The 120,049-nt window shown below is 33.6% G+C and overlaps 3 protein-coding genes across 12 annotated transcripts; 1 reads left to right on the top strand and 2 right to left on the bottom strand.

Annotated features, from left to right (window-relative positions):
* Positions 1 to 13,034: 13,034 nt before the first annotated feature.
* tko (30S ribosomal protein S12 technical knockout) lies at positions 13,035 to 23,431 on the bottom strand. 7 transcript variants are annotated; one of them, XM_076462474.1, is made up of 4 exons: positions 23,278 to 23,431; positions 20,329 to 20,431; positions 18,338 to 18,411; positions 13,035 to 13,746 (listed from the first exon to the last, which is right to left on the bottom strand). In XM_076462474.1, exons 3-4 carry the CDS (start codon positions 18,402 to 18,404, stop codon positions 13,190 to 13,192), a joined length of 624 nt encoding a protein of 207 aa, XP_076318589.1. In that variant the 5' UTR covers positions 18,405 to 18,411; positions 20,329 to 20,431; positions 23,278 to 23,431; the 3' UTR covers positions 13,035 to 13,189. The 7 variants fall into 7 exon arrangements, 6 of the variants coding, with proteins under 6 accessions (XP_076318589.1, XP_076318585.1, XP_076318586.1 ...); XM_076462470.1 differs by having other exon boundaries at positions 18,326 to 18,411; positions 23,278 to 23,430; XM_076462471.1 differs by having other exon boundaries at positions 18,326 to 18,411; positions 23,320 to 23,416.
* Positions 23,432 to 33,157: 9,726 nt separating this feature from the next.
* Positions 33,158 to 43,142, bottom strand: Atg8a (GABA type A receptor-associated protein autophagy-related 8a). Its single transcript, XM_076462467.1, has 3 exons — positions 42,950 to 43,142; positions 34,507 to 34,704; positions 33,158 to 34,306 (listed from the first exon to the last, which is right to left on the bottom strand). Exons 1-3 carry the CDS (start codon positions 43,037 to 43,039, stop codon positions 34,241 to 34,243), a joined length of 354 nt encoding a protein of 117 aa, XP_076318582.1. The 5' UTR covers positions 43,040 to 43,142; the 3' UTR covers positions 33,158 to 34,240.
* A 4,446-nt stretch (positions 43,143 to 47,588) lies between these two features.
* Positions 47,589 to 113,417, top strand: LOC143229729 (pleckstrin homology domain-containing family M member 2-like). Of its 4 annotated transcripts, none has more exons than XR_013016027.1 (17): positions 47,589 to 47,874; positions 57,953 to 58,056; positions 61,624 to 61,858; positions 73,554 to 73,616; positions 80,361 to 80,459; positions 90,112 to 91,052; positions 93,028 to 93,097; positions 96,220 to 96,375; positions 98,798 to 98,886; positions 99,165 to 99,294; positions 101,041 to 101,216; positions 104,636 to 104,701; positions 105,915 to 106,080; positions 107,863 to 108,042; positions 108,298 to 108,417; positions 109,774 to 109,944; positions 111,498 to 113,417. XR_013016027.1 is itself a non-coding variant. In XM_076462465.1 (17 exons), exons 1-16 carry the CDS (start codon positions 47,764 to 47,766, stop codon positions 109,888 to 109,890), a joined length of 2,823 nt encoding a protein of 940 aa, XP_076318580.1. In that variant the 5' UTR covers positions 47,589 to 47,763; the 3' UTR covers positions 109,891 to 109,905; positions 111,498 to 113,417. The 4 variants fall into 4 exon arrangements, 3 of the variants coding, with proteins under 3 accessions (XP_076318580.1, XP_076318579.1, XP_076318581.1); XM_076462465.1 differs by having other exon boundaries at positions 109,774 to 109,905; XM_076462464.1 differs by having other exon boundaries at positions 109,774 to 113,417.
* Positions 113,418 to 120,049: the final 6,632 nt, after the last annotated feature.

Here is a 120,049-nt window from a genome sequence, read left to right as displayed (position 1 = left end):
CAATCTAAAAGTGATTTGAATTATTGAATAAAAAACAAATCTGAAAAGTTAAATAACTATTGATAAGTTAGAAACATGAAACATCATGTTTCGCTTTACAGTTTCTTAAGAATACCCCCAGTGGCATTGCGGACTTACAACGTTAAAAATCGGGTTTCGATACCTGTAGTGGTCAGAGCACAGATCAGTGACGTATAGCTTATAGCTCCGTCATCTTTAGACGGATTTGAAGCATAATCACAGTTTTGGACTCAGGAGGTCAAACCCTTTCGGTTGATGTATTTGACTACGCCCAAGGTCTCACAGGTTAATTTACTCTAATCTTGCCTAAATGAATTTCAAGTGTCACGACTATTTAGGATTCAGTTCTGTTCATGTTTGAAGTCTAACATGCAAGTAATGTCAGACAAAACTCACATATTTTGCGTAATATGCCAAAGCGACCTTCTGTGAAACAAAACAACAACTTGAATATCATTGCTACAATGATTGCGTGACTTTTCTAAAACTGAACGAAGTATTCTTACCAACGCAGGATTTTCTTAGTTTTCATCACTTTTATAAGATTCATCCTTAAACTAGGTCTTACATTAAAAGAAAACTATGTATGTAATAGGATTTGCTTCTGACTAGACAGTTTCGTTAGAGTTAACGGTTGTCTTTGAATTTTACGTAGATTGTTTACACAAACCTGTAACGCAATCATAAAACATTGTTTGTTTGTTTGTTTGTTTTGAATTTCACACAAAGCTACTCGAGGGCTATCTGTGCTAGTCGTCCCTAATTTAGGAGTGTAAGACTAGAGGGAAGGCAGCTAGTCATCACCACCCACCGCCAACTCTTGGGCGACTCTTTTACCAACGAATAGTGGGATTGACCGTCACATTATAACGCCAACACGGCTGAAAGGGCGAGCATGTTTGGCGCATAAAACATTGTAATAATAATTATAGAGTAACAGTCACAGGCTTTAGAAAAACCAACTTTCTTCTGTGTGAAGATAATTGCGTGTTTTTCTTATATATCAGCGAGAATCAATTATTACTTTTATTTATTTTAGAGTGTACTCCTAAAATAGCAAATTCAGTGTAAAGTTTTTAAGTTGGATTGTTTGTTTTGTCTTGAAATTCGCGCAAAGCTACACGAGGTTATCTGTGCTAGCCGTTCCTAATTTAGCAATGAAAGAATAGAAGTAAAGCACTAGTTATTACCACCCACTGTCAACTCTTGAGTTAATCTTTTACAAACGATTTGAGCCGCTCTGTCGCGGCTAAAAATTCATTATTAATAGTTCAGATCTTGATAGATTATAACGTTCTCACAAAGGAAAGGCGAACGTGTTAGGTAGATCGAAAATTCGTACCCACAACGCTCAGATTGCGAGTCAATCACTTTAGCCACCTGGCTCTGTCGGGCTCAAAGGTGGAGAAGGAATTTTCACTGTAACACACATATTATGCTACTAGAACCTATCAAGTTTTTGTTATTGTTCTAATTGAGAGCTATTGCGTCATAATATCGTGATTTCCTGTTTCTTTATTAAATAAAAGACAAAAACAATTCAGAACTTAATATACATATAAAGAGTAGCATAATAATAAAAGAAACGTCCACAAGATGGCAGAATTTCAATCCCTCGAATTACCTTGAATTTTGAAAATAAAATTCGTAAAGCGAATACGTTAAACTTGACTCCAGTAGTCAACTAAGACTCGTTTATTTTTCCTTAGGATTTTCTTCCGAATGATTTGTTTGCGAATGACTTGGACATTCCACGATTAATAAACGAATAACCCCTTGACTACATAGCAAGACAACATGCTTAAAATATTGTAGAAGTGATTGTGAATGTGATGGTTCGAGTGTAATGATTAAGGTAAACCGTGTGCTCAGATCAGATGAAGAAAAACTTATTCGAAGACATCCCAATCTATCTGACCTACTAGTTGAATTAGAGATTCACCAAACGATTATTGGATTGACAACAAAACACACACACACAACCAGCATAATAGAATTCTAATCTTCAAAAAGGGGGAGTGGAATAATATATACGAAATCATTAATTTCATTACGTATTTACACTAACTACATAGTAGTTCCCAAAGATGCAGTACTGAAGATGAAGATCATTTCCCTAGTTATTCTCAAACTAAATCTGTTACTTCTGCAATGAAGAGTAAATATCATCAGGATGATGTGATACTCAGTATGGTACCACCAATATGGGTTATATCCATACTGATTTTATCATGTCATATTTTTATTAATATTTAGTTAATTCTACAATGAAGAGTAAATATCATCAGGATGATGTGATACTCAGTATGGTACCACCAATATGGGTTATATCCATAGTGATTTTATCATGTCATATTTTTATTAATATTTAGATAATTCTACAATGAAGAGTAAATATCCTAAGGATGATATGATACTCAGTATGGTAACCCAATATGGGTAATATCCATACTGATTTGATCATGTCATATTTTCATTAATATTTAGTTTTGTTTTAGTTGTTCTGAACTTTACTGATCGAGGTTTATCAGAACTGCCTTAAATCAATGGTTTCCGAAACGACTCTCTATTTAACATCCTATGCTCAGTACTAAAATATGATGGACTACCTCGAGAAATAGGTGTTAATAACAAGATATTTTTTAGAAATTTATATACTGCAAAAATTATTGGAATAGATGTACTTCAATAATTTAGTTTATATCTTGTTCAAAATACGGTCATTATTAATCAGGCCTGGCATGGCCAAGCGCGTAAGGCGTGCGACTCGTAATCCGAGGGTCGCGGGCCCGCGTCGCGCTAAACATGCCCGCCCTCCCAGCCGTGGGGGCGTATAATGTGACGATCAATCCCACTATTCGTTGGTAAAAGAGTAGCCCAAGAGTTGGCGGTGGGTGGTGATGACTAGCTGCCTTCCCTCTAGTCTTACATTGCTAAATTAGGGACGGCTAGCACAGATAGCCCTCGAGTAGCTTTGTGTGAAATTCAAAAAACAAACAAACAGTTATCATGTATAAGGTCATCCCATAATTAATGTTCGAAAATTTAATGCAGAAAGTGCATCATCATTTCTGTCTTTGTAGAAGACTTTAATGACTAAAATATGTAGTAGGACGTGTATAAAAATGTTCAGACAAATAAAACAAACTAACCCAACTTCACTTTTTCATATCATTAATCAAATAAACCCTTACGAAAATGGATGTGTCTGAGAGGCACATTAGGCATATAATGCTTTGAGCTTAAAAAGGGCAATAGTGCAGCAGAAACTACATGACACATTGAAGGTGTTTATGACGATGAAGTCTCTCAATGAAAGAAAATGTCGAAGGTGGTTTCAGAAGCTCAGATCAGGTGATACAGCTTAAGTGATGCACCATGTTCAAGTCGTCCTGTTGAATTTAATGATGACTTACTGCTGGCCACATGATGAAGATTGTGCTGTAACAGTTGAAGAACTAGCATAGAAGCTTAATTCAACCCATTCAACAGTTCATGTCATCGGTAACAGCTTGGAAAGGTGTCAAAACTTAAAAAATGCGTTCCCCACGAGTTGACAGAAGTCAACCTAAGGGCAAGAATGGACATTTGCACTTCTCTGCACTCTCGTGAATGTAATTCACCTTTCTTGGACAGGTTAGTGATCGGAGGTGAAAAATTTATATTTTATAAAAATGTTAAGCGGCGCAGACAATAGCTCAGTGCAGGTAAACTGGCTGAAGCACAGCCCAAAATGAACCTTTACCCTAGGAAGGTATTGTTAAGCGTTTGGTGGGATATTGTTGGTGTGATTCACTTTGAGTTGTTGCCACTCAAATAAATATTACATCAAACTTCTATTGTCAACAGTTAGAGCACTTGAATGTTGCAGTCAAAGAAAAGAGGCCTGCTTTGATCAATCGTAAAGGTGTTGTATTACACCAAGATAATGCACGACCCCATACAGCAAGGATCACATCTGCAAAGAATGAAGAGCTAGACTGGAAAAAAAACTTCCACATCCTCCTTATTCTCCAGACCTCGTCCCATCTGATTATCATCTATTTTGTAGTTTGAAGAACTATCTTGATTGAAAACATGAAGATGTCAAAATTACCCTCTCAATATACTTTTCCCCCAAACCCCAAGAATTTTATAGAAGTGGCATTCAGAATCTGGTGAATCGTTGGCAAGAAGTAGTTAATACTAATGGGATATACATTATTGATTAAATAACATTAAAAGCGTTTGAAATCCTTCGATTAATACTATCAGCAGAATGTTCTTTATAAAACTGTTTACCTTATATTAGAATATACAACTGAACACATTTGATTCTATGAAAAGCAAAAAGTTCACATAGCTCTTAGCCTTATGTTTGTTTGTTTGAACTAATGGGCTATCCGTGTTCTGCCCACCACGAATAACGAAACCCGGATTCCAGCAGTGTGAATCCACGGATATTCCGCTGTACTACTGAATTGGTCTTATGATGTACATTATGTACATTAAACATACAGTTAAATGTATGCAAGTGGAAATCACTTGAAGCATCCCCGTATGACAGTAGTAATTGTCCAGACTTATAACACTAAAATCCGGGGCTCAATACCCCGTGATGGACACAGCTGATAAACCCAATGTTGTTTTGCTCTAAAGCAAACAAAGGATAATTGAAAACCTACTTATAGCGGACTAAACATTCCAGCTCCGGATGCTTACTGGTCATCTGAACATACTGGATTTTAAAAAGCAAATACAATTTAAATATCTAATAAAATTACTCTAAACTTCCAAAATCACATGTTAATTTTAATATTATCTATTTGAGGTGACAATAAAATATTGTTATTCATACATTTAGAATTATAATCGTAAAGTTGAACCTACTTATTTAATTTTGAAAATAAATATCTAACTGAACCCGTACTAGTACTCTGGCGATTGTGACATAAGTCTAGAAACCCGAGCCCAAAATAGGTGGTTTGTATAAATCGACGGACATGTACCTCCCTGAAGAATAGTGAATGAAACGTATTAAAACGGAAGACCTATATCATGGTGGAAAGTCTATTGCACAGTGAGTTACATTAACGAACGAAACATCTGATACACAGCCAGTGTTGAAACAACAAATTAAACCTTCCTGTTTTAAGTATCATTTTGGTAACTCCAAACTGTAAATCTTACAGTGTTGTTCCTTTTTCTTCTTCCACTGAAGGTATAATATCATAATTAGTTTTTAAGTAACGTATGAGAATTTCGGAAGTTAATGTTAGAAATGAAATACATTGTTGGTAATTATTTATAAAATAATGTTTCTGTTTCTGACCACAATTTCTTCCTCGAATGTCTGTCCATGTAGCCTTTTTCCCAAAACTAATAATAAGGCTGTAGAGTGACGCATACAAAGGGTTAGAACACAAAAGTCTGGAAGTGTGCTTACCTATACTCAAGGGGGAACCTTTAATGACGGAATATACTGTGGTACTATACATAGAAACGTGCCACACATCACTTGGCTGGGCCCCAGTAATATCGAGCAGCTTAACCCTTTGTTGTCACATTAATTGGAAGGAGGGAATAGCGGAGAATAAATTCGCAAATGCACTTTAAGATGGACTGTGTTGGGGTACATACAGTAGAATGTACCCCGCGAGGATTATAATGCCACAAGAACCAACTAGTTTCGTATTCAGCAATTGAACAAATTGACTTAATCTAAACGCGATGCTCACTGTAATATTTACGGTAGCTTTTGGGACTCGAGTTTGTGTGACTAGGACGCAAAGCTTAAAAGTTCTGAAAGAATTAGGAAAAGGAATAGAAGTCGCTTAACGATTGGTTCGTCAACTGACCGGAAGTTGAATGAGAGTTGGAAGGCTTACTTGTGTTAGTGTTAACAATGAAGTAACATCGTCAGCGTGTAATCAGCTTCGGCCATTTTGGTTAAGAAAATAAATATGTGCAGAGTTTGATATTTTACATAGAGATTCGGTAGTAAAATTACAATCTTGGCCAAAAGCTGCGTATGTCTATATTTACCTGACCAATTTATTCACCGATTTTGATAAATAGGAAGTAACTTAGATGACAGTGGTTGTTGTTCAGTTTTAGTGCAAAGCTAAATAGCGGGCTATCTTTGCTATGAATACTACGGGTACTCGAACACCGGATTTCAGTAAGTCCTGGAATTAACACTGACACATACAGTATTACATTTGATGTAAAAGAGGAATTTGTATATGGTTATAGCGTTCAAATGTGTCAAAAGTTTACATTTATTATCACAATTCCCAGTTCTTGTCTGTCCTGAAAATGCCTGCGCAGCTTACTATCTAAATGCGCATTTCATTTCAGCGGATGTAAATTAAAGATGAATGCAAATATACTTTACTATATAAATATTTTACTTATAGAAGCACTGTTGTAATAAATATAACAATTTGACTGCAAATGTTTTACAGGTCTTTGCTAATAACAGAAATAAACATTTGTGTGGAATAGAAAGCTTCACCATTTCTCCAATGAGAAACGTCATCCAAATTTCATCTCGTTTGAATTTTGAATTTCGCGCAAAGCTACACGAGGGCTATCTGTGCTAGCCGTCCCTAATTTAGCAGTGTAAGACTAGAAGAAAGGCAGCTAGTTATCACCACCCACCGCCAATTCTTTTACCAACGAATAGTGGGATTGACTGTTACATTATAACGCCCCCACGGCTGAAAGGGCTAGCATGTTTGGTGTGACGGAAATTCGATTCTGCAACCCTCGGATTACGAGTCGAACGCCTTAACACGCTTGGCCATGCCGGGCCCAGACAGGAGGGAAGTTCACTAGTTAACAACGTCCACTGCGAGCTCTTGTGAGACCAAAGTGTGACATTTGAACGACGTTAATATCGCAAACCCACGGCTACGAAGTGCGGAGCGTATTTTTGTGGCAATGCTTGTATCCACAGTTTGTGCACATTAACTACTAGCTACGTCATGTCCTGTTTAGCCTAGAAACTATAGTTGAAAAGCAATAAAATTCCTTTAAATGACCATCGCTACGAAATTTGGTTTTACAACTTTTTAATGTATAAATTAACTTATTATTTTCATTAGCTGGAAGCAGTTGTTTTGATTGTGTAATTTCGTGACTTTAGTCTGTTAAGTATCAGTATACAGATTGTGAGCTAGGATCATCTTCAATCAGTTTTAGCTTTTTAAGGATTTAGTTTCTTCCGTGATCTCCATTTGAAATAACTTGGTCTTCAGCAAGACCCATTAAGTCGCGAAATGATTGGTATAAATATACACGCGCAGCGGTTTAGAATCTGTTTATCCTGGAGCACGGGCAAAACCAATATGGTTTCTTCTTGTTCATCTGAATTCAGTCCATGTTTTGGACCAGGGAGGGTGGAGGTCAACATTGACCTCTTCCTCCATTTCAGGAGTTGTTATTTTGTTTGTACTCTTACTGAATTCTAGATAATAGCCCTTGTTACGTTGTTTGTTGCATTACTTACATTATAACGCCCCCACAGCTGGGAGGGCGAGCATGTTTGGTGCGACCGGCATTCGAACCCGCGACCCTCGGATTACGAGTCGAATGCCTTAACCACCTGACCATGTTAGGCCAAAGGCGTCGGAAACAACGAGTAATAGAAACTAAATAGTGTATTTGTTAATGGTGTAAAATATTATCATAGAAAATAGAAACTAGAAACAGATTAAGTGTTCAATGCAATGGTATCTTGCTTGTGAAGCCTCTGCTTTACACAGATCATTAAACATTATTTTCATACCGCCATATTTATCAAAGTTTGATTGTACAATGTAATCTCAGATTCCTGTATTACTCCACACAGTTAAGTCATAATGTTTAAGCGGCTTTTGAACTTCTCGATTTTTGCATAGGCCCGCAATTTCAATGATGTTTATATCTGGACTTTGTGAAGGCTAAACCATGTTGTATGATTCCTAACCAGCCTTTTTACTGAAAAGAAATAATTCCACTACACCTGCTTTTGTTTTGGATTACTTTCTTGAAGGAAAATTAGTCCCCACCCGAAGAATCGTGTTTCTGAGGGAATAACATGACGGGTCGGGATTTGCCTGTACTTGTCAACAATCAAGGTCCCATCAATTTTGTATGGATTATTAACATCATTGACTAAGATGCAACACTAAACATGTACTGAACCCTAACATGCTTCATTTTAGGTGATGTTTTATTCTGCCACTGATCAAACTGCTATTGATTGTTCTCAAACAGTTATAACTTGGATTCATATCTAAAGAGCACACGTTTCTAACTGTGCTCATTACATTACTTGTGGCCAAGGTTTCGATCTTTTGGTTTTCCAACAGTTACTCGTCCACAAAAGCCATTTTATTCTAATGTGTGTCTTTCTGTTCTAGAATAAACTTTCACTCGCGTATTTAAAACAAGGCACGTGCTCGATTATTGTTTATCTCGTAAAGAACATACCCTGATATACTCAACACGACATTTGCATAATTTAAGTTTTCTACGCCAAGAACTTCTGTTGCAACACTAACAGTTTATTTTTCCTTCTAAATATTATATACACTTTGCAATGAGCATTCTTGGCCTTCAAAAACTGATTTGTGCATCCTTGTCATGCAGTATTTCAGTTGTGGGGTTCATTACTGAGCATAGTATGACTGCTTGTACTTTTATAGATTTTGCGCTGATGTGGTACTTCCTGATTGGTTGAATAACAAATAATAACAGTGTAAATCATCTACACATTGCCATACTTCAGTGCAGTTCTTTCTACCAAGATGAAGCAGTAACATCTCTATAGTATTTGTTTTTATACATATTTTTATCTCCCCGTTTCCATAATTATTTTCAGTACTGTATGTCCTTAAGTAGATTATATACTATTATCTAAGATCGTTTTACAGCATTACTTGTACTGTCTGATCTATACAGTAGGCCAGATGGGTTAAGGCGTTCGACTCGTAATCTGAGGGTCGCGGGTTCGAATCGCAATCGCACCAAACATGCTCACCCTTTCAGCCGTGGGAGCGTTGTAATGTTAGGATCAATCCCACTATTCGTTGGTAAAAGAGTAGTCCAAGAGTTGGCGGTGGGTGGTGCTGACTCGCTGCCTTCCCTCTAGTTTTATACTATAAATTAGGGACGGCTAGCGGAGATAACCCTCGAGTAGCTTTGCGCGAAACTTCAAAACAAAAAAACAATCTATACAGTATCGTCTCGAACCCGTCATAAATCCGCAGTATCCTAATTATAATATGATTCGTTGTTTTACGTGATAAAATCCACATTTCAGAATATTGAATATGATTATATTATTTTTGTCATAACAGGAACTAATGGCAAACAAAAAATTGTATATCTACTCGATAACCGCAAAATCGTGATCAAATGTTAACTGGAAATACCTCCTTTATTTTTGTTCTAATCGTGTGAGTCATAGGTGTCCGAAGTGAAACGTGTGTTTTTGTGGAGCCAAAGTTTGAAGGGTAATCAAAATTACAGAATTGCGCCTGTCAAATGCAGGTGGAAACTGGAAGGTTGCTTCCCTTTGAAAGTAACACCTTAGTGACAACGTGAGTTTATTTTCATGCAGTGGAAATCAGACTACTATGATAATCAGGAAAACTACAGATAAAATTAGTGTGAAAACAAGCAGTTTAATGATAGATTTACACGATATTTTACTTTTTACCCTAATAATCTTTTAACTTTTCAAGCATTTATCTTCAGCTACTAAAATAACTTTAAAAGCTTCATTTAATTTACACCGAGTAATTACTTCGAATAGTAAATTCTGTTTAGGTTATAGAGAAATTGTCAAAATTTATGGACCGAAAGTTGGTGTTATATTCTTGTTCTGATGGTTGTGGAAGTTTATTTTATTATTGGCGTTTTAATATAAATTAAAACGATAAAACACACACACACACAAATTCTATGAGAGATAACCTCTATTTAAAAATGCTTGTTGGTATTTAAACAGAATGCTAGTATTTTTTTTTCTCTTTGTCTTTCCCAGTATAAAATAATCTTTGAAACCGATATGAGTTTTGTGTTAAAATTTGTCTCTGTTGTTTCAAATAATCCTGATTTGTTTGTTCGTTTGTTTCGAATTAAGTACAAAGCGACATAATAAGTTATCTGTGCTGTTCCCACCACGGGTATCAAAATCTGATGTCTAGAGATGTGAGTCCACAGACATGCTGCTGTATCAGTGGTGGACGAAATGATTCTGAAAATGACTAGACGCCAATAAAACAATCAACTCTGAAATCTGTATGGCATATTTCAATCTGTTCTCTACAACGTTCGACAACAGCTATCATTAACGGTCGATGTCAGATCACAGTTTGCTTATGTACAAAGTGTTTTATGTATCATCTTATAATTCTCAGTATAATTTTAAACATTCAAGTAGGACAAGTTGGAAACTGAATCATAATGTGCATTATGGGGGAAAAAATGTGATTTAATAAAGCTCTTGTTCAATAAAGGAGAAAAAAGCGAGAGAGTACTGTTTCCTCTCAGTTAAAAACACCTATCAACTGGCTGGAAATATACAACATGTGTTGATCGTGAAAATACTATATTATTTAGTTTGTTCTAAAGTTAAAACATGGACAGGGTAATATTAAATCTCAAGTTCCAGGTAGTAACGGTTGTTTTTCACATCCGTACATATTTAGAAAGACACTCATTACAAGCACTGTTACTTGAATGCACTATACTCTGACGACTCTACTCTTGTCACGAATAACAAGCAACCATATGTCACTATCTCAATCCTTCGTGACGTTCAGTCTTAATAATGAATCGTGGGAGAATTGTAACGCAAGAAAAATAAAACGAAAAATCGGTTTTTATTCAATGGACTTTGTACTACTGACATTTCAATTGCTAGCATAAAACTATTTTCGACAACAAAGCAGATATCCAATTCCGTGTGTACATCTGTAATTGATATTTTTGAAGTAAACTCCTCGGCCAAACTGTACTCGCACAGGTACATACGCTCATGGTGCACTTATTATGGCGACCTGGGTGTCTATGATCATATAGAACATTCCTGGAATTGTTGATTCTGGATACCAAGTTTGATTAATCACGTTCGTCGTCACATATGATCTCAATCCCTTTCGCTGCCATGTTTATAACACATTATTATATATACACAGAACCACGTGTTGTGTTACTGATATCCTATTAACTGTTTATCGTATAAAACTAAATTTTTAAATAATAATTGATATATTTCATAAATTATTAAATGTCTCCAGACTATGAGAAGTGTTCAGAAAAATAATTATTAGGGCATTTATTTTTTAACTTCACAATTGATATGCAAAATTTATTTTTAAAGTTAAATCAATACACAGGCGAGGGGTGTCTTTTACAATTCAGTTTGTTAAAAAAGTACAACGAAGTTCCCACGGAGAGTGGGGTACCCTTCCAAGACAAGTCTTCCATACTAGATAGTACAAAGGTCAACCCACCAGGAATAAATTTAGTATATAACAATAAAGCCACATTCTCAGCATCACTAATTGAACATTTTCCAACCTTTTATTTTTCAGCTACCACCTTTTTATGCTTAGTTTGGAACTGAGATACGAACGATTTAACCTACGATTCGGTAAGGAAGATCGAATCATCACGACAGTCAGTAGCAGGATGAGCAGACAAACTCTTTGAAAACAGCTACTAGTGTAACATTGCAATCGACTTGCTGCACAGTATCTACTAAGGTGGACCTAAACGGTTCCTGAATATCTGTGTCATTTGTGCTTAGCTGTTAAGATTGTGATGAGTAGACCGAATTCAATCATCTTACCACTTGATGTCACTTTTTGCAGCCCCAACATTGAAAAAACAAAACAAAAAAGAAACGGGAAATGCCTTCCTTTTAGCCTATGAAAATGTCAAAACAATTTCAGTTCAAATTATTTAAAAACAACGAAAACAGATCAGCTGGTATTTTTTTTTTTCAACAACGTCTCCCAGTGGCTTCTGAGGGAGGCTGTTTAATTTAACGATTCTACAGCATACCTGTTTCTCAGAATATTAACACTTAATGTCCCTTTTTAAGGCTAAAACAAATGTTGAACAGTCTCATGTCAGCATTTACGTCTTCGTAGTAGTGAAAGGGTTAAGATAAATTGCAATACATCTAGCTTGTGAAGAATAAAATGATATGATTACAAAAGTTCGTTATACGTTTGATATTAAATTCATGCTCGTTTCACAAAACCAAAACTTAGCTAAGGATTTTTATATTCATTTTTTCAGAGTAATGTTAATCTAATATTATTTTAAGAGGTTTTGTGGTTTAACAAATTATCATCGTAGACATATTTTATAAGAAATAACTTACCTTCAAACATTTTCCCAATCGCACGAACTAACATTTTTCTTAAAACATATTCATAAAATTAATTTATATGAACGCTTCCTACGAAACTGGGAAATATATTATTCTGAAATGTTATCTACCCAAAAGTAATTTCCACGAGATTATTAATGTAAAACATTAATAACTGAAACAGTATGAGTGACGTTCTTCTCGGGGTTGATATCCATACACGTCATTATATAGAGTCAACTTATTCAACTTTTTCTCATAAATTATTCATCATTGTAAGCTGATGTTTCCTTGATGTTTGTAGGAAATAAATCGTGTCATCAAATTAAAATTCTGTATATAAAACTAAATGTTAAGCTTTCCAAAAAATTTACATTATTCACATATATGATTCGAAACGAATCTTAAGTTAAAAAATACCTTTAGACTTTTAAAGTAAGTATACAAACAAAAAATATAATAGTGACGACTAAAGAACAGGTGTTAGTTGTGGGTTTCAACAGTCCTTCTCCATAGTTGCAACGGCTGCTGGTGCTCAATATCTCAGTTATTCTTATGTTACTCTGTTTTTTGGTTTCGCAATCGATTCATGTCTTAAGATTGCTTTATAATTATATAAAATGTTTCGGCGAAAGGTGGATTAAATGCTCTTTTTCAATAGTTTTCATTATTTATTATTCTATTTCAGATTATACAATGCATGTGTAAACATCTCGGTAACGATCCAGACACATAGTTCGTAGTTATTTAATACACATGAAGAAACTACAATCAGAAGCATAATGTCTTAATACGCTGTCTATGCTAAAGTTGTTATACCTGGCTGCGCTTTACCACATGTGCACAATCGTATTTACCGCGAATAACTTTTAACTTCACGCCCGGAACATCCTGGCAGCGACCACACCTGACCAGAACGATGTTGTGTTCCTGGATATTGTGGCCTTCTCCAGGTATATAAGCCACAGCTTCTCGGCCATTAGAAAGTCGGACCAACACGCACTTCCTGTTCGCAGAGTTTGGTTTTTTCGGTTTCTTTATCAGTGTTTTTAAAACCACCCCTTTCATTTGTGGTCTGCCATCTAGAGGGCGCTTTTTCTTCCTCTTCTTGATATGTGGCCCATTTTTATGCAAACGGAGGAGCGTTGTTTTCATTCGTATAGACCCAACAGATGGCTGACTTTCTCTTGGTGGGGACAATAGTGGAGTTAAGAACGTCGAAGGTTTAAACGAAAAAGCTAGTGCATTTTTTCCAAAGAAACCCGATGTGCAGTTTACGGAGCTAAAAAGAAAACAAGGCTGATAAAATCCGTATGAAGACAAGGTTACCGGAGAGTAGATCGTGAGAGATGAAGAAAATGGAAAAATTCCTGCAATGATAAAAAAATATATGTATACATAAATCTATATAACGTACTTGGATAACAAGTGAAAAACGAACCTAAACGAGCAGTTAGAAAATGTCCCCTTAGAGCGCAGAATTACCTTCACACAATAATGCTACAATTGAATGGTAACAGAATATGATTTACGGTTCGCAATATTATGTTCATACAGTAATAACTCAGGTCAGAAGTACAAATTTCATAAATATGCTTGTTCTTTATTAGGCTGTAATAAAAGGTCCTTTAGTTAATTACTAATAGTGCGCAAATTTGTAAGTTATAACTAGAAAAAATATCCATCACTGTGCTATGAACCTGATTTGTCTTTGCTACGAGATTTCTCTATAAAGTAACACTTTTTATTTTCACTGATTTATTCGAAAACACTAATACAGTTAAAAATATCTATTCATCACAATAATAATCCACATGTCAATTAATAAAAGTATCATTTGAAGCGACACGTGATGAAAATACGATTACAACAGAATGCATACTGCCTCACTTCTATAGTCACCATATGCTCACAAGCCAAGATGGCCAACTTGGATTTGTTATTGTTTTTTTCTACGTTAATTTTGCCGTACACGAGGTTGCGTGACAGTGAAAACAACAATAACGGAATGGCCCATCTATGGTTTCGGTTCTTTTACCAGAAAGGCAGCAATTGTTTAACATTGCGTTTATTCACTGCTGCTATGACAACACATTTTAACCACACGAGCTGCTATACATGATATCATTAAGCGAAGCGTGATGTCCCTATTTTAAACGCATTTAAAGGTGTTTTATAAATATAAAGAAATCAACTAACAGATAAAGAAGAAAGGGTCTGATGAGATAACCCTTCTGACGTTATGGCGCGTCTGTATTTATGACAACTACTAAGCCTATATTCTGCTATTCCAAATTTTGAAATACTGACCAGAGGAAAAACAGCCAGCCAGCAGTACCCTGTCATCCACCATCTACATTAAGAGGTTGACTGTCACACTTATAGAGCGCGCGCGCACACAGATCTTAACTTAAAAGGGATAAAATATTTTGTGATATCACACAAATTCGAACCCAGTTCACCATTTCTGAAATCCACAGTTCTACCAAACTAACGTCCAGTTATGGTTGTAAATGGGTAAACTGATGATACAAAATGAACCACATATAAACAGTTCATCAACTTAGGTTAAATTTGCCAGTATATCACAGATGCACATAAATAATCTTACTGCAAGTAGTACATAAAACTTACACAATCATTACAAACGCAAAAACGCGAACAACCAAAAGTAAATTATTTCAGAAACAGAATGATACTTAACTTGTATTTTGTGCAACAGAAATGTCCCTCGTTATGTATCCCAGTGTTGGTTAAAACCATATCGGTGAAACACGAAAACAATTTAAAATATATTACCTTATATATTTTATGTATCACATTAGTTTATGTTAATTTAGTTATTCAACAGCTTTGTTTGTTAACTTAGTAATTTAACAGCATTGTTTAAGTTACCATAGTTATGAACAGCTGTGTTTATGTTACCTTAGTTACTTAACAGCTGTGTTTATGTTACCTTAGTTGGTTACCATCTTTGGTTATATTACCTTAGTTTCTTAACACTAGTTCACTTACGTCTGTTTATATATTATCTTACTTAACAACCTTTGCTTACAATGCAATCTTACATATCACACAGTCAAATTTTTGTTTTTTTTTAAACTGCCGTATACAAAAGGTCGAATGTTTGTTTGTTGTTATAACAGCAACTAAAGAAAGTTATGTTCTAGAAACTTCTGGTGCTCACGGCTAGGTGGAGAATTCGATCGCGTCTGTCAGTGATTAATACAGCAGTAGATGTGCGTCCCAATTTGCCTCGTGAAATACCCAGTTATTTATGAGGAATGTGACGGCGTATTGCGAACGTTGTTTAATCAAAACCTCGCCACAAAGACTACGTACGTTTTGCATTATTTATTTTTCAGCAGTGATATGTTCGAGGTGAGAACGAACCACATGTCAGTAGGCGTTACACGGAAGATAAATACGTGTCAGTAAGTATGACACGGAAGATAACATGCACGCCCTTGTAAACTCCTAATCTAACATTTTTATAGGCATACCTGTGGTAGTAAACTTGGTAACAAATACATGACTATACACAACATTTTACTAGTGATAAAAACATAGTTACACATTAAACTTACTGTAGTCCTTATTAATATCTAATACTATAAAACATGGTGTGTATGTTTGTTTGTCTCTCTCGATCACGCAACGATGTCATAGTAGCTTATTACGTAATTTAGGTAGTTTGGATTCCTGACAATTAGAAGCGAGTGGATTGAACTAAAATTAAACAAGTTTGAAATAAAAGGTACAAAATTTGCACCTTTTCTGCAATTTCAAAACGTATCTTTGTTAAATCGTGGAGTTACGCCAGAAAACGTTTTCCAATCTAAAAACAAAAAAGGGCTTTTCGAGGGTTACTCGCAGAATGAAGTTGAGCGTTCTAGCCATGTCTGGGAAATGATATTTTACAGTTATTTATTTACTTCGTTTATGTATTGCCAGTTTTATACGGAAGAGTTTTAGTTTCCACTGGTTCCCCTCATTTCTGACACTAACGATAGTATTTGATAAAAATCAATCCTACTAAAATATTGGCAAAAGTGTTGATGACTGGGTGTATCGCGAGATTAGTTTTTGGATAGGTACATTAAGGTCTGATGGTGGTTGGCTCAATCATAATGCTCCGGATTAATCCAATGTTAAGAAAGCTTACTAAATAAACATGTTACATGAACAATATCTAAGCATTGGGCCATGATAGTATGCAAGATGAAAATTATGTTATATGTTTAATTTGTGTGTTCTTTGTTTGTTCACTCGAATGACATCTTTTAAACATAGTGTGTCAAAGAGCCAACTCTGAAAGCTCCTATGGTTCAGAAATAGTTGTTCCTAATTTTCAATTGCGGATTAGGAAGTTCCACTCGCCTATTAAATAGGCTACTCTTAACTGAAAAAATGACTGACTGCCACCCTTAACACGCATGTAACTGAAAGTTCATAGAGTGTTCGGTGGCATCCAGCACTCAGATTCTAAGTTCAAAACACTAACAAATAAGCCACAGTTTATGCGCGTTTCAATAAATTATATGTATGAGGCGGATGTGGCGTCATCTATGTATCGTTTAAAAACCTAACCTACAACTGTTTTCAAGTTGTTGTTTTTTTATATTTGTCACTAAAATTAAAAAAATACATTGTTTTCTTTTCAGAAATAACTCCCAGTCTCATAAATCAATTAGTATGCACATATGACCACAAGTGCCTGTGACTGTTTTTCTCGGTTATTTTTTAACATGTCGCCGGTTACACATTCGTAACCAACAATAACAAAAACAAAAGCTTTTTTAAAAACAAGATAAAATGGATGGCATGTACATCATCCATACAGAATGTTACCAGACAAAAATAGGATAAGCTGAACTCAGTCGTGACTCAACAGTTATATATATTGCTATGTGTTACTTCCTGTCTGTACTATTATATAGATATGATGCAAGTGCCATCCTTACTACTAAGTTTACATTGTTTATGAAGGATTAATATTAGCCATTCCTGCATTTACTTCCTTTTTTTTAAAAAAAGTTTTTTACCTGCTTGTTGTTGTTGTTTTAACGCAGTGTTTTGATAGGCATAAGAAGGTTGTATTTATAATTAAGTTCTAAATACAATCAATGTTCCAACTGTAATATTTATTATCTATCACTGGATTGTAATTCTTATTTCACCTCACACTGAAGCTTTTAAAAGAGCACCAAATTTCTCTAAGAAAGCTAACTACGAAGGGTAATGATAACATTGTTTAAACTAGAATTACGATTTGTTTTAAATACTACTATTTATTAATAATGCTTATAAAAGGTGATACTTCATTAGAAACTATGTGACCTCAGTAAAACTAGTAAACATCATTGTTTTGGTTTTTAAGTTACCATGTAATAAAAAAAGAAAAACAAGAAATTCAAAATTTTTATGATATTTACAGACATTACCATAACTTGTGACTCAGTTATTACATAGATATTGTAACCTTGACCTTATCTTTATATTTTAAACTCCACATTCAACTATAAAATAATTTTAATTTTTTTATCTGTTTATTCTGAGTCATTATTTTCAACTAACAATTTCATTCATGTTGAAGAAATCAGCCCTCTCAAAGGGGGTTGAAACAGAGGCCCTGGTCCTTCTGTTTGGTTGCCTATGTTTATGCAAAACGTGAAAGGAATTTACGAGCAGTCCGACACACGTATGTACAAACAAACCAGGGTTCTTAATATTGTTTTATAAATTTAAATGAATGGCTCAAGATACATTTGTAGATATACATCCATTATTGCTACATAATGTTATTTAGAAGTCAATATCTTTCAGTTTTCATCATAACATTTCATTTACATATTACACCTATTACAAGGAAAGTATGAGGTTACTTCTCATAATTAGTATTCCCTACTATAATGATACTACAGCATAACTGAAATGGATTCACTTTACCAGAAATCTTACTAGTTGTCCAACCAACACGTCTGAATAATGACTTCGTGCAACCAAGCATGGACTGATAAAGTGCCATAATAAACCTGCAATAAACAGAAAATATTTGTAAAGACTAGAAGCCATGAGGCAAGTCAGTCATAATGTTTATATGAAAATACTGACAAGTTAAAATTCCATAACTTTTTGTTGGATAGTCTTATATCTGCTGTAAATAAACAAGAAACTATTGATAACAGCAGGGTACCTGACTCATGAATTAATACATTCTACTCATTAGAAGTTTTTGTTTTATGACATTAAACACTTCTAACCACACACCACTGTATAAAATGAGCTACATTATTTACTAAATCATTTTTTCATTTCAGATCTATGCACTTACCTTGTTTTGATCAGAAGTTATTCATAATAACTAGATGCAACTTTTATTGTTGAAAGAAGCAATATTGCACCATGATTAGTGTTAACATTTGTCACAAGCAGATTTTCTTTCCAAGATAAAACAATGACAAAACACTCAACTTGAATACATAAAAAGCTAAAAATATTATCACAGATTACAATAAATAATGCAAAATTGATAGGAATTAATCACTAATATGATTTGTTCAAACTTTAAAAGAGACAAAATACTTGGCAGTCTATGTTAACTTGGGAAACTGTGTATGCAAACACAACAGATTCTTCTACAAAGATCTCTGAAAAACAGGTGTGGAACTGATTTGTGATGGTTGTCAAATTATAAATTTTCCTCAACCTAAAATATTGAAAACATTTTTGAATGCTTTAAGTTTTACTTTGCTTTTCCTATGAATGAATAAATACAAATTTGTTTCAAAACCTGCTCTTGCATCCCTTTTTAACTACTGTTATATTTAGGACATTTATTGTAGTTATTGTTTCTTTTACCTGAAAAGACAAAGAGAAATTATTGTATACTTGTAAGATCTTAAAGAAATAGTTTGTTTATTTGTTATTAAGCACAAAGGTACATGATAGGCTAGATGCTCTGTACCCATCATGAGTATAGGAACTGTTTTTACAGTTATATGCCCTCAGACTTACTGTCAGTCTGCATAATTGTGATGGACCAGAATATATAAATTTATTTAGTAGATAAGCATTAGACAAAAATTGTGCAGCATTTCATTAGCATCAAAATATTCTGTAATATTTACTGTTCACAAAGAGGAATTTCTCAAGTAAATTTCTAGCACAAAAGAAGTAAGCAGTATTGTATCTAAATGAAATTTCCCTTATGTTTATTACAACAATAAAAGAAACATGTGGGCATTATAAATTAGTCTTATTTGTAATACTTAATGTTTAATAAAAATTTTCACTGCAGCTAGGGATGAGTATTGTAAAACTAGAAATAAAAGAAACCTAATTTATTATACATCACACAATTACCATATATTCATTACACACGTCAGAACAACGTTTAACAACATCAGTGACAATATAAAAGATCCTGTTATGTTTAAAAATTTCATGCCATAATTTTTCTTGTATCTTTGTATAAACTTTGAGCATTACATCTTGACCAATTCATTTTAATTCATGAACAGTTTTTGTTCTATAACATTGCATACTACCTTTTAGTTCTTAGACTGGTATAATTATTATCAAATTATTTCTGATCAACTTAGGTATCTTTCTTTAATCACAAGTTTTGAAAATGTTATTGTGTGGAGTTTAAATGGACGTTGGTCAACTTTCATTTCTTTTTTTAAACTCTTCTTGTCAGTTAAAATTTTACTGGAAAATATATTGAAATTTCTGAAGTGTAAGAGGTTATTTTTTAAGGTTGGAAAGACTACACTGCTGAATTACTGACTCTTATTATATTTTCAGTTTTGAAACTTGTGATTCCAATAGTCTGATTACCACACAAACACTTTTCTTTTTTTACTTTTTATTACATTCAAACTGAATCTAATCATTGTTAAATTAACTGATAAAGTAATAAACTACAAATATAAGATCACAACACTTACCTTACAATGAAACTGTTGCCCTCTGGTTACATATAACAACACAAAGCTGAATGCTTGTGTTTTTTAAACTTAAGTGAGTTCCTTCGGGAACTGTAAAGACTGCCTACATGTAACACAGAAACATTCTTTAGAGTTCAGGAACAGACTAATTATAAACACTTTACTAAAATACAACAATTATGAAATGCTAAAGCAAAAACTCCCTTCAGATAAATAGTATATTTAATAAAATGTATAATTTCACAGAAACATTTTTTAAAGTTTTACTATTGATATAAACAGAATACTAAATGGTCATTAAATACTGCAGAAATTATGTTTAAACTCCAAACTAATTTTCATAAAACAACCTACATATTAACTACATCTGTAATTTATATCATTTCAGTTTGTTTGTTTGTAGTTAAGCATATAGCTATACAGTGGGCTATCTGTACTGTACTCACCACAGGTATCAAAACCTGATTTTTAGCAACAGAAACCTGCTAACTGACTGCTGTGCCACTAGTGAGCACTTGTGTTGGAAGATTCCGAATCTTCTCATAAATGTGTCCATATGATATAAGAATGATAGAAATAATTTGTTGGTTTGTTTTGAATTTCTCACAAAGCTACACGAGGGCTATCTGCACTAGCCATCCCTAATTTTGCAGTGTAAGACTAGAGGGAAGGTAGCTAGTCATCACCACTCACCACTAACTCTTAGGTTAGTCTACTCTTTTACCAACAAACAGTGGGATTGATCATCACATTATAATGCCCCCACAGCTGAAAGAACGAGCACATTTGGTGTGACAGGGATTCGAACCAGCGACTCTCAGATTATGAGTTGAGCTCCTTAACCGCTCAAAAACAACTGTGATAGGTAAAAGTCCGAATAAAATCTTTTGAAGCATAGAAAGCACAACAAAAAACAAATGTTAATGTTGCAGAAGTGGTTAGTCTCAGAAGTTTAACAATTTTATATCAATGTGTCAAAATAAAATACATGCATAAAAGCAGTTATTAAAAAGCAAAGCAATTTTTGTAAGAAAATAAAATCAAGCTAAAATAGACCAGCCTAAATGCTTAATTTCAGAAATATCCTAAAAGTGCAACATCTTGATACGAGTGTCTTGAAACAGTACATAAATGATGCAATAATTTCAAAACAAACTGGTTTTCATACAGAACAGACTTGTAAATAAAACAGTTATTTTGGCAAAAAATATAATTTCATAATTATCAGGAACAGCATGCCTCAGCAAACTATTTCTACATAGAGGACCTATCTAAAGTATACTATTGTGCAAAAGCCAATAAATTATTCAGCTTGTTTCTCTTTTTCCTTATTAATATACGTACACAGAATGTGGAAATGAAGTTAGTTGGTAAAAAGAAAAGTATTTCTCACAGAAAGAACAGTAACACCTCATTTAATTCCAAATAAAATCCAATATGTTAAACTTCTAAAAGATCTTTCAACAAAGATTTGCATATTATGTAAAATTAACTCAAAAAATATAAAATGCTTAAGAATTTCTGTAAAACAAAATTTCAGTAAATTATTTCTAACAACTTATATTTGTAGTTTTTCTTACAAATACATTTAATTTTATATAATCTATAAATGTACATTTTATTGTTATACTGAATATTAACATATAACATTGTTTCTAGTTTGCTTTTATATACAGGTAGAATTAGTTTCATTAATATATAAACCACTTTAGTTTCAGTTCTTCCTTTCTGACCCACAGAGCTTGGTTTTGGCTAGACATTATTCATAATTTGTTTCAAGTGTAACACAATACTTCCTTGTCCACCTTTCCAATTTCATTTGTTAACCTCACAAAACTAATTTGTAGATGTTTTATAAAAATTTCTTCTAATATGCAGTTTAAAATACATTGGTATAATAGGTTTTTCCATTTCCATCATGATACTATTTTAAATAAATTGTAGTATTACACTAATGAAGAAAGATTCAACACTAATATAGTACAACATGCTAAAAACAGCAAAACTGCATGTTTTTGATCTCTGAATAACATATTTTCCAACTTGCATAACCTAGTGTCATTTTTTTCTTTACATTTTACATTGTTACTGTTACTTAGCATTATCATCAGACATTGTTCAACTTCATACTATGCAGGGATATTTGTCCCTGGATTGCTGTTTAACATATCATAACTTACTATTTTAAACAGAGTTTTTTAATAAAGTTTCATAAAAATTATATGAATGGTAAATGTCTAATTATAACATTCACACTGAGAGAAAAAAATTAAAATTATGGACTTCTCCCATAAAAAAATGGTAAATTTACATATTTTTGCATTTTTTACTTTCAGCCCTTAGACTCAAATTATCCGAATCAGCCCTACTACAACTACTAGTGCTCACTTGCAGTAGTGATACAAATACAAGAGATAATGACCAAAACATATGCACTAATATTTAATTTTAATCATGAAAGCCTATCCCACTGGTACTGTGACAGTGATAATCCTAGAAAAAAAAAAATGAAATAAATAATTTATTTTCTATTTATGATGATGCATTCGTTCTATTAGATGGGCTGATACTTACCAGCCCCACTATTATTAATAATATAAGTGATGTACATGTTAAATGGTTAAAAAGCCACAAATGCAAGATAAGAAAGTTTATTGTGTTCATTTGATTTGGGGCATTATAATATTTATTTTGAAATTTTCCTTAAGTTTTAAGTATTTTGAAAGATTACTATTCATTACATAGATAACTGCATATTTAATTCAAGCTAAAGTCTTGGGAAAGAAGTGATGCTGTATTGGTACTTAATTACTTCAATATGCTAACATTCATAACTTTAGTCTAAAATGCTCACTTTTCACATTCACACAAATACCATTTAATATTACTATTAGTCATTGTTATTTGGAGAATAACCTTAAGTTAGCAAAATATATACGTCTATCTTACAATGTTAACATTAGGTGTTCTGTTACACGGTGGATACTTAACCTAGAACTTCTATAATATTCATAAAGTTAAAACTACACCACACTTTTACAACTTTTATGCATGAAAACCCACTTAGAATATAGTGCCCTCTAAAAAGTAAAACATAAAATGTACCATATTTATGTTATACATATTAATGAATAAACTGCACAAATAAAATTAATGTAATGATATAAAAACAGATTTTCCTATTAAATTACAGTTTTGATAAACACGTAATATATTTAATAATATACTACTATTTTTAATTATTATTTAAATCACAAGCAAATTAATGTTTCTAAGAGTACTTTTTTGAAAAACATAAAAATAAAGATAAAACTATAAAGCGAAACACAATGGGATATAAATGCAAAGAAAAATGAAAGATAATATTGAATTAGTAAAATTTGAAAAATAAATAACATTCTGGATAATTAAAAAACGGTAAATTTAAAATTTATATTTTACAAAATATGAAAGACCAGTGACAGAACGTTCTTCTTTTATTCTGTGCAAAGAGAATGAGAAGCTTTGCCTGAGGCCCGGCATGGCCAGGGGTTTAAGGTGTTGGACTCGTAATCCGAGATTCACGGGTTCGAATCCCGGTCGCACCAAACATGCTCGTCATTTCAGCCATGGGGCATTATAATGTGACGGTAAATCCCACTATTCGTTGATAAAATTGTAGCCCAAGATTTGACGGTGGGTGGTGATGACCAGCTGCCTTCACTCTAGTCTTACACTGCTAAATTAGGAACGACTAGCTCAGATAGCCCTCAAGTAACTGTTGCAAAACTAAAAAAAACAAACAAACAAGTTCTGTCTGTCGAAACTAATCGAGTTTTTTCATTTTGTTGATCATTTAATCATTGATGCATTATTATGTGTCATTTGCTTTTCGTGAATTTTTACTTAATACTTCTTATTTTGTTTTCCCGCCATTTAAAGCAAAAGTGTACACCTTCTTAGTTATGTGACTATTATCTCATTTCCATAGGTTAGCTGTCGGTCGATAAATCATTTAGTTCATTATATTATTTTTATTTTCTTGAATCCTGTTACTTATACTGTTTGTTTACGTCAGTAACAACAAAGTTACACAAAGACTATCTGTTCTGTGCTTACCAATGGTAGAGAAAAACGGTCTATAATGTTATAAATCTCCAATTTAACTGCTGAACCGCGAGTAAGAGAAGGTTGATATTTCATAGTTAATTGTTGCAAATCTATTTGTAATAAAATTTGCTTATCGAATACAGCATAATGTTTAGGAACAACAAGAAATCTATTGTTCTATCTCAGCTGTCCCATTCTCTAAACTAAAGTATCAACTAAATAAATCTAAAAAATAAATAAAAATATTAAAACCAGCCCTTATCATACATGGTCCTACTATTCTCACCGTTAAGTATGAAAAAAATATGATGCATCAACACTTTCAGTTCCCCTTACGATCTTAAACACCTCAATCAGATCCCCTCTAACATCTTTTTTTTTTTTTTTTAAGAAAAATACATTAAGAGATTTTAACTTCTCCTCTTATAACAATCCTTCCATCACGGGCACCATTTTAATAATCTTCCTCTGAACCCTTTACAACAATTCAATGTCCTTCTTAAGGTAAGAAACCCAAGATTAAACACGTTACTCCAAATATGGCCTGTACAATGAAGTTATAACATTTCTATATTTGTATTCAATATTGTTGTAGATACAACCTAAACCTTTATTTTTTGTTCTGTAATGCAGGCAGGCTAAGTGGGGGTTTGGCCGTTGAAGTTTTGACTAATACTACCTGTTACACAGTTATTTATGTTAAGTGAGGATGCAGTGGGCGAACAGAGCACACAGGTACTAACTAGAGGATTTACAGTTAAAACAAACAATTGACTCTGACACCAAGATTTCAAAAATAAACAATTTGAATAAGTTTCCCATATGTTAAAGTTTACATTCAACATTCATAATTTCTTTAATATGTTAAAACTTTTTTTAGTTCATTCAACACAGATACTCTGCTAGTTAGTTACATGCAGTAACTCAACAGTACTTTCTAATCAATGTTTAGAAATAATGACAATAATTTACATATAGAGAGTTCAGGTAAGAAACATTTGGACTGCTCATCACTTTAGCAGTCAGATTGACAAAGAGAACTGACGTAAGGTCCAGATGCACATCACATACTCTGGCTGCAGGAGAACTGAATTTTCGCCCGTTAAATGAGGTTTTATTCAATTTTTCTTTAGTATTCTCTCTTGTGTCTATACCCACATTCTCGCCACCAATATTTCGCCAAAGGGCCGACGCACTTCCTTTTTAGGCAGTTTTAAGCTTGATAACCATCAGTCATCCGCAACTTCAGCCTACACTGCGGCGTTTTCAAACTCTCAGTTCCGTTTCGCTAATGCAGCGTCCATAGCTTTCATAACCCTTTACTGGCCTTGATAGCATCAACTCGTTACAATATAATCCTACAAGCAGAGTTTCTCAACATGTTTCTCCTCTTAAGTCATCTTCGTTATACCTTTTATTTCATACTTTTGTGCCTGTACTTCCCTGTCTCACACTTCTTATTGCACACAACTATTACAGGCATTTACAATATCCAGCAATGCCTCACTACCACTAAGAACAGCACAATGCTTGGATCACTTAAGAGACTTATTAGCTATTACACTAAGGTACCTTTCTTTCATGGCACTGTTAAGGTTATCCCCTTCCAAATTACACTTATAATTCAAATTATAATAACCCGTATACATTATCTCGCATTTATTATTACAATTAAAAACCTTTTACCGTTTATGTTAGAGTAAGATTAGCAGTAGGAAAGGAGATAAGAAGAATAACACTATGTAATAAAATTTTGTTCCTGGATAGTATATGTTATTTCTTAATTATGTTGTAAAAGTACAGAAAATGGCCATTATTCCCTTCAAACTTTGCTTTTGTGACCTGGATAATGAAATTTAGAAATTAACCAATTTTCTATGTAAAAGCGAGCAAATTTGCACATTTTCATTTACATAAGGTCTGACTAAAACAATATATGAATTAAGATTTACATATATTTATACTAAAGTGATACAAATATGTTTAGAAGTGAGTGGTTTTTTTTGAGATTTACGACTGTAATGTAAATCACTTTTACGTATCAGCCCCCAAATATAGTCTCCCACCATGTTTTCGTTATACGCTCCCAGGTCACAAAAGCAAAGTTTGAAGAGAAAAATAGGTCTTTTCCATTTACTTAGGCCCGGCATGGCCAAGCACGTTACACGTGCGACTCGTAATCTGAGGGCCGCGGGTTCGTATCCGCGTCGCGCCAAACATGCTCGCCCTCCTAGCCGTGGGGGCGTTGTAATGTGACGGTCAATCCCACTATTCGTTGGTAAAAGATTAGCCCAAGAGTTGGCGGTGGATGGTGATGACTATCTGCCTTCCCTCTAGTCTTACACTGCTAAATTAGGGACGGCTAGCACAGATAGCCCTCGAGTAGCTTTGTGCGAAATTCCAAAACAAAGAAACAAACAAATCCATTTACTTTAGGCATAAGCAATTGGGAAATAAGCCCAGGAACAAGAAAAAGTAAAAATTTTGTTACATCGTGTAATAATTGTTACGCCTAACACTTTTTATGTTAATTAACTTGACAGCGAAGTTCTCTTTGCTCATAACTTTACTCTATTTTGTTATTTCCTATCTGTTGTTTTCACTCGTCTCACACTGTTTGCATCATTATCACGTAATCATAACCTGGCATGGCCAGGTGGGTTAAGGCGTTGACTCGTAATTCGAAGGTCGTGGGTTCGAATCCCTGTCGCACCAAACATGCTCGCCCTTTCAGCCGTGGGAGCGTTATAATTTGGCGGTCAATCCCACCATTCGTTGGTAAAAGAGTAGCCCATGAGTTGGCGGTGGGTGGTGATGACTAGCTGCCTTCCTTTAGTCTTACACTGCTAAATTAGGGACGGCTAGCGCAAATAGCCCTCGTGTAGCTTTGCGTGAAATTCAAAACAAACAAACACTTAATCGTCTGCTCGCCTTCTACAAATCTCTGTATTTTCGACGTCAACGTAATGCACGTAACATCCAATAGTCTCAACAGCAATAAATTACAAATTAACTTCCAACAATTGTCTGCCTTTGGCTCTTATTAAAATAAAAACTGAATACAATGTTCACTTACAAAATAATCAGTTAGAACTACACTAAATAGTCTTTTATATCATAGGTCTGGCACTTCTTGCATAAATCAAAGCAGTGATATAGCATTACGTCCTATAGTTCTCATTTTTCAATCAATTGGCAGAAGTTCCATGCTTCCATGTAAGATTCACTGACTCGTGACTGTGAATTTTACCATGTTGTATAACAAGTACCACCCAAGCTATCTCTGGATCTTCTAGCATCTCCTTTGGAAGCTTCTGTGTCATCACATTTGGTATCCTCCATCAGAAGGATCTTCATTTCTAATATCATTTAATCACCAGATACTTTTACGTTTTGTGGCAGTGGTATGTGTCAGGACACTACAAATGGACAAGTTGCCACCTGTTAGCAATTCTGGTGCTGTATATTTAAGTTGTAATTCTGCAACACTGTTATCAAATGAATGAATATACCTTCCAATTATTTAATATTAATGAGTTATTTCTGTGATAAAATTATATAATATACAAATAATGTAAAAATAATTAAAAAATACTATAATTGCAAGGAATTTGCTCTCTCTTGTGGAGTAAAACATTATTATCTGACATGAATATGCTTTATATACCACCCTGCCTTTCTGTTAGTAATGTTCAGCTCCATTGTCATCTGTACCTGCATTGAACAAAACAGCTCTTCTTGGATAAAGTAATATTGATCTTCAACTAAGGCACATTTCAATTATTGAAATGACTCAGACAATGAAAACTGTCGCACTATTAGCCTCAGTGTTTATAATAAGACACAAAACTTAGAAAACATTAGACTGTTGTAAGTTTGAGCCAGCCTACCACTGCTTTTATTTTAGCAGAACCTTCAGATACTTGGTGTTAAATATCCAATAATTTCTGTATGCATTTGCAAGACATTTCTCTGTTTACAATTTTCAACGTGCAGTATAAAATGTGCAACATAATACAAAACTATAATATATATATATATATATATTATAGTGCTTACAAACCACACAGCACAACTTGCATCTGTTACTCAAAAATAGCTAGAACAATACATCTGCCCAAAAATCATGATTCAAAACCTACATAAGCCTTCTCAAGTGCTGAAAGTAGTTTTAACTTTGCATTTATTGTCTAGCTCAAACTGCCAGTAACCAAAAGCAAAATATTTTGAACTTAAGCCAAAGTAAATCTTCCAGTATAAGTAGACTTTTGCCAATGTATGGGAACAAAAATATACTGATGAATATCAGTACACTTACCAACCCACAGTTCACACAAACCTCACCATGTTTTCTTACTTAACACTAATGATCACCAGACATTCTCTAAAGGCTGAATGATTCTATCCTCCAGATTCTCTCTATCACAGTGATGGGTATAACCATGTTGTTCAAATGAAACCTGATGGCAGTTGTTTTATACTTGTCTCCAGTATTTGTACAATTTTGTAAATACATTGATAAGTCCAGTCAGTAACTTTCTGAATTTCCTTGGCTGGTCTAAGCTTGGAAAATCTGCAAAAGTGACCATGATGTACTGGTAACCATGTATTTGCTCACTGATACAGTGTGGCTGAAGTAACACCAGTTAAAGACAGTTTCAGGTAATTATTCTGTAAATACAGGTCAATTCATCATAATAACAATCCTGGCCAGTAACATTATTTTGTAGTTACTATAATTACAAACTGTAAACAGAATATATCTTGCTTTAAAAGGGATAAAAACCTAGGAAATATAGTTTTATTTCAAGGGAAAGCAATGGGCCACAGGTTTTGCTTCTATTATTACATTATAAACTGGCAATACAACTGCTTGTGCATTAGAGAACAGCAATTACAGCATCTACATGTACTCATTCAGTTTACTGTTTTTACACATTTCAAACAGCATTTTAGTTTTAACATACGACTCCAGTTCACATGGTATATTAGGGGGTATAACTTCTGTGCATATCTAAACCTAAAATGCTGGAGCTCAAGCAAGCCATGGTCCATAATAATATTTGCATACTTAGCGATGTGGAACATTTTTCTAATAACTACAAGACTATGAATCTTTGTTTACTTGTCAGATTGGTGGTTTACCTAGCACTAACTGAAACACTGAGAGATCAAGTACAGTTTTAGATGCTCCTGTGCCAACTACAAACTGTAATATTAGAAGGTTAAAATATAAGGAACTTCTATATATATTTAAAATATTACATCCACAGATGAACAATACTGTAGAATACAAAACTAAAATTTTATATACCAATACACAATTGTAAAAGTCACTTTCCATGTTACAAAGTTGTTTCTTGTTGACTTCACTTTAAGATGAACTTAAACTATGTTGCACAATGTTGTTCCTTTGCAGATTTTAATACTTTACAAACAGTAACTTGCACTTACATACATTCATAAACTCATAAAAGTCATGCTTGGCACTAAAAAAAGTAAAAGGTTACCACCAAAAGTGTAGAAACAAACTAATGGCTGGTCTCTCACAGATCAATAACAAACTCTGATCTACTGCTTACTGGTTTCTATTGAAGGATGTGACAGCATTCATCAATTACCTTCTTTCCATACTTGTTGCCTACCATTTTTCTATTTTAGTGGGCTCCTGCTCAAAGACATATCTAAATAACCCTTATGCCACAATAAACCAATTTGTCAACTACTTCAGCAGGCATCTCTCCTTCCCTCTTCTTTTCATGTATCCAAATATTATTGGAACAGCTAAAGTGAAAGGAAAAGATCACCCTGTTACTTTGCTAACAGCTACTGAGGCTGAATTGAGTATACCATATGGTGTCTGCCAGCTGGTACTAATCTACTACAAGTTCTCATAAAATGACACTGACATTACTGGGAGCTGCAAGTCTGAAAGAGCCACTGAAAGTTTTCTCTTCTCTAGTAACACAGCTGAGGCTACTAACTCATATCTTATTGCAATCAACAAAGGCCAGTTGCAAGACAATGTCTTTAAAAGCCAATGTGGTATTGCATGGTCTCACTTAGAAGTCCTACCACAAATATAAATTAGTATCATGGTTGAATTCACTTTGAAATTCAAGCATTATAGTTTATTGGTAAACACAGATGTCTAATATTTTTCTCAACTATTACTAAAGACAACTAAAACAAATAGTCCATCCTATTTACTGCCTGTCAATAGGTTAACTTGAATAATCCTTTTATCAACTCAACTCATCAGAACGACTTTTCACTTGAGTGTTTTATTCAACTTTTCTTGTAATTATTTCAACTCAGTAAGTCATCTCTAATTTTCTTGTCAAATCAACTGAATTAGTTGGCTCACTCATAGTCTTTTGATTGGTTTGTCCCAACATTTTTGTTGTTAGCTCATCTAAAAGAGGTTGGTCTGCTAACTGCCTTTTTATTGGTTATCTCAACTCTACTGGTAGTGAACAAATTCAGAAGTAGGTTGGCTTGCTCTTTCTCTTTTGAGAAGTTTGTTTTGCTTTGTGTTTTGAACAAAGCTACATGAGAGCTATCTGTTCCTAATTTAGTAGTGAAAGACCAGAGGAAAGGCAGCTAGCCATCACCACCCACCACCAACTTTTTTAACAATGAGTAGTGGTATTGACCATCACATTATAATGCCCCTACAGCTAAAAGAGTAAGCATGTTTAGAGGTACAGGGATTCAAACTTGCAACTCTCAGATTAAGAGTGTCCTAGCCACCTGGCCATGTAGGCTGCTTTTGAGAAGTTCAACTCCACATCCTTACATTAATGTAAATGACATCTTGCTCAGTGTCCGAACTCAATTTACCACGTAGTCAAATGAATTCGACTAATCTGCTCACTATTATGTCAAATGATTAATCATAATTTTACTGGTAGTCAACTATCTTAACACACCAGCTTGCTGTGTTTGCAGTTTATTCAACATTTTTTTGAATGAACCTAAAATATTCACCTGGCAAGTGAATGTTGAGTAGTCTGTTCTGACTTCTCTTGTAGTTATCTCACATTAGTAGGCCAGTTTACTCATACTCTAATGAATATTTTAAGTTCCCTCTTACTAGTCAACATACAGGAGCAGGTTGGCCTGCTCACCTGTCTAATGGTTTATTTCAAGTTAAGGAAAATTATTAACTCAACAGAGTATGCATGTCCAATTACTGAATTTAAGTAGCTTATACCATACCTTGTCCTCATAAACTGATTAGGTTGTTCTGTTAACTGTTAAAAAAGTTCATGTCAAACCTTGTTTTCAACTCAATTGTGTAGTTGTTCACTTTCTGTTGGGTGATTTTTCTCATTTCCTACTTGTATTCCACTGGACTAAACAGGCCACAGCTGAAAGGTCAAGTATGTTTGGTGTAACAGGCATTTGAGCCTGCAACCCTCAGATTATAAGCCCAGAACCCTAACCACCTGGCCATGCCATTTTTTTTCTCAAAGGTAAATGAACTAAGTAGGTCAGCTTTTTCATCGTCTCTGAAGTGAATTACTGTTTAGCATTTTATGTATGTGGATTCAGAAATCAAATATTAAATATGTAGTTCAGCATTTTACATGGTTACTTGCAGTAGTAAATATTTCATTAATTGGCTCTCTATCATTATAGCTATATATCTTATGGTAAGTGTTACAACTTCTATAGAAAGTAATGTTGTATAAATGAATTCACATAAGTACTTTGTCATAATAGGATACTTGTAATTAAGGAAGGCCCTACAAGTTTTTTGCATGTCATGTGCCTAAATTCAGCTATTTAAACACAATTTCATTTTGCTTAGTAACTACAGAGTAATTTTGTAAATCTTTAGAAAACTGGTAACTGTACCACTTCTTACTCTTGAAGTACTTTGTAATTAGTGAGGGGAAGTTCTGGTTCACCCCCAACAATGAAACTAATCTCATTCCATGCAACTTTCCTATCCATAAGATAAAGTAAAAAGGACTTCCAAACTTAAAAGTAATACCATAAACCACATTTCTGAGCTGACTAAGTAGAAGCTGAGGCAAGTATGGCATTTAAGGGTTGTAAACTGGATAAGAAGTGACTCTTATTTGGTAGCACAAAATGTTGTGCATTCATGTTTTCCAAAAAGCAATACATCAATAAAATATATTACACACATGCATTCTTATTCATTGTGAAACAAATTTTGAAATCTTAAACCAGAGTTTAAATTTGTTTTAATGATACATCTTTACTTAAAGAACATTACTGCATTAAATAATTTATCTGAACTATCATATATTCTTTTAATATTTTAAATGCACAAGTTTTTGCCTCAATTACCTAAGCTTCCTACAGATGTAGTCAACAGGATCTGACAGAACAATTCAAATCATAAAGCAAAAATCGTGCAAAAATAAATATTCACATTAAAAGCCTGAGAAGTTACGGAACATTGTGTTTTAAACATGTAAACCACTCTTTTTTAAGATAATCAAATTTTTCATTCTAATACTTGTGTTTACTAGTCAATAGTTCAGAATATATTGAGAAGATTTTGGTCTGTGTTCAGTGACACTCCATCTACTGCTAAATGTTTATAACCAAAATTTCAATTTTTATTTATTTTTTGACTTGTTACTTTCTTCAAAGAACAACAACAAATAAAACAATACATAACAGTTTTTAAATCTGTGTCACATTAGAATGAGTGTGTCATCACCTGAGTACCTAATAATTTTACAAATGAGAAGCCAAATTTTGAGCTACGTATTTAATTTTTCCATCAATACTTAGATATACAATTCAATTTCATGAACATTCAAATTTAAAAGCAAAACTATTTTAAATGACTGCAAACCTAAAACATAATTTAAAGGTTGCAAATAGGTTTTCATTTTAAATGTTATTTAAATTTGCTTAAATAAACTTTCACCTGGTATTGTTTAAGTATTTATGATACCCAAATTGTTATAACATATAATACTGTAATACAATGACTGATAAAATCTACAACAATAGTAAAATATTCAGCAGTTTTCTCTTGAATGTAATTTTATAAGTATTTTTAACTGAAAACTATGTTTAATCATGGAAAAACTTAAACTAATACTGTTTGCAAAAGCATCTACAGTAAAGAAAAAGTATTTTAAAATAATATACCTTAAAATCCTAGTGTTTATTGTTAAAAAAACATTATCACCAAACTGTTGGAACACACAAATGTGTACAACCTTAAACAATAAACCTAATAAACTTATACAGAAAAATATGCAGCAATCTCTAACAACAAATATTTTTGTTTAAAGACCATAATTAAACATAGAATGTCAAACAAATTTATTTATAACTGAAAAAAAGAAAATGACATATTAGTATATGTTGTTGTTTTTCACCTTGTATATAAGAGCTACATTATAGCACTTGCAATTACCATAAAAATGATCTCAACTACAATATGTACAAACTATGCCAAAATCAATCGAAAAATAAATAGTTGTGCATCTTTCCCAAAGTATGCTAAAACATCCAATGTGACTAAATCTACAAAGTAATAAAACATATATTAACAATATGCATGGAGTTTATACACACTGACTGAAGAAGAAAATTTTTGAGCCATGCAAGCAGAAGAGCATGAACTAAATGTTTAAAAACTTACACAGGAATTATTTATAACAAGTAACCTAGGCAAATTTTATAATGTAAGATCCTATAGCTGAATGTATGGTATATGATAATAGCACTTTTGTTTGTGAATGTCTGGTTTATTTTATTAAATAATATTACAGAATTTTGACAGACACAGCTGGAAATATAAATTTGAGGTACTTCTTCCTTACTAAACTCCATAGACACTCTCATCACTATAGGCTATATATAAGAAGAAGTCTTCTTCATGGTGTTCCTATAATGAAATAACAGAAATTAAAAGCATTTGTGTCAGATAAGCACCGAAAAAAGTGTAAAAGTATATAAAAAGAAATTGAAGGGGTTAACATGCTAAAAATATCTGAAATATGAAGTCTTATAAGAATTATTTTATAAAATAATATGCAGAAACATAACTAAAAAACATAAATTCTTCTATTTCTATGGTGTGTATACCTGATATAAAGAGCCCATGGTTGCACTGGTAGGAGGAATTACATTATTGACAAAGAAAAACAATGCATCTTCTGGACGTAAGTGAATTCGTTTTCGAATAAGGAAATAAAACTGTCCAACTGTAAGGTCTGACGGCACAAGATATTTTTTTTTATCCAAATCACCAATGCGGGCTTTAGGAGCTTTTTCTACAATGACCTAATGAAAAACAAAATTTATTACAAGATGAAAAACACTGCTTTTCAAAATGAGAAATTATACCAAAGAGAAGACAGTTTATTTTACATATTCAAATTAATATATGTATGAAAAGGAAGGTCAGGATTTTAAGATTAAATATAATAAAACTTCTTTGAAGAGGTAGTTTGCATATGACTTGCACATTTTTCATCATATGTTGTTCATGACATTGTGTATAAAGTTTAAAATATCAGTGGTTTGAGCTATTTTCAAATCAAACTAATTTTTCTACAACTTCATATCATAACAAAAATGTCATTAATATATTATTTAAAAAACAACAAAACTTTTTTCAGTTTAAGATTTTTTTCAATTATTATGTTCTTGAAATGCTGAGAAGGTTGTTTTGGTTTGGTATATGTGGAACTTTCATAACTTTTGACACATGACTAGCTGAGGACATTGTAGTAATACAGTTTTTACTTACTGAACAGCAATTTCAGGTAAAATAAAAACTTTATTATAGATAACTAATATTACAGCTTGTCTTCAAGGTTTTAGAGTCACTTATTGGTTTTATATCAAATTACTGCACTTATAACCAATTCTACTCATTTCACAGATAATGCTGCAATATATACAATTTCACATGCATTAAATATGCCATCATGATAGGTTTGAATGTTGTTTGGCTTTTTGACTTAACAGGTAATTTATAAAATGGTGACTTCTAATTATTTTCTTTCTCTTTATTTTTTATTTATTCTTTAAAACTATTCATAATTGTTTTGATCAATTATACATAGTTTAACATGCACTGTAAGTTTAGAAACACAGTGATACAATATTTATAGTAGAAAATAAGATATGTGCCACTGAATCTTTCATATACATGGCTTCAAAAGCACATTTCAGATTTTTTATAGCACATGCATATGTATACATGTACACAGACATTAATAGATAGCATTTATCTTTCTAAATAGGTTATCATGTTTTACTTAGAATGAAAGCTTTCATGCTGTCCATGGTTTACAACATTTGATGCTTAAGTTTTAACATGTGTAGTTAGATTTAAAATGTATGGGGATAAATGGTTGCCTTGATTTTACATTCTAAACATTTTAAAGGCATAAAAAGAAAATTTAATTAGTGATATTGATTTCAATGGACAATTTCAATTCAGAAATATATGTATATAAAGTACAGACTTCATGAAAATGTATATTATTTCCAAGAATAATTATTGTCAAAGAAATCTTATTTTTAAAGTGAATTGTTAGATAAAGGACTAGTGAAAGTTAACATTTTCTTCATCTGAAAATGTATTTTAAATACATACCTCTCCACACAGAAAGCTATCTTCCCCATGCCTCTGTCTCAGAAATTTGTGTGCCATTATCCTTTAGTCAACTCCCACCTAAGCTCATAAGATTTCTCATGACTTGCACGGCTGCATAATGTTGTTATGCAGTAAAAACCTTCCACAATCTCCATCTATATTTTTACACTCATGATCTTCCTTCTATGACAAGTCAAGGAATACAAAGTTGAGTTAGAAGAGGGGAGGAAGTGTGTGAAGGGGTGAGTAACTATAAAAAATACATTTTCAAATAAGGAAAATGTTAACTTCTGAGGCAACACACACATCTGCACAAAGATGGCTAGAATCTCACATTAATATGGTGGACAAACAATTGTAAATGTTACCTAAATGTTTTCCTTTCAGATAACACCCTCAAACAAAACCCAAGGAATATGACACCTGAAGGCAAGGACTCCATAGAGGTACAACTTGTGACAGATCACATCTCATCTTTTCCAGGGTACACATATTATCCATATGGAAAGGGAAGAAGAGGCAAACAAGCCTCATGTGTCCTATGTATTAGAGGAATAAGAACAAGTACTTTTGCATAAGAGGTTTTAGAGCTAATATATGTAGCATGGTTAGGGCTCATTCAGACTGTATAGATCGTTCATCTCAACAATACCATTAGACTTTTTGGACTGCCATCAGCTGCATGAGGAGTGCACAAAATACATGTCATAGTTTGTATAATGTTAGTATGCACATTGATCTAACAGAACAGACATTAAGCACAACAGATGGACATGATTTATTAGGAAGTGTTCACCTCAATTGAACTGAACAAGAGATGGTTGCAGATATTTGGTGGGTCAACTCCAGTCCAAAACCAGGTGGCATAAAGTATGTCTTCCATTCCATGGTAGGAAGAGAGTCCAAACCATTTTTACCTCATAAACAGGCAAATTATTGGAAGCAAATGGTGTAAACCAGTGTTTCCCAAAGTGTGGTCTGCAACCAGGTCCCAGTCCATGAAAAGAAAATGCCGTTTTGTCGAAAACTAAAAAAATATTAAATTAATTTTAACCTTTTTGCTCACAACTGACAGTTTTAAACTTTATCCAAGCCCTTGTTGTATATTAAAGAAAAATGTAACTAAACTAGTTAATATAAATATATTCTAATAAAAAAATCAATATTTTGAAATACGTTATAATTTAAATTTTCATTTAATCTAACTTGAAGGTCTCAGTATTTCAACTAAGCTAATAAAACAGGAAGAAAAAGTGAGGAGAGAGAGAGAAAATTGTTTGCAACTTAGTTTGTACTAACTAAAAATTTTTCAAGTTGTTCATTTTTAAGAAAATCCCTCTCCAATATGGAAAAATGGCAGAATAAATATTCATCACACAAGAAAACCTCAAGCAATGCAGAAAAGCAGCTTAATTCTAGTGACACTGGAGTTAATGAAAATATGCTTAATTAAAATCATTTATGTGATATGCAGCTTGGTAGCAAAGAAAAAAACAACAACAAAGACCTACTGGATAACAGTATTGAGATGAATATTTGAAATATAGCTTTATAAGTACAGTAGCAATAATGACTTGCCAGTATGTGTTAGTTTTTCAACATTATCAAACAAGAGCATGAAACTATTGAAACTGAAATGCCACTTGGATACCCGACATCCAGAATATTTGAGTGAGTCAACAGATTCTTTCATAAATAAGAAAAATGAAATAGTTTTTTCCCAAACAATTTCATACACCTTTTCCATGAGATCTTCCAATAAAGACTTATCATGGCCTCATATAAAGTTTCAAAACTAAGAGCCTAGACAGGTTATCCGCATGCTTTTGGTGAAACGTTAATACTTCCTGCAGTGAAAATAATTACACCTCGTGTTTATAAAAAACAAGAAAATCAGTTGAATTTACTGTCCCTATCTAATAATACAGTGAAGCATAGAACAGTAAACATGGTGAAATATATAAAAAAAACATATGTAGATTTGACTGTAGTCAGTTTTTTCATTACAAGTGGATAAATGCACAGACATAGCAAATAATGTCAGTTTATTGTGCTTTGTAAGACATGATTCTAAGGACACAATTCATGAAGATTTATTGTTTTGTAAACCACTTCTAACAAGAACAACAGCTGACAAAATTTTTTAATTTAATCAATAATTTTATAATTCAGAATGGTATTTAACAGAAAAAATATGTTGAATTGGGTAATTAAGATGGCCTATTCATGTGACATTTTGGCTTCTTAAATGCATTAAATTTACAAGGTGCTAACAAATATTTTTGAAGTCCCGAAAAAGATAGAAGCAGCTATAAAAAAAATTAACTTGTGGGTATATTGAGTTGAGAATGGAAATTACAAGTATTTCTCTACTTTAACAGAATTATAAAACCAAGATGTTTAATTGGCAGGGAAACAGGAAGTTGGGTTAACAGATGGTAAAGAACTAAGGTTAAGCCAACCAGAGGGTATGACAAAGAGTATCTATAGTCAAGGCCAGGACCCAAGGTAAAAGCCAGAAAGGGTAGTGAGTATTAGGACAAATAAAAGACCAGGCCTAGAAGAAGACAATAACAGCAAGGGTTAAGGGATGAAGAACAGATGATCCAAAGGAAGGAATTATGAAAGTCAGAGTTGTCAATATAATAAGTAGATTCCTCAAGAAACAGAACTCTCAATGAAAACAGTCAGATGAGATATTTACTGTGGGCAGAACATGGTCCAGGAAAGAGAGGAGTCCATAACCTGGTCACAGTACCCATTATGTGGCTGGTAAGAAAACAAACCCATGGAGAATTGGCTTAAGAAAGAAGGTTCACAGTTTGCAAGCATGGTATTTGGAATTGAAAAAATCTAAGGTGATTAATTTGTATAAAAATTAAGGAGTTGTTGGAATGGAACATACTGAAATGATCCATTAGAAGTGGTAATAATAGTATCATGTCCAACAGTATACTTGAAGTTCAAGCATATGGGTATGGAGAGAGGACTCATTCTGGGTCCACAGGACAGATGTAAAAAGAAAAAAAGAGAGATACAAGGAAGATTCCTGAAAAGATAGGAAAGCATAAATAAAGAGTTACAGGTTTAGACTGGGTGGAAGTAATAAAACACCAAACAAGTACTGGAATGAAAGTGGGGACAGAAGAACCACTGAAGTAAAATAATATGCAAGGCATCCTAGTTGCTACAGAAGAAACAACTAAGGAGGTATCTATACTTGTGACACAAAGGGATAAGATGTTGAACCTAGATGAGAGCAGAAGGAGAAAGGAAACAAAATGAGGGCTGAAATGAAAAGGGTAAGGGAAGTGGAAACAAAGCCCATGGGCAAATGTTGAAAAACCAGTGAGGACAGTCGGGCGCTTATGGAATCTGACATAGCAGAAACATCATAAATGAGCTCAGCATGACTTACACTGGATAGAAGGTGAACTGGGAAATAAAAAGAACAGGGAACTAAGGACAAAAAAGAGGTGCAATGGTGGAGGGTAAGGTTGGAGACAATGTGGAAACAACTTAAAGCAAGGACTGATGTGCCAAACATGTGATAAGTTAAAAGTAAAGTAAAATTATTAAAATTCGCAAAAGGGAATCAAGGTAAAACAAAACAAAGTTTAATTTTTGAATTAATAGCATAAATAGCATTAAATTCAATTGTTATATTTAATTTACAACAGTAAGAGAAACTATGGTAATACAAGTTGTAAAGGGGTCCAGCATCTAAAAGGCTGAGGTCCTGGCAGAGCCACAGACCAGTGACCCACAGTCTAGTTTTGATCAAATGAGAGCAAGATATATAGTTAGCATAGGACATCAATCTGCTCCCCGAGTGGTGGAAGAGAGGGCACTGAGGATATTCAGTGTTCTTATATATTTGACTCGTAGCTACTTGATGTGTAGTATAAAGGTCAGCTTATGGTCAAAGATAAGACTCAAGAACTTTGTCTCAGAGGCCACAACTTCATTGATACAAAGTTCAAGATCAGGGTGAATACCCTGTTGGCAGCAAAAGTGCATGCAAGCAGTTTTAGGCAGAGAGAATATAAAACCATTTGCTGTGGTCCATTTCAGTAAATGATTCAGGGCGGTCTGTAGCTGCCTCTCAATATAATTCATGTACGATGACTGGCATGTGATGTGAAAGTTGTCAACATAGAGCCCGTTTGCAACATTAAGAGGGAGTTGTTCAGTGATGGCATTAATCTTTATATGGAAAGTGTGACACTCAAAACACAGCTCCAAGGGACACCAAGTTCTTATAGAAAAAAACAGGAAAATGTCAAACCCACATGAACTTGGAATCACCTGTCCATTAAAAAAGTGTTAATAAAAATGAGCAAATGACCATGTAACCCATATAAATAGAGGTCTCGCAAAATGCTATACCTCCATGTAGTATCATAAGCCTTCTCAAGGTCAAAGAATATTAATATAATGTGTCGTTTGAGAAAGGCTTCTCCGATTGACATTTCAAGTCGAATTAGGTGGTCCATGGTGGAGCATTGTCATTGGAACACACACTGGGTGGGTAAGAGGAGGTTGTTTGATTCAAGGAACCAAACAAGATGAGCATTAACCATTGTCTCTAAGGTCTTACAGAGACAGCTCATCAAAGCAATTGGACAGTAGTTTGAAGGAATCTTGGGATCTTTCTCAGGCTTAGAGAAAGGTAAAATGGTCTCCTGCCATATACAGTTAAAAACAATCAAAAGAATAACAAGAGATAGGTGGTGCAGCATCTCGTAGTGTACATCATCAGTTTTGACTGATGAAGGACCAGTTTGAGTTCCACCAGTGTAAAGGAGTTATTACAGTCATAGAGACAATCAGCTCGAAAGGAAAAAGGTGATTGCTCTGCCCGAGTATTGATGGCTAAGAAGGAGGATGAAGCAGTAGTGCTAGATGCCGAGCAAAAGTTTTCACATGGTGCACAAAATTTGTTTTTATGACATTGCATACTTTTTGTTAGACCAGTGCATTAAACTTCATTATTTTCTATATTAATTTTTAGTATAAATGGTTGATATTAACAAGCTAAAAGTAAAATTCCATGACTTTTCAGGACTAAACTGCCATATTCAAGGATATAATTTACTGCTTCTAACATAACATGGATCACTGTTTTATTATACTTTATAAAAAATGCAGTAATGACAACAAAAAACATTCTAGCAATAAAACAAAAAGTGAAACACAAGTGAAAAAAGTTAAAATTTCTCCCATTCTACACGAATACTTTGCATCATGCATGGTAAATATTCAGAATATGTTTTAGCAGCCAAGTAACCAAAGTGCTGCTATTCAACCATGCTGGATTTAATGTTTTTCTATGGCGTACTTTGTTAATGCCTAAAATATCAAAAAAACAATTTTCAAACAGAAAATTAATGAAAAAGGTCTTCAAAACATTAAATGAAATTCTAAATGATCACATACTAATGAACAAAACTCTTAAATTTCTCATCACTTACAGTCACCTAACTATACCTCAACTTTTTTCCAACTTAGGAATGTCAAGTGATAAAACCTTGCATCTTTCTCCCAAACAGTGTTTTGGTTGGAGTTAAAAATTTTGTGGTGGGTAACCAAAACCATAGACAATATTATTTATATCAATCATCAATAGGCATGCTAATCACTAACCAGTACTTTTAAACATTTTAGATTATAAAGTAAAACTAATAAGAATATAGAAGAGAAAATAATACTGTATTTAAGAACCTTATTAACCCTGAAAATCAGATGACTGACATAAAAAATATTTTACAACAGGGCAAAAAATTCAAGTATTTTGACAAAGAACAATCACTGTATAACATGTAACTTAATTAGGTACAAGTTTGGGGAGTCTTCAGTGTCAAATGTCTGCATATTTCATACATCTATGTTTTGCTGTTTGGGTTTATATTTTTACATCTTTTTTATTATTATTAATGATTAAGAACTTAAGACTAAATATGTTGTTAATTATTTCAGAAGTGTTTGTGTTGAAGATAGCAATAGGAACATCTGAAACATCATTATTATATATTACATCAAAATTGATGCAGAGTTTTTTAATTCCACCAAATAAGTCTTGAGCTTAATTTCTTTCTAATAATATCACATAAAAAAAAATGTGATATGTATTACCTTGCAGATGGAGATTCATAATTGAAAGCACACTGTTGTTCTGTTCTGCCATTCTAGTGCATTTCTCATTTTATGGTTCAAATTTTTCAGATTGATTTTTCACAAAACTTTAATAAATACAATATGGCTTATCATCCATAAAAACAGATGTGAAAGTGATGAGTTTAGACTTTTAAATACCTCTAACAATCAGAGATTATTGCCAGCACTGAAAAAATTATTTTCCAAATTCAGTTTTGGTCAGAAGGTACTGACAATAACAACATAAATGTACACGAAAGATAAAATGAACTTTAAACTAGTACTACACTGGCCAATACAACTTACAAGCTATGGCTCGATATTGATGCTTATAAGTTATAGCCTATAGCATACAAATGTATTATTGGTCTAGCTGTAGTGCTAGTAATAATAATAATATACAATAAAATAATTTGGTGAATATTACTACATTAGATTTAACATTATATTTCATGTTATACTTACATATTCTGTAGCACTTAAGTCTAGCCATATTCAAATGTTATTTATGGTTTAACGTTTAGGCTTAGTAATATTCACAGGGCTTGTACGTACTGATAGTGAGTATTACTAAAAGTACTAGTTATAATGCTGTGAATATTACTAAGCCTAAAATTAAATCATAACATTTTCGTAAGTTTAAACTTGAGACTGCTACATTATCTAAGCAACACTAAGTTAATGGCAATAACACAGCTTACACTTTATAGTATTAGTCAGTTAGTCACTGAATTTGTAACATAAACTATAATTGTTTGAACATACTGGAACTCGATCTGGGTATTTCTTTCTTATTTTCTCTCCCTCAGCCCTTCGCTTTTCGAAAGGATGCTCTTCTTTGTACTGCCACTTCATTTTTATACTTCAAAGGTCATAAACTAGACAAAAATTTTGTTTTCTCAATATTAACCCCCTTGCCAACAATTCAGGAACTGCTTATGACATGAGTAAACAAAAGGTGGCATCACACTTGGAATATTAAAGAAATCATTCAAGCCTAAAAAATATATAATTTCTCTTATTTTATTTATATATGTTACAACATCAAAAAAGTATATTGCAACATTATGAACCTCGAAAGAAACTAGTGCGATCATGAAGTTTTATCAAATTAAAATGACATCTCATTGAAATTACTAACAAGTACAAAAAGACGAATGTACAGAAGACTGGTGGAACAACAGTAAGTCTTCGGATTCACAGTGCTAAAATCAGAGAGTCGATTTCTGTCAGTAGACACAGCCCGATATGGCTTTGCTGTAAGAAAAGCACACAATACTCCATCCCTTGATTATATAAATAAATAAGTTTGGTCTGTCGAAACAAGTAGAAGTGTTTTTTTTGTTAATTCTTTAATTTTTTGCGTTATTTTTCTTGATGCGCTCTTATTATCTTTAAGTTTCTGAAATAAATCAATGCAAATTGAAGTAAATATAAAACATGTAAAAAGCTACATTTCAGATGTTTAACGCAAAATCGTTGTTATATCCTGTTTCTAATATTAAATACAACATTTTCAATAAGCTGCAGACAACTAATGGAAATTGCAAATATGCTTAAGGCTGAACAATAAGTGGTGAATAAAGGCATAAATACAAACAAGGTGGAGAAAGGATATTGGGCAATATTGCTATGGGTCATCCCTTAAACTGCAGACAATGAGAATGGTGTTATAATCCATCTTAGTTTTATTTTTCTTAAGAATAAGTCTATCGAACCAAATCTTAATTGCCCTAAAAATTAAGAGGTATGTAAGAACACGATTTGGAATTGATAATTTGTCAACCATAAGTATCAATAAAAGTGCGCACACACAAATGCGTGCTTACAGAAAAGTTAAACACTCAGAAAGTAATGGAAGAGCACATTCCATTTTAGTCAGTTAATTTTAACCAAACAACTGTTTTAGATTGAGCAGGAGAACTTTTGCACTAATTGTGGACAAAACATTGATATTCCATCAATTGGTGATTTTCACTCAGGAGTTTGCTTGTTTGTTTGGAATTAAGCACAAAGATACACAATAGGCTATCTGTGGCTTGCACAACAGGGTGTCAAAACCCTGTTTCTAACGATGTGAGTCCGAAAACATACCACTGTGGCACTGGTAGGCTTCACTTAGAAAATCATAAGAATAGGTGAAAAATAAGAGGAGGACAACTTCCCTTTCAATCGTCTTTCCAAATTAAAGTGCGAACTGGGGGGTATTTACATATTTTGAAAAAAAAATACATTTAGAATAACGATCTTTACGTTTCAAATAAATATAAACAAATACTTTTATTTAAATCAACGTTTCACCTCTGTGGTTTCTTAGGAGAATATTCCATTGCAGTCATTGGTTCTTCAACCAAATAACTATCCTACTTTGATAGAAAACTTCATAAGCATCTTGGCTGAACACTGCTGACCCAGCCTTTTTTTGTCAACCATCAGTCAGTCTCACCTCACGTCATTAACTATCTTTTCCCTCGGCGAACTCGAAATCCACCTAGGACTAAACATTCTTCCTTAACAGGAAAGTCATCAAGATTTCAGTCTCGTTGATGCCTGGAGTTTTCGAAGCAATTTTACCTTCACCTTAGAGAAAGTTTGTGCTTTGCACATATAGTCTTCGTTGCTCCATTGACAAGTAAAGACATACCTGATCGACTGAGGCACTCTTCTCTAACCTTGCAGGAAAGAATGGCACGTGTTGTGTCAACTGAAGGCAATATCTGTCACGAAGGTGGATTTCCTCATTTGCAGGGTACCTAATTTCTCATTGATGGCTCAGCTAGTTACCTTTTTTTTTTTTTTAGAGGGAGGTCCTAGATGATGGTCTGAGCATTTATGAGTGCTTGCCATTTCGCAGGACAGTGAGCCTTGTTGTAGCATTGGAGCTTGTCCATCTTCAGTGTTTCTTGTCTGTGATACTCCATCATGCAGATTTCACTATTAAGGTTTAACTTCAGGGAAAAACTTCTTACACTTTCTGAGTATTCTAGATGATACTCATTCCTTCCCTATCTAAGTCAACAGCACCAGAGCGGTAGTTTATAGAGATATTTGGAGCAACTAAGAGAATTTTCTTTCGATGGAAGACTTCTTTGAAATCCATCCACTCTACTAACTTGCCACACTCTCTCAGATTGTTGCCTAACTTTCAACAGAACATATACACTTTGACACTCAAAAAATGCCATTTTACCCATACTACAATGTGCATTCACTGTCTTCTTAATAATATCATGTGATTTACATTCTTTTCATCGGCACTTCATACCCGCAATAGTGATCACAATTCCAACATTATCTACACCTCCTTTCTTTACTCTCTGGTATATCAAAGAGTTTTGGCAAAGGAAAGAATCCGGCATGCAAAGACAAAAAGTTCCTGAATCTTGTCAGGTGTGAAAAATTGGCCACAGGAAATAAAACAGGAAACAGATAAATCCAAGGAAAAAATGTAATTTATTATAAATCCTCATTGTTTGTAAAACAACAAGGTACTATCATACAATAAGAGACAAGTGATCATGAGTTCATATGTGTGACCAAACAAACAAACAAAACGGAGTGAGACTATCAAGATTTACAAAGATTTTTTTAAGTGACTAGCTGAAGTATTCGTTCTCTGGACCGAAGTTATGTAAATTCATGATTAATGAAAGGTTGTTTTAGGAGATGGAAAGTTGCTTCCCTTATATGTAATTGCAAAAAAAATGCTCATAAAAAGAGCAAAACACAAATTTTATTACTGAAACTTTGTGTGTATCTCCCTATAAATTCAATAAACCTCCATAGCAAATTTGGTGAAGGTTCATTTCCAGAGAGAGAAGTAGTGGTAAAAAATACAAAAACATCTACAGAAACGACAAAACGCACAATGCCAAGCTGAAATGTATATGCACTACCACATGGACATATTGAACCTTCATATCAATTTGGGCAAAGATACATCTCTTGCTCTACGACTTAGTTACATAAATATACAACTGACAGTATTATAATATTTAGATATCTTCTTGCTGATGCATGTTCTTCCCTTTGTAGCGTAGGCTAGCGTATAAAAGAGAATCGGTAAAAGAGAATGTCCCCAGGTCAAAATACAAAACAGCGAAGTTAATCCTCATTTTAGCTTCTGCAAAACCAAATTTCTCACTCAGATTTCATCACATTTAACAATAATAGTAAAAAAAGCAATAATATAAATAAAAATATGTGCTCAATATCCCAAAGGATAACTTAAACAACGACTTAATAAAATTAGGTATTTAATTTTTATAATGTTTCCCTCCTATACTAATGAAAATGAATGTACGACTTAAAGGTATAAAATAGCTTGAAAATTTTTCAGTAAATAGAACTACACAAACCTGTTACTAGCAATTAAAAGAGATAATTTTAAGAGTTCTTGCGTGGAAGTTATAATTACAAAAATATAACAGAAACCCTACTCATTCTGCTGTTCCACCTAAATCCATTCAAGTTCTGTATGATTGAAAATATTCTACAAATCTTGTAAAGTCTGTAGGAAGTTTCTTGAGAAATCTGTTAACATCTTAACAATCTGGGCAAAATCTATTCTCTCAGGACCTAAAGTTGTTTTAAAGTTGGTTTCTTGTGTTAATTCAAACATCGACAATCTGTTGATCTAGTACGTTATGGCCTGTTTGGCTTTAATCTACTGGTTCCGATTTTCTTTTATGATTTTGGCTATGTTTTTACTACATTTCGATCTGTAATTCTGATGATAGTAGTCATTAAGGCCTACATGGCCAGATGGGTTAAGGCGTTTGGCTCGCAATCTGAGGGTCATGGGTTTGAATCCCCGTCACACCAAACAAACAAATAATGCTTAATTTATTATTATTTAAAAAACTTCAAACATTGTTTAATATTTTTTCCGTAACAAACATCACTTAGCCAAATTACTTAACGACTACTTATTTGTTTTTTGAATTTCGCGCAAAGCTACACGAGGGCTATCTGCGCTAGCCGTCCTTAATTTAGCAGTGTAAGACTAGAGGGAAGGCAGCTAGTCATAACCACCCACCGCTAACTCTTGGGCTACTCTTTATAACGCCCCCACGGCTGAAAGGGCGAGCATGTTTGGTGTGATGGGGATTCGAAGCAGCGACCCTCGGATTACGAGTCGAGTGCCTTAACCACCTGGCCATGCCGGGCCTGTTAAACATTATAGAGTTTACTGATTGCTCATTTCTTTTTCTGTTGTATTCTAACAATTTACCGAGTAGCCTGGGTCATGTTCTATATGTAACGGTTGTCAAAATATTAAAAAATGTTTCAAAGGTAACTAACACATCGATATTTTGTGTCTATTTTTTTTATTAAACTGTTATTTCTTTTATAAAAAAATGTTGAAAGAAATCACTTTCGTTTTCTGTTTTTATTTCGTGACACTAGGTGTCAACTTACTTATAACTATTAGTTTTACATCTGATAAATAACAGCAGTTTGATTGATGTTTGATATTAGGTAATGTACTGAACGGAGTTTTTAGTGTTGCGTAATATAATCGAAATTTTCAGTTATGTGTGAAATTCAGTTATTTGAATGTTCATATATCTATCGAGATGGTATCTCCGATTGAAAGTATTCCATTCGTAGAAACAGTTGCATCTTTAGAAGCTGGTGATGAAGCTAAAGACAGTCTGTTGAGAAGTGTTCAACTTGCAGTAAGAGAGGTAATTTTCAATACTGTAATGCAAATTAAGTGCTAATAACGTCAAGATTTTTTGTGACGTCATATTTGGTTTGACTCAGAAAAACTACTTAAGGTAAACAAAAGCAATAGGCAATACTGCAACTTGTAAGTGTAATGGTTTCATGTACTGTATTGCATATTAAATACTGTACTATAAACTAAATATGATATAACTAGACATCAAAAATTATAAATGTTTGTAATGTAACTTATTCTTTGTGTTATCCTAAGTACGGCAGTACTTACAACTCCATTTGAGTAGAAGCTAGACAATAATAAATCTTCAAAAGTATTTGAGATACATTATTAGGTGATAAACAAACCTCATACAAAATTATAATCATACAACCACTTGAGAAAGTCAGCAGAGGAAACACAACAAAATTCACAAAATCACACATTTTTCAATCTCATTCGCTAATGTTTCTAAATGTGTAACAAACAGACTCACCACCGTTATAAGTGCAGCAAATGGAACAATGGTACAAGGACTATGCACTAGTGCTAGCATTTTTTTTATACTAAACATCACTTGAAAGAAGAGATATTTGATGCATATCAGGTAATACCTTGAACACAGATTTCATTTTAAAATATACACCTCTGTGCACCCATTTGTATACTGAGTAGTTGGGGTCAAAACAGTGAAGTGGTGTGGTCTTCTCAATTTATAGCAATTCTTCCTCATGGAACTGTGAGTGACACTGAAGAACTAAGATTATATATTAAAACAACATGCTTTATGAGGTTTATGAGATTTACATTTCCTATGATAATGTCAAAGTACTGTGTTAAGATTACTTTTATTATGATGAGTTATGGAAATATGTTATAGAGTTTATATTTGATTGTTTACAAGTCTACAATGTATTTTTTTTAAATACATAACATACACTTGATTACTTCAACATAGTCTTATTTCAATTTATCTTGAAATGTTAAAATTGAAAAATGGTATTCTTCAAACTTTTCCATATGTAAAAATGATACAAAAACATCTACAGAATGATCTACCAGCTTTTAAACTTGGAATATACTCTATGTGGGATAGATTTGCTTACTGTCTAGACTAGGAAATCAAGGTTTCACTGACTTTCAGGTGCCACAAGTGCAAAACATGCTCATGAATATGAAATGTGTATGTCTAGTTACATTATTCAAATATTTTTTAAATTATTATATTGTACTAGTTATTGTTTATTGCTTTATAAAATTAATAAAATTAATCTTAACACAGTACTTTGACATTGTCATATTAAATGCAAATCTCATAAACCTCATAAAGCATGTTTTAATATATAATCGTAGTTCTTCAGTATCACTCACAGTTCCACTATTCTCCCTCGTGGAACTGTCCTCATCACTAGAACTTGTCAGATCTGTGTCAAAAGTAACTGTTCTAGGTTCGTTCAGAGTAGGTATGAATTGATATGGCACTATTCAGCACTGTTTAGAACACAAAGTCAAAACAGACTCTGCCTCTGTTTCTCTGTATGCACTGGCCATGTTTATTTATATACAACGTGCTGGCCTTGGCAGTTTGTTTGGCAACTATTATGTCACAGTACTTTTCCTAGTGGCAAACGTAAAAACTACAACATTCGGATTGCCGCTCGGAAAGGGCTCTTTCTGCACCAAGTTTTATGTTTCATCTATTAGCACATATGTTTTATAAAAAATGTGAACCTGAAAGTTATCAGTATGAGTAGTTCTTTTGACTGCAAAGTTTCCTTTTTTCTGTAAAATTCACCTTTAAACCCTCAATTTCTCATTTTGCATTCGTTGTCTGAAAAATTTTTACAGCATATGCTCCTGTTTTTCCATTCAAAAGGGATTAGATGGGCATTCTAGCTTTCCCAAGTCACAAATGAGGCTGCACTTATGAGACATCTTGGTGGAAACATTTTAATCATAACACACCAAACTCCTCCTGAATTCAAAGAGTATTGGGAATATACTTACCAATGCTACTCTCCTTGCTACCTTGAATTCATAAGAGGAGTTACTGTTGTGAGGGACTTGGAAAAACATTCCAGTCTGAGATCTTACCCAGAGGCTTGGAAGTTATTGTTCCCCACTTCATCTCGGACATGTACTGATGCACTCTCTTTCAATGCCACAGTGGGAGTGCCTCCAGCAGAGTTTGAAAAAATCTGAAGAGCCTTTTGCCCCCTCCATGGTTAGAGAGCTGACAAGTCTATGCTTACACCCATCTCTGTCCCCACCACTCCTTCCATTGTCTGCCTGTATCCACTTTTTTTGCTCATGGGTTGAGGCATTTCCTTGGGTCAATCTTCTCCAGTCCCTAGATGCAAGGTGATTATTTGTTCATGCCCTCAGCTGCTGAAATCTTTGTCCACCAAAGGAAACCTATCTACTTGATCCAGGGCAGGATCCATGGAGGTCGATAGACCTCCTTCTAATAAAGAAAAAAATGTGGTCACAAGCAGAAAGGCTTTTCACTTCATTCTCCTCCACATAAATAAAAGTAACCACTTTGATACAGTGGAACTGTTGGGGTTTTCATTTGAATATAGATGACATTAAGGATTTGATTGACTCTTATTGTCCTGTGTGTCTCTCCTCACAGGAAACATTTCTGACACCTGCTGATGCAGTCACTCTTCAGCAGTTTTCTTTGTACAGAAATGAAAGGTTATGTAATGGACAAATGCATGGAGGGGCTGGCACTGCTGGTCAGTCAGCATGTACCTGCTTTGTCTTTACCATATGATACACTCTTGGAGACTGTAGTCATCTGTGTTTCCTTGGGTCATGCCATCATTATTTGTTCCCTATACCTATCTCCTGAAGAGACCTATGATTAGTCAGACCTTGATGCCCTGATTGAACAGTTATCATCTTCCAAGTTAATCATGGTGTATTTTAATGGACATAATCCTCTCTGGGGTTGTGTTGATATTGATGGAAGGGATTGCTCCATTAAGCATATGCTCTCAGATTACGACCTTTTACTCCTCAATACTGGTTTTTATACTTATTTTTATGCACCTAGTCAGTCTTTTACTACTATTGGTCTCTCAGTCTGCTCCCCTTTGCTTTTCTCTCATTTCTCTTGGGAGGGAGGGTTGACAGTGATCATTTTGAGAGATACTGGCTGTGGTCGGTGCCACCTGTCCTGCATGCCTTGGCATCCGACTGGCCTTCTTTTGCTGCTCTCTTGGAAACTGATCCTGCTGTTGTTTGTAAGCCATTGATAGCATTCAACTGTGGACCACCTGATTTGAAATGACAGTGAAGGAGGCTTTCTCAAGGGGAAACATCCTGTTTCTGTTTTTTTTAACCTTTAAAAAGCATATGGTGCTATGTGAAGGTATGGCATTTTGTGAGACCTCCACTCATATGAGTTGCATGGTCATTTGCTCATTTGTATCAACATTTTTTTAATGAATCCATAATTTCAAGTTTGTGTGGATTTGATACTTTCCTGTTCTTTCCACAGGAACTTGGAGTTCCTCAGGGCTGTTTTTTGAGTGTCACACCTTTCATTATAAAGATTAATGCCATTACTGGACATCTCCCCCTATAGTTGCAAAAAAACTGTTGATAATTTCCACCTCTTGTGTCTGTCATCAAACATGAGGTTTTTTTTTTCAGTGGCAACTATAGACTGTCCTTAGCCATATATTGAAGTGGATTACATCAAACTGTTTTACCTATTCTCTCTCTAAAACCATTTGCTTGCACTTTTGCCAATGATGGGGTATTAACCATGATCTCAGGCTTCATCTGATTGAAATTGTGGTCCCTTAGACAAAGTTCTTGAGGCTTATATTTGACTGTAAGCTGATTTTCATTCCACACATCAAGTAGCTATGTGTCAAGTGTACAAGGGCACTGAACATTCTCCGTGTCTTCTCTTTCACCTCTTGAGGAGCAGATCAATATTCTGTGCTCAAGATCTATCATGTACTCATTCAATTGAAACTTGACTATGGATACATGGTCTATGGCTCTGTCAGAACCTTGACTTTGAAGATGTTGAACCCCATTCATTATCAAGGGCTTTGGCTCTGCATGAGCATTTTGCATTTCTCCAGTCCAGAGTTTGTACACTGAGTCTTGTGAACCTCCTCTACATCTTCATCATTTGCAGTTATTTTTACTGTATGCTTCAAAACTTTGATCCTTGTCGCAGCATGGCCCACCTGGGATCGTGCTTTTCTTTCTTAGTGGGCCATGCTTTGTCAGAATAAATGGTCTGCCATTGTTCTTTTTGTCTCTTGTATACAGGTGCATTGAGCTGAATTGGATCTGTTCTTGGATGATGTTACTGTCTTCACTGGTCAACCCATCCCACCATGGCTTATTACAGCCCCCTTGTGCGACCTTTCTTTGAGTCATCTGAAGAATGCAGATACTTCTAATTGGAAGTGCCATCTTCAACTTGCCAAACATCTTTCAAACCTTCCTTCTATTCTCATTTATATGGATGGTTCAAATTCAGCTGACTCTTTAAGCTCTGTTATGGTTTTTTGTGGTCTGGTGATTGCACACAGGATCCCCTCAACAGTTTCTGCATTCACTGCTGAATTGTACACCAATTGCCATAGATTATGTAGAAGCTATGCAGTACACGAACTATACTATTTATACTGACTTGCTTAACTCTTCACTGGCCATGGAGTTGCTTCACGTAGTTCTCACCCTGTTCTTGTCGATATTCAAAACCGACTGACCCATTTCCCTTTAATATCTACTTCTATCCAGTTTTAATGGATCCCAGACTGCATTGGTATTTGAGGGAATGAGCCCCCTGACACTGCAGCTAAGTCTGTCTGCTTTGGTGCTATCACTGCTATGCCTATTCCATACATGGACTATGGCCCTGCATTCAAGGCTCAGCTTTGCACCACTTGGCAGTCAACTTGGAGTGAGCATTGTGATGACAAGCTTTTCCAGATAAAACCTTTTATTGAACTTTGGTCATCTTGTTTCCATAAGGATTAGATGGTGAAAGTTGTCCTAACTTGTCTATACATTGGTCCCAGTTTTTAAACTCAACATTCTTTTATATTTGGGACTGATGCACTAATATGTAGTCTGTGTGTCACTGAAGTGACAATAGCCCACATTTTGCTGTCGTGGCATTGTTATGACTGTGAACAATGGCACCATTTTAGACATGTTTTTACCATGGTCTTATTCCTGACGTTGGACAGTGTCATTAGCGATGGTGACACTGTCCACCTTACAAATGTTTTTAATTTTTTAAGGACAATTATCCTTTTTAATTCTATTTAAATATTTATCTGACATTAGGCCCCTATTTTTGTTTTAAATGAAGTTACCTTTACACTTTATAATACTTTATTTTTTTACCAGTTGTTTGGCACAGATAGTCCAGCTGATTTGCCCCATAAAATACCAAATAACAACAACTGGAGGTTGTGCTTTTTACCCCATTTTCATCTTGGTACATTATTGTTCTATACAAATGCTTTCTGTATGGATCATTCCTTCACTGGCCTTTTCTCCTTCTCAATGTGGGATTCTAGTTATATTTTCTGTGGAGGTACGTATGATTTGGAAGTTAACATTTTCTTTAATTGAAAATGTATTTTCAATAATACTTACCTCCAGTGACACTCCTGTCCTACCTCCTCACTAAAAGCTGGTTTGTGTCTCAAAAAGGTGAATACATTATCTGAATGAGGTGCTTATATACCACATCTAGATGGACGGTGCACTGAAGCTGGTGGAGAGTTTTGCAAATTAGAATTTGCCTATAGTATTCAAGGGTGGTATTAAAAGACTGGAATAAGCATTTTCAGTGCTTGGATGGGCAAAGAGTAGAAACCCTGGTTATTGTCAGCAGAAGTAAGTAATATTTGAAATACATTTTTAATTTAAGTAAATATTAAATTGCCCATTTTTATCTTGTTTCCTCATTTTTTATTGTACTCATTCCTACACTTATTTATTTTGTAAATAGTTTTCACACTCATATAACTTAATAATAGTATTGCATTCTGAATACAGTGCAATTGGCTGTCTATAAATTGTAATCTACAGATTACAATCTCAAAAATTAACTGCTGTAGCAGTGTTTAGAGTTATAAAACCTAAGATAAGAAATGGAGTTAAAGATTCTTGTTGGCTATACTATCTTGATAGTCATGTGTGTAATATAAGTTTTTAAATGTTGCATGTGTGCTTATTCCTCGTAGACACAGTTCAGTAGTAACATTATGGAAATTTACTGTTTAAAAATATCTCATACTTGTATGAATGTATGGCAATGTTTCTTGTGGAAAGATGCAAAGGTTGATTAATTAACATATTTTTGTAAATTCATGCCAAAGTTATAAATTTACCACATGCACATCTTTCTTTTATAAGGTTTGGAGGCGTGTCTCTGATTTTTTGTTTTCATTTGTTTAAAATTGAACCTGAGTGGAGCATTTTAGTTTATTTTGAAGGACTTGTGTGTGAAAACCTAGATAGTTTAATATATCTCAAGGACAAAATGAAGATATATCGTGATACAAAGTAGAATTATTCCTTTCACTGTGTAATTAATTTACCCTCTTATGTTACTTTCCCAACTTGAAATGACCATAAAGTTCAAATATATGGTATTAAAATGTCTTGAAAACAATATTAGTTAATGGAATTTAGATTATCAATAAGAAAATTTGTCAGATTTGTTGAAAAGGATTTTCCAACATGTAAAAGTAACGTGGCAGCTATTTAAACAATAAGAGAGATCTGTTGATTGTTGCATTAAAATAAATATTTTTTTACTTGGAGGATGGTCAGTTTCTGCACTTAATAATAGTAAAGGTTCAACCAACTTTAACCCTTTCAATGTGAGAACTAACTAATGCACATAAAAAGAATCTCAAGCTATAATACTCTTGCAGCTGAGTTAATAGCTGTAGTAAACAAGCCACTCCCTACCTTACTTAAATGTAAACCATCCATTCTGAAAAGCTCTGTTTTTACACTGAACTGGTCCCACAAGTCCAACCATTTAGTCTGCTCATCTTTACATATTAACTTAAACTTAGAATTCAGCACTGGTGACCTACTCACAGTTTCATTCCTATTGTTAATTCTTGAGAGTATTTCTGACAAAACTACATTAGGGTCTTTTGTTTTTAACTGCCTTTATCATCTCCTTGTACTTATTAATTAGCTGCTCTGATCAATCTTTCCCTACATCATTAGCCTCTACAAGTACCAAAAAAACTGCTTCTTTGCTAGCCATCTTTATTATATCTCCTTTTTTGTCAGCTGTATTTTACACTTGTGCCCTTGGGTAGCATAATCTAATTTTTTTCTCACTATTTACCCTACAGACTATCCTATCCACAAGTCTTATCAAGGAATATCTTATAACTTCCTTAAGTTTTATCATTTATATCCTTCTGTGTCCCTTTTGTTTTCATTCCCTTCTATAGCTCCTTATTTGCAGAAACAAAGGGGTGAAATTGTTATTTAACAGAATAGGCTTATTACAATTAAATCTACTACTTTCAGCCCTAACAGCACTATTTCTAACTTCCTGAAGTTGTTAGCTGATGCATTCATTACATATAAAAGTTCAAGTTCCTTTGAAATCCTGCTGCCATTTCACTTTATCTTTACATTAAAGAGTTAAATGATTAGTGGTTTGAGTTACAAGTGTAAGCTATTATACTCATTGATTTTCATTTCTAATTTAGCAATTTGATTTTTACAAAAAATATTAAGCATTTAAAATGTTTACAGAAATAAAAAAAAAAATAATGTATTGTAAGTTAATATATTTGGATACAGAAAACAAGTTAAAATTTGAACAAATTGAGTCATAATTATGATTAAGCTCGTATATTTTTTTCACTTGTTATATTTTATTATCAGAATCTCAAAGGTTCTTTTTATAAATTTGTTGAAACTAACATTTTCTTTTTCAACCTAGAGAAAAATCATAATTTCAGCAACAGTTGTGTTAAAACAGTGTTGTTGACTAAGCTTTTATGTATTTGATGTTTATTTAGTTGGCTCCAGAATTTACAAGACAAGCAATATGAGGTAATCAGCTTGTAAAGCTTAGTGTTTTTGGAAGTTGCTGACAGATCTGGAACAATATATATATTTATTTATTTTTTATATATGTATTATATACATTAAGGTTTTTGGAGATTCATTTAGTCCATGTTTTTTACTACAGATTGTAGTTCTGTTGATTTCTGTTGCTTCACCAACTTTGACACTTAAAGTATAACCTTTCAGTGTTGGAGAATGTGTGTTAGTATCTAGCGTAGTTGAGTTTAGTTACATTGGAATTGAAAAAAATGTTAGGTGTCAAAAATAAACAATAAATTGAAAAACACTAATGCATTTTGAAATGATGTCACTATTTTGAAGTAAAGCCCTTTATCCGGTATTGCCTAAAATCACTATAAAAACTAGATGAGGACTAAATTAAGATGACTAATCAGCATAGACAAATGGACTATATTAAATCTCATCAAGTGTTCATTAAAACATTTTATGGGCAAAACAAATACTAAAGTAAAATGCATATAAATGGGACCCATAAACTAAAAAAGAGAAATAATTGGGAGTAAATGGAAAAGACCAAAGTAATTTGAAACAATGGAAAGGAAATATGTCAGTTTTCTTTTTGCAGTACTAATCTACTGGATAAAAAAAAATGTAGGTCATTATTATAAAATTTAGGCTATTGTAAACAACTGTTAAAAACAAAACATGAATAGTCAGAAAGAAACTTGAAATTCAAGAAAAGTTTTCATTTAATCTTTGAAAAAAGTTCCAATGATAACATTAAGGAGCATTTTCTTTCCTTCACACAGTGAACAGAAACAGTCCTTGAGACAACATGCCAGAGATATAAAAGCTTGTGTTTATTGTTGCAAATATTTTGGGGGACTGTCTCAATGTTGTGTTAATAATGTTTTCTGAGTTTGCAAAATCTTACATGTACTTTGATCTTTCCTGCCAACATATAAAAGGTTGTATAGGTCAGAAAGTATGCAGTGGATGACATGCTAGGACAGAGACATGTGAAAGACCTTTTAACACTCCTACGAAAAGTGGGGCCTAATAGGCCCCAGAGCAACTTGAAAGGTTATTAATATTAGGCTAATAATTTTGTATTTAAATGAAATTGCAATTTAAATCAATTAATGAATGGATTAACGAGATTCCCACTGTCCTTATCTACTATCTAGCGAAACCACAGCCAGGGGAACGGGCTTGGAGAAATCAGGACTAGAAACGTCTTTTCGTAGGAGTGTTAATCTGGAATATTTTCACTGGCTTGTATGACAAACTAGGACAGACATATGAAAGACTTTAATATGGAATGTTTTCACTCTGCTGTGTATTTGTAAAAGTTTGAATTTTTTTAAAGTTAACTTTACTACTAAGAAGCTTAATCAGATAAATGTTTATAATTTATAATTTTAAAACTGAATGTTAGTGACAAATTTTAAGAAGTCAGTCTCTAATTTTTTAGATATTTTGGTGGTCAGAGAAATTGCAACTTTTTGGAAAATTTAGGCAAATATTATTTACTCGCAACTTTTAACTTAAAATTGTTCTTAAAGTTTAGGCTAGATTATGATCAGAATCATTAATTTTTTTTAGTTTCATTACTCTTTTAAAAACAGAATGAAAGACTCCAGGCTTACTCAACCCTTCATATGTGCTGAAGATAATATTTTGATTAGGGTTTTTTTCCCTATAGATACTCTATCAGAGGGCTGCTTAGGATCTGCATGAGGGCTAAGGCAGGGCTGACAGCACCCTCTTTCCTCCCCATATTGAGTTTCTTCATCCTTTACAGATATATTATAGCTATTAAATACAGCTAAGAGAAATACCTGTTGGCCAAAATATGGTAGAGTGGCCTTGAATTTTATAAAACAATATTTTATTAATTGGAAAAGTTACTTATTTTGTAAGAAAGCTTAGTTAGATATTTACCATCAGTTGAAGATGTTTTATAAAATATTTTTATTTATGCATGTAAACATTGCAGCTTAGTTTATAGTTTTATTAAAACTTTGAACATATTTTTACAGATTCATGTTCTAGCCAGCAAAGCAAGTCCACAATTTGTTTTGAATGGAGAGTTGCAAGAAGTGCATTTCTTGTGTGAGAGGTTGGATAAAGTTTTCTTGTATGGGTAAGCAGCTAATTATTACTACTTATTAAAACTTTGTTTGTGTAATAGGTCTTTTATGGCTTGATATGTATCTGTTAATTTAGGGCAGGGTTTTGTAAAGGGTAAGTTCCAACCACAGTAGGGTCATGAAAGGTTTGAAATGTGGTATCAGGTACTTCAGAAAATATTTTTATTCTTCTGTACAATTTACAGTAAAGAAACAATATTTTATATTTCATTTTACTTGATAAAAGTGGATAAAATTGTGACAATTTTAATTTCCTAACTAGTTCAATACAAGATAAGAACAATCAGTTGAAAGCACATTTTTTTGTTTATTCAGTTTATTTATTATTTAATATCTGCTGATTGATCCTGTGATTGATAGTAGTGAGGGGTAAATTGTACTCAGTTAGTGGGGGACAATAAATGTGAAAGGGGAAGTAGTATTGGAATTTTGATAGGAAGAGAAGTGATTACTTCCTTCAAATTTGTGCAAAAGGAGCAACTATTAGTGACAGTGGTTCCTTTTAAATAGAGAAATATCTATGAAGGCCAATCACCAATAACATTTTGATCTATCAAAATTGAAAAAAAACCTAATAGATTGTATAGTGCCTATAGGTACTCAACAACTATCCTTCATATGTATATGACAATTTGAAAGTTGCTCTCCTAGTGTGGTTAGATATTTTCTAAAGTAGTAAATTAAACTTTAATTTTCAATATGTTCAGAGTGAGTCAGTGAAGTTAGTGTGTAGAACATGATTGTTAGAGGAAAAGCTAGAGTTTGCTTTGAGGAAATTGCTGAGTTGGAAAGTGAAAGAAAAAGATGTTATGAAAGAAGATGGTTTTTGAGAGTGAAGAAAATAAAAAAACTGGTTGTGTAGTACATAGAAAGAAGAACAAGTTATACAAAGGTAACTGTATGATACATATTTAAACTTTGGCTGTAGGTGAGGAATACAAGAAATTGTTTCCAAAGAAAATTCTTTGCATAACTATAGTGAAAGATGTGCTTGTGGTAGAGCACCCAGGAAGACTATAATTAAAACTTCTTTTACTAGATGCTTGTTCAGTGTATTATATATATTTTTATGTAGTAAATACTAGAACTAATGATATTTGTAATGGATAATTTGAAGTGTTAAGAACAAAGTTATAAGTAGAAATTTTTCATTAAATCTCTTGGAATTTTTAGTCAGGTTAGATGTGAATGAAATTTCAAGAAGGATCCAAGGATTAAATTGGAGTTTATTAGAAATATATCTGGATCATTCCTATTAGGGTGGTGTGATGGGTGGTGGTTTAGGGGTAGAGAAAAGAAGTTTGAATGTCATGGATTTTCTAGCAGGCTGGAAAAACCTATATTTGGGGAGCTCTCATTGGTTTGGGATTCTTTAAATGAAGTTTATATCATGATGAAGAAATTTATTTGATCTTCAGGGATTGACCTATTTTGGAGGATGTGAGGTGAATGAATAAGGCAGTAATAGTGATTGAACTGTCAGAAATAAGTTTAGTTTCTTTTATGCTAACAGTAAAAGTGTGTGCATTAAGTTGCTTAAATTAGGAGCCTTTCTAGCAGTTAATATACTAGATGTTGTTCATATTGACAAGCCTGGGTTAAATGAAGACTGAAAATGTTCTTTTATGAATATTTGAGATCTTTCATAGAGATCTGCCTACTAAAAGAGAAGGGCTTTTTTTTTCTTTGTTAGAAGTGAGTTTACAGCATCAAGGAATGCTTAGGTTGTAAAAAAAAAAGTGATATATTTCTGAGTTTGCTTTTTGGCAGTTTTTAAATATAGTCTGATGATTATGTCTATATTCATTATTTTTTTAACAGAAATAAGCATGTTATTATGTGAAACTTTAATTTTCACAAAATTGATTGTATTAGTATTTTCATTGTGTGAAACTGAAGACTTTTTAGGTTGTATGGGATTGTCTTCTCACTCAACACGTAAAACATCCTACTAGGGAAGCTGCTATTTTATGTTTTTTGCTATACTGAAGAGAATTTAGTTAAAATGTAGCTGGGAGAAAATGTGTGAGCACCAGGTAGAGGGATTAGACTTATAACACTTGAAAACATCTGTATATTGAAAAAAGCATGAAAGTGCAGAAGTTTGGAAGTTTATTGAGATAAGTTTTTTCTCTTGCCCTTCTAACATTCATCTTCTTATGGATTGCATTTCTACATCCCACCTTCACTGGGGCCATTTATTTTTTCTCTGAGATGTATTTGTTGTAACTTTCTGTTATCCATGTCATTAAGGTTAACTATCTTACTTTTAGTGAAGTTATAATGCATTGGGAAATGTGGAAGCACTTCTTACTTTAAAGCTGGCATATTTGTGATCTTTTTCACAACATTTTGTATAACCCATGGTATGATTCCTTTGGTTTTTCATTTTAACTTTCCTTCTTCTCTGTTTGACTATATGAGTTGGTGGTTTAACATATCCCCCAATGTCATCAGGTTTACAGGTTTCTCCCTGTCATCTGGATTTGTTTCTTGGTGCTTTTCTCCAATGTTGAGAGGGATGAGATTATTAGCAAGAGGCTTCAGGACAATGGTCTGGGGAATAAAAAAATCTTACTTTGATTAGCTATATTTTTTTCATCAGGGTACTGTATTCCACCTGTCATCACCCTTCCCTCTTTGGGGATACTTTAACTGGGTAAGTTTTCTTTCCTTTGTTATATGTTATTTTTCAGGAACCTGTTCCATGTTTTGACCAGAATCCCACTCTGTGGCAAGTGGTGCCTATCCAGGAATACTTCAGTCCTTAGAATTGTACTAATACTCATAGTAGTATATAGTATAAGGCCATGTTGACTTCATTTTCATAACTTACATGCCTGCAAAATGCACAATGTTCTTTACAATAACCTAAACTAGAGATGGGATGTTCCACAAGATTGTTTATAATGTATTTGCTTGATAAGTATGCCTGTTCTGGATTGTATTAACCCTTGGATTTCATGGATGAAGCAGAAGGGAATAGGTGCCCATCCCTGCCATTCCTTAGATTGAATACATTGGGTTTGGTTTGCTTTTCAGAATATGGTTTTATGGTCCCCAATTGCATTTTCTCTGGTGTGAATGCTCCTCAGGACTATTCACCATGTCCACCACATTGTTTCTTCCAATAGTGTAAGAGAATATTTACCACTTTCCAGTTCCAAAGCCACTGAGCTAGTGGACCATGGATGGTAGAAAATAGAAACATGAATATATGAGGAGTAAATAGGTTTATTCTTTTATGAAACTAGATGCAGACTTCTTTTAAGATAAAACATTTTTTTGGTTAGTCAAAATGTATGGAATGGTTTCTCTAATTGTTTGTAAGTTTCAGCTGAGTGCTCTTGAAATTCTTCTAGATAGTTACATGAATCTGAATGGTTATATTTAACTTTTATTAATTCAAATTAAATTGTAAATTATTTAATATCAATGCTTTGTGTTTTTATTTATATATTCTTTTGAATCATTTGCAACTTCAATATGCCTACTAGCTTTTTCTCATTTTGCTTTTCATTTTCTTCTTAAATTGAAAAACATGATTTAAATATTTTCAGCCTGAAGCAGTTACAGTGGGGTTATTGGCCATTTGTACAAGAATTTTGTCATCGAAATACTCAAGATTATTTGAAAACACTGGAGCTAGTTACATCTAGTCTTGGAAAAAGTCGTGCTTGGCTTTTTCATTCTTTGAATGAATGCATTCTGGAAGCTTATATCAGGTCATTTCTTCAGAATCCAAAAATAGTCCACAAGTTTTATATGCAGCCAGCCTTATTTAGAGATGAACAGGTATTTGTAATAAATTTGTTTCTTAACCAGCTGTTAGAGAAAAGTAATTGAGATATTTGACAAAGTCATGTCTGTAAGTTGGCCATTTTGTTATTTATCATTAAATAAGTATATTTTTAACGTAATTTTCAAAGAAAGTTATTGAAATGAAGAGTTAATTTCTCAAGCATGGAAACATTGAACCTGTTTTTAAGATATTAAATCTATTTGGAGCTCACAGAAGTGAGGGAAAGAAAGAGGTTTTAAACATCAGTATTAAAGTTATCTGTATCACTATGATATACTGTTGTTTGATTAAATCCAAGCACATATGAAACACATTAATAGAAGGTAGAAATTTAAGTTGAACTTCATTTGTTAATGATAGACTTAATCTATAGTATTTTCTGATAGAGTATAATGCATGTCAGTTTTTCAGACATGTTTATAGAAAAGAAAGAACATTTTTAAAACTAATGAAATACCTAAAATACTGTAGGTTGTATGTAATATTGGTAAATGCTGATCACATAATGACTCATCACAGATCTAAATTGTATTAGAAGTGTTAAGTTTGTCATTGTTTTGTTAAAAATCAAATGTGAAAACAGATATTTAAGGCACATGAGGTATAGTTGCTTAGTTGGATAAAGTATCTCTCCAGTTAACAGAATCATAGGTTTACACCTTGATTTGTGTAGTTTCACTTTTTTAAACATTTTAACACAAACTAGGAAATATGGTTTATTAAAGAGCTTAACTAATGAGAGTATTGCTCTGCTCACTCTTCCACATAAATTCTTTAGTCATTGTGGCTAATGCAGATTTCAGTGTTAAAAAGTGTTAAGTGGTATTAATATATATAATTTATTGAATGTAAGTAAGTGTGCTGTTGGAGATACCATAGTGGAATAATGAAACTGAATGTAAGAATGATAACTTTAAGACATGTGTTATAATCAAATTAACCACACCATTTTATATGTAAAACCAGAAGTTTTATCATCAGAATTTTTTTTTATGTTATACATTAATACAAGACATAAACTAAGTGACTAGTGGTATGTAGCATTATACTGGCAATAATCATCAATATTGTTTCACATAAATATTTATGTGACTAAGATAGTGAGTAATACTTAGCTGCAATACTGTTAAACCATACAAAACATGCACTGATCTAAAAGAAACAAAATCTCTGATAAAGTCTTGATGCAGTCATAAACTTATTTTTCTTGCATGCCTGGATCATTATCATTATTGTTCTTTTCTGAAACTGGCAGGAAAAAAAGACTATTGGTTAGATTTCTTTCAAGTTTTATTTTCTTAGAACCTGAGACACCATCTTTAGGAAACTCATATTTGACCTAAGTAAGGTTATCTGTGATTGGATAAAGTTCTTTCAGTCATACACAAAAAAGTTCCCCCTATAAAGATTAGATAACCTTAGGCATGTGTATGATACCTATTCTACCCTGGCAGTGTGGTGTAAACATACGATAAAGGCTAACAGGAAATGAAACCACAAAATTATTAAAATATGTTTAAAGTTCATTGGGTGATCTCAGTATTATATATTTTTTGTGTTGGTAGATTTCTATTCTCAATGAAGATGACAAATAACTTCAAATAAAAATTATTTGGTGTTTCAAATTTTCTTTTTCAAGGGTCAATGAACATCACAGGTCCCAAACTGATTTAAAATTAGAGCAACCAAAAGACACAGGAACTACAATAATATAAGGGAACAGTACATGCAAAGTGTGCTGAAAGTATTGTTAGATGGGTTAGAATAATGGTAGAAATAAAAGAAAAAAAAGTGTTACAGGGGCCAGCCATTGTACTTGTTAATGGAAGGGCATTTGAATTGAATCAAAATTGGCACAAGTCTAAAAGTTTCATTTGATAAAGTGTCTCATTGATTTTACCATGTAATAAATGGGCTAAGGAAGTAATAGATCTAGAAGCATTTATTAATAAACACTTCAATCATTTATAACTGACATAAAGTAGTATAACATTGTCAAAAATAAAGCAACGAATCTGAGGAAGTGTCAGTGGGATGTATATGTTAAACATACAATTAGCATTGTTCATCACATTCAGATATGATATCTTACCTTTTCTCACACATAAAGCTGTTTTCATTCAGTGTTGCCTTCTGAATGCAAAATTCTTTTTTTTCATGTCACTAGTCTTGAAACTTCTACCTACTTGACAGTTCACATGGTTCATGCTGTCTTTGCAAATCAATTATCGTGAAACAATCTTTCACCACTAGGTGTACGACAGCCTCCTGACCCATGTGACTCCTTTATTCAATTATACCCAACTATCATTTCTCATCAGGCACTAAATGAAAGCAAATGGGTTTAACGTTGTTGTTTTTCACACAATATTTTTTAACTGTGCAAAGTAGCACTTAAATTGTTTATTTTTTGTTCAACTTCTATAGTTTGTTTACTGTACTTTTTTACCAGGTCTGTTTAATTTCATTTGGATTTCCAAAGCTTGTGTCATGACTTCCACATACTGTTACTAATGCTCCACAGGTCAGATTTTTTCTCTCTATCCATGTTTATTTTACTAAGTTGCCTATAACTTGGTCAATTAATTTTTTTTTCTATTTATTCTTCTTCTTGCAGGGGAATGTCCCATTTAGGTCTAGGTTCCCACTCAGAGGTGAGTGTTTCCTGTCTAGGTATGCTATATATCTAACCAAATTTCACACTATATATATATATATATATATATTTCTCGACATCACAAATTTCACACTGTACAGCAAACTATGAGACATATTGGGGTATGTTATCTCCCACCAAGTGAATGAGTCACTCCAACCCTGTACAGTGTGTACCAGGGTGGAGGGTTTATGTGTGATCTTGAATCTAATCATCTTGTAAATTGTGGTTCCATAAGACTTGTTTGTGGCACATTTACTCCATTCTTTGTGTGGTCCTATCTGGGATTGATATAGCATTGGTTATTCTGAGCTAATTCTGGTGCACCATCTCAGTATTTTTGAGTGTTAGTAGGTTGATGTTACATAGAATATCTTGGTGAGAGTTGTATGGGATTTTCCACTGAAGCCATCTTCTGGGAGTAGCTGGTGTAAACAATCTCAGTGAATACTCATGGCCTCTAACATACACCGTTGAGATGCTCAGATACACAAGATTGCTCAGACATTTTTCTTGCAATATATTTGTTCCATAAATGTGCCCATTCCAGACTGTACTAACCCATGGACTTGTATGCTGTTTATTAGATTGAATAAATCAGGGGTTTTCTGCTTTATAAATGGGGATGTTGTGGTCACCTATTGCACTGTCTCCAGAGAGTACCTTACTCTGGACTCTCCACTGTGTTCCCCCATAATGTTCTTCCAATGAAGTATGAGAGTCCTTGCCATACTCCAGTTAGAAGTTGTCATCACTTCTATTTATTAGAGAGTAGAGCATAATGTTGATCCTCCAGTCATGTTTGATTTAGGTAGGGTAGGTCCCAGAGGATGTGTACTCAGCTTCTGTGCAGTTATATCCAGAGGCTGAAGTTGCATATATCTTTTAGAGACAATCCAGACCTTTGAGGTGGGAGCCAAAAGTTGATGTTGCTCTCTGATTTCTTTCCAGTCCTGTCTGCAGGATGATGTTGCTTTTGAGTAGATCTGTCACATTGCAGTTCACCTCTCTGATTGGGATTCTTCATCTTACCCCCCTCGGTTTGGATTTCTGTATGTGGTGAGGAGACCTCCCAGGGAAGGTTCTGTTCTGTCTGGTTACCTTCTCTGGGATCTAAACATCCACCCACGTGTTTGCTGTGCGTGGTGACCAGTGAAAGGGAGGAGAGGATCCTGGTGGTTGAGGGGTTCAACCCTAACACACCACTTTGGCCTTGAATTCCTGTAGACGGGCAGCCTTTGGGTGGCCTCCCTTGGGTCAGTCGGCTGGTCTACTTGGGTTAGAGTCAACCAAGTACCACTGTTGGAAGTTCTTAACGGGTGTTGCGGACATTGTGCCTGATGCTGGTGTTTGGGTATAGTGCTCACGAAACCCTGGCTTTGCTGCATTGTCCTTGCATGACATTGTAGTGTGTTCTCTCGTAGGGCTCCATTGTGGGTGGGGTCAGTGGGTACCGAAATTTTTCTTTTTTCCTATGGGTCCTCCAAAAAATTTAAATGAAATAGTGAAAAAACAGTCAATAGGTAAGCGACCACGTCTTGAAGACTCTGAGCAGCAATCTTCAACATCTGTAACACACGTACCTCATTTTTTTATATTACATTCTCTTTCAGAAAACCTTTAGGGCAAATGTCCCTCTTTTTTATTCAGAAGGGATTAGAGGGTCATGCTGGCTCTCCAAAGTCAGTAAAGAAGCTTTGATCTGGAGATATATTAGTTGAAACATCCACAACCCACCACAGTGAACTCCTCTTGAATTCAACGGCAATTTGGGATATACCTATTGAGGTTACCCCTCATGCTACCTTGAATTCATCACGAGGAGTTATTGTTGAGAGGGATTTGAAGAATGTCCCCGAGTCAGAGATTTTCGCTGGTTTCTCCACTCAAATTTCTACAGTGAGGCGCATCTCCACTCGCAAAGATGGAGTTACACTGCCAACAAATACCCTGGTTTTGACATTTACATCATCACGTGCACCTGCCACCATCAAAGCAGGTTATCTAATTTGCAGGGTACGGCCATACATTCCAAACCCTCTCCGATGTTTTCAGTGTCAGAGGTTCGGCCACTCAAAGACATCATGTCGTGTTTCCCTGACATGTGCTCGTTGTGGTGGCAAGGACCACGATGCCTATGAGTGTGACATGGACCTACATTGCGCTAACTGCAATGGTTCTCACCCTTCCTACTTTCGTTCTTGCCCAAAATGGTTGGAGGAAAAAGAGGTGCAGCGTTTGAAAATGACTCATAACATTAGTTATTCTGAGGCTCAGAAATTGCTGCCCGCCACTCCATCTCGGACATATGCTGCTGCACTTCGTTCCACAACTACAGTGGGTGTACAGACAGATCTCTCTGTGCCTCCAAGAGAATCGTTTTCAAAACAAATGAAAAGCCTTTTGACCTCCATGGTTAAAAAGGTTGAATCGACTTCCACACCCATCTCTGTTCCTCCTATACATTCCAACAAATCTCAAGATCCACATCTTTCAGTTTCAAATACAGGCATTTCTTCTGATTCATTTTTTCTCCCACCCCAAGAGGCAAAACAATCATTTGTTTGCGTCCTCAGTCACTGGAATCCCTTTCCAATAACAAAGATCTGCCCAATCAACCCAGGGCAGGATCCATAGAGGTTGACAGACCTCCTCCGACTAAGGACAGTAAGGAAAAAAGAAGTGGACATACATAGAAGGGTTCTCCAGCCACTTCGCCTACCCGTCATTAAAAGTGGCCACCTTGATACAATGGAACTGTCGAGGTTTACGTTCTAATCTGAATGATATCAAAACACTGATTGCTTCCTACCATCTTGTATGTCTTTCCTCACAAGAAACATTTCTAAAACCTGCTGATACAGTCACAATTCGGCAGTTTTCTCTGTAAAGAAATGACAGGCTGTGTGATGGACGAGTACATGGAGGGGTGGCACTATTGGTTGATCAGCATGTGCTTACCCTGTCCTTGTCACTCAACACACCCTTGGAGGCCGTAGCCATCCGTGTTTCCTTGGGTCATACCATCACTGTTTGTTCTCTCTATTTGTCCCCTGGAGAGACATATGATCAATCAGACCTTGATGCTCTTGTTGAACAGTTGCCATCTCCCTTTCTACTCCTGGAGGACTTTAATGGACATCATCCCCTCTGGGGAAGTGCTGTTATTGATGGGAGGGGTCGCTCTGTAGAGCGTATGCTCTCTGATCACAACCTTTCTCTTTTCAATACTGGTTCTTCCACTTATTTTCATGCACCAAGTCAGACCTTTACCACTATTAATCTCTCAGTTTGCTCCCCTTTATTATTCTCCCATTTTTCATAGAGGGTTGACAATAATCCACTAGGCAGTGATCATTTTCCTATACTTTTGAGAGAGACTGTCCGTGGTCGATGCCACCCTATCCGCATGCCCGGTGGAAGTTGGATCAGGCAGACTGGTCCACTTTTACTGCTCTCACAGAACTTGATTCTGCCATCGTGAATCAGACATCAATAGACGACTGTGTGGCAGCGGTAACTGGCTGTATTATACAAGTAGCTGCTCAGTGTATTTCTAAAACCTCGACACGTTTTTCACGATATCCTCGTCCGTGGTGGAATCCTGCTTGCCACTTAGCACGGAAAGCTCAAAAATGGGCCTGGTCTACTTTTCGTAGACATCCCACACTTTCGAACCGCGTTGCTTTCCAACGGGCCCGTGTACATGCTAGGTGGGTAAGATGTCAAAGCCAGAAGGAATCTTGGATTAAGTTCACAACTAGCAATCTTCTACCACCAGTTCCAAGGTCATATGGGACAGGATTCGAAAGGTCAGTGGGTACTACAATTCTGTCCCCATCTCGATCTTGCTCTCTGATGGTCAGGAGGTGGCTGATGTCTGGAGCATTGCTGATACTCCAGGTGAAAGCTTTTGCCGGGTATCTAGCACTTCTGCTTGTTCCTCCACCTTCTTGGCCATCAAGACTCGGGCAGAGCGTTCACCTCTTTACTTTTGAACTGACTGTCTCTTTGACTATAATTGTCCCTTTACACTGGTGGAACTGAAAATGGCCCTTCATCGGTCTGACAGTACATTTGTTGGACCTAATGATGTACACTATGACATGCTGTACCATCTATCTCCTGCTTCTCTTGATGTTCTTCTAATTGTCTTTAACCGGATCTGGCAGGAGAATGTTTTTCCTGATGCCTGGTGCCAGGCTATTATTTTACCTTTCTCTAAGCCAGGGAAAGATCCCAAGATTCCTTCAAACTACCGTCCAATTGCTTTGACGAGCTGTCTTTGTAAGACCTTAGAAAGGATGGTTAATGCTCGTCTTGTTGGTTCCTTGAATTAAACAACCTCCTCTTGCCCACCCAGTGTGGGTTCTGACAACAGCACTCCACCACAGACCACCTAATTCGACTTGAAACATCAATCAGAGAAACCTTTCTCAAATGCCAACATCTTGTATTAATATTCTTTGACATTGAGAAGGCTTATGACACAACATGGAGGTATGGCGTTTTGCGAGACCTCCATACATATGGGTTACGTGGCCATTTACCCATGTTTATTAATTTTTTAATGGACAGAAGATTCCAAGTTCGTGTGGGTTCGACACTTTCCCGTTCTTTTGCACAGGAACTTGGAGTCCCTCGGGGCTGTGTTTTGAGTGTCACACTTTTCAGTATAAAGATAAATGCCATCACTGAACAACTCCCTCTCACTGTTGCGAAACGGCTGTATGTCGATGACTTTCACATCTTCTTCGTTCCTTACCAAAGCATCCCTCCTGGGGATGTGTTTTCCTTTTTCAGTGGGCTGTACTTTTTCAGAACAGATGATCTGCCATTGCTCCGTTTGGCCTTCGCATCCAGGTGCAATTGGATGACTTGGGTCTGTCCTTGGATAACATTGCAGATTCCACAGGTCAGCCCATCCCACCATGGCTTATTACAGCCCCCAAATGTGACCTTTCTTTCAGTCATCTGAAAAAGGCAGATACTCCAGATTGGAAGTACTGTCATTTATTTAATGAACATCTTTCAAACAATTATTCCATTCCCATTTATACGGATGGTTCCAAATCAGGTAATTCTGTCGGCTCTGCTATGGTTTGCTGCGGTTTGGTGGTTGCGCGCAGAATCTCCTCTACAGCTTCTGTGTTCACTGCTGAACTGTATGCCATATCTCTTGCCCTGGATCATATTGAAGCTGAGCAGTACTCCAACTGCACTATTTATACTGACTCGCTTAGTTCTCTACTGGCCCTGGAATTGCTACACGTTGGCTCACACCCTGTTCTTGCTGATATTCAAAACCAACTGGCTCATTTCTCATTAAGTGCTACTTCTATCCAGTTTTTCTGGATACCAGGCCATGTTGGTATTCGCGGGAATGAGCTTGCAGACATGGCAGCTGAATCTATTTGCTCCAGCACTATCACCACTGTTCCTATTTCGTACATGGACTATGGTCTTGTATTCGAGGCTTGGCTCCGTGCCAGCTGGCAGTCCACTTGGAGTGAGCAACGTGACAACAAGCTTTTTCAAATAAAACCCTATATTGGGCTTTGGCCATCTAGCTTCCGTAGGTTCGGAAGGAGGAAGTTGTTCTAACTAGACTACGCATTGGTCACAGTTTTTTAACTCATTGTTTTCTTTTATCTGGAACTGATGCACCAGTGTGTAGTTTGTGTAACACTCAAATCACTATCAGCCACATTTTACTTTCTTGCAACTGTTAGGATTCTCAACAATGGCAATATTTTAAACATGATATTTCCCAGGGTTTATCTGGCACATTGGACAATATTATTGGTGATGGTGACACTGTCCTCCTTGATAAAGTTTTTAGTTTTTTAATGGCCATTAATCTTTTTAATCTCATTTAAGTGTTGGATATTTATTCATTACATCTTTTTAATTGTTATTTCCTTTTCACAGTTTCATTCTCTCTAGTTCAATTTGACATTGAAAAATGGCCAGAACATTAAATAACTCGACACCAGGACTGGAAAGGCCAACTTCAGGTGACTAACGCTGCCGTTTGAACTACCCTTTAGTTGCCCTGGCGAGTTGTTATTCCAATTTTGCTGCTTGCCTTTTAAACTTTTATTACTTTACCCTTTGGTGTTGGCCATAATAACACGTAACCCAGAACCAGGACTGGAAAGACCAACTTCAGGTGACTGATGGTGGTTCTGGTACTTGCCTGTTGGTCTTCCTGGTGGGTTATGATCATTACCATTCTGCTACAGAAGTTCTTTACAATTTATAGATTGGATGTCAACATCGGTTTTATGCAATTTTCTGTTTTTAATTGCTGTTTTGTTTTTACCTTCGTTTACTTTTACAAATTTTACTACATTTACTTTACTTTTACCTTTTTACTGGATATTTGGCTACTCATTATTATGATTTTGCTGTATGTCTTTTAAAACTTCTATTATTTTACATTTTGATAATGGCTGCTATGACACATAACCCGGAACCAGGAATGGAAAGGCCAACTTCAGGTGACTGACGGTGGTTCTCTTACCTGTTAATCTTCCTGGCGGGTTATGATCATTACCATTTTGCTAGAATAAGTACTTTACAACTTCTTTTATTCTGCTTTCTCTCTTACCATTGTAAACTAGGTGTCAACATTGGTTTTATGCTTTTTCTGTTTTTCAATGATGTTTTGTTTTACATTAATTTCCTTTTCTGTATTTTACTATATTTAATTTATTTTTACTTTTTACCGGACGTTTGGTGCAGATGGTCTAGCTGCTTTGTGCCATAAAACACTAAATCAATCAATCAACCTTCATCTTACCATCACCTGATTGTTGGCTCTCATTGAATGGTTTTGGAGTAGAATTGGACCAATCAACATAAATCCTCACACATGTTGTGATTTTTCATCCTACCTTGGTCTAGGGTTTTTCCAGTATGCACTTCTCATCTGCTATGTGAGTCCTGGGGGTTGATGTTACACAAGTCAAATATTGTCTATCCCTCTAGCACTTGATCTCGGGGAGCTCATTACCCGAGGCTGATGATGTTGATGATGTGTGAAACAATTGTGATTGGTTTTATATTTGAGTCAAACTTTCACATTGGCATATCTATTTTTACCATAGTTTAAATATTGATAGGTACTGACACTACCCATGCTTCCTTCCCACTTAAAATCTCATGCATGTTTTCTACCAAATCTCAAAGTGATAATTAGGTACAATTGAATAGAGGGAGCCATGTGCATTAGGAGACTGTGTTGTACTTCTATTCTTGGAGGATTGTCAGATGATTATTTACATGCGAAGACACTGTGAATCACATACATTGTGGAATAGGTGGGAGGTTCAAGGCTTGTGGCATGAAGAAGAATGAGAATAGTTGTATGTGTAAGAAGGGACAAGTAGTATTTACCAGAAGTAAATTTGCAGTGTAGGAAAATAATAAGATCAGTTTAATCAGATACATGTGGCTGTGTATACATGTATCATTGACATTTTTATGTATAATGAAGGTGCCAAAATTTAAAGCATTATTATTGTATCATTCAAATTTTGTTTTTGATATTCTTTGTGTAAAACTTATTTTAGACTAACATGAATTTTCTTCATGGCTCTTTTAGTAGTGGGCCTGGCATGGCCAGGTAGGTTAAGGCAATCGACTCATAATCTGAGGGTTTTGGGGTGTATTGCCATTGCACCAAACATGCTTGCCCTTTTAGTTGCAGGGGTGTTATATGTTATGGTCAATCCCACTTCGGTAAAAGTCGCCCCAGAGTTGGCAGTGGGTGGTGATGACTATCTGCTTTCTCTCTGGTCCTACACTGCTAAATTAGGGACAGCTAGCACAGATAGCCCTTGTGTATCTTTGCAGAAAATTCAAAACAAACAAACAAACAAACAAAACGTTTAGTAGTGTTAGCTATGGTAGCTTAAGAGTTTCTGTGAGTTAAGATTTTGCTCACACAGATGTATCAGAGAAGTGATGTTTAATAGTACTAAGTAAATTTGAAATGACCTGATGACACAGTAAAAAGTTGAAACATATAGTGTATAAGATGATTCCCACTTTCTCAATATTTTGTTTTAGCTTTATATAGTAAAATTGTAAGATGAAACCATTTTTATTGTTTTGAAACTGGGGACAGTCTTATTTTAAATTCATATTCTAGTAAATGTTGACTTTATATCTTTGTAACTTTTTACACAGATGTACCAAAGGGATCAAACTAATCTTAATATGACTTTATTGATAGTGGAAGTTTAATACATTTATTTTTCAGTTAACACTTAATGTCTGGCTCTGATTTTCTTAAGAAGTATTAAATGTATCAAAATTATCATCATCTGTTAAGTTTGGATAAAAGTGAGTGATTTTAATTTTCAAGAATAATAGTCACATTTGTTCATTCAAGTCTTCAACTCTGTTTTTATTTCTATATATTTTGAAAAACAATTGTTATACCTCACTTCAGGTGAAAAAATAAAATTAAATTTGCTGACATACTTGTTTTTGTGAAAAAGTTTTCATTTTTAATGTTCTGTTAAGGATAGAAATAATAAAATTCCATTCATTTGAGAGATAACAAAATTAGGAATAAGACATTCCCTCATGTAAAGTTGCATTTCCTTATGAAATGTTTTTTTATTTAATCCTTGCAATACGTTCACTTTCATTGGTCATAACTAAAGAAGTATGGATGGATCATGTATTCTTGATTGGGAAAGCCAACTAAAAAAATGAAATTCCTTGAGAATGGGGGAATGTAATATTTCAATTCCTGTCTGCATTGACTGAAAATACCCAGTCTCTTTCTTGTTTAATATTTGCAGGTAAGTAATTATGGGTAAGATCTAAGTCACCTTGAAGAATTTTTTTTTTTTTTCCTGCCAGTTTGGGGATGGTGTCTGTTTGAGTTAGTAAATATACACCGAATACTACTTTCTGTAAACAAGTTTAACTAAATGCTGATTTACAAACAGTAACATTGATGTTCAAAATATTTTTGCTAATTCTTCATACTCTGTTGTTTCTTTCTTTGATAGAGGACTCAGCTGTTAGTTACCATATTAGCTGGCCTAGAATTCGTACCTTTTCAGCTTGAACTAGTAAGATGTTTTATTTTCCTGTGATTTCATAACATACTTCTGACATTTTTATCAATTGATCAAAATACAAAGTGAAAATATGTCATGAATATTTACCAAAAATATAGCAGGAAGTCAGAGGGATATATGTATGTAGAAAATTATTAGCATTGCTGAGCAAGCTGTTTCATCAGAAATATGCAGTTTTGAACATCTTAGTGCAATTTATTTTATTGAATTATTCTACACAAATTTCTGTTAGGACATTTATAGGAAAGATGTCAGAGCAAGGTTTTGTCATGGTTACGTATGATCTTCCTTTTTGATATTTTTTATTTAAAAATATGTTCACAAGAAGATTTTATGTACATGTTCCTTTAAGATCAGATACAAAATACTGATATAATGGAATTTTTTGTTTTATTTTTTAATCAATTTGAAGTCAGATTAAGTTATAAATTATGTATTTTTTGCTCTCTTCGACCCACATGCAAATGAATTTATCATCACAGAGCTGGGGAATAATTTGATTACATTGATTGGTGTTGCATAAAGTAAATGATTAATCAAAATTATAATTAAATCTATTAATGTCACAAAAATAATCAACTAACTGAAAGTAGTGTTACAAGTTATTCCAACTGTCCAAGTAAATAACATATTGTTGTTTTGATTTTTTATTATTATTTTTGATTAATTTAATATTGTTTAGGCTAATAAGTTAAGTTAATGTAATTACTTACAATAATATTCAGCTAAATGAAATTAATATTTCATATTGTTACCATTTTCAATTATTCCAATTATCCAAGTTCCTTGTAAGAATAATCATTTTGTTGAATATAATTGGTCAATGAACTTGATTGTTAATTAGTCATCAAATCCCACTAATCTTCCAGCTCCAGTTGTTACTTACCATGTGGGTATAACTGAATTTTTATTTTCTTACTTATAGAAACTGGCATATTTATTTTTAATGCCAGCAAGATGTTATTGTGGTGAATGAACATGTGCTAGAAAAATGGATCTTATTAAAAAAAAAAAAATTCAGAGTAAATTTTAATGCACATTGTCTCTGCATATGCTTTAGTTTTATCTTTTTTTGTCCTTCTAAGCATTGATATGAATTGTAACTCACTTGTTTTAGTTTTTAGTGATTGTAATCTTGTAACTCCCTCCAATTGCATCAGTGCAACTCTATACCTGATTCATGTATAAGTTTCTCATTATTATTTCTTATTCACTTTTTCTTGATGACAAAAATTACAAAGATGGTCTTATCTGTTTACTTTGGGTTTCTGTACTATTATTAAACTTGCAATATTTTTTTTTTAATTATTTTAATTTTTTTTCATGGAGCTTGACTTTATTTATTTTTCTTGATTTTACGTAATTTTTTTTTTGAGTGGCATTTTTTTGTATATTAATACCCACATTCATGTCTCAGATATGCCTGACACCTCTCCTCAACCACCTTAAAAGTCTGTTACCCAGGTGTTGGGGGAGGGGGACATCTTGTATATAGAGACTTGGAGCTGTATGTTTGGTCTGATGCTTTTTTTCATGCTGGCTGTGAGGCTGAGTTTGTGAAAATCAAGAATGGACTAATGAGAAATTAGACAATATTTTCAGTGCCTTCTTTTGCTCTGACACCATATTGGCTGTGTTGGCTTTGGTTTTCACTCCTTCAGAAGTATCATCATCTTTCTCTTCCTTCCTAGCCAACTCTGTTACATTAACTTTGATTGTACATTTTTCATCCAACAGTCACTGTTCCTCAACTTGATGCTTAGCTTTCATGCAATCAATTGCAAGACACCTGGGATTGACACATTGAGTAGTGTGCTTATTAACATGTTCCATTTGACATTCATTTTTGGAAGTTTACCAAAAGAAATGGTTTACTTATTGTTAATGGTCTAAGAGAAGAAAAGTTTTTGGGTCCCTGGTTTTGTCATTATTTTTGAAATTATTTCAGGTTATCCATCTGCATCAGCCTTTCCAGGTTCCTCTTTGGGATATTACAGTGGTTCTCCATGAATTATCACATCTTCATTTTTACCTTTTGGGGTAATGTTCACTATATCATCTTTCAGTTGAAACATATTTTCTTCTGTTAACCCTTTTGTAACCAGCTCAGTATAAAATACACAAATTCATATACACATTTGTACATGTTAAGTATTTATACTATAACGTTTTATGCAGCATATGCATCTTCACAGCATTTGGTAGATTTTTAGTAAGCATTACAACTTTTATGTACAAAAACTCAAAATTTTAAATAAGGTATATTTACTGAAGATTTGTTTGTGAATAAGTCGAATCTGTTTTGTCCTAGTCCAAGTGTGAAGTGATTTTCATGTTATGAGTAAAAAATTATTATTCAACCACAAATGTCAATGTTTTGTATAATCTCTAAAGCCTCCTAAATACATTTAAATGTTTGTTTTTATCAAGTCTTTTCTTTTTTCTACTCTAACTCTATAAGGGGTTGGTCAAATTGATTGACCTTATAAGCACCAAAAAAATCAGAACAAATCTAAGTTATCATTTTTTGTCTTTATAGAATGACTTCAGATTGTAACCTGAAACAACATTTATATATGCTAAATAGCTTTAAACTCATAAATATCTATTCATATTTAATTTCTTTATTGTTCTGTGATTACTCTTTGAACAAGTAATTACTACTATTCATGCCATTATAAGTTATAAATCACTCGGGGAATGATATGAAGCTTATATTATGCTATTGAATTACTTTACTGATGAGCTACTCTGTGTCTGAGCTTCTTACATGTGTTTCTCATGAAACATTTTTGTCATGTTAGTAGTTATTTTGCCTCATTTACATTTCAATTATTTTTTAAAAAGTAAGAATAGAATAAACATGAAAAACAATAAATAGAATACTTACACAGGTTTTACATTCTTTGCTGTTGACTGTTGATGACACTTAACCCTACTTTTTTATGCTAAAGGGATTAATGCACTAAATGATTGTTATTTAATTAAATAATGCATTAAAGAACATAGAGTAATAACATGCAAAAAAGCAGACAATTTCCCCTAACTATTACAGTTTTTATGGTTTTTCTAACTATGCAGCAAAAATCATTATAAATTCATCCAAACTACTCGTAATATATCTCATGAGAATGAAGTCTGTAGTAACTGAGAAATTGACAATTCTCTTTTCAGAAAGCAACATGATATAATACATCATTTGGTAGATGAAAACATTCACTTTCTGTTAGTTGTGCATATATAAGAGAGAACTATTAACAGATCTTGGAAGAGAGAATGTGACAGGTGGGTGTGGCAAGAGGGGTCTGATTTTCTGTCTGACTGTAATCAAACAAAATTGAAGGCTATAAAAAATAATGGTTTGTCTGAGCAATTATAGGTTTATAGCAAGTAATGTACATTAAGTTATGTATTTATTGGAGGAGTAATGAATATAATAGAGAGGAGAGAATGCCTAGAGAAAATGTCACATTGCCACATTAAAGGAAATTCAGGATTTTTTTTACATGTTGCCTTATAAAATTAAGAGCATAAACCTTGTATACAATTAAAATATGGATTAATAGCTATACTTTTATGCTATATTAATTGGTACAACAGAAACAAAAAGTAGTTTAATAAATTTTGAAAATAACCCCCTTAAAGACAGTGGCACATGCAGTTAGACTTGTCCATCACTAAACACTTAATAATTAGCAGATGTCAATGTTTAAATGTGTTTGGGCTTCAAGTTCACACGATTATGTACCATTCTGACTAGGTTCTGTTGTATCCAGACATGCCCTTTCTGTCTAAAGCTTCAACATCAAGGGAATGAGATAATGCTTTCTCTTCTCTTCATCTTTCCTCCATTTTTTATTTATATGACCATTTGGACATGCATCAACTTTTTTTTCCTCCTTGAGCTCTCTGATGTTATGTGGTATGTCATTAAGCATTTTGGAGTTCATGTCACTTGTTTTTTATCTATTAATTTCCTTCAGTATCACATGACTTATTCCCTGTTACTTTGAAATGTTGGATTTGTCAACTGACTCAGATAGTTTACTTTATTCTTTCATGGGAGGATTGGAGACTTCTTAGGGTCTTATTTTATCGAGTTCAACATGTATCGATGTCCCTGGCATTTCAGTTTCGTCACCTCTGGAGAATATTTTACAAGTTGGCGTGTGAACTTAACACCTTTTATATTACACTATTTATGTGCTTTGGCAGTTTTCTCCTCAGATGTTTGACACTACCTCTATGTTTCTTCTATGAGCCCCAGCCTGATTGTGAAAAGGGGAACTCACTTTATTTCTTTGGTTCTGTTTTGTTCATTTTTAGAACCTTCTTGCCATTCTTATTTTGATCTCAGTCATATGTGCTTTTATAAATCCCTTTTAGCTACCAAACAGTAGACTAAAAACTAAATTCCCAGAAGTAATGAGTTTTGTTGAGATGGGTTGTTCCATAAGACTGCCTTGGCAATTTCCAGGTGGTAAACAGTTCTATAATATACAGTACTGGACCACTATTCAATGGACAGTCATGAGTAAAGCATTAAGGGTCCTTGCTAGTCCTTGCTATCACCTGAATTGAACAAATCAAGGTTGGCTTCCTTTTAAAAATAAAGAGCATGGTTCATATATTGCACTGTCTCTGGAGCATTGTTCCTCTGGACTTCTCAGTGTGAATTCTCTACCCCACCCCATTTTCTAATGAAGTAAGGAAGTTCTTGCCACTCTCAGTTTCTAATCACTGGAGTTGTTGACAGATGCCTCTTCCTTTTGAGTGATGTATCTATTTCACTGAATGAGAATAGGGTGAATCTGGATACCATTCCATTTTAATCTTGGGTACTCTTCCCAGATTTCAGTTGGGGAACAGGTCCAGCATACACAGGAGCTTCCTTGTAATTCCAGTTCAGAGATGATACTTTGCTACCTGGTTGTGCGAGTGTGGCCTTTCTTTTGTGTTATGGAAGAGGGTCTTTGACACTTGGTAATTCTGGACATGGAGCATCTTGTCCATGAATCATTGGTTGAACTTTGTTTGTTTCAATTTTCCTCATAATTGAAGGGGCAAAAGGTTTAATCTTGCCTCCCAGGTTGAAGAGTTAGTATATTGTTTTGTAATCTAAGACTGGATGATCTCTATTTCTTCAGTTTGAGCAAGGCATGAATTGGGTCTGTAATTCCAAATGGGTTTGTTTCATGCTAAGTTTCTTTGGGTTGGGGGGAAAAACTTGCCCACTTGAATGTTACTTCTTTTCCCTTCATAATTCTTGTGGTTTGCATGTGGCATTTTGTAACTTTCCGTATGAGTGCCTGGACATGTAATTCTGAGTTTGGTTTGTTGCATGATTACTTTTATTCAAGTTAGAATGAGAGTTTGTCCATTTTAGGCATTGTTTGCCTTATCTTAATACTTCCTGTGGCTTAACATGGAACATGCTCTAACTTTCAGTATATCATATTGTTATCACCCTGCCCCAGCCACTAAACTCTAGATCTCACTTTGTGTCCACAGCTCTATAATTCCAATGTCTTTGTAGTTAGGTCTTTGATGAATCTTATGATGATTAATGACATTGATTCTGTAGCTGGTTGACCTTTACCTTCCACATTTCGATCTCACATTATCTGGGCAAAGAGTTTATTCATTCCAGAAGTAGTGCAGACCCATACTAGTATGCTTTATTATATTTAAATTTTGCATGCCTGTTTTTCCATGAGATATTTTCTGTGTAAATGTTGGATTCTAGGTTAAAAGTATGAGAAGAGTGTGTTTTGGAAGGTTACATTTTCCTATACTGAAAATATATTTTTTGATGCCACCTCTTACAATATCCTGCCTTTCTTCCCCCACAATAGCTGATTATTGGGTCTGATAATTAAGTCAGTCTTGAAAAAGTGAATAAGAAAAAATAATGGGGAGGTTTTTACAGTTTGGTTTAGAGGGTATACTGATGTAGGTGGAAATAGTCACAAGATTAGAATAAATAGGGGTGATATAGTGGGGTAAGCAATGTAGAATTCATACCAATGGGCAGAGAAGAGAACATTTAGCTGGGATAAAGCTAAAGTGTAAATGGAGGTAAGATTAATATTATCAGCAATAGTTAAAGGAAAATGTAAACCTTTAACATTCTAGATATTTCTTATTAATATTCAATATCTTGATGTACATTATTGGTATAAATATAATGTAAGCAGGTTTAGTCTAATTTGATTATGGAATATGGTGTTCAATATTTGTTTACATTTTATAATCACATATAAAGTTAGCACTGGAGATTCATTCACATTTTATGTTCAACCTATCTTTAATTAAGCTTTTTTTTTTTAAAGCTTAAGGTAACATGAGATTATCTAATATTAAGACCAACATTTTAAATGTTTAGGATAATTTTGATGATTTATCAAAGGCTTTGCATGCACTCTGAGAAGTTTTGTATTTATTATTTTAAATCCATATATATAGACTTTAAGGAAAAATTACTCTTTCTGCTACTAGCATCATGTTATGTATGATTTTTGTGCATTGTATATTTTTTATTGTTAAAATTATTAAAGTTGTAGGATGAAAAAGTTCGTGTGAATTGCTCCTGTTTTAGTTGTACTTTACAGACATGTTTGAAAAAAGTATATGTAGGTATACAGATATGTGTTTATGTGACATAGACATTAGTAAGTTATCAAGGATTGAGCATTATTGATATAACTTATTTTGTTTACAAAATTTACATTCAAGAATGTACTCAGCCTTGACAGACCGGAGTTCTTATCTTCAACAAGAATTAACAAAATACATGTTACAGCATCATCATGGAGTTTGGACAAGGACTCAGAGGTAAAGTTGGAACTACAAAAAATTTTCAATATTAGATATGGGTATTTAGTTGATATAATGAATTACTGACAAACATGGATTGTAATTCTTGATGACGAGAAACCCACTTGAAATGAAAATGTATCTCAGAATGGCTGGTATGGGTATTAATGCTTTTTTTGGTAAGCAGAGAACATTTGTTAACCTGAAGATGACCTAGGAACATCAAAACATTTTTCTCTGATTATGAATAAAAGTGTTAATACCCATACCAACCATTCTGAGATACAAACATTGATTGTATTAATTTGTGTCACACAAAATAATTCATTCATTCAAATTATGAGGAACTTAGTTAATACAACAAGAATAATCAACTAATCAAGTTTAGTATTTGATTATTACTATTTTCTATTTGTCCAACAAACCAAATAGTTGAAATATTGCTATTATGGTTCTCATTTTTATTTTTGATTCAGTTAATTCAACTTAATCAGTTAGTTTCACAACCCAAAAAATTGTTAACTTTATCAATTATTCTAAGTGACCAAAATATTTCTATTATAATTTTCATTATTTTTTGATTAATTGTAGTTTGTTCAGCTTCAAGTTGACAGGGCTGGTGATTGGGGTTGATAGGTAAATTGCCATTACCACCTTTAAGTCATAAATTTTTAAAGTTTGTCTAATTAATATATACTTGAAAAAGTCATATTTAGATAGCTAAATACACATCTCTAATCTAAAATGCTTTAAAACAATTAGATATACATTTTTTCAGTAACTTTTAATAACATGGAAGACATTTACAACTTTTAATACATCTATCATGAGTACTCTATTTGGTACACAAGTCCAAACTGCACATGTAAATAGTAATAATGACATGAGTAATGACTTCTTGTTTTTAATATTTATAAGTGTACCTAGAGTTAAATTAATTATGATGTGTTTACAGTAAATTATCTTTTATAATATAATTCAAAAGAAGAAAACTCCTGTCATTTTTGTCAAAAATACAGAGGGTGTGAGAGTAATTTTTATAAAAGTATTTTGCAGACCTGAAATATTTCATTAAAATATTCAAAATCTGTTTAGAGTTTCACTAGATAGTGCACAACAAATGACAAATAATGCTCTGAAGAAATCTTGATGCTCAGTACCATTCAAATATATGTAAGTTGATAATTTAATTTGTAATAAACAACATAACAGTGAAAACTATTACTGTTTAACAAGTATTTTTTTTAACATGGCATTTAAATATTTACATTATTTTCATTATCTTCAAGCCCTAATCCAGCCCCAAACAACACCCCAGAATCATGGTACATATAGAGTGTTTGTTGCTCTGATAGTTTTTTAGACAATGATCTGTTACATTAGTAGACTTTGTATGACAACTTTGTGACTGATATATCTTTTCAAGGAAGTCCATTCTACATAGTTTGAGTAAAGTAATGCTTTAGACAAGGCAATAACATTACCTTTCATACATCTGCAGTTTTAACATATTCTAATTAAATAAGTTTTTGGAAGTTTATTACTTATGAAATCAGTAGAGAGCTTAGCACAGTTGAAAACATTATTACATCGACCACTCATATTGTTTGCTATGCATGATATTAACAAACATCAACTATTTTGACAACTTTTAGTTATAAAATAAGCATAAAAAATGAAAATGGTCTTTCAAAAATAATGGGTAATGAAAATAACAATAAAATAAATTTGTAATAACAATAAGTCATATATAATTCCATAAACTCCAAAAATGTTTTTCTAAAAATTGGTTTTTTCCCAGTGTCACATGTATGCTTTTCACTATATGTGTGACTTGGTACAAATAAAAGATCTGATAGTTAAGTGTTATGACAACAATTACATAAGAAGGGGGAAAAAAAGTTCTTATTAATTATTTCAAGATTTTTTGTTTTGTTTTTATTTTGTGATTAGTATATGTCAGTTTTGTTTTTATGTCATTAATTTAGTAGTTACTTATACAGTTTGTCTGGCATATTGTATTAGTATATAGTGCATCAAACTTGTAAATGTTCTGCTTGAGGTTAAAGTTTAACACTCTGATATTCTTTTCTCAACCCTACTGACTCTGATTTAATGATGAAAAATTCTTTGCAATATCAATGATAATTTTTAAGGAGTATGCACAAAAGTAGCATTCAGAATGTTAATCAATGTTACCAAATAATTTTATTTTCATCAACAGAAATTCAGAGTTTTAGTAGCCTTGGGAAAATTTATGGAGAAAATCCAAGGAATAATATTAGTTATATTTTCAGATTATTACAGGTTTTGTATTATGTTGTGCATTTGTTATATTTCTGTGCACATAGTGAAGGGTTAACAAGAACTAACTAAATCCCAAGTTTACTGCACTTAAATGTCTCATATTAAACAGAAGATAGTTTGAAAATGTCTTGGAAAGAAACAAACTCAATACAGGTTGGAAATAAGAATATAAGTCTCTTGTGAGAATAATTGATTAATGATGTGTATGGATATTTACATTTCTTTTTATTGTAATTTTTAAATATACATTCTTAGCTTTTTGTGTGTGATTTTGTACCATGTATGTAATTTGAGACAATGATTGCTTTAATGAAATAAATATTACATGTTTCTGATAAAATGTTTTCTATGGAGTTTAATGATTTATTCAATGTGGTGCTTCTTCATGGTACTACAAACCTTTCCAACAAAAAAAAAAAGCAAGCTAATATAATAATATATTCAAAAATATACCATCCTCTGATTCGCAGCTATTCCTCAACTTACCTTACCCATCTAAGCATTAGTTTAGATTACTTCAGTCTTTTATACCCTACTTAAATGCCCTCAGCAGATTTTCATCTTGTGACACTCTTCACCTATGTCAGTGCACCCTCTATTCTGGTACTGTATATAAGCACCTCACTCAGATAATGTAGCCACTTTTTTTTTGACAAAGCATTGGTCATGGTTTCTCCAGAGGTCTGTGCTTTGTTATGTATTGAATTGTGATTTTGGTATTGTCTTGTGAATTTCTGTACAATTATCATTCCTTAAGAAAAAAAAAAAAACAAGCACTGTTTTTGGGCATGAATTCACATGTTTTCAGCACAGATGCTCATCATACCTTCCATATTATCTAGTATCTCTCTACAGGTGGTGGTGGGAGTCACTCTCAGTTAAGGCTGTCAGTGATTTGATTTAATGTGAGATAGAAACATGTATTTGGCCCAGGTGGTGTTTCTCCTGAGGATTCTAAGACATCTTTTCTTGATGATTCAGGACATACTTCAGCAATTTGGAGTCTTTTTTGTAGCCTTTCTTCACTAAGTCAGCTTTTCATGTGGTTAATTTAGATTAACTATGTGCCCCTCCTCTTCTTCAATTGTTCACTTAAATATAAGAATTTGGTGCTTTCTTTGGTTGCCTTTGAGTCTACTCTTTACTTGGTGGTAGAAAAGTTGGTGAAGACTTCTTAGGTTTTCTTTCTGCACTTTATTGCTGGTTCAAATTGAAAAATGTACTGTTTTATTATGTGATGGGATAAATATATCTTGTGCTCACATTTTTCTGTATGTTTTGTCTTACCACTGTTGGGTGGATGTAATTTTGATTTTATGGACCATATCTGCTTTTGGATATGTTGGATTCCAGACTAGATCCTATGATTACTTTGAATAGATCACAATCTTATTCTGAGTTGTTGTTTGTAGTTATTGAGTAGATACTTTGTTGGAGGGAGTTCTTCTACCTGCTGTAACTCTCCTTAAGTTACTTGAGGCTCCTTTCCTTTTTCTCTTGATGTTCAATGGCATTACAAAGGCATTGGAGCCATGAATTAATGTTACATGTTTGCTTTTATAATTCTTTTTGTTGGTCTTTTGGCTTTCTGTGGCTCCTGCTGGTAGTTATGGGACAACAATGCCTGTCTTCTGTCTCTTGCTTTATTGATACTTACAATAGACTACATCATTAGTATCAAGGCTCCTTCACTCAGGTTGGTTGTTATCAGTGACATTAATGTTTACCCTCCGTGGTTGGAATCTTTAGGAGCATGGTTATTATAGCTGATGGACACTTGTTATTTCTTTATTGTAGAGCTATAGGTATTTCAGCTTTTTATTGGGGTTGGTCCTTTTGTTCACTTCTCCACCTCTATTATCCTCTCACCCTGTGGCTCAACTTATCAGTGGAGTGTGGATATTTGTTTCCAGGTTATCAGTGAGTTCTTTGTCACAGGGGTGATAGTGAGAGCCAATTTCATTTTTTAGGGATTTTATTCCTGTTTATTTGTTGTGTACAAGATAACAGAAAATTGGAGAATGATCATTGATCTTTCTCATTTCAACCAGTTGTTTGATTCTCTCAGATCTACAATAGAATCATTTTCTCAACCTACATTGGTATTCTTTACCAGGTCTGTGGATGACCAAGTTCAATGTTACTGATGGATTTCTAGTGAATTCACCCTACCACTTTCTATGTTTCATGTACAGGGTTCAAGTTCTGCTGTCCAAAGAATTACTCTTTGGTCTGCATCGTATGTTTTTAACAGTATCGTATGAGTTTTTAACATGTTTTTAAGCTGGTCTCACCCAACTCCCATCAGACTTTAGGTTATGGAATGGGCAATCAGCCTCTTTTTATATGGATGGTTCTCTCTTTTTTGGGGATGTGAACATACATTGAATCTCCAATTCTTTCAGGTTGAGCACACATGCCATCCTTTCAGTGGTCACTTTCCAACCAATGAATAAGGAATTCCAATTGACTGGATCATTTAGTCTCCGTCAGGAACTATATCTTTGTTCTTGAGTGGTGGTTGTCTTGGTTCAACATTATTATCAGTGTATCTATACCATCCCATCCTGTGTTTCTTCCTTCTGGGATGGGGCATGTATATTGAAGGTCAGGAATTCCAGGGTATGTGGATGGAAGATGAGTCTTCCTTCCACAATAATAATTTTGAACTTCTTACTGTCTAGCAGGATATAGTTAAAGGTCTAGATATACTGCAGAGGAATGCCATTTTCACAGTAGTTTTGTTACTTTCCTGTCATGGAAGAACATATTCTTGGTATCTTTGCTTTTGAATATCAGTTATTTCTCTATGGGGCCTACTGCTGTCATATTAGCCTCCTGGTTAATCATTTTCCTAGGGTGATATATTTCCCAGAAGGTCATCTGTTTCAGCCCAATTGATTTTTCCTTGCATATTTTTCCAGTGGATTTACTCTCAGTTTGGGTCTCCAACAATTGACACATTTGCCACTCTGTGACTTATACTACAGGCATTTTGGTCCCCAATACCTGGTCCTCAGACTTTGGTGATAAATGCATTCAGTCCAGACAAGATGGAATTGTAACCCTATGCTTTTCCCTCAATTCATCTGTTACTCAGACTTCTAGCTATGATTTGATCCTCTACTTAAGAGGTGTTGGTGGCCCTGGATTGGTCAGCCTAACTATGATCTTCTCTTCAGTATCTTTAAGAGGGTCCACATCTGTCTTTTCCTCTTTGGCTTTTTTTGTTTAAACAACCTCAATCTAGCATTCTGTACTTAAACTTTCTTGAGCTCACTGGGGTTTACTTTCTAAAGTTGACTTGTATGTGCCCCATAAGGAGTCTGAATCCACTTCATGGAAATATGCCCACCATATCTCGTTTATTGATTTGTGTCTGGCTTTGTTTCCTGTCATTTTATGTAAGATAGCTTTATCAACTACCTCTTGTTATTTTCAACATCAGAAAGTTTCTAACACTTCAGTGTTATTCAGCCTTCTACAGTTGTTTAGTTATTCTTCATAAACAGCCTTTTAATTTACTTCACTAGGATATTGTGGTGGTATCACATGCTTTGCATCAACATCCATTTCAGCTTGTAGCCTCGTGCCGTATATCACATTTCCTTTAGTGGGTATTTTTGTTGCTACTGGCATGAGAATATTGCAGGTTGGAGTTGTTTGCACTACATGTGAATAGGAATTTATCACTCCACTTTGGTCCTGGTATACCCTATTAGTTCTTTTCTAGATCTCTGGCAGTCAGGGAAAGGGATAAATCCTTCTCATCCATTTTTTTGCCAGCTATTTCTCACCTCTATGACTAATCAAACACTAATCATTTGTTATGTCTTGTCAGAGCCTTGAGGTGGTATGTAGATTGCACTAACTCTTTTGAGGTGATGGTACTCAACTCTTTATTCATTGAGATCCTTTAATTTCCTGAGATTTACAAATATCCATGTTGCTTATTCTTGACTTTCTTTACAGGAAAGGAAATGTCCAAGTCACGTCTCATCAGATTTGTCACATTTCTATGTCTCGTGACCTGTTTCAGTTACCCACTGGAGGTAATCATACAAGCTAGTGTGTGGCCTCCTAATATTTTTTTTTCTTCATATTCTTTACCCAATCTGTAACTTTCAACTTCTGGCCATTTTAATAACATCTGTTAGATTTTAAGGAGGAGTGAATATCTTTGTTCTTCTCTTGTCTCTTTCCTTTCCAGGGTCTCTTACTTTTTCTTTTTTTTTTCATTGGATCCCATTCTGTGACAAGAGAATTCTACACTAACACCAAATTTAACTATTTCCAACTAGTTTCAACAGGCTGTGTAGAATGAGGTGTTTCATAAGACCATCTATGCAGACTCCAGATGGTATTATCATATTCTGCTGAACTGTTACTCATGGATTATCAGGAGTAAAGGTAAAGTGGATCTTGTTTATCCCTGCTGATCATTAGACTGAACAAATCAGGATTGGTTTGCTTTTAAAATTCAGAGAACTTTGTTCACGTATTGCATTTAGGGCTCCCCAGTATACATTATCACCCCCTCCCATATTCTGTTAGTGGAGCTAGGGATTCCTTACAATGCTTAGTTTCCAATTACTAGGGAGATGGATAGAGGCTTTTCCTTCAGAGTGTTTGAGTGAATTCCTTACTCTTGGAGAAGAAGGAAAAGTTGGGAGACCTCATAATTGGTATCCAGATGTCAGTAGAAGCACCAGTCTCCATGGATGCCTATTTGTCATATCAGTTCTGATTTGACACTGTTATCCAGTTGGGGTGTTCATGGACTTTTTTTTTTGATCTATGATGATTTAGTATACTGTTCATGGAAGACAGTCCATTATCTCCTCATAATTCCGAATGTGAAGTAGTCTCATCCTTGGCCCTTGGCTGAACCCTGTGTTCCATGTTGTCTCCATAATTTTGGTGGAAGGGAATGCTCTTTTTCTTCTCAGTTTGGGAGTGAAGATGAATATTTATAATTCCAGACCAAATGATTTCTGTTCCTTTAGTTAAGTAAAGCATACATGATCTGTATGGATAATGCACTCGCCAGTCACCTCTGTCTTCTCATTGTAGGATTGTAGCTAGTGTCAGAAATGTAAGTATGTTTTAAAAGTTAACATTTTTCTAAATGGAAAATATATTTCCAAAACACTTTCTTCTTCTGACCTTTCTCCCCACTAAGAGCCAGTGTTAGTGACTGGGATGGTGTGTGTCTTAAGAAAGGGAATATTAACATGGATGGAGAGTATTACAAGGTCAAAGATTGCCAAGGGAGTTTAAACAGGGTATGAAAGACTGAAGAAAATGAGACCAATCCTTAGATTGGGCAAAGTGAAGGTTGAGGAATAGCTATAAGTGTCAGTGGACTTAAGGTTTATTGGAAATATATTGTAAGTTTAGGAAAAAGTTAATTTTCTTATTTGACAGAAAAAAAAGAACTTTGAGATATCTTTTTAATGTTGTTGACTTATGTTTTGTTTTTTTGTAGTTGATTCTAATGACTTTTATACTTGATAAATGTAAAATATATGTAAATTTGAGTAATAGCAACCCATTTGGAAATCATCAAAAGAAATCGATACATTTCTTCCACAGTAATCTTGTGAAAATTATATTAGTTGTGGATAATGCTTTTTACATGCTGTGTTTATTTTTTGAACTATTGGGTGTTAAATTAAGAAAGTAAACTTTCAAATATAACTTCCCAACATCGTATTGGGTTGCAAGAGACTGGTAGTGGTACGGTATCTTTCTTAACATGTTCTAGAAATAGTTTATTGGTTAATTTTATTTATTGGTTTTTTTTTTTATAATGTGGTATTTTCTTCTAGTATGGTATAAATTGTGATTTATTGTGGATCTTAACTATTTTTAATGTAATTCATCTGATATTTTATAATGAAACTTTTCCTGAAATTTTTCTTTTAGCTACCAAATAAAGAGTCTTTATTACTGAAGTTCTTTGGTTATCATGTATTAAAAATAGTGTTTTAAATGAAAACATACAATATTTATTAATACTTGCAGTGGTTAGGGTAATCTACTGATACATGTTGCAGAACTGGAATAAGGTTTATTGGCTAAAAGGGTAGAATAAGTTAAAACGTGTTTTGTTGGAGTTAAATATTTTTTATTAAATATTTTGGTCTTTTTTTTTTTTTTTTTGTCAAACTCACTAAAGTATTGCAGGACTAACGTGCTGTTATCTCTTCCAGTATTTCATTATATTAGCAGTGCCTTTTACAGTTCTCTTTGGTGTGGTTCTGTAAAAATAACAAAACAATGGTGATTGTACTTTATAGCAACTTGTTTCATATTCATACTACCTTCATTTTCTTATTACAAACTCCTAAACACAGTGTTATCAACTGTTTAATATGTCTTAACTTGTCTATTCGTGGTGTTTTTACCTTCACTATTTCAAGTGATGTTTGGTAGCAAATTTAGCTATGCACGAAACTGTGTTATAATATAGTCTTTCTGTTTCAGTAGAATTAGCAGAAGAGAAAAAAGAACTGTAAAGCTTCAAACAAACTTTTGAAAGACATTTCAATATATATTTTATTCTCAGAATGAGTGATAGTTATGAAATAAACCTAACATTGATGCAATTTAATAATGTTTTACAAATTTTGAAAGCATTTATGTCTTACCGTTCAGTCTCGTTTACTTTTAAAAAGAACAACATTTCAAGTAATTGTTTCTAAAGAAATAATTATTTGATATAATAAGCAATTTAGAAAAGGACAAAGTATTTATGCTTTAATTTCTTTTGAATTACTGCCTTATGAATTGCATTTAAGAGAGGTGAATTTAGTAGATATTAAAAATGTATGCAATTTTTAAGGTAAGAGGCTGTTCCTGAACCTTTTTTGTAGCATCTGGAAGATTCCCCAGCTTTATCTTAAACTTTTTTCACTAGCAATACATTCTGTGGAGTTTTGTGTGCATACAAGTTGTACAGTGAAGTCCATGTTTTCCCATGCATTAAGTTTAAGCAGGTGTTTGAAAACCAGTTTCTAGTGCCAGATTGTTTTACAGAATTTATGTATAACAAAAACTAATATTTTTTAAAATCCACATTACTGTTTCAAGTTTCCTCATGTACATTCTGAATAAAATTCAATTTATGTTGAAATTTCTAACAAAATTTGCACATTTTAGTGTATCTAAAATTGATAAAATAAATATCTTGCTTACCCATATAAAAAAAATAATTAAAATATTTGAAAATAATCTACTGGAAAGCTGATTTGTTGTAATTTGAAGGAATTATATGAACGAAAGTTCTTTATTTTTGTAGATGAACCAGCTCTAGTAAACCTTGTTTATTATGGTAATACAGATGTATGTTTTCTTGCAGGGAACAGTACCAAGTTCCAGCTCATTGGAGAGTTTTCAAGAAATTGATGTGGGTGTTGTGTGTCTGCAGAATGGTGTTGAAGTTGCATGTGAGAGGGATGTAGTGGAAGCTCAGCAGGCGGAGGTTGATAATAATGCTACTCTAAAGGAAACCCCTCCAGAAGTAAGGATCAGGTTACAACATAGCATTGATAAGGATTCTCTGAACAGTGATGATACTACCTCAGATACCACTGATGTTGAAGTGATACGCACCAGAGTTGTTCGTAGACGAAAGAAAGTAACATATGTGACTGGAAATGGTGATAAGCTTAGTAACAATACTCAGATGCAAGAAGAACTTGGAGAGAAATGGGAAAACAGGGAAGAAGAAAATCAAAATATTTGTAACAGATACAGTAGAGATTCTGGAATGTGTTGTGATATTTCTAACCCTGAAATGGAAGATGACCTGGAACAACAAAGGAACAAAAGTAATATACTACTAGAGAATGATGCTTCTCTTGATCTTGAACTTTTAAGATGTACAGAAGCACTCAATGTAAACAGTGGAGTAACAAAAAAAGTTAAAAACAGTCTTTCTCCAGTTTGGATGGAGGAACGAGGAGCACCTGAGGGGGAAGAAGCACCACATTCTAAACATCAAAACCAAGAAAACTCTTGCTCATCTTCTTTGATACAACTGGAGTCTCCAAATTCAGAAGATTCTGAAATATCAATCTATGACTCTGGGAAAGCTTCCAGTAACATGATTGATAATGTAAAAAAATCTAGTTCTGTATATTGGGGTTTTCAAGGAAACAATCTTGAAATGAATGAAGCTGAAACACCCAAGATTTCTCCAATTGAAGGAGAAAAATGTGATTGCACAGAAATTTTCCAAAATCACCTTATAAAGATGAAACGTTCGGATGAAGTTTCAGGTTCACAATCAGATCTCAGGTAAAAAAAAGATGTATTTCTGCAGTGGATAATTTTTTATGAAAACTTTTTAAATGTACCCTTTCTTTTAATAAAGAAAGATTTATTAGTATGAAGGTTTTTTTTTTTAGTATCAAAGTGAACTTAATTTTACCAAATGTTCTATTTGTGTTGAAATATGTGTGATAATATTATAGAATGTTAAATGCTTTGAAATCTCCTCAATCTAAGTTACTATTGAAGATACATGTATCTTGGGGCCACACATAGGTACTATTTAAAGAGGGAAAAAAAAGGGAAGAATGATATGATATACAGAAGGGAGCTATAAACATTAGTAATGTACAACTGATAACTCTGTAACATTTAGTAATTTTGTGTGGAGCAGTCTGCCTCAGTGGGCATGATTCAATAAGTATGAAACAAAAATCATTGAACATTTGTGGTGTGATGAACTGTTATGTATTTTGTGATTGGTTCATAACTTTTCTCACTCTGACAAGTGTGTTTGATAGGATCTATCAAATGATGGTATAATTAGGATTATATAGTATATATCTGGGAAATCTACAATAAATAAATGTATCAGGTGAATGCCAGTTAAATACTGCATGGATTGAAAATGGGAAGTGCAACAACTGGTTGCAGAAATACCAAACAAACAGACACAAAGAGTAGTGTATGAAAAGTTATGATGTTAGTTAATTGGTATTAAAAAGTCATGTCTTAAGCCTATTTTTATAACATCAGTTGTGATGATACTGTTTGGTAAACAAATGTATGTTAAAGCTATGTACTTATACTTTGGGTTTAATGAAATAAGCATAACTGGTGATTTACTGACAATTTCACCATAACTAAGGGTCTTGAAAGTTATTCAGAGCCTGGGAAGGTGCTTAAAAGTACTTAATTGCAATAAAAAAAAAAAGAAAAGAAAAAAAAAATAATATGTAGTATAATTTTATAATTGAAATCTTGTACTATTATTAGTAAACTTTAGTATTATGTGTCAAATTAAATTTGAATCAAAATATGTTTAGTAAGTTTGTTGTGGAGGAATGTTTTTTCTTGGTTTTATTTTAGCAAATTTCATAAAAATGTTGTACTTAGGTTTGTATCTCTTTGATAAGATGCATGGTTAAAGTTGAAATAAGATATAGCAATAGTGTAGAAATTTTGAATTTCCAGAAGCAAATGTTTGTTAAAAAGTTTGGGGAAAAATTTCATTCAGTTTGTTATGATCAGGCACTAAACTGGTCTCTTGCTTCCTTAGTATTTTTTGGTTCTGGGGCTATATAAAAGTATATTATGAAACAAAAATAGATGAGACTTGTGTGAATGACGGGGTTTGTTTGTAGCTTTGGACAGATAATTAAACAAAGTGTAATTATTTTTTATCTACGACATGCAGGTTGGTGGAGTTGATCTTTTTTTTTTCTTATTTTACTGGACTGCTTGTAATATACTCAGTAACTGAGTCAGAAATAAAAATAAAAATTTGAATACCTCCTTGAAATAATATATAAAAAATGAGAATTTATTTGTAAGAAGTTGAGAAAAATAAATTGTTTAAGTGAATATAAAAGTTTTTCACACAATTGTTTAAGTGAATATAAAAGTTTTTCACACAATTGTTTATATGAAAAAAAACTTACTTGGCTGCTGTTTATCACAACTTCAATATATTTAACAGTGTAAATACATGAAAAATCTTTGTCATAACTATTTTTGTGCCTGCCTTATATTCATATTTCTGTGTTCATGGGTATATATTTAATTATTATTAAATTCATTTTAAGAGTTTCCAGGTTTCAAATGTGCACTTTCAAAGCTTGTAGTATGTGTTTTCACAACTTACATGTAAGATTTATTTTAAAGTGGAAAACATATTTGTGTTTTAATTCTTTATTTTTAGTTCTTAAATTTTTAACATCTTTCTATTGTTACAGATTTTCAAATGAGCTAGCTGATAGTTTTTATTTTTACACATTTCTAGGCTACACAACAATACTCTTCTCTTCTTGATGTTAGAAGTGTTTGAAGATGAAGACGAAGTCTTCTACAAGGTAGTGATGTACAGGAGTTCAAGTTTTTACTGACTGTTTCAATTGTGTTGAAAGTTTCAGCTACAAAGAGTGAAGATCACTAAATTTCTATACTAGATGTTTTACTAGATTCTAATGTCATTCAAGCATGTACTTGATTGTATACTTTTGTAAGCTCAAATGATGCAAACAATCTGGAAGACACTTTATCAAACAAGAAATTATATAATAAGACAGTTTTATCTTTTGTAAGGTTTATATTATTTACAATTAAGTTTTGTATGTAAAGATAGATCAGATATTTGTTATTTTTATTTTTGTTATATTTCACTCAGAGTATAAATAAATGTTACATACTCTTCAAAAAAAGAAACGTAAAAGGGATATTTATGTTATTTTAAAGAGAAATATATGTAATAACGTTACAAGCTCAAAGTATGTGATGTTACATGTGTTAAGGCACTGATTGTCAGACCAAAATGACAATAAAATAAGTGCACTTTGAAAACGGAGGAAAACATCGGATTTTTCGCCAAAACACATTCGTGTCCAATAAATTTGTTTGAGAGATCTGCATGTTCTGCAAGTGCAACATGTGCAAAATCCCTATAAAAGTGATAGGTTCTTGGTTTCCATAGCTCAGTGTTAAGCCACCGACACGCAATACAGTTACGTCAAGACTGACTGAAGCACAACGCAACAACGCCATTGGTGGCTTGGAAGCAGGCGAATCTCGATCAGATGTTGCCAGAGCTGTGAATGTCCACCCAAGCACCATCACAAGGCTATGGAATCGTCACCAACAACATGGATCAACTTGTGACCATCCACGATCTGGTAGACCTTGTGTGACCACGCCCGCACAAGATCGCAACATCTGGTTACGTCACGTTCAGGATAGGACCACCACTGTGACGTCTACTGCCTCAACCATACCAGGGCTGCGTAGGATTTCCGATCAGACCATACGCAACCGTCGACGAGATTTTTAGGCCCCATGTGCAACCCATCATGGTGAACGTCAACGACGTTTTTCAACATGACAACGCCCATCCTCACACAGCCCGACTCACCACTGTCTTCTTGAGACACCACAACGTCAACGTTTTTCCCTGGCCCTCCAGATCACCAAATTTAAACCCCATCGAACATCTTTGGGACGAGTTGGACCAACGTCTGCGATGGCGACAACCTCAACCGCAGACTCTACCTCAGCTTGCAGCAGCTTTGCAGGCTGAGTGGACAGCCATTCCACAGGATGTGATTCGTCATCTCATCGCTTCCATGGGTAGGAAATGCCGAGCAGTTATTGATGCTCACGGGGGGCATACTCGTTATTGATGTTGAGTGACGTTAAACTTCAACTAGTGAGTGTGGACTTCGCCTTTGCAGACTTTGGATGTTCAGCAGTGAATGTGCAAAGTTTCACACATGTCATAAAGAACTACCAGGAATAAACTTGTTAACAATTTGTCTCAAATTTTGCCTTTTGCATTTCTTTTTTTGAAGAGTATATTTATCATATTTGATCTACATATAAACATGTATTTTAATAAATCATAAAACATGATGCATTCTTCAAATGGATATTTCTCCAATAGCCAATCGTTGTATTAATGAATTGTACTCAGTAGTTTTGTATTATTTTAGTTTAAGCAAAAAACCACTTTTTCAGTGTACAAAGGCTAGACATTTTCACTCATCACTCTGTGACTAGTAGATGTTCAAGCATGCTTTCACAATTGGAATAATTTAATAAAATAAAAACATTTGTTTAAACATGTTTATTATTTACCAGCTAGGTTTTACTTTATATTTTTAAACAATGAATGCTTTCTCAATGGCCAGTTAAAGTCCAACTTTCATATGCAATTAAAGACAGTAAATCTAATATAATAATCTGAAATTTTAGTCGGCACCCAGTATCGCAAGTTTAAGTGAAGAAAAAATACTGTTAAAAGTCTAGAAATTTTGATAAAAATGAAACTTCTTTCTATTTTTGTTGATTTTAATACAATTAAATTGTTTGTTAGGAAATTATATTCATTTTATGGTTTTATATCATCTGGCAGTGTATTATGTACATCGTTGACTATTTCTTTGGCAAGTTAACTAAGGTTGTTTTTGAGAGAATCACTATGTAGTGCAAATTTGGTCATAACATACAAACAGGTTAGTATTACTATACACAAACTATTATGGTTTGTTATGTTATGGTGAATCTACGAAGTATTGTGGATTGGAAGAGGGTCTGTCGCACTCAAACATAACATTTGAACAGGAAATAATTCTATAATGTCACTGACTCAATGATCATTTCCTTAGCAGGGGTCTAGCATGTTCAGGTTAGTTAAGGTATTTGACTTATAATCTGAGAGTCCTGGGTTCGATTCCCCGTCACACCAAACATGCTCGCCCTTTCAGCCGTAGGAGCATTATAATGTGACGGTCAATCCCACTATTCATTGGTAAAAGAGTAGCCCAAGAGTTGGCGGTGGGTGGTGATGACTAGCTGCCTTCCCTCTAGTCTTACACTGCTAAATTAGGGACGGCTAGCACAGAGAGCCATCGTGTAGCTTTGCACAAAATTTCAAAACAAACAATTCCTCAGCAGGAAATTTGATATTTGTAATAGATTATATTAAATTTGTTTTATTTATATGAGATTCAAACTCAGCACATTGGGCATAAATTTCTAGTTTTTCATTTGTATCAAAAATTAGATCTAATAATTAAAAATCATGATCACCACCACCACCAACAACAACAACAAAGAAAGTTTAAAAGATGCTGGAGCTAGAATTTTGTATCTAATGTAATATAAAATGTTTACCTCTATATTTCATATGTGATTATTTTTTCTGGTATAGAACTAATTAAAACCAAGGAATAAATATTGTGTTTACTGGGCAATTACAGCAAAATCTACAATTAAAATATTTTCAGACCATATTCTTTCAAAAACTGTATTACAGTATACTTCAAAATTCTTCTTTTAACAGAAGAACATTTAGAAACATCCTTATTTTGTGAAATTTAACCAATTTTATGGGTCATGCAGTACAATGTGTAAGTGTAATATCCTTCATTAATTAAGATATAATTTGAAAATAAAACCTTTTTTTTTCTGTTTATTATTGCAGATGTTTTTAACAGCTACAGAGTTTGTAGAAGGCCATGGGCAACACATATTTCTCTTGCTCACCAGTAAATGTCTGTATGTACTCCAACCTGGTATTAGTGTTTACAAGTTCCATAAGCTTCTGCACTTCACCTATTCAGAACTTGATTGTGTGCTGGTAAGGTCACACTGTTATAAATAGAAATAATTAAATATAGGTATGTGTTGTGTCTGGTCATCCCATAAGTAATGTCCAAAAATTTAATACAGAAAGTGCATCATAATTTCTGTCTTTGTAGAAGGCTTCAATGACTAAAATATGTAGTAGGACGTGTTTAAAAATGTTCAGGCAAAGAAAAGAAACTAACCCAACTCTACTTTTTCAGATAATTAATCAAATAAACCCTTATGAAGATGTATATGTCTGAGGGGCATATAGTGCTTTATGAGTTTGAAAGGGGCAGAAACTATATGAAACATTTAAGGTGTTTATGGTGCAGAGTCTCTCAGTGGAAGAAAATGTCAAAAGTGGTTTCAGAAGTTCAGATCAGGTGACTACAGCTTAAGTGATGCACCATGTTCAGGCCATCCTGTTGAGTTTAATGATGGCTTGCTGCTGGATGCACTTTATGAAGATTGTGCTGTAACAGTTTAATAACTAGCACAGAAGCTTAATTCAACCCATTCAACAGTTCACTATCATCTGCAACACCTTGGAAAGGAGTCAAAACTTAGAAAATGGATCCCCCATGATTTGGCAGAAGCCAACCTTAGAGCAAGAGTGAACATTTGCACTTATCTGCACTCATGAATGTAGCTCACCTTTTTTGGACAGGTTAATGACTAGAGATGAATAATAGATGCATTATAAAAATGTTAAATGCTGCAGATAATGGCTCAGTGCAGGTAAACTGGCTAAAGCACAGCCCAAAATGGACCTTTACCCTAGGAAAGTCTTGTTAAGCACTTGGTGGGATATTTTGGTGTAATCCACTTCTAGTTGTTGCCACTCTATGTAATGATTACATCAGATTTCTTCTGTCAACATTTAGAGTACTTGAATGTTGCACTGAAAGAAAAGAGGCCTACTTTGATCAGTCGTAAAGGTGTTGTGTTACACCAGGATAATGCATGACCTCATACAGCAAGAATTACATCTACAAAGATTGAAAAGCTAGACTGGAAAAAACTTCCACACTCTTCTTATTCTCCAGATCTTGTCTCATCTTATTATCATCTATTAAGAAGTTTGCAGAACTGTGTTGATGGAAAAGATCTTGGAACACATGAAGATGCCAAAACTACTCTCTCTACATTCTTTTCCTCCAAACTCCAAGAATTTTATAGAAGTGACATTTAGAAGCTTGTGAATCGTTGGCAGGAAGTAATTAATAATAATGGAGTATACATTGTTGATTAAATAACATTAAAAGCATTTGAAATCATTTCTCTTTTTCTGAACCTAAAATTGGACATTACTTAAGGGATGACCTGATATATTGATGTGCCAATTTGAATAAGGTTGTAGTTTTTATTTTTACATTTTTGTCATATGTAGTGTAGTTTTGGTGTTTCAATCTATGTAAACCATTTTCACTGTATTTAAAAATTAAGTTAAACAAGAACATTCAATTTTAAATTATTCTTTTACCTGTTTTATAAAACCTGATGTTTGTTTAAGCAAACCATGTTTGAGTAGGTGCTGATAGAGGGCAATGCACTTAGTGTTTGTCTTATCAAACAAAATCAAGTAGAGACTGATAGAGGGCAAAGCACTTAGTGTTTGGTTCAGCAAAATAGAATCAAGTAAGGTCTGACAGAGGGCAAGGAGGTCGTTTCCAGCCTGATGCTATTACATATGTCAGTGAAAGAATGATTGAATGTCAGTTTTAATCTTCAGTATATATGTATGCATCAGTATCTGCCTACCTGTGTGTGTGCGTGTGGCAGGATACAGTACTATAAAATAAGTATCGTATTGTAAAATCATGAGACGTATCGATACATCAACTAAATATTAATGTTTTAATATACGAAGTCAAAGTAGTTATTGCTCTGAGCATAAAGCTATTTTCATATTATTAAAAATACTTTTTTTCATCTAAAACTAACAAGTCTATTGGTATAATCTCTAAAACCTCTGAAATAAATTTCCAATTTTGTTTTCAATAAAGCTTTATATTGTCTGTTTGATATATATATATATATATATTTTACTGATTTATGTAAAATATTTGAATTTGTAGGTTTACTTATTACATAATAAGTTGTATTCGTTCAAGTTTTTAGTATTGACAACAACAGAAGAAAAAATTAAATTGTATCAGTTTATGTAAATGTCATACTGGTTATCAGGTATTGGATATAATTTTTAGATATTTCATGAAAGTAGAAGAAGCACCTGTAATATTGATGCTTTCATATGCATCTAAATCTATTATAAATATGTACATGTCTTATTTGCTTGTTATAAGAAAAATGTTTTTTGTTATAGAATATATATATTTATATATGTGTGTGTGTGTGTGTGTGTGTATCATCTCAAATTGTTATATTGGAGAAAAACAGGTTAGTGATGTACCTCATTTGTTATTTTTCAGTTATTTTTAAACTATCAAGGTTTTTTGCTGATTAGTCAAGACAGAATAAAGAAGTTTCCTGTTTGGACAGCTAGTGAGCATCTGACAAGGTAGATAATGGAACTTTTCACAACAGATATCTTTTGGCATTGCTGATATACAATATAAAAGAATAATATTTAGTTTAAAATTAAATGACACTTATCATTCTTATGATCCTGCAGGGTTACTTGTGTATATTGTAAACAGTGTGTTAAATAAAAAAGGAACCACAGGATTATCTAATTGTTGGTCAGAAGCATAGTGACTAGTTGAGATTTTTGTTTTATTTGTATGTTTGTTTATGATACCTAGTATTTACTATATTTATTTGGTTATGTAAAACTAGGAGCATCATATCAAGTCTAGAACTTGCAGTTAGAGGTTCCAAATCTTGTGCTCTCCCATGTGTTCCTACTGACTGTATTGGACAGATAACCATGCTTAAAAAAGCTTTGAGTGCAGAAATAAAATGTGAAGTAAGTGTTTACATTGTTTCCATTTTCCTTATCTGATAAAGGTATGGTGATGAGTATTGTGTATTTTACAAGGAAAAACTCTAACAAAATTTGTATTAATTTGTTTGAATAATACGTACTTCAAAAAGTTATAACAAATGTGACATACACAGAAATTGGTCAAGAATTATGTGAATGACTTATTCTTCAACTTTATTAATTAAAGTGGAAATAAAGACTGAAAGGTAGTGTATTTATGGTGGATTTACAGATTTCTTAATTCTGCATACCATGACCATTTAGAGAGTGCCATTCAACATGGTATTACATAAGTATTGCCAGAGTTATTAAATGTTCACTACTTACACTTCTGATTTAGTGCAAGATCATGGAAGAGGATAGTAAATAACATATAAAGTATTACTGGTATAACTAAAACTGTAGATGTGAATTTTGGAGGTTCTAAAGATTATAAGAATGCAGTATGTAAATTGCATGATGAACAAAAGCAGTTTTTCTTCCTCACATGAACAGCATCTTGTTCTCTGGCTTGTATGAGTTTTAGATTGACGTAATGAAGTCGCAGAAATCTCTCGAGTCCTTACTCTTTATTCACCAGGGGTTTGTTCAATGGACAGACCTTGTGCATTGGGTATCCCTGTCTCCCACTTCTAATGACATCCCTGGTTTTAATTCATTTTTTTTATGTATGTGTGGGTTCAAAAGCCTGAACTTCAAGGTTATTAAATGATTTGATGTAATGCAAAAAAAGGGCATTTACAACGATGCATTATACAAATGTATCTGTTTTCCTGAGAAACGTGGATTTTTTGGTGTACAGGAAGAATGATTGACATGCAAAATAACTGTTTCAAAATATTAAAATGTTACCAGAAATTGTAACTATTGTTTTATTCTTTCTCTCAGGATTTTTTGATTTGTAGCATATTTTAAATTTCAAAACAGATTTTATTAAATGTTAGCTTATTTAATGTGATCTAGTTTATTTCAGGCTCAGGAGAAGTAAACTGAGTAATTTTGTGTAATTTAATTTTTCCTTTGTATCTTGAAGTTAATATTATGAAATTTACAAAAACAAAAACTTAAAATCTTAAAGTTTTCTGTGCTTTTAGAAAACAGAGATAAAAGCTTGTATTGTACAAGATCTTATATTTTGTAATTAGTCTTTCTAATGTTAACATTTTAAGGAGCAATATGAAGTAAAAACTCTTTAGAAGTTATCTGTAGTTTGAAAACTTCTAGGTAGATACTGTATTTGCATGATTATAATTTTTTTTTATTATTATTAATTAAGCTATAAAATTCATAGTTGCCTTCTAATCATGACTGAACACAGGCCACCTTCCCCTTACTTTAGCCTGTTGCATTCCTGTTTGTCCAGTTAGCGTCCATCTACAGGTGTGCAAGGTGTTCACTCAAGGTTATTACTAATTCTTGTAACTAATCTGCCTGCAGGTTTTTCAGTTATAGTAATGATTTTGCAGGCCTAAAAAAAGGATGTTGTACATTCAATTCTCTTTCTTTCTTATGATTGCTGAAAATGGTGGTTACCTTAAAATCAGGCCAGTACAGTGCCAACAAAATAAATATGGGTTCCAGTTATTTTGGATTAGAAAAAGTAATTGCATATGTGTACTTAATGTAAAAACAAAAATTTTTTGTATTAATGTATTTATATTGTGAATGACATGATTTCATATTTTTACCTAAGATTTTCAGTATTATAAATAAGTATCTTCACTGAAGGTGGCTGATTTGGAAATACACCATTATGTGCTTACTTACTGGGATAATCACAAGAGAGGTCACTCGTCTCCAGGAACTCTGGGTGGTCCGAGGAGAAGTGGCTTTCTAATGTATCGAACAAAACGGGGTAGAAACAGGATTCCTAACTCTTGGAAACCAGCTTATTTTGTCTTGAAGTATGATCTGTTGACATCTGTTGTTTTTTTCTGTTTAAACAAATTAAAGTTTGTATTGAATTCATTTTTATAAGTTTTTATGATAAAATAAAATAAACTAGTGACTTATTTATGAACTATTAGTAGTTGTATTTACTACTAATAAATTTTTTTGATATCAAAATGAATATAAAGGAAACTAGTGTTTTGTTGTACTTAAGATAACTGTTGAATAAAAGTATCAATTTTTAAGAATGGCATGAACATGCAAAACAAATCAAGTCTAATAAGACTTAACCAGTGTAATTTTTTCTAACTTTTTTATTGAATTTAATTTCACTTTTACATTTTTATAATGTTAATGGATTGATTAAAATTGTTGAATTATTTGACCAGATATACTTATTATTCTATCTTGTAATGATTCAGGTTTTGAGTTCACATCCGCAAAACAAATTTCAGAGTATTAGTAAAAGCAATTCTGATTAAATTATTTTCAATTCATACATATTTTAGACATATGTTCTTATTTAGTAACATAGATTTAAGATTCTTTGTGAAGAAAATTTAATAAATGCCCATGAATTTTTTTTGTACATGTCTGAGGAGAGTTACCTAAAAAAATGTGTATTTATCAACTTTTCTATGGCTTTTCTGACAATAGTTTTGGGTCATTCCATTTCAAATCATCCAGGGGACTGCAATTATAAATTTTTAAAATCCTCTGACCATACGTTTCTTATTTAAAGAAAAAATTCAGTTCAGGTGTGTTACTGTGTGCAAATATATCTATACAATTTTGAAACATATCTGTCAGAATTTTATGAATCCCACTGAAACATTCTAACTGGCCTTTTACAATGTTAAATAATGAAGTTGAAAGAAACAAGAAAGAATTAATTCATTTCTGAACAAGTTTATTGACAAAACTAGTTAGATCACATGACAATGCAAATATATTGTGTATGCATTACAGTTATGCAGATATGGCTGAGTTTAAGATTCATAATATAATAAATACAAAGGTAAATCAGACACGAAAAGCACACTGCTACAACAGGAGATAACTGAGAAAGATTATAGTTACACCAAACTGCAATAATCGTGACAATGAAATGTTTCAAAAACTGCTTTGGCAATAAATTAGCCTTAACAACATCAAATAAACATTGCTTTGTTCAGATAACTTTAATAAATTTCTGAAATTCGAGTTTGATTATGTTGAGATCACTTTGGCTTAGAACATAGTGGTGAGCACTACTGTTTTGCACAGTAGGTGCACCTATCAGACAAAGAATGTGTTGGAAAGGAATCCAGCTTTCACCTTTGTCACCTTGCAGGCCATGAGAACAGTTCGTTTCTTGATTTCTTCATAAATGACACCAACACATCGGCATGTTCGTCTGATCTATCTTTTATGTTTCCCACATACCATTCGTGATCATATATGCATGCCACATATTTCCCTGGCTGATAACTGTCATTGCTATCATTAGACCCTATTTGAGCTGCTGCAGCATCACTTTCACTGCTACTACCAACAGTTACAACTGTGTACACATCATCATCTGATAGCCTTCTCATATAGAATTTGTTGGTAGAATAAAGTTATGATGTGACCTAATACCTGCCACAGTTTTGTGTTTTTCATAGCACTCAAGTAGATCAAACTTTACACAATTCTGCAGGACTGATTCCTGATTGACAAGAAAAAACTGAATGCCCTGAATGTGGTCCTTTGCCCAATGGTACATATTAGAGACACTTAAAATTTGATAATTTATTATTTTATCCAACCTTGAATTTTTTGTAGATCATATTCAGAGATGTAATAACATATGGTAAAAATCTGAAAAGGCTGAATAACTGGTGACATGGTCAAACTGTGGCCTGAAGTGGGGCTATTTTTAGCTAAATCATAAAAAGTAGCATGCAACTACATTTTTTTTACAGGAGATCTAATAGACTTTTAATTATAATTGCTGATTTATCACTGATATGTTATAGGAAATTTGTAAACAAAATTCAGCTTTGTATCATATTAAGTCTTAGAGCTATGGCTTATTAAATAAACCAATGTTTTTTACGATTTTGGGTTTTCAGTTGATTTTACTATGAAAATCCTAAGAGAGATAAACTTGGCTTGAGACCATTTTCAGTCAGTATAGCAAATTTCAGCCTTCTACCACCATTACTCTTGCAGCTTTAAGCAGCCAAAGTTGCCCAAAAATGAATTTGCCAAAAATAAAAATAAAATTTTACAGGGCTGTAAATCAGAAACTATTAGAGATATTGATCTAATCTTTGTCAATTTTTCATTTTATGGGTAGAAGAGCATATGTGAATTTTTTCAAGGCATTCTGACGGGTCCCATGGATTTACAATGCTAAAATCAGGGGTTCAATTCCTCTCGGTGGGCTCAGCAGATAGCCTGATGTGGCTTTACTATAAGAAAAATGCACAAACACACTGAAGGGTCACCTGGAAAATTTTCCAAAATCTAGATGATTTGACATGGAATGACACTTTTATATTTGCTAATAAAGTATAATTTTTTGGGAATATAATTATCCATGCCTTGTCTCTTATTTTCTTTCATTTTAGTGTAGTTTTTTTTGAAATTTCAAATAGTGACATCCCTCTATCTTAGCAAAATCTCCATTTGCCACCCCCTTCACATTAAAACAATTTTTGCAAGTGATACCAGTATAACTAACATTTTTTTCATGTGTTTTTAATCATTATTTTAAATAAAAAAATTTGTAAAGAGCAAGAGAACAAACAAGCAAACTTTGAGAACACTGATAATTTTGTTAGCTTATTGTCATCTCAAACTCTTCTGTTTCTTTTGTCATTAGTCTTGAGCTCTCCTGCTAAAATGCTGCTTTCCCAGTCACCAGTGTGCACCTCACAGTTTAGAAAATTGTGCCTTAATGGTTTTGTTATTAGTCTTTCTTTCCCCACCCACTGTTATGCTGCTAGTGTACTACTATATTTAACATTTATAATTTGACACAATGTGTTGGGTCAATAACACTTTTAAATTATTTGCTTGTATGTACTAGCTGAAACTGTATTTCTGTTTAGGTTTGAGGTTGTATGTTTTTTACATCAAAAACATATTGTTATGATAACATAAAGTGTGTTTATGTTACTTATTTTCTTGAAGCACAACACTTAACTGATTATGAACTAATGTTTCATGCTCAAATAAATGATATTATTACCAACTGATTTTTTTTACCCTACTTATTAGTCAGATAAAGTAACAGTTTTTACAGAACAGAGGAGTCAATAAATTAGTAGCTTGCATTAATTGAACATTATTTTACATAGAATTTTTAATAGAAAAAAATTAACTTTTTGAACACTAATAACACTGTTGTTGTTTAACTTTATCAAATCAAACGTAATGATATGTAAGTTTTTCTTTTTAACAGGGCTGGTGTCCTTTACTGTTTTGATCAAGAAGGAGTAACAGAACCAAAGTTCTTCATACATTTGAGGTGTGGAATAAAATAAAAGTGTTACATTAACTGTTTCATCTGATAAGCAATAGTTTAACTAAACTTCAGGTCAAATGATGATATTTCTTTTGCCAGTTTTTCTTCAGTTTGGTGTTATATCCCTGAACAATTTGACTTTAATAAGTTATTTAAAAATTGATGTCTCTAAATTAATTTATAATTTACTACACAAAGAATTAAAAGCCACTAGTGCAAACTATAAATTATTTTGTTTGTAGATATTGAAAACTTGATATTGGCATTTGTTTTTAAAATAAAATTTATCAACACGATTAAGAACCAGTCATTTTGTAAAAGTTCAGTTATCCATCTTGACCAAATGTGCTAAAAAGTAAAATTCATCATGACTTAAATTTGGCATAAAAGATTAGCCTTTATAAGTCTATATTTGTGTGTGTGTGTGTGTGTGTGTGTTTTAATTTCATAAAACCTTTCATTGAATCTTATCACTTAATGTTTAGTTGAACCTAATTGGCTAGGATTTCTTGGCATGTTCAAAAACAAATAAAATTAATATTGTTTATCACTGAGCAGTAAATCTTGGTAAATATTACAATGAAATCATGAGGAATGTGAATCTGTGGCTGATGAAAATGATCACTAGAGGGAGCTACATATGCTCAAAATGTACACCATTCATGTCAGTGACGGCCTACAGCTTTTGTATAACTGTAACTGTCCGGAAAGCTGTTGGATGGTCCATTAACTTTAAGTATGAGAATATCTGAAGTGAAATGCATATGCTTGCTGCACTGGTGGACTTGAAAGGGGCCATCAAATAGCATGCCATATCAGACAACTTCTTTTAGCTGTCATTATGTCATCCCTAAAGATTCATGCCATTACTTGATGGTCACTATTAACAGATGTAGTATCATCTAGTGACTTTTTTTCCCTATGATCACAGATTTCTTTTCCTCATTGCCTTTTTGATACATCGATCAAGATCTATTTTTTTGTGATAAATAGTTTCTCTTATTGATGTTTTATTATAAGTACCTTTCTTTAACATTTGCATTGTTTTAACCTCAAAGTCTAAATGCATGTAGGTAAATTACAATCAGCATGGGCATATTTATATATATTGTTTGGGAGTGGTGTACTATATATTTTTCCCTATTAGTGTGCATGATTAAATATATAATTTTATATATAATATGTATGTGTAATGTACACATTAGTAATGTTATAGGTTTCCATATTGTGGTGGCTGTAGGAGGCTCCCTTTAGAAGATAAACCTCATTTATTTGAATTAATCCTCCCAAATTGGGATTCCCTTCAGATGGCAGCATCTGATGATAATGAAGCTAGTGACTGGCTTCAGGATTTTCTGCACACAGTTTCTCTGGCAGATCGTGTAAGTCAACATCTTGTGAACCAGAAACTTTAATATTCCATTTTTCCACATAAACTTTGAACTGATAATTAGTGCTTTTTAAATAATTTTTTTTTATTAATGTGTTCAGAGGATTTTTACAACTTGTTTGAATAACACGTAAAACTGTGATGGATTGATTTTTCTGCATGTGAATCTGCACCATATGACCTATTTTTATAAGATTTTTTCACATTGCAACATTCTCTGGAAATTGGTAATCTAAGTAAAAAATATGAATTAAAACACAATCAACAATTTTACTGACTTTAATGTCATTACACCACAGATTAGAGAGTGGCAATATCAATATCAATTGTTAATGATCAATCAGGTCTATTGATCATTAACACTTTCATTATTTTGCAATAAGTTGAAGTCAAACCATTGCAGACTGACTGCTTCTTTGTAATTTTTTTGTGTCTATATATATTTGCTGTATCGAATGAATTCATAGCAAAGAAGTACACAAAAGATTCATAACTTCACCTTTGAGAACAAATAATGTATCAAAATCATTGGTTTTTCTTTTAAACAGTATGATTTTCAAGCAATAAGCTCTTTCTAGGTTTATTATAGACTGAATAAATTATGAGAATTGTTTCAGGCCTTTAGTTTTCTAGCAAAAAACCTCGGCTTGGCTGTTTTTAGTAAGTATTAACTAGTAGAAATAATCATCTTAATTATGTTTGAATTATTGAATGAACATTCAGTTTTTTGTAATGAGAAAGGGAAACTTTCATATATCCATGTAAAAACAACATAATTATTGTGGTATAGCTAGATACTTTTAAAAAGCTGGCAGAGCATGATTTAATTCATTATATTTGTCATAAGACCTCATGTTAAGGCTATTATATTTTTTAGTCATATTTCAAATTTTAGCCACTTATGGATTTTCAAGAGTTAGAAGCATTAATAATAATAATAATATTTCAACCACACTGTATTTGTCGTATCCATTGGTGACAATGCATTACACTCAACCTAAAGGTCTTCAGGCTGACTGGTATACCATGAACTCAATAGTGGTCAAAATACCATCTATATGAACCTTTTTTTACAACAGCCAATCTTTGAATATACTGATTAATCATTACACACCACTAATGCTTATGATACCTGGTATTGAAATAATTACAGTTGTTTGCATTTTTTATGTAAGATATTAGTAGGTTTGTGCTAACTTAATGATTTAATGTTATATGCTTGAACATTTGTTATTTATATTAATGAGTTCAAGAAAACCCATTCACAGCTTAACTTTGTACTCTTTCATTTCTCTGTTGTTTTCACGAGTATGAGAATATCTGGGTTGTTAAAGCAAAAGAGAAGTACATCCTTGTTTTTCTCCAACATATCTATTCTTCAAGTTCAAGCTTTTCACATACAAAAAGAGAAAAATGAAAATTTATAATCCATGTGTTCTTATGCATCATCTATTGTGATTGATTTTAACACTTAAAAAAAAAATGTCATCAAACTCTGATCTTGGAAGTTGTTCCTCATTATTGGTGTAACAATATTGTTTTATATAAAGTTTTAGTTTCCAATTCTGCCACAGTGGTCCTTGTAATCATTCTCATGTTAAACTTGGAATAAGAGTGTATCAGTATCCAATGTTAAAAGTTGTATTTTTGTTTGGTTTGCTGGAGATGGACTTTATTTCTTGACCAAAGTTTGTTAAATATTAAAAAAATTCACTATGAACCCAAAATAGAAAATTTTATGAATGAATATTTTCATATGTTCTTTCAATAAAAGATCTTGGAAGTAGACCCTCCACTTCCCTATCAGTGCTGTCTGGTTCTTGCTGGAGACTTTATGTTCACAATCTTAGAAAATAATCATGGAGGTGAAGTAAAAGCAGTTCTAGGTAAAACCAACATTACTGATATTCTGACCTTGAGTACCGATGAAGAAATGCCAAATTATTGTATATTGGTAGGAACATTTTTGAATTTTTAGATGCTTAGATTATTACATTTTACTGCAAATTATTATTAAATGTTCTGATGAAACATATCCATATTTTACGTAAATAATAGTTTTTATTTGCATGATTAGATTGTGAATCAGTTTTCACTTGACTGCTGAAACAATTCTGTTTGTTTGTAGTGAAATTAATCTAATATCATTGATATTTTCAAATATGAATTAAATCTAAAGTATGAACATATTTGTCATTTTTTTATGAAGGAATTTGATTGCACAGAAGTAGATAATTGCAGTGGTGAGTGGATCTTCTATTTTGTAACTGAGCACGAACAGAATAAATTTGTGGATGTTGTTTCTGGATTGTGGGAGAATCTATTCAAGGTGAGTTCAAAGGTTTTAGGCATTTATTTAAAGAAAATGAACTTGAACTGTACATGAAGTTGATTTGAAAGGATAGAATATTGTGAATGAACATTGATATATTTTTTTACTTTATATTGTCAACATGTAACTGTGTTACTTGTTCATTTTTAATATAAGAAATAGCTTGGTTTAAGACTAATAGAGAAACACTTCATATATCACTGAAAATACTGTTAGTTACACTTTCAAATGATAAATTTACATCAAAGTACAAATTAAACCTTAATAATTTTAATTCTGACATATTCAGTCAGTTAGGAGCAGGCATAATATTACACCCAACATTTAAGTTTTTAAATCAACAGAAATATAAAAAATATATCTGTTTGTTGTTATGAACAAACTTATTGCACCTGGCATGGCCAGGTGGTTGTGGCACGTGACTTCCAACCTGTGAGCCGTGGGTTCATATTTCCATCTCAGAAAATGTGATTACGCTTTCAGCCTTTAGGGCATTATCATGTTACAAGTTCAATGAAGAGTGGCTGACTTTCCTCTTTCACTGCTAAATTAGAGATGGTATTACATTATAGCCCTTACTTAGTTTTGTGCAAACTTCAAACCAAACAAACTTATTACTTTTAAAATTTTAGGCTTAAAAAGTAATGTTTTATTTGTGACACTTAAGAATGTATCAAATTTTCTTTCACTTATTACATAGGTAGATGTAGGTTTATTTTAAAAATTTAGAATTGTTTTAAAAGATGAGCATGGTATTCTTGGATATCATTGTTTTGATCATGTATTTGTTGTTTTCAGTGACCCACCTTATCATAGGTTCAGTAATTCTGGTGGCATTCTCCTCTATTTTTATAATAACTTGTGACATGGGTAACATGTGCACTCTGTAAGAGTTGCAGCAATTTATTCAAGTACATATTGGATAGCTCACATATGCAAATGACGGAATTATATTGGATTATCTCAAGAATAAATTGGGAATATGAAATTAAGAAATTAGGCTTAATATTATGGTACTCCAGGTTTTTTGATAATCTTTCAAGTAGGGATCGTACCTTCATACTGAAGAAACAACAGAAAATATAATGTGGAATTATCTGAATTTTGACTTCTCTGAGTTGGAGAATAGAACTTGGACACAACATAAAAATCAACTTATTTATCAAATACTGAGAGTGTAAAATTGAAGAGTGTTACCTAAATCAAGAAGTTTGCAAATCTAAATTTTAATTTTTAAAATATTCTCAGGAAATTGGTAAAATGTATGCAAGTTTGTTCGTACTACTACAGGTATAGTGAATTTTAATTTGAAAAATGTTTAAATAATGAGTGAAGGTGCTTGATTTCTTTTAGATCCCATTGGCCAGATCAGTGAGTAAAGACTTAAGTTTGAGAAGAAAATGTCAAGAAAGGTGGAGTTGTACATGCCAGTCTAAGGAAGTGCTCGAGAAACTTTGTTTAGATAGTTGACACTAACATGCTATCGTATGTGATGTTAAACTGAACAAAATGAAACTTGTAAAAGTACTTACATTTTAAACAAAAATATTCCCTCATTTGTTTAAATTGAATTAAAACATGATTTAATTATTACTTGAGTTTTAAGTGCAGTGTTTTGAATTCATTGAACTGAAAACTATTACAAAGATATTGTTTAAAACGTACAAGTGTAAATCAAATAAGTTAGGGAAGAGGAATATCAGGTATAACTTCCATAGACTTTAATGCTTTTTGTCCCAAAAATTTTAAAGTAAAATTCTAGTGTAAATTTACTGTCAGAAATATAATTAATGACGTGTAGGTTTGTGTCCTTTTTTACATTTTAGGTATTAGTGTTGTTATTAATATCACTAAAAGGTATGTGTATGTGTGGAAAGGCGATATTAAGATTTGTATTTAATACTATAATTTTTTTGTGATATTATAGTGATATATTACATATCTGTTAACAAGTGATATAGTATTATTCCAGTTTTTATATAACATTAGAAATACTTGATGATAAATGATAATAGTAGAATTTAGTATTTTATGAGAATTTAATTTTGGAGCTAAACTGTAGTGATGCAAAATGCTATCATTTTGATATTCTATACTTGTTGCTGTGCAGTTATTGCTTTATGGGAAATGTATTGCATAAATTGAAGAGTAAATTCTTACAAGCCCTAATTTCAACAAAGAAATGACTAGGCCCTAACTTTCAAAACAGATGATTAAATCAGAAAATTTATAAAGTCAATGGTTCCCAAACTTGAATTTCACAAGATGGCTTTTGGGTATGTAAAAAATATTCCCTTTAAAACTTCCAGTAACTATTTTAGTTAATGCAGTAAATTTGAATACATGGTGTTGTTTACAGCCAAGTTTAATTTTGTAAATAACAAAATCTAGTAATAGCCAGGTAGTTCAAAGTGGCTGCTTTTTATAATTTATATTAAATCACTTAAGTGGGGTCCTCAGTCAGGGTGCTTAAAGCCTTGGGAACTCTGAATTTAATACATATTGTAATCAATAGATATAGTACAGCTTTTAACCTATTATATCATTTTTTTCTGAGAGAATTTATATGATTTGTATCATTGTGTTTTTTTATTTGTTAAAAAAGAAAGAAAAAAAGCACACATTCTCCTTGTCATTTTTATTTAATTCAAAAATTACATTCTAGATAAAATACTTCAGTGTATTTGTCTGTTTTAATTATATTGGAGTCAAGTTGTCAGGTTCTTTTATTTATAACATAAAAATGGATCATTTCAACTGTTTGAACTTCAGATATTTAAAGGAATTAACACTTTAAGTGTATTTTTACATTTCAAGCTGTACTTTATATTGAATTTTGCATATTTTTTATTTCTATGCTGTTCAGTTTTATATTTGCTTTTTACTAAATATTATAAAATGATTGAGAAAATATTTTATTGTGACAGACAACAGGCTATCTGTTGTAATGTTTCTCAAAGGCTGAATTAAGTTATTAAATAATTATTTCTGCGTATGTTGATAATTTTAGAAAATTTGTTGCATCTGTCATAATTTTATCTAGGTCAAGAAACTAACCATTTATCTTGCTTTTGTAGTAATTAAAGCTACTAAGGAGAAAGCAACTACAAACAGGAAGGAGTGATATGAGTATTGACAAGTGTAATTGCTGGAAGTTTTCATATTGTGGATGATTTGTAGTATTGCAGAAAATTGAATAGAAAAGGAGGGTTTCAAAACTAGTGTATATTGTTGAAATAGAGATTGATAAAAATGTGATAATTATAGTTTTTTTGTATTATTGGAGTATATCATAAAGATATGAAAAGTTTAAAAATTGTAGTTAGTGGATATTTGGAGTCTGGAAAGAGCTGGAATGTTTGAAAACTGTTTGTGTTATTGCTGGAGTAGATCATAAAGGATTGGAATGTTTGAAAACTGTTAGCATGTGGTGTTGAATTGGATCATAAAGGATTGGAATGTTTGAAAATTGTTAGCATGTAGTGTTGGAATGGATCATAAAGGGTTGGAATGTTTTTGAAAACTGTTAGCATGTAGTGTTGGAATGGATTATAAAGGATTGGAATGTTTTTGAAAACTGTTAGCATGTAGTGTTGGAATGGATTATAAAGGATTGGAATGTTTTTGAAAACTTAGCATGTAGTGTTTAATTGGATCTTAAAGGATTAGAATGTTTTTGAAAATTGTTAGCATGCAGTGTTGGAATGGATTATAAAGGATTGGAAAGTTTTTGAAAACTGTTAGCGTGTAGTGTTGAATTGGATCATAAAGGATTAGAATGTTTTTGAAAATTGTTAGCATGCAGTGTTGGAATGGATCATAAAGAATTGGAATGTTTTTAAAACTGTTAGCTTGTGATGTTGAATTGGATCATAAAGGATTAGAATGTTTTTGAAAATTGTTAGCATGTAGTGTTGAAATGGTTCATAAAGGACTGGAATGTTTGAAACTATTAATGAGTATTATTGGTGCACTCGTATAAAATATATATCTGTGTGTGTGAGTATATGTATCACAGGAAGTCTTTAAGGAAGTTAAAGGTTTTTAACTGAATGCTATATCATTTGAAACAAATCATAAAACTATGCGACATATGAAATGAGTTGGACCAAATTTAATGATCCTATTTGCCTTTTGTGTAAACTTGTTAGTAAACATTAACATTTTAAGCTAGATACAGAAAAAACTTAGATATATGCATTTTTTGGTGCAATGTTTTTAAATGTGTATGTGAGTTACATACTAATTATTTAAATTATTTAATGATGTATTAAACTTTTTAATTTTTATAAATAAAAACTGTCGTACAAATGTCTGTAAATCATTTTGGAATTATGGGTAAGAAGAAAGTAAATGCTTTAACTGCTTAAATGTAAGTGATTATTGCATGGAGGTTTCCAGTTTACACAATGTAAATTATCTTGAGTTTTTAAAAATAATAATGTTGCTACTAGTATAAAGAATATTGAAATTGCTTTATCACTTTTGGGATCACTTATAGTGTATCATTTTCAAGATAAGTTTTGAGAGATTTTAATTTCTACTTTGGTAACAGAAAGTCAAAAATTGTGTAGTGCTTTAGAATTGCTACAATAAATAGTCTTGTATATTTGTGAGAGTGCAATTATTACAATGTGTACAATATTAAGACTAATAATTATTGTATAGTTTTTTTTTAAACAGGAGATACTTTATAACAGTTATTTCTCAGTTATCTAATTTTGAAACAGCAAATTTGTTATCAGTTTATTATATGTTTGTTTTGAGATCCTTAATTATGATTATGTTGCTGTTTACCTCAAGGGGGGATTATTATGTGCTGTGTACTATTGTTTAGTTTCATAACTAAGGTTTTAAATATTGATTGCTCCCTGTGTTTTTTAAAATTAAAATAGACATTAGGGGTTTCACCTTCATCATAGTTACAATCTTTTTTTATTGTGATTAACTCTTGTTGTGTCAAATTACCATTAAAAATAAATCCTCTTTTTCTTCTCTGCCAATGTTTTTTATGTGAGAAAACACTTTAGATTCATTGCATATTTTGGGTCATCTGAAAAATTATTTTACTAGTTGCTAAAAAGAAAATAAACCAGATACTTTATCTGAACATATCATGTTAATTTATTAAATAAAAAACTACATATCACATATTTTGATTAAACTCAAATCTTTGACTTCTTTGAATGATGTATCTCATACCATAAAAAAAAACAAACAAAAGATCCTCAATTGGTTTATATTTTGTTGAAATACCTACAGTTAAAGTTACACAGATGGATATGATTGAAAAAGAAAAAAGTTTGACTTATGGGATTGAAACGTGGTCATTGCAGTTATGCATAAAGATTTAAACGCTTGTTGTATTTATGCAATTGTTTTTGTTAAATTGGACATATATTGCCATTTTTGATATTGCTTCAAGACATATTGAGATAATACAGGGTGCATACTGTTGTTTTTGTTAGTAGTTCTGTACACACGTTAACTAATATATCTGATGTAATTTTATCTAATCTAAGATTCATACTGTTGTTTTTTACTCAGTAGGTTGATACATCATGCTTTAGTTAATCCATGTTGATTACTTCTATATTTATTAGTAGGTTGAGACTTAATAATTATTACAGGATGCATTTTTCTTTGTATTTTTAGTATGTCAAAAACTTATTTTTTAACCTAATCTACTAGCTTTCTTTTATGTATCCATTATTTAGTGACATTTGTTTTGTAAAAGTACTCAAAAGAAATTGCTAGATTTGTAAGACATTATTAGAATATTGAAAATTAGAACAGACCTATAATTTTGTGATTTGGATATCTGTCTTAGTATGGATATTACCAGAGTCTTTTAGATCCATAATTGCTGTTCATCCCCATCTTGGTGAATTACCTATCACTAAGTGTTCATCTGGAATAGCCCCCCACAAGTACAGTGGTAAGTTTACAGATTTACAATGCTAAAATCAGAGGTTCAATTCCCCTTGGTGGGCTCAGCAGATAGCCTGATGTAGCTTTGCTATAAGAAAACTCACTCACTCATCTGGGATAGAAAAATCTGGTTTAAACACTGTGTGATACTTGCTGACTCTCAGTTTTACCAGGAATATGTTTTTACATACTAGAAGGCAACTAAATGTGAATAGAAGATTTGGGAATGCATTGGGTTTCCTTGAACTAGGTATGTGAATATAGTGTTTCTGCAAAATGAGTGTAAACATCATCATAAAAACAAATTCAGTCTCTCAAACTTGTCACAAAAGTTGTGAAAGTACTAAATACTCACATAACACAGTGGAAGAAACTGAACATCATACTATTTTAACATATTCAGTCATTTTTAACATATTTTATTGTTTATTTGAATTATAAGATAGAAACATAACCAAGGTGTAGTCATTTTCAAGTTGAAATTTGGTCACAGCCAAGGAATCCTTCTTGTAATATGTATTATAATGTTGGGTAGGCTCATTTGAATAATTTGGTAAAACATACTGTAAAGTCCTGTCCATTAATGTTATTCAGTTAATTTATTTCTTCTATAACATTTGCTACAGGGTAAGTTCACTGACTCAGGTTGTAGGCCTAATGTACTATTAACATTTAACAGACATTTTCTTGGTTGATAACAAATGCTAACTTGCTGGCTAGCTTAGAGAAATATTGAACCTTACTGAACTCTTTACTTGTACTCAGTCTCAATAAACAATTATTCAACTACTTTGAAGTGTTCATGATTACTTAGTCATTGAAATAAATTCCTCTTTATTGCATGTATTTATAACTAACACATGAATTTAGACATTAGTCGAAGCTTCATTATTATGCCATCACAATAACAAATCCCTCTAACAAACATCTAAATTAAAACGTTGAAAATGTAACTTCCAGCAGTACTTACTAATCTAAAATTATGGGATATTTGCCAGTGCATTTATAACTAGACTGATATCAGTTTGTTCTCATATAAAACACAGGAACTGATCCTACTGTTGCATGACATCTGCTTAACCAGGTGAAACAACTCATTTGTTCTGACAGATTGTAGAGTCCAAAGGGTTAGTGCAAAAAATTCAATGTGAAAAAAGAGTAAAGAAGATTACACAGTTGTGAACTTTTCACATTTGTTTGAGTAGTGTCTGGTCACTGTTACAAAGGTAAAATATTTTATAAGTGGAGTAAACTAGTGCCTTATGTGAGCTACTTTTAAAAATGTTTGATTTCCAAAGCTTTTGATTATAAGAATACATTACGTATACACCATAGTACATTATGATACTTGCAGCATGAATGTAACTTTGTTCTAGTTGGAGTAGTTCAACAGCTAGTACTCATACATGTTGTCCATAGAAGTACATGAGCCATCCTTCAAACCTGTTCAATAGTTAAACAAACTACGACTCTATGTAATGGATGAACATTTCATGACCTAGCTTAATGAGGAATATGAGTTTGGGGTCAGTGAGTCTCAGGAAGAGAGTGTTATGAAACATCTTAGCTGATGAAGAGGAAATAAGTGAATCTAAATTCAGCCAAGAATTACTGAATTATTTATTTTGTGAAGCCTCACAAATGGCAGCAGTTCAAAGAATCACGACTATGGAAAGTAGTTCACAAAAGTCACCAATGTATGTTACCATAGTAATGGTGCACACATACCTGATATGGTTTGCCAAAATCTACTTGTGTATGTGCAAACATGTGGAAGTATATATTTGTTTTTATATATATTACGAGATTTTGTATACATTTTGTTTTACACAAAGTTGTTCATAAGTGTTACACAACACAAAATCATTAAGGATGGAATCAATAGGAAACCTGTTAGAAATTGTAAATATTTGATCAAAATGTTAAAACCTTGATTTTTGAGTGTAACTGTAGTTAGTGACCTATAGGGTATTCTATTTGAAGAAATAATAAATATCTTGTTTTCATTAATGTAGGTGTCACAATTTTTCAGTTTTGACATTGAAATACACTGCTGGTCAAAATCTTAAGGCCAATGAACATAAAGAAAAACGTGTATTTTGCGTTGTTAAACTCAACCACTCATTTGAGTAGAGCTTCGAAAGATGAAAATAAGAAAAAGGAAAGTAAAAATAAAAAGGTTTTAGCATTTAACAGGTAAAATGTGAACACTATGAAATTAGCCTAGATACTAGCTAGTCAAAAGTTTAAGACCATACTGAAATGAAGCGTTAATCGGTAAACACGTAACGAAATTTAGTCATTTGTGTTCAAGCATTAGCGTTGTCAACATCTCCTGAAAAGTTCAAACGTGGCAGAATTGTCGAGCTGCAAAAGCAAGATCTCTATTAACGTGCCATCGTTGGTGAGATTGGGCATAGTAAAAATGCTGTTGCAAATTTCTTAAAAAACCCTGAGGGATACGGAACGAGAATTTCTAGTGGTCGGCCCAAGAAAATTTCGCCGGCGTTGAGCAGGAGGATTCGACAAGTTGTCCGGCAAGACACCAGCCGATCGTCGAATCAGATTATTTTTGAATTTATTTACAACAAAGAAAATGTACAAAGAGGTATTACGAAGAGTTAAAAGTAACCATATACAAGAAAAAAACATTAAATATGTATGAGAGAAAGTTAAATAATGAAAAAAAAATATATGCAAGAGAAAAGAAGAAACATGAAATATATACAGTAGTAATTACATGAAGCAAGAGCAGAGGGAGGGCAGCTCAGAATCCAATCTCCACTTGACTGCCCAACAACGCACAAAGTGGCGAGACGTCCGGCCGCCAGAGATGGTAAAAAGTCCCGGAACCCAGATGCTGATAGTCTGCCTCAAGGCAGGGTAACAGCCTATATCTGGCCCTTCCCAGTATCGAAAAGTACAACACTGACGTTTGCTTTAAGACCAATTTATTCCGAAGAAGCCAGATGACGTACTTAAAGATGGTTAGTGTATATTCAAAGGAAAAGACCAGGTGGCTGGAAACAGGGACTGGTACATGGTACAGTATAGTCTCTGCCGAGAGCGGCAAAACCCCGAAAAGGCGAACAACCCTTTCCCAGTTCTCCACCGACATTGGACAGGACCAATCTGTGGAAGACAGACTCCACCTGGGTGTGACACACTGGACACAACTCTGTTGCACCAGAGTTCCAGAGGTACGAATGCTCCTTCACTGGCAGGATGTTATGCACAATGTGCCAGTTGAAAGCCTGAAGATAGCTACCAACATGGTGCAGTGCGACGCGGCTTCAAATAACGTCTCACGGCAGAGCAGGGTGGAATCGCTTGATCTTGTGGGTACATTCAGGGACCAGTAGGCAGTAGAGGAAACGGGAGTCCGTCGGCACGACACCGTAGGATCACTGCAGCAACGTCAATGTACCAAGAAGGAGAGCCAAAACACATAAGTGTCTGCAGGCTCAAAGGTACACGCGACCAATGCCAACCGAGAATCAAGTGACGCAGCAACAGGGGTGGCCCTCCAAAGACAGGCAGCGAAAGGTAGTAGAAAGTAAAAGGGAAAGACTGGGTTCAGACACATGGGATGCCCAGACCTTCCCTGCGAGTCTGCAGCGTCAATGAAAGCCTAAACATTGCCTCAGGCTTGCCAACCAACAGGAAGGCAAAGACGTTCAATGGCTCATGCAGTGCAGTCATTCAGAGGAAGAACAGCCCCAGGTACCAGACTACGGGGAGTATCCTCCTCCTCACCATCTATGCTCTGTCAAACAGGTTAACAGGGCAGTAGCAGTAATTGTGCACCATCTAACCAGCATGCTAAACAACCCTCTCCCAAGCAGCCCCAGTGCCCACGTGAAAATAAATCCCGAAGCAAGTGATGGGGGAGGGAGCAATCCAGACCAAATGAGGAGTCGGCATACGAGGCCCATTTGCCAAACCCCCATGCATGAGACTTGGGAATATTCAGCTGGGCAGCACTGGCCTGAAAGTATCGATGGACAATGGCCAGGGCTTAACCTGACAATGTGAAGTTCTCAAGGAATAGGTTCACATCGTCTGTAGGCGCGACAAAAGTCACCCTCAAACCCCCAGCACCTGGAGGCCATGCACCAAGACCAAGCGATACATATGAGAGAGCAGACATTTGATAACCAACGCGAAACACACGTCTAGAATGTCAGATGATGATTGACCATTCTCCAACACCAGACTGGAAATGTGTCTGGTCTTAGCCATCTCCCATGCTTTGTACAGCAGAACCCTAGTGGCCATTTTGGGATTGAGTGATTCGATCAGGCTAGAGATGCTCGCAGCATAGAATAGTTTGGAATAGTTCAGATCTATTTCCCTGCATAGTGTTTCAATGTTCGAGAGGACCCAGCAACCCATTGGTCTGCAACGAAGCAAGGCAGCCAAGGTGTCCTGCTCGCCCTGAGAGGCCAGGCGGCAGGCCTGCAAATGCCGCATGCCAGCTTACCACAGCAAGGAGGCACAGGCTTCCTTGAGACCCTCCCACCAAGACCCAGTGACATATTTGACAGAAGAGAGTTCCAGAACAAGGGCAATCAAATCGTCACCAACTTCATCCTTGGAAAGGAGGGAGACGTTGAGCCTCCACACACCAGAGCCTCGAAAAACGGGAACAAAATCCCGGAATGTGATGAGAAGTGTCCGATGGTCAGACACATGAAACGAGACATCCCCAACCCAGTGAACTGCAGCCCCGCTAAGACTCCTCCATAGACCAGGTGTTACATAGAACCTGTCAAGGCGAGAAGAAACGCCCTGACCAGTCCAAGTGGTCACAAAGGCAGACCCATGCAGCGCACGCCAGACATCAGAAAAGGCGAACTCCGATAGCATCGCACACAGAGACCAAGTACACTGATCACCAGAATCAGGAACATCCCCAATCTTGCCAAGGTGAGGATCCAAGATACAGTTGAAGTCGCCACCGAGGATGATATTGGCCTGTGTTACCAGGAACCTGTCTAAGCCTGAGACAACACATAGACATTGACAAGCCAAATCTTACGACCCCCAGCAACAACATCAACGTACACAAACCGCCCTCAGCATCACTATGGGATGTGAGGATGGTCCCATTAAAATGCAGGTGAAAGAGAATCCCCACATCCCATGCACGTGTTGTGCCAAAGGACCAGAAGGCACGGACAGGGTATCTAGAGGAAAACGAAAAATGGTCCCTCCAAGAGGCAAAATGGGTCTCTTGCAAAAATATAACTTTTACTGTAAAGTGATTGAAGAGGGAGAAGGCATAGAATTGCTTAGCAATGCCTCGCATCCCCTGGATGTTTAAAGTGATGCAAGAAAAACCCATCAACCAAACAGAGGGGAGGAATCAGTGATGCTGCTGCTTTGACTAAATAGACGGAGGCAGGGAGCGAGCGCCTTCTTGAGGCTACCCGACCCCACCTCCACTTCGCAGGTGCGGCCGCTGACATCCAACTGCTGTTGCTGCACTACATGGACATCTGGACCCAAGTCCGGTAACAAGCAGGGGCTGCAAGGTGCCTGCACCTCCCCAGTGTCTGCACTCAGTCCTGAGAGAAGGGAAGACCTAGCTCGCTCGGGCCGCGTAACCGTCGGCGGCCCCGCAGCCACCGTGGCATACGCCGCCACACGCCTCGGGCAACGCGAGGGCATGTGGCCACCACTACAAATATTACCC

This window comes from Tachypleus tridentatus, chromosome 10 (assembly GCF_004210375.1).
Source record: "Tachypleus tridentatus isolate NWPU-2018 chromosome 10, ASM421037v1, whole genome shotgun sequence".
NCBI lineage: Eukaryota > Metazoa > Arthropoda > Merostomata > Xiphosura > Limulidae > Tachypleus > Tachypleus tridentatus.
The sequence above is the reverse complement of the archived record's forward strand: the minus strand, read 5'-3'. Positions and strand labels throughout refer to the sequence as shown.

Excerpts from the sequence above, each read along its gene's own strand:
- tko (XM_076462468.1), bottom strand. Across the intron at positions 13,747-18,325 it reads GACAACTAGTAAGATTTCTG|GAATTTTTCCATTTTCTTCA; the intron begins GTAAAGTGAATC and ends TTATCATTGCAG.
- Atg8a (XM_076462467.1), bottom strand. The coding sequence starts at position 43,039 with ATGAAGTGGCAGTACAAAGAAGAGCATCCTTTCGAAAAGCGAAGGGCT. Across the intron at positions 34,705-42,949 it reads AATACCCAGATCGAGTTCCA|GTCATTGTAGAAAAAGCTCC; the intron begins GTATGTTCAAAC and ends GTTTTTCATTAG. Across the intron at positions 34,307-34,506 it reads CCATGGGCTCTTTATATCAG|GAACACCATGAAGAAGACTT; the intron begins GTATACACACCA and ends ATTTCATTATAG.
- LOC143229729 (XM_076462465.1), top strand. The coding sequence starts at position 47,764 with ATGGTATCTCCGATTGAAAGTATTCCATTCGTAGAAACAGTTGCATCT. Across the intron at positions 61,859-73,553 it reads CCTTATTTAGAGATGAACAG|AGGACTCAGCTGTTAGTTAC; the intron begins GTATTTGTAATA and ends TTTCTTTGATAG. Across the intron at positions 73,617-80,360 it reads TACCTTTTCAGCTTGAACTA|AATGTACTCAGCCTTGACAG; the intron begins GTAAGATGTTTT and ends TTTACATTCAAG.